Source organism: Macrobrachium nipponense, chromosome 38 (genome assembly GCF_015104395.2).
Source record: "Macrobrachium nipponense isolate FS-2020 chromosome 38, ASM1510439v2, whole genome shotgun sequence".
NCBI lineage: Eukaryota > Metazoa > Arthropoda > Malacostraca > Decapoda > Palaemonidae > Macrobrachium > Macrobrachium nipponense.
The window spans coordinates 61993037-62128036 of NC_061098.1; the positions used below are offsets into that span (position 1 = coordinate 61993037).

Consider the following 135000-nt stretch of genomic DNA (forward strand, 5'->3'; position numbering starts at 1 on the left):
TCAGAATCCAAGCGCTTTTGTCTTTACTCAGACATTGTCAAGGAGCTAATGAAGTACAATTGGAGAGAAAGGTCTCAGGTACAAAACAAGATCAAGAATACCAGATGGTTAATTGTCAAAAGGGTAAAAATTAAATTAAATAATCCAGGATTATCGGATATCACACGGTCACAAGCATCAATATTCTGTGAGAACTGGGCAAATATCAAATGCATTATTCGTACATTTGAGAGATTTAGACCATCCTATGTTTCATCGAGCCAAATAATAGAAATGTTCTAATTTAAGTCTTGGTTTATTTAAACTTGATGCTTTCATTATGAAAAAAAGTTGTAGATAAATATAAGCAACAAAATTAATATATTCAGTTTTTACATGTTTTGGACTGTAAAGGTACTTTGTAATTTCGGTTAGGGTCAAATCTGTTTAGGTTTGTGACCGTGTGATATCCGATAATCCTGAATTATCTCTTTTAATTTTTACCCTTTTGACAATTAACCATCTGGTATTCTTGATCTTGTTTCGTACCTGAGACCTTTCTCTCCAATTGTACCTCATTAGCTCCTTGACAATGTCTGAGTAAAGATGAAAGCGCTTGGATTTCTGACTATAATTTTCCAGTGGGATTCGCTTATATATATATATATATATATATATATATATATATATATATATATATATATATATATATATATATATATATATATATATATATATATATATATATATATATATATATATATATATATATATATATATATATATATATATATATATATATATTATTGGTTTTCGTATGTAATCTGTTCCAGAATGTCAAGTCCGAAACAACAATTCCCATAAGAACTAATGTAAATCCAATAAACAAGTTCCAGGCACCCAAAAATATTACCAACAAATACTTTTCTAGAGAGTAAACACAATTTTACATAAAAAAACACTATGAGAAATAAATATAAATGACTGATGAAATGGATGAATAATCATTTAACATAACTCGTACCTATATGGAAGACTTGTTAGTGTATGGAAGATGGAGAAGAGGAGCGAGGGAGGAGAGAGGTTATTGTTTGGAAGGGAAATCAAGGATCTATCTAGGGTTACTTGTCCTCTTTGTTTTTTACTGCCACTATCTGGGGTTACTTTCTCTCTTTGTTTTTTATCTAGGCACTAGGACCAGCTTTGAGAAGTTTACTGGACCAATTATCCTCACAAACAAAACTGTTCAGACATTTGTTTCTAGTGTCTCTTTAAAATTTGCCTAAAGTGAAACAGGTATTGTCTTAAACATGTTGGGGACACATTACAACATCTTTGTTGGTATGATAATTCTTCACAAAATCTTTTACATCACTCCACTTTGCAAACATGTCCTTAATCACTGAAGTAGAACATTATGCATGCCCATTTGCTTTCTGAATTTTTCAAACCAACCTCTGCTGGCCTTAAATTCACTAACAGCAGCACTTTTAGACATTTTCTTACTGAGACTGGCATGCAATATCCTCCAATACTTTACTACAAGTTCTTTCTTAAATTCTAAGTTGTTTCTCTCCTTTTTTACAGAAGGGCTAGCACTTGGAACTTCCTTTGCACCCATAATTAATAGCTTATTTAGCAGTTGCACTCGAATGAACACAAAATAGCACACAAAACAATGAACACAACAGCAGAATGGGTCACGAGAGAACACGGAATGCTTTGTTTGGGCACATGGTATGGGGCCTAGCCACGAGGTAGGCCCTGGAAGAAGCATTTCCAGGCGTACAAAATCCAAGGATATGTATGAAACCTGAGTAAAAATTTAGTCGGAAAAAGTCTACAAAATCTGAATTGTACGAAAACCAAGTTTGACTGTACACACATACATACCCAATATATATATACAGTGGAACCTCTACATACGAAAGTCCCTATGTACGAAAAATCCAGGTTACGAAAGCAAAGACGAAGATTTTTTTGCTTCTGTGTACGAAAATAATTCAGGTTGCGAAAGGGTAAAGTCCGAGATTCGCCTGGGCTGCCCAGAACAATTTTAAAACTCGCACGCCGCCAACTCAGTAGACTCGCCACCATCCTCCCGCTCTCCCATTGGTTCCTGATGCCAGTCACCGCCGTAAGATCCTGCTCTCCTATTGGTCAGCATCTGTCCCATCATGTAAAGGCGTTCCTTGACCATTTTTTGCAGCAGCGTCATCGTAAACACCTGGAATTCATTCATTCACATATATTTCGTTTCAGAGTAAATTCGTGTTAGTGATTTCGCTTTCGTTGTACTGTAAGTTACTTTATCGTGTTGTGTGTGAACTTAATGACTGACGTTATTAGCCATGGGACCAAGAATGTTGCTGAAGTTCAAGGAAAGAAGAGGATGCTTTCTATGGAGACGAAGACGGAGATAATAAAGAAGTTTTAATGTTTTCTGCCATTTGTTAATGAGTTTTGTAAAGTTTAGTCTTAATGTTTTAGGCCATTTTTTTATGTTTCATAAAGTTAAGTGTTCATGTTTTCTGCCATTTCTCCTCCCCCTCTGTCGCCACTTTCGGACATCACCTCACTCGAAAGGTAAGGTTCCACATTTTACTACATATGTACGTACATGTACACACAGTATTTCTTGTACCCTGTACACTAATACACTTTATTTACAGGTACAGTAACGGTTAGGTTAAGTACTGAATGGTCCAAATTGTTGTATTTCATTATTTATTGGTCAATATAGCTTTGTCATAAAATTTACTGTGAGTTTTTGTAGGGCTTGGAATGAATTAGGCAATTTACATGTAAAACGTAGTTGTAGATACAAAAAAATCAGGTTACGAAGGCTGATTTGGAACGGATTAATTTCGTGACCTGAGGCACTACTATGCATATACGTACACACACACACACACTCATATATATATATATAGATATATATATATATAATTTTCACATAAATTGTTAAGGATTAAAAAAATTGTAAAGGATTACAAAATGAGGAATCTTCTCCCTATAGTAGTACCAATCTAGGGTGAGGGTTTTGTTGGGTCGAAAGTCATTTACGTGAGTTGCCAAACTTCCATTCTAAGGAAAATTTTATGGAATATAGGTCGTTGTTATATGCCAAAACTGAAGGGAATTAATCTGAAATATTTGCTAAACATGTTTTTTACGTATACAGTTGTTAATGATCAATATTCTTAAGTTTTTCAATATCATATTTGAGAAACGTGGCAAACATGTTGCCACATCTACAATCTCGATTCTCAGGTCAAGTATCGAAATCTGTATCTGTCAGTCAAGAAGAATACCCTTCGTTAATCTCTTAAGAATGGTCAAATCTTATAAGCTGGGGTCTTTATGGTGAAGGTAAGGATTAGCGGAATGAAAATATAGTTGGCGCTCAAACACATGTGTGTGTGTGATTAAATGCTTAAAAGATGTCTGTTATCTGAACTTTTCTATAAATTGAGAAATTTGGGGCCAAGTGAAAAGTTTCACAGCGAAACTAAACGATTTTGATATGGCAAACCTATCGGAACTTACTAAAGAAGCTCTGGGTACTGTGACACCTGAAAATTGGGAAAAGGCCGTAAGACATGCCGAGCAATTGCAAGTGGAAGATGCAGCAAAAAAATATATCTTGATTGATAAATATATTGATTCATTTATTGTAAGTCTTGACTCTTCTGATGAGGAATCTTCTGATGAGGAGTCCTCTTAAAGCATTCCTCTCTCTCTCATCTTTTTACGCTGTTCTGTACTGTTCTCTTTGAAAACCATTGTCAATGCATGCATCACGAGGTTAAATAGTGTATCATTATTATTCTTATTTATTAGATATACGGTATTTATTACTCGAATGTTTCTAAAATAAAGAAATAATTAATGTATGAAATTTATCATATCCATGATTTCCCTTTAGTTTTCTCTCATGTAGGTTGTTAATAAGTTATTGAAGAATAAAAAAAAGAACTGTTTCATATCTGAAGTTTTAATGCCAATACACACTATCTGAATAAAGGAAAAATAAATTTATACCAGCGAACCTTTCTAAGACAATTAGAGTGGGCATTCCCCTTTCACCACCCTCTGAAAGGAGGATAATCTGTACTGGACAGAGGTTAAGACCTAAGGGTAATGTTTCCCTTGGGTGATTAGTAAGAAATACAGAGCTTTGACTTTGGCCGCTTCTACAAAGAACTTTAAGATATGGCAACGCGTGTTTTCGTTTTTAGACACGCCCAAACCCTCACCTTAGATTGGTACTACTATAGGTTTATCATACCAAAGAACATTGCTATCAACTGATAAGTAAATTCTATAAGAATTATAAAAATCCAAAGTGTTTTACGTCATAGGATACTGACAGGGAATAACAAATTTCAGTTATAAGTATTCTGAACCTTTATTTAGCAAACATACCAATATTTACTATACACAAAATTCATCATACTAACATGAAATATACAATGTTCAAAGTCCCACCTTGAGATAATGAACAATCTATATTGAAAGAGTGGGCAAGATATTTCACAGGAAATGAAACTGTTTAGATTATAGTGAAGCTCTAAGATATATTTTAAATAAGAGAGACGAGGAAAACAAAACTATGTATATCTAAAAATCTTTCAACAAAACTCACTAAAAAGGAAGGTCCCATAAAGAGAATTACCACCGGAAATAAAGAGTAAAGTAACAACAAACCGGGGAAAATACTTGTTGAAACCACTCCTTCAAATATAGCACTTACTTTTTGCCCGGTGTTATGTCCGACAACCTTACAGGTGTTTGCTACAAAAATATGCCAACTTTACAGCTGGTTTCAAGCTAATCCTTTTAGGTGTCTTGCTATATCAAAGGTTAGAAGTAGTATATGCAACACAGATTTTGTTCAAATAAATGATACATTTTATTCTGAAGTACTAAATGTTTCCAAATACTATGATTATAATTTTGTATTTCTGTGCCAGGAAACTCTGAATATAATTCTGTATTTCTATAACTGTTTTCTTCAATACTAAATTATGTTAAAACTAATTTATATGAATATTATCAATTACCATCTCTTTATTACAATTATTCATAAAAACTAATCCTTGAATAAAATACAGTATAAATTACTAAGTAGTGAAAAGCAGAATATTGTATCTAGTTATTAATCAAAAATATATTACAATAGGCATACAGCTCTCAAATAAGCCTTATGCATCATGCAGCACAAACCAAGAGACAATGAAAAAAAGAATTCCCAACTGTAACTTGAGTCTTCAAATACCCAGCACATGTAGTTCTAAGCATGCATCAAGCTAATCAATAATATCCAGAGATTACAACGGAATAGCTTTGCCTTGAGTGACCCTCATAAGTAGAGATAACAGTGAAAACTTTCAAATGCTGATGAGAGAGAGAGAGAGAGAGAGAGAGAGAGAGAGAGAGAAGAGCGAGAGAGAGAGAGGAGAGAGAGATAGAGAGAGAGAGAGAGAGAGAGAGAGAGAGAAACTAACAAAGTGGCAACTTCTGGACAAGGTCTGAGATAAATATAGCTGAGGTGAAGCAGAGAGAGAAGAGAGGAGCCACGAAGAGAGAGAGAGACAGTAAGCCAAAACCTCCCTCACTTCTCTGAGACTATTTCCCCACCCAACATGGTACAATCAAGTAACAATGCCACAAGTATATCATATATATGGCTAGACTCATCTGTGTTACAGTCGTATGAAAGCCAAGAGTATTTAAAGGAATAATTTACAAACTCTTCAAAATAACAAAATTAATAAATTCTCAAGACTATGTCAACAATCATAAGCCTCCACTCTTCCACACATCAACAAAATAATGACCAAGCAAACCATACTTAGAGTGCAGGGAGACTGTACTCTGCTAGACACCATGCTATAAATACCCCTGAGTGCATCCCCCTCAACCTTCACTCTCCAATGACACTGGGAACACTAAAGCATCTGCTCTATTGTAGGTCCATTCTGCAGTAGGCCTAGCATTCAGTGATTCCTATATACATAACTGCTTATAATGTATGTACTGCATGATTTTATTTCAAACAAAGGAGTTAACTTTATTCCTACATTTACACCTAAGTAGAACGTGAATATCCATACTTTCTCATTTCTCACAGAATCTAGAAAATTACCAGTAATCAAGTACTTTCCTTTTTCTTAAATAATCATTCCTTACCATTTATTAAAATCTCTACAAGATTCTGAGCATCTGGACAGATACATACGTACAAATTCTATACCAATACTTTTAAGGAATAGCACAAGACTGAACATTAAATAAACACAAGTTCTTTAAAAAGTTAAATAAGTGCCAAAGCATTGAAATTTTGAAGGTTACTATTTCACAAAATGCTACCAAAATATCAACACAATATCACTAACATAAAACCAAATTACATGCATCCTTAAGTAAAGTGCCCTAAATCAGCTTCCAGACAATGAATTTTCTAGTCACAAAAAACACGATAATGAGGTATGTCCAACAACCAAATTTGTGAGCAAATTATATTTTTGGTCAACTATTACTGAAGTATTGTTCTGCTTTGAAGTTCACTGCTTTTCCAGGCATTGTCTTTTATATGACAGCTCAAAATGACAGTTTCCTTTCCCTTTAATGGTTAAGCACGAATAAAAAAGTAGTCAGTCATCTTCCATAAAATTTATTTCCACTACTGTGTCATGTGCTTGGACCCTGCGACTTATGTATGCTACTCTCTTCTGGATATGTAAATGAGAGGGGCAGGGGTAGGTAACAGTTAGCCATAAAATGATAAGTACATAAGTAACAGGTCAAAAACCAGATGAAAGCAGAGAGAACTCATTTCATATCCAACACCATAAAAAAAATGTATGTATACACATTAACATCTATGATGACAATGAGGAGTCACTTGCAATAACCAAAGATCACCAAATGACATATTAATGAAAGGGAGCATCTTTGACAATAACCACTTCTGGTACACAAAGGTTCAAAATCTATTCTCATTACCATACTTGTGCAACAAAATCCCTACCATTGGTGTTTGAATACAAATCCTTAATGATACAAATTGTGTAATTGTAACACCAAAGGTTGGATTCCTGAAGGATGTCAAGTACTGTACACTTTTCATAAAAGCTATCACGATCCAAGATTTCAACAAATGAAATTCAATGTCCAAATATTATTATATAAAAAATTTAGTAAAAGATTAACCAATTCTACAAATAAAGAAGTATAAAAAAGCAATTACAATTATGCTTGAAATGTAAAACCCCTTACCTCTGCTAACCAAAAAATGATCACTTGCAAGAATCATATGCGATTCTGCAGGTTGAGAGGATACAGATTCTTTCAGACTTTGTAATGATTATATACTGTTCCTTTCTCCTTGTGCCTTTACTATCTACCTTTGATACCAACCTATACTTCTTCAGGCCAGTGGGTTCAAAACTCCTAGCAGTTATTAATAATTGAAATCCCTGTACTATATGAAATTAACCAATACATAAAAGTAATGCAAAAAATGATATTGTAATGATACAATAAAGTTTGTTCATACTTACCTGGCAGATATATATAATTTAAGTACCCACCCACCTCCCCTCAGGAGACAGTGGAAATAAATTATGAATAGAAAATGGGAATGGTTCCTGATACCCGTCTCCCAGCGGCGGGAATGGGTACTAACCACCTGACTCCCACTACGTGTGTCGTAAGTTTTTAATTTCTGTCGGACTTCGGAAAATACAGCTATATATATATCTGCCAGGTAAGTATGAACAAACTTTATTGTATCATTACAATATCATTTTGTTCATGAAACTTACCTGTCAGATATATATATAGCTGAATCCCACCTTTGGTGGTGGGAAGAGACAGAATAGAATTTTTAGGAAACATATACATGCAGATAATTGATATCTTGGTTCCTTACCTGTTAGCATAGCTGGCTTCGTGGTTACTGCCACGTAAGTCTTGCTTGTGCTACTAGAGTTGCCAGCGAGGTAGAGACCTAAAAGCTGTGCACTCAAGATGATGTCAACGGGGGCGTGACCACGATGTGACTAGACCATTGACCATACAATGAGGGCAACGAAGTAAAAAACCACCTGGCCTAGTCTACCAAAGGTATTCCACTAAACTAGACTAAAGAAGGGAGATCCGCCTCGGGCGGTCAACCCCACAACCAAAAAACACACACAATTAAAAGCTCACCTAACCACTAAAGGAAAGGATGAGTGCTACCTCCTGCCCCCAAAACAGCACGTCTGGCCAGCGACGTATGGTCCAAGCGACGAGCAATGTTCGTATGTCGCTTTCACCTCCCGCAGGTAGTGTGAAGCGAACACCGAGTTGCTCCGCCAATATGTGGGCACTCAAAAATAAATGTCACTGAGTGCCATATTTTCTGTGAAAGGCTATCGAGGTCGAAATAGCCCTCACCTCGTGGGCATTCACTTTTAAAAGCTTCATGTCACTATCACTACATGTGGAATGAGCTTCCTTAATGGTGTCTCTCAAGAAGAAAGAAAGCGCGTTCTTTGACATGGGAAGATCAGGCTTCTTAACAGAGCACCACAAGTTGCCCGAAGGTCCTCTACCAGTCCTTCGTTCTGTCTAAATAGAATTTGAGAGCCCTGACAGGGCACAGGACTCTCTCTGGCTCACTACCCACGATCTCTGTCAAACCCTTGATTTCAAATGTCTTGGGCCAAGGGTTGGAAGGGTTTTCGTTCTTTGCTAAGAACATAGGGCTTAAAGAACAAACAGCATCAGAGTTCTTAAACCCAACATGCTTGCTTATAGCCTGGATCTCACTAACTCTCTTCGCCGTCGCCAGAGCAGTTAGAAAAAGTGTCTTCTTTGTAAGGTTTCTAAGCGAAGCTAAGTTGAGAGGTTCAAAATTACTGGACATCAAAAACTTTAGAACAATGTCTAAGTTCCAAGAAGAACTCTTGGTTGAGGTACCTTCGAAGTCTCGAAAGACTTCAGAAGATCATGAAGGTCTCTGTTATTGGCTAAGTCCAGTCCTCTATGCCTAAAGACTACAGAAAGCACACTTCTGTAGCCTTTTATTGTAGGCACCGCTAAGCGAACTTCATTCCTCAAGTAGAGAAGGAAGTCTGCGATCTGGCTCACAGAGGTAGAGGTGGAGGAAATGCCTTTCTTCCTGCACCAGCTCCGAAAAACAGCCCACTTGGATTGGTATACGGCAATAGAAAAAGGTCTCCTTGCCCGTTGCGATCGCTTTCGCCACAGGTCTTGAAAAAACCCCTCGCTCTGGCCAACTTCTGGATAGTCTGAACGCAGTCAGACTCAGAGCGGGGAGGTTTTTGTGATACCTCTCGAAGTGGGGCTGTTTGAGTAGATCTATCCTTGGAGGCAGAGTCCTCGGAAAGTCTACTAGAAAAGACATGACCTCTGTGAACCAGTCGGTCGCTGGCCAGAAGGGGGCGATGAGAGTCATCCTCGTTCCCTCTGATGCCGCGAATTTCCTTATTACTTCCCCTAGGATCTTGAACGGGGGAAAGGCATATACATCTAGTCCCGTCCAGTCCCAAAGAAGGGCATCTACTGCCACTGCTCCTGGGTCTAGAACTGGTGAGCAGTACAGCGGGAGTCTCGTTGTCCTGGAAGTTGCGAAGATGTCTACGAGAGGACATCCCCATAACTTCCACAACCTCTGGCATACTTCCTGATGAAGGGTCCACTCCGTCGGCAGAAGTTGACCTTGTCGACTGAGCAGATCTGCACGGACGTTTTCTACTCCTGATATGAATCTCGTCAGGATAGAGACGTCGTGTGCCTTCGCCCATAACAGGATCTCTTTTGCAAGGAAGAACAGGGATCGAGAGTGGGTTCCTCCCTGTTTCTTGAGGTATGCCAGGGCTGTGGTGTTGTCCGAGTTGATCTGCACCACATTGCCGGCGACTTCGTTCTGAAAGAACTGGAGCGCCAGATGAACTGCTGCCAGCTCCTTGAGGTTTATGTGCCAGGACACCTGTTCCCTCTCCAGGTGCCTGACACTTCCTCCCCCCCCAGTGTTGCTCCCCACCCCGCGGAAGACGCGTCGGAAAACAACACTAGGTCGGGGTTCTGAAGCTTGAGGGAAAGACCCTCTGCGAGCTTCAAAGGGTCGGTCCACCATCTTAGATGTTCCTTTACCTCTTCTGATAACACCAGAATTGAATCCAAAGTGTTTTGGTGCTTCCAATTGTCCGCAAGGAAGAATTGAAGAGGTCTGAGGTGCAACCTCCCTAGGGAAACAAACTTCTCCAGTGAGGAAATGGTCCCCAGCAGACTCATCCATTCCCTCACTGAGCATGATTCCTTCCCCAGAAAGGTTGACACTTTGCTTAGGCAATCTAGTTGTCGCCCCTGGGACGGAAAAGCCCGAAAAGCCACTGAGTCCATCTGAATCCCCAGATAGACTAAAGACTGAGAAGGGGTCAGATGTGACTTTTCGAGGTTCACCAGAAGCCCCAGGGACTTCGTTAACGACAAGGTCGTGTGAAGGTCCTCCAGACACCGGTCTTTCGAGGAGGCTCGTACGAGCCAGTCGTCCAGGTAGAGAGAGATCCTGACTTTGGAAAGATGAAGCCACCTCGCAATGTTCTTCATCAGTAGGGTGAATACCATCGGAGCAGTGCTGAGTCCGAAGCAGAGAGCCCTGAATTGAAACACTTTTCCTTTCAGGACAAACCGCAGGTATTTCCTGGACTGGGGGTGGATGGGGACGTGGAAATACGCGTCCTGGAGATCTAGTGAAGCCATCCAAAACCCCCGGTCTTAAGGCTCCCATCACTGACTGAGGTGTCTCCATCTTGAACCTCTGCTTGATGACAAAGAGGTTCAGGTTGCTGACATCGAGTACCGGTCGCCATTCCCCCGACTGCTTTGGCACCAGGAACAGTCTGTTGTAAAATCCGGGGGAATTCAGGTCGGAGACCTGTTCTACGGCGTGTTTCACGATCATCTGATCTAACAGATCGTAAAGCACTTGTTGCTTTTCTCCCCGATAAGCAGGTGACATGTCCCTGGGTGTCGTAGACAGCGGGGGTGGTTTCAGGAACGGGATCCGGTAACCCTTCTTTAAGATGTCCAAGGACCATTCGTCCGCACCTCTCTCTTCCCAGGCTTGCGCAAAAAGCTGAAGCCTGGCTCCAACCAGTGACTGAAGGACTTCTGTTTCACTTCTTGTTCTTGGCAAGCGCAGTGGCTCTGCCTCTGGAAGTGCCTCTTCCTCAAGGGGCTGGTCTCGAGGAAGAACTACCTCGAAAGGGCTTCGATTTCTTGAGAATCGAAACTCCCACCCCGAGGACGAAGGAACCGCAGGTCTCCTTGAAGATTGTGCGAGGAGATCTTGCGTGGCCTTCTCCTGTAGGCTGGTAGCAATGTCTTTTACCATAGCCTGGGGGAAGAGATGATCCGAAAAAGGAGCGAAGAGCAAATCTGCCTTTTGTGACGGAGAGACAGATTTAGCTGTAAAATTGCAAAACAGGGATCTCTTCTTCAAAAGCCCTGTGCAAAAGTGAGCTGTAAGCTCCTCCGAACCATCTCTGACGGCCTTGTCCATACACGACATTACGCTGGACAGCTCCCCCAGACTAATCGAGTCGGAACTCCTAGACTTGGCATCCAGAACTCCCAAACACCAATCTAGAAAGTTGAAGACCTCTAACGTCCGAAAGAGGCCTTTAAGGTGGTGGTCCATTTCCGTAGTAGACCAGGAAACTTTCGAAGAGGACAGGTGAGACCTCCTCGAGGCATCCACAATGCTAGCGAAGTCTCCTTGAGCTGACGAGGGAAGTCTATACCTACGTTCTTTCTCCCGTCTCATACCAAATGCCAGCCTTCCCACTAAGTCTCGAAGGAGGCAGGGCAAAAGAAGTCTTTCCCTGAGACTTCCTTTTCTCCATCCAGTCATGGACCTTACGAAGAGCCCTCTTAGTTGAAAGGGACTTCTTCATTCTGACAAATGCCGAGACCTTGTTGATCTTGGAAGAAGAAAGTTGTGAAGGAGGAGAGCGAGGAGCTTCCGGATGAAACGTATCTCCAAACTCCGATTGAAGAAGGCGGGTCAATATCTGGTAGTCGGAAGAGACTGCCAGCCAAAAGGGTTTCTCATCATCCACTTCAAACCGAAGCGGTCGCTAACCCTCTGCTTCCGACACAGGTGAAGTTGGAGGAAGTAAGGCTGAACTAAGACCATCTGGTCTAAGTTTCCAAGAGGAGCGTTGCTGTGAAGTGGAAGGCAAGCTGACTCCTTAATAGAAAACTCCGGTCGTCTCTCTAAGACCCGAAGTAACTTGCAAAGTCTCATCAAAAACAGGTGGGAGACGACTAAAATCCACATCCTCGTCCACCCGAGCGTCCGCTGGCGCACACCTGGCGTCCGCTGGCGCACACCTGGCGTCTACTGCGCACGCCCTGGATGTGACTAGCGCGGGATTGGCGTCCACTCGCGCGCTGCTGGCGTCCGCTGGCGTCCGCTGGCGCACGCTTGGCGTCCACTGGCGTGCGAATGACGTTTACTAAAGCGCGCTTAACATCTCGCGCGCGCTCTGCTTCCGCCGGTGCACTCTTAGATGCCACTGGCGTTCGCTTGGCTTCCGACCGAGCGTCAGGATCCTGAACTTGCACCGAAGCGTCCACGCAAGTATCGAGCTCTCGCACCGCAAGTTTACGAGCGGGTAATACCGCTTCATGCTCAGAGCGAGCAAATTCCTCTTCACGTCCTCTAGAGAGCCGCTGGGGAGTCGCACGAACTCTAGCAGGCAAAGAAAGTGGAGAGATAGACGAGCGAGGAGAGGGAGAGGGAGACCTTCTAGATCTCTTCACAGGAAGACGGTCATCCTTTCTCCTGGGACGTGGTTGCGTCCCTTTCTTAGAAAGAGCATCAGCAAGTTGTTGCTGCAAAGAGCGCAGGATCTTCTCAGTAGGAGAGGATTCCTTGTCAGGTGACGGGCTGATCCTGTGAGAAGACGAGGGGCGAGGGGACGCCTTCTTCCTTCTCCCAGAAACTGCCGTTGCACGCGCTCGAGAGCGACTGGGGCGCTCAACAAAGTCATCATCCGATGAACCTCTTACATTTCTTCTGTGGCGGGAAGGCCTGCGAACCCACTCTCAGCTCAGGTGCTCGAAGATCGCCGCTCGAGAGCAAAAAAACTGGACGTGAACGCGTCACGATCACCACGCTCCTTTCAGCGGGCGTGAAACAGAATGAGAGCTCCACCCCTTGTGCGGGGAGGAAGCCTCTGAAGAAGAGAAACACTCTTTCAGGAGACGTGCACGCGCACACTCCTTGGCAGTCTGGGTAGCGTCAACAGATACTGCCGAAGGCACGTCAGATCGGTGGGCGTTCCCCGTAACCCTCCTGCGGCTTTCGACATGCCCTCTCCCTGAAACCTGGGAGTCCGGCAGCGGTCTAGGCCTAGAGGCGAAATGGGGCCGATCTGACGCACCCTCCACAATCGAAGGAGCACTGTCACTGCACTTTGCACCTTCACTTTTGCCTTCTAAGGCGAGCACTTTAGATTCTAAATTACGAATCGACTCTAAGATAAGTGTAAGGGTATTACCCTCCACAGACACTGGTCCAGGGCCCGAAGGCAACACTACAGGGTTAGGAGTAGTGATTAAAAGAGGGTTAGTAGGAGAAGCATGAACTTCCTGACGTTTACCTGAAACGCTCCTGGAGGAAGACCTCCTTAACCTATCCCGTTCAAGCTTGCGCAGATAGGACTCATACGCATCTCCATCCAGAATCAGAAAGACACTCATTCCTTGCAGCGACTTTCATACATACAATCATGCTCTCTGCAACTCTTACACAAAGTATGAGGGTCTACTGATGCTTTCAGTAGCCTACCTCGACAATCACTCTTGGTACAAAACCTGGCGCTAGCCGAACTAGAACCAGACATCTTATTTAAAGAGAAATCAAGCCAGAATCAATCAAATCCACAATTAACGTGTGCCTAGCCACCGATCCAAAAGTCAAGATACCAAAAAATCAAAAAGGGGTACTTATAGTAGCCAAGTTTCCTAAATTCAAGACGGAGGTGCTGAAAACTGTGTTTACAACACCGGCGACAGAAAAATTATGAATAGAAAATGGGAATGGTTCCTGATACCCGCCTCCCAGCGGCGGGAATGGGTACTAACCACCTGACTCCCACCCACTACGTGTGTCCCGTCAAGTTTTTAATTTCTGTCGGACTTCGGAAAATACAGCTATATATATCTGACAGGTAAGTTTCATGAACAAACTACAGATTAATGGGAAACTCAGTGATATAAAAGGAAGGAGGTTTGAGGGAGATAATTCATCTGTCATCTCTAAGTTTAACTGAATTCGCACACAAAAACAAGTAGCAATGATTTGGGGTTGGGAAAATTTGAAAACAGACCAAAAATAAAATACATGTACTCTACATTTAGCTAAAGCTCAAAACTCTAAGCAAAGATGCAATGCATTAACACCCTAAAGCAATTCTCCTTGTATTTCATAATTATATTTTACTAGTATTTTTATCTATTTATTAATTTGTTAATTTACTTTCTCTTTTCTAATAAATGATCTCTTCTTTCTACATTTCCTATTACCTTCTGTTACTTCTTCTAAATGAACATCCTACTCTTTGGAAGCTTAAATTTCAAGTCAATGGCTCCAATGGGGTTCCATGTGAACAGGGACATTATTAATACTAAGTAATAATACTGTAACAATATAACAATAATAATAATAGTACTAATAATAATAATCCCTATCTTTTGTCACATACTTAATTTCAATCTTGAGCAGCAATTTATCGTGAACTTTGCGCCTAAACCAGAATTTGAAAAATGGACTTTATTTATTTACTTATTTTTTTTAAGAGCAAGTAAGATCATTCTTCCCAACCTACAAAATACAGCAAATGGTTCAGATCATGTGAAGATTAGTGAACCCACTATTTTTCAAGACAATATTATACCACTTTGATCCAATGGTTCCCAACCACCTTTTGTGTTATCACTTCCTACATCGTGCCGATTTGCTACATTCCTGAGCTGAGGTATTGATCAGGTTTAACATGACATTTAAGAACACAATAAAGTTCAACACACAATAAATCTTTTTTTACATATATACTTTACATTGTGCTGGAATGCTCCTCAAATGCCTGGTACATGACACAGACTTACTGAGAGGAATAAAACACATCCTACCACTTGACAATAGCATTTCCAGTCATGATGCATCTTTAAATGACTTTGTACCAGTAAACTTTGTAGTTCTAATAAATTTCATCAAATAGTTCTTTTGATGGCATACATAACTATTTCTAAGGAAAAATAAAGTAATGAAAGTAGAGTGCTGCACAAACACCACATTATATAACAAAAAAATTCCTTATCCAAAACATCCACAAATCTACATACTTATCTCAAACATTACTGAATGATTTAATAGATCAAAGAAAAAAAAAGCATGCTAGATTCACTAGCATTTAAATCAGCAATGAGACACCCCACTTGGACTACGCTATACATATTTAAATGTTTAAATAACTCCCTAGCATTTGAAAGATAAATGAAATAGTAGCAATGTTTCATCAAGACTTTTCAACAACCTATGACTTTTAATTTCAATCCAAAATCTGTACACTATGTAGAGGGAAAAAGGAATGTGAAGAAAACAAAAGATTGTATCACAAATACTTCACACTGCCTGTACACTTAGTTTTTAAAAATCTCAACCTCTATGTTGCATGTATTAAAACCTTGTTCATCAGAGATTGCCCTCATTTACGGAAATACAAATTCCATTAATTGTTTCAGCACAAAACGTGAGCAGGTGAGGCTTCAGTGCTGTGTTGGTAATTGTACAGGTATCCCACATAAAATTCCTGGCACCCTGCCACTCCTGCTACTTGTGGAACCGAGTGCAATATCATTCTCTCTCTCTATGTCAGTTCCTGATCCCTCTGATGTCCATTGGAACCTTACAGACATACAGCTCTATAAATTTTAGACTGATCATATGCTGCTGCCAAGATACCATTAGAAAATGTAGCCAATGACCAAACAATATAACATAAGAAACACCAGTGCAACTGGACAACAACCAAAATGTCCGGCAAAGACAGTGACCGTCCTTGCCAGGGTTCTGGTGGTTTCAGTCAGGTAAAACTCATGAAATTCCTCAGAACATACCAAGAATGAGAATTAATAAAATTGAACAAAAGTGACATTAATTAACATTGTTAGGTTTACTGAATCAGAAGAAAACCTAGAAAAAATGTAGTTTTTGACAAATAGAAAATGAAATAAGAGTATGGTACAACTGAAATTGGTATTAATGACTACAGTAATTATTCAAATGAACAACAATAAAGAAATAAGAATGGCACACAAATTATACATAATAATTTGTTCATCCTCACTCAAAATACCTAGATGCATTTCATATTCCTTTCATTTATAAGATTTTAAACAAGTGTGAATACAAGATGTTAAAAAACTGCTATAAAAAATTAAAAGAATGCTAAGAATCATCACTTGAGTGTGGTAAGAAAGCTATCTAAAATTACAAAATTGCAGAATATTGTAGTGTACAGAGGCTGGAAAATACACCAAGACCTAACTGTGATGGTTTGGGCATAGGATGAAGAGAGCAGTTGATCAGAAAAGTAGTCGTTATGGAAATATGTGAATAAAGATCAAAAGGAAGGCTACGAAAAAAAAAAAATAGAAAATGGCCTAAACAAAGACCTATGTATATCACTAGATAGGACCAAGGAGAGAACTACTAATTGCAAATCTAACCCCGCTTATCAATGCTGTACACACACACACACACACACACACACACATACAGAGAGAGAGAGAGAGAGAGAGAGAGAGAGAATGTTTATTAAATACTGTAACAGAGAAAAAGCAGTTATGTCCAATTAATAAACATTAGGAAGTACAGTACCCTATTACATATGCCATGTCAATTCCAACAATTGCACAAACACATATTGGGGTTAACTAAAAACAAAAGGTGCCCTAATGAGGCTGTACAAAATTACTCATTTGTGCCTTAAAGAAACATCAAAGCTAAATGCACAAATTCTTTTACTAAAATCACCACTATTTGGTTTTATAAAATATATACATATTTTCATATTAAAAAATGACAAAATATGAAATGTCATTTTTATCACCTTTCTCATGCACATCATCAGAGTATGCATACAACTAATGCCACGAAAAACCCTACGATGGTGAAATACTCATCCTAAATCCTTAAACCACAATACAGCCCAACTTACAAAATATTAGCTTTCAAATGCCATTCACACAAGCATGTAGAATTAGGTTTGTGTTGTATCAATGAGAAGCATTACTAATTCTGTTCTACAATCATCTCAAGAGTAATAAACAACAACAACATGCTATTAAGAATGCAAAGCATCATCAAAATACACCACTGAACACTTCAAGAGAAACTGCAATCTGCACCTTGAACAACTTGACACATTATTCATTTCATGGAAAATTTGCCTATTCACAGTATTTTACACTGAGGAATATTAACAAATTGCTGTATTTTCATAATTTTTGTGACTAAATGCACTTTTTGTGGTAAAACTATTAAAATAATCAGGTATAAGCATTTTTAGTTTTTTTTTAGACTATCAAAATAGGCAGTTCTAACAATTTAGAGAGGTTTAATGGAGGGTCTGAATTGTGACATTACTGCTAGCATTCATTAAAATACTGGCAGAAGTAATAATTCCATTTCTAAAAATACACTAATTGATGGTAGTATAGTATATACTGAGTTTGTTTTTTTACCTTTTTTCAAAAGATGGATCACTGAGCACACACTATTTTATGTACAAACAGAGAATCAGTGTAATTCCAATTAATGACATTAGGATATTCCCTTTTCATACATCCTTATTTTTCTACAAAATCTGAAGACTCCAGCTAAGTAAAAATCCGATTATATATATATATATATATATATATATATATATATATATATATATATATATATATATATATATATATATATATATATATATATATATATATACAGTACTATATTTGAATTCTACTTTCTGTTTTTCTAACAATAAATAGCCTATTCAGTCACCAACAACTTATAACAAATGATGTACAATTTTAACAAATTCAAGGAAGTCCAATGTACTTCCTTCATACCAATTTATTTCAAAATTATTAAAATAAAAGCTACTATGCATGCATACCTAACTTACATTTCATGTCCATATAAGTCTGAATTTCAGTGTTATTGTAAAATACCCAATGGCTAAGGAGGCATACATTGATTGTGCAAGGCCACGGAAGGTTGTGGAATGTAGGGTTAGGCCGATAATCCTCTTATCAGATAGCCTGAGGTGGGAGTCACACAGCAAATTATAACACCTCTTGGAAACCGATGGATTAAGGTTTGGCATCCTTAACATTATCTGATAAGAAAATAAGTAACAAAAGGCCTAATATGAGCAAACAACAGGCCTAATATGAGTGAACAAAAGGCTTAAATGAACAAACTTCTAAACAACAGAATATGTATTATGTTACAAACCAATTCTAAACTGTACCCAAACATGCAAACAGGTTTAGATTTCTTAAAGTAATTTCACAGCATCAAAAATATTAATTATAACTATTGAAAGAATAACTTCTTGTAATCATCTGTCAACAAATTACAATATATGGTACCCATTCATAAGCACCAAGCTAGTGCAAGCTAAATACAAAAAACTAAAGTCCACCAACTTACAGTAGTATACCTGGCTTTATCCAGTATTCCTAGGGCATGTGATAATAAGCATACAATATAAAACTTCACCACTGTAATGCCATCAAAGCACTTTCTGCCAAATAGCAGGCTTAAATTAAATTCCGTATTTTAAAAGGTTTCATCCTAGCCACAGCACTCAGAAGAGATCAAGCTCAGTCAGCATCAGGGCAGAGGAAAGAAGAAACATCTTTACTGATTGCTGTGGAATGCAGCATTCGTACTTGTAAAGTGCAAGGAAATAAGGTCTCTCAGCATTCATGAAGGCACTCTTATGAGAATACTACACCAACAGGATAATCTGACATGGCTCAGTATAATGGATGCTCAGCTTTCCATTTCCCATAAACTGTGGCAAGCAAGGCTAGTATGCACAAGATACGTAAGGACACAATGGTATCCAAGGGACCAGGCTAAGTCATAGTAGCAAAGGTTAAGGTATATTAATCAGTATGGAACAGTCCCTACTGTGCCCCCTAATTTCTTAAAAAAGGGATTATCATTAAACTGCTTGAACGAAAGTTATGAAACTAATGACCAAAGCAATGCCAAAGACCAAACTAAGTGCCAGTATCTCAGATAGTATTTGGTTGGGTTAGTGTACAAAATATTATAAGAAGGGTACAAACGGAGGAAATAATTTTTTGCCACCAGCACACTCACCCCCAAGCCAGGTATTTCCACCCTAGGCCAGGTTAGGATAGAAACATGGGTATCAAGTTTACATTTTACATGTTCCTCCAGTGATGACATTCTATATGAGGAGAGCTTGTTTGTACAATTGCCTGTATTCTGCTTTTGTTATCGCTCAGAAATTAGAAATTACTTCTACAGCACCCCCATCAAAAAGCACTAGTTTCCCAGAGTGGGGTCTTTACATTTCCTGATCAGCTATGAGAGGGGTTATAATGAACAGGTTATGAGCTATCAAACAGTAGAAGAGCAATAGATATACTCTTAGATTTCCAAAATGCCTATGACAAAGTTGTACACAAGAAACTTATGACAAAAGTTAGAACTTTAGGAATTGTGAGAGAAATAGCAGACTGGATCCAAGATTTGCTAACTAATAAAAAACAGAGTTGTAATAAATGGTGAAGAATCAGAATGGGTCCTCAGGGTTCTGTCCTTGGCCCACTTTTGTTTTTTATTTAAATTTATGACACTGATGTATACATAGGCTTAACTAGAAGGATAGCCAAATTTGCACATTACACAAAAACTAGGTGTATGTGCAGCAGACCCAGATAGAATTTAAAGTTTAAGAAATGATCTAAGGAGACTAGTCAAACAGATGGCAAAAGCCTTTGAACCTGGATAAGTGTAGTGTTACAAATTGGAACAAACAACCTTCATGCAAACTAGGTACATGCTTCTTAAGAATGGCTGAAGAGAACATGAACTTAGAGTGATTATTACCATGGACTCATAAATCTACAAAACGATGCATAAAAGCTGAAAAGAAGGCACAGAAACTAGTGGGATACACAAAGTGGTAGTTCAAATACAGACAAGAAAATAGTGCTGCAGCTCTACACATCAAGTTAGATCACATCTCGAATATGCCATACAATTTTGGTCACCAACACTAAGAAAGTACATAAAAAAAGACAACAAGTGGTACAAGCAAGAGCCACAGAAATAATTCCATCCACCAGGCAAATAGTTTACCAAAGACTGCTAGAGAGCCTGAACATGCATGACTTAGAAACATAACGATTGTGATGATAACTAATAGACATTCAAACTAATGAAAGGTTAAACAAAAGTAAACAGTAACCTTAGACATTAAACAAAAAACAGACAAGAAATAATGGATGGAATCTAAAACTGAAGAGATACAGCACATCTAGTTGTGGGAACTTCTTCACATACATATAAGATATGTTATGTGACATGGAATAAACTTCCACCATAAATTGTAAACAGCAGCATTGTGGAAGTTTAAAAAAACCGTACAAAATCATTAGAACACTGAATGAATTGAGAACTCTGCTCCTAGAGATTAGTGAGCCCATGATGTCTCCTCAGATGGACTAATAAGTCTTTGAGATAGGGTTAGTTGAGAGATCTGCAGACAGTTCCCACACTTCCAAAACCATTACTCCAAATAACAAAATGCATAGAATAAAAGTTGTCCAAAATTCCAAAATATACCCGAAAAGTCACTTATCCGACCAAATTACACCAAAATGCCACCTGCTGAGATTTCCCGTAAAACATAAATTTTTCTAAGTACCCACTTGATGTGAACGGTGACACGGCAGTCGGAGCTCCCGTAGTTCTTGAGTTGGCCATGGACAGGCGCTGTACGTCAGCCCGCCCCCAACGAGGGAATTTTAAATCAAACCAATCCTGTATCAGGTTGACCCAGGTCATTCCCAAGGGACATGGATTAACTGCCTTCCAACCAATGAAAACTTGTCCCATGAATATGAATCATACACTCATACCTGCATGCACAGAATTCGCTCTTTCCGTTGTTTACCACTGTCATGGATAGAACACATGAAGAATTGTTTCCTAAAAGTGTAACAGCAGACGAGTTCGATAACTATACGCATTTGTATATTAGTATTCTGATAGAGTTTCTACGCAACACCGACGAATCGCAGTGGCGTGTTCTTAAACGGAGCGCGCTACCGGGACACGGTACGCAGAAAGAACTTTCCAAAAGCTATTTTTCTACGTACCGTATCCAGAAGCGGTATCTACAAGATGTTCCGTGCCCATTTCGGACATTTCTGAATTTGATCAAATGTGCCTATCCACTCAAAAGTCGCCCGACATCCCCCATCTCAGATTTGATTTCCCGGTCCGAAACAATAAGACCAGGACCTTCTACCAGAGGGGCACGTGATTCCCCACCCATTTCAAAGAGGCCGAGACTGTTGCCTTCATATACCCCTTTACCGTTTGATGTTTTTTAGGCTTTATTTTCACTGGGTCAACTACAAAAACATTGTTATTAGCAATTATACTGTTCCCCTTCTCATTTCCAAATATGCATTATACATGTAGTTACTTTATTTAAGATTTTTTCCCACGAAAATCGATCGTCTGTGGATATGTAGTCGCTCCCCTAATCCTAATCCTTGTAGCATACACTGCTAGTTACTAGATGAGATTAGGTTTGGGTGTCTCATTTTAAAATAATTCTTCTCTTTATTTATATTATGACACCATGTGCAACAATTATTCCTCTCACCCATACAGACTACACCTCCCGTTTGTACTGCTCAAAGTAACTCCTGGCATGACTGCACAACTTGGCATGTGTTTTAAAATTTTAGTCTTTTCTTGGGTACATGTGCGTAAAATCTTTTCTTGCCTTAATACACACTTCAAGAAGGGGTCCATTGCTAAATAAAACTGTTGAGCAGTTAATATCAATTTACATTTTTAATTTTCCTTATGTGGAATACAATTGAACATGTAGTGTTCCATAATTTGTTAAACATTCTATTTTTTTTTATATACATAAAGCAGCTCATTATTTCACATGTTACTAGCCCTAGCATGCATGTCTTTATTTATTATCATTACTTTGTCACAGATTCTGAGATATGACACAACTTGTAAATGAGATACCTAACTGATGCTTTCCAACAAGATATTTCCTTTCAAAGTGTCTAAATAATATTTTCTCTAGTAGATTTTCATTTCAGGCAAATTTAATAAGCATTTCATTCGTAAATAGCTGGTTAGCTAATTCATTAAACCCCCTTGTATCCCACTAAGAGGGGGTATGACAGTGATAAGGGGGGGGGTGGATTTTACAGTGAGCTAACAAAGGATTCCAGATGGAAATTTACATAAAATTACCTAGTCACAATTATACATGTGTACCCAATTATGCTACATAGGTAGGTAGTACTACATAGCCTGCCAATCATATGATAGGTAGGTACTTATGCCAAGCATAGCCTCCTGTACCTCAAACTAACAAAAATTGGGCTTGGGGAACTGTGGATACTTTGACATTTGACCTTCCTTGCCCTTTCAACAACCAGACCTGGCTACTTTCACTAACCTGGTGAGTGGCACCAAAAAGCCCTTACGGTAGGTTTAAGCGGGCATCACTTGAAAAAAAAAACCTAACCTAAAATACAGAGTTGGGTTTGGTTTAGTGTGCTAGGCTAATTAGAGCGTTTAGCTTTGTAGACCTTTTTAAGGTTAAATATAGTAATGTTTAAAGGGTTAGCCTTAACATTAAATATAAGGTTATAACTACCTAGTATTAGATATAAGGTATTTGCCAAAAAAATTATTTGTGTAAAGGTCAGGCACACAAAGGCTAAGTTCATTAGGTAAGGGTATTTTGCCCCAGAAAAAATTATTTGTGTAAAAGGGCAGGCACACAAAAGGACTCAAGTTCATTAGGTAGTAGTTGCAGAACAATGAAAAAATTATGACATAAGTTAATATGGAACAGATTTAAACAAGCACACAGAAATATCTCACCGGTGGCCAAATCTTCTCGCACGTACAGACAGCAAATAGCACAGTGAGCGATGTCAAAGTACGGGTACATTTTCAACTTAGTGACCTGGTTGGCCATCTCTAAGAAGGCTTCGGGATCCATGATGGATGATTTTTTAAATTATCCTCCTCCTCGTTCTCCGACGTCCGTTACCGTTTCGTTTTCCCCAAGTCTGGACACCCACGAATGAAAAAATAAAGAGACGAGGGGCACGTGAGAGAAAGTTCCGTTGAGAGGAACGCGATATCTCTGCCACACTCGTTGGAATAGACCCCCTGGCAGACGACGCGATGAGATGTCATCTACTAATAATTTCAATTTTTATCTAGCTTTTTATACAATTTTTATATTGATAAACCAATTAATATTATAATTAATATTATTATGATAAAACTTATGCTTTAAAAAATTAGACTCATACATATAAACAATCAAAATTATAAAAGCATCAAGCAACTCTTCTCAGAGACGCATGCGCACGGCAGCAGACGACAAAAATAAACTTTTTAAGAAAGTGGTAAAGTCATTACTTTCAATGTTATTATTAAAATAGGCTGGTCAATAAAGTTAAGATATTGTTATTTTACCTATGTTACATTGATTCTTTAAGTATTTGAAAATTATTTTTAATCTGACCATACTCAGTGCCCTGTGCTGTACGATCATCTCATGTTTACTTTGTCAAAAGAGTATTCTGGGCAAGTAGCGCGGCTTACAAGATGTTAATACTATATTCTAGAGTACGTTCATCGTTGGCGGCCATATTGCAAAATACATTTCAATTTCAAATCCTTATAAGCAAGAGATTTTTTTACGAGCTGCTCTGTGAGCAAGAGCCCGTGCTGGCATAAGGCCAGCTTAATCTTCAACAACAAGATAAGAGGCCTTTAAAAGAGAATTTATGTAAAGAAGGAATGAATTGCATAAACCGAAAAACGAAGATTTTAACATTTTGGAGGTAAAGCTTACACAGGATGACTAAGAAATTATCAACAATCGGCGTTACCTTTCGCCTGCAACTGTCAAAACAAAAAGTTTCCTCTCTTATTCACAAATAAGAATTGCTCGAAAAAAAGTAAAAAATAGTAAGAATCAAGTAAAAACGAGTCTTTTGGTTATGGATGCACATAAAGGTTTTACTGGAACAAGTATTAATCTTATCCCCAGGAGCAACACCCAATTATCTATCTAGTGAAGTTTGGAGTCTCTTAAATTCATGTCTTTTGACCCCGTCTTTTTAACGGTACAATTATTAATCACCAGTTTTAATAGAACCACCAAGATATTTAAAAAATATATATTTCTTTGATATGCAGTAACCCTTTAAACCTTACTGATTTGACCACTTCCAGGCAGTTATTCGCAACAGAAATGAATTAAGATTATTTATCTTTCATTTAGTTCTTAGCATATTTACACGGGCCATTGAGTAAAAAGATAAGTTTAACGAGCTCACTGAATCATACTCTGATTTGTGATTATATGATTAGTGCAAATGAATCAAATAAGAGTTAGAGGAGCCTGACAGCAAAGTGAAAAGAGAGCTGAGAGGTTGAATGAGTAAAAACCAAAAAAAGAAATGTTTGACTGTTGATGGGAAGCTACGAAGAAAGTTGTAGTCCGTAGTTATACTATCGTCGTATGCGAGAATAATAACTTTGCAATTAAAGGAATAACATTGAAGAGGCCAAATGAGAGGGGGAAATGGTGAAAGACAGTTTAATTAATCAAAGATACAATGTAGAAACGCCATCGGTAATAACGAAAAGTGAGACGTGCCGTTACATGTCATAAAGTTGATCCCAAATCTTCCGACGCATTTCATAAGTATAAATCATTAACCTTATATTTTTTCTATTTATTATCATAATTATATATAAAATTAATTGTATATTGAGTTTGTCAATGCAAAGTTAACCAATAATAAGGGATTTTACATTAATCAAGTAACCACCGGTAACCCATCCAAAATCTTGCGACACATTTCATATTACTCATTAACCTTTTCTTTTTTCATTTATTATGATTAATATTTAAAGAATTGACTATAGATTAAAGTTTATCAATATAAAATCACTTAATGATAAAGGATTTTGCATTAATGAAGCAATAAACCAATTTAAATAATATCTAGATCGCATTTCACGTTCTCTATTCTCTCAGTCTCACTTGCGTTACGTATGTCGGTGTTTACATCGCAGAATTGGGTACAAATTTAGGTAAGCTCTTGGTCTATGACCGTTCCTTCAATTGTAATAGGTGAAATATTGTTTATGTTATAGGTTAATCAGATTAAATGTATGATTGAAAATAGAAATAGTAAAATGTATATTAATTTTAAGTTTATTGAAGGTGCGTGTAAAAGGTACCGGTGGAGTAAGGTAGGTAGTAGTAGGTCAGACTGCGAGTTCTTACGTAGGCTTAGGGAGCTACTAGACAAAGTCAGGCCTAAGCCATTTTCATCAAAAGGCTTCATGTAGTTTGTATTGTAATCCCATGGGATGCAAGGTTTCAGCCTATCGTAGACCTAGGCCCGTTGCATCGTAGGCTACCTAGGTAGTAGTGCAGGTAGGCCTTACCCTCGGTAAAGTAGGTACCTAGCCTGGGTAGGTACCTATCTGGGGTATGTAGCCCTATAGGCACCCAGTACATTTACCCATTAGCTAGGTAGATAGCCTAAAGTAATTTTAAAATACCTAGGTAGGGTAGATCACCACGGCAGGCCAACCAGGCCACCTACAATCAACGCTTGCCACCCTCCGAAAAAGTACATTATAACGCGTCCTGACACCCGAGATGGGCATCAGTCGCGACTTGTTGTTGGTGAGAAACGGAGCTAAAGACCTCTACTCTCCTTTCGAAGTAAGTATTTTCTCCAAAGTTAGAAATTAAGGCCAAATTTTAAGATTTAAACAGAGGGTACTGAAAATGGCGTCCACGGCAGTGGAAATCTCACCAAAACGCTTTAGAAATTTTTACTTACAACTAAAAATGTTTCGAAGATTGACGCCATCTCGATGTTTACGGAGTCGCTTGTGTCAACAAACTTTCCATTTCCTGTGATAAATCCGCACACCACTTGTACCCACGGACGCTGGAGCACTTTCTTCACAACAATCGAAACACGATTTCTCACCAACAAACAAGCCAGGAGTAAACAGCTGTTTTGGTAGAAGATGACGAGAAGCGTGCTCTTAGCTAATTTTTAAATAAGGCGTAAAACATCAATATTTTACATATTTATGATGATTAATTTGAAAATATTCGTTATTGAAAAAGTAACTCGACTCTGACTCAAATTTAAGTAATTATTTTTCTGAATTAGAACGTTCTTTTAAGTTTGTATTATGACGTCACGACATCTTGACTTTCGTACTTATTGTAAATAATTGCTATACTCAACTGTCTTGCAGAACAGTTTACCAGTTATTCATGCAGATTGTTATCAGCTATTCATGTAATTGTTATAATCGTAATGCACATATATATCTTTTATTATTTACTTTTTGGATATATGAAGATGTTTTACTGCTGGATTACCGCCGTAGTGTGATGCAATCGTTTTCGGTCCCTGGGCCTCTGTCTGTTTTCGCAACATAAGAAATTATGGGGCCGAATTTGCAATGACCAGAAAGTCGTTAAAAGAGGAAAGTTAGCATTGAGGGGCATATGTTTTGACTGAGAAAAATACAAATTTATTCAATAGCTAGCTTGTAAAAAATACTTGGTTATAAAAACTTGATTGACAACTAAGCAGCATGTCTACTATGGATTTCAGAGACAGTGCAAGCACGTTTTTGGGCAATACCTATTTCTGTAACGAACACTCATAACAGAACGAGATTTTGCTATAGTGCATTACACCCAGTGCCGTAATTTATAAGGGTATCGTGAATCACTAATCGTAAAGAATAACGACACTTGTCCTTGTACCAAGAGACAAAAACTCCATTATGCAGAAATGGATACGAACACGCGTATAAAGCTCCACCTACCCTCTCCCCCCCCTCCACCGCCATTTTTCTCTCTCTCGTTCCTCGCTTCCTTTCTCTCTCTCTCTCTCTCTCTCTCTCTCTCTCTCCTCTCTCTTCTTCTCTCTCCTCTCTCTCTCTGTTGCCATTCGGTATGTGTTGACCCTCCAAACTGGGTATAAGACTACACACAAAACGTTGAAATTGGTGAAATTAGGCTATGTATTGGAAGTATATATACATAAATATTAAAGCAATTTTATCATTATTGCATTACTATGACAACTAGAATTCATGGAAACAGTTTATAATAATGGAACGGCGTATGTGTGAAGCCTCCACTAATGTGGCAACGATGATTTTGCCATTCTTAGCATGCAAACATTAAAGGTTACATTTATTTCTGGCATACGATTATTAAAGAAATTCAAAATACTAATATAGACTGAAATCAATGAAAAGTGCTAGCAAAAACAAAAAAGCAAAAAAAAAAAAAAAAAACATGTATATAATTCACTTTTCTGTAGTCGTTCCTCTATGCACTTTTCCGTATTCGTTCCTCTATGGTTTTCGGCAGCCAGATGTACGAAAATGTTAGAAACATTTGATTGTATCTACTTTAGAAATATCTGTAATTTTTTGGGGTAATTTGGTTGCAAAAAAGGGATAATATACATGAATTAAATCAAAATTTTTAAATAAAGTAAATTTAAACTAAATAACGAGTAAAGTAAACAATTTAGGGAATAAAATTTTGCAGTTTCGTCGTCTGTCGTCGTCTGCTGTTCGTAAGTGTGTTTGTGGCGCGCGCGCTTAGAAACCAGGAACAGCAACGGGTTTAAAGTGCAATGTGGAGTGAACTGAGACCAAAATGTGTATAATAACAATCAAATAAGCACTGTGGAGTTTCAGTTGTGATGGCAGTAAGGATAAAAACCACCGATTACAAGGTAAGAATGAATTCAGTTCAAACCATAACTCCGGGAATAACAAGTTTCATACTTTCACTAATATAGGCTGATTACAACTGCAATCTTGAGTAAGATCAATAAACGTTACATATATACGCTAACATTGTTCAAATGAGTGCTGGGAAGGCTGGGGAAAGATGGTGGCCATCACTGATCAGAACCTTCCATGAAAAACGTAGCCGCCATATTGGATTTCAAAACTGCCTTGAAAACATATTTTACGAAGAGCTCACATGCTTATTTTAGTTCGTGTGGGGCTTTCATATTCACATTATGTTGACGAAACTTCAGTCTTTTAAATGGTATGCTTAGAGTTGCAATTGTATTCTTGTTTCACCAATTAAATATCGAGTGAATAAGACCCGTCCACCGTGATGAGGGTTGGTGATTTACCCTAGATCTACTACAGTACTTTTCCGCACCGCCATAGACTAGCCTATATGGCAGTTGCGGTTTTCTATGAAGTTTTAGGTACCGCCTGAACAAGAATTTTAAATATTTATTCGGATGACTGTATTTACTATAATCAGTATTTCTGTAGAAGCTGTCCACACGGACTGCAAGGAACGTAATCGCGGATACGACATCCATTAGGGATTGGGGCGTCCAATGTATTTCACTGTGTTTAGTACTGGCCCCTGGGGGTTAATTACAGTCGTCCGAATAAATATTACTTAAAATTCTTGTTCGGGAGGTAAAACTGCATAGAAAACCCGCCACTGCCATAGTCTATGCCGCCGCGGATAAGTACCCTAGATCTACCTTATAATCCACGGGGGGGGGGGGGGGGGGGGGGTGGGGGGGGGGGGGGGGGGGGGGGGGGGGGGGGGGCCAGTACTAAACACACCGAAATACATTGGACGCCCCAAGCCCTAGTGGATATCGTATCCGCGGTTACTTTCCTTGCAGTCCGTGCGGAACTATATTCTGTAGAATTAGGTACCTTAAAATTTGCAAAATATGTTTTTTTATTGTAGTGTCTTACCGAACAATTATAGAGCCGTGATTTCCACGAGCGGCAGGATACTAAATTCAAATTTAGCGCGTCGGCGTCGCCAACACTGGTGGTGATGACGTCATCTCCCTCCACTCGCGGGAGAACCAGGTACAACTGCCCAGGTGAATCCAATTCTTTCTGCCCGTCCGTCCACCTAAGGGGAGGAGGGTGGGTATAAAAAATCATAATTGTTCGGTAAGTATACAATAAAACTTCATTTTAATAATGAAAATTTCATTTTTATTGTAGTGTCTTACCGAACAATTATAGAGCTGATTACACATTTTATGGGAAGGTGGGATTCAGTGGACCCACCTAGTATTTTTAAATGGTTACATTTTATTGCAATACCAGTAAACACTCAAGGTGTCTGTTGTACCTTACCTTGTAAGAGAGCTACAGCAGACTGTTACTGCCTCTGGTCGGTGCTCTTCTTACTATTGTAGAGGAATTGGAATTTGACCAAAGTTAGCCTCTACAGGAGTGGAATCCTTCCGTAGTTCAAGCGAGTCAAGGCTGACTGACGGAGGATAGTAACAACAAAGATTGCCCTTGCCCTGGGCTAAGACCAGAAATTCAATCATACAAACATTTGTCACCAACACCAGATTTAAAACATATATACCCAACCATTGTAAAATCTGACCTAACAGACTGGTGAGTATCCCAGGTACTCAGTACCCCCAGCTTCCCTTGAACTCGACAACCTATTCAAGGTGAAAAGTTAGCATAGAGGTGACGACCCCTGTGCCGTTTCTCCCAACACCATGCCAGAAACCGCCACCGGACCTAACGTTTTACAATTCTCGAAAACCGTTTCTATCTCTTTGAGATAATGACTCGCAAAAACCGAATTCGATCTCCAGAACGTGCTCTGAAGAATCGAAGCTAAAGAAATTAATTCCTTTCTGAATGCCTAAAGGCAAGTTTGCCACTCTGCTCTAACCTCGTGAGCTTTAACTCTCGAATCGGAAAGATTGTCGTTCTCGGACTGCGAGTGAGCTTCCCTGATAAGCTCTCTAATAAAGAACGATATAGCATTCTTAGAAAGAGGACGAGAGGGATTTTGAACGAGGTCCAGAGCTTAGAAGATTGTCCTCTGATACCCTTAGTGGCAAACAGATACTGCTTAATAGCCCTGACTGGACATAAGAGCCTTTCTTCCTCCTCATGTCCAACCAAGTCAGATAAGTTCCTTACCACAAAACTCCTCGGCCAAGGATTAGAAGGATTCTCATTTTTGGCTAGAAAGGTCAAAGATACCGAAAATACAGCATTGCCTTGAGAGAAACCGACTCTTTTGTCTATAGCGTGCAATTCGCTGACACGCTTAGCAGAAGCTAGTGCAATAAGAAGAGTGCCTTCTTAGTCAAGTTCCTGAGTGAAGCCGACTTCAAAGGCTCAAACGGTGGCCCCAGGAGGAACTTAAAGCACCACATCTAAGTTCCAAGCCACTGATCTTGCTGGAGCTTAGTGGTTTCGAAAGACCTAAAAAAAAAAAAAAAAAAAAATGAGGTCCGACAGATCTGAATTGGAGGAAATATCCAAACCTCGATGTCGAAAAACCGAAGAGAGCATGGCTCTATACCTCTGATCGTCGAAGGAGCCAGTTTTCTTAGAGTTCCTAAAAATAGAAGAAAATCTGCTATTTCTGTTAAAGAGGTCGCAGAAGTAGAGACTTTAGCACTTCTACACCACTCTCTGAAGATTCTCCACTTCCCTGATAGAGTTTGTTAGAAGACTCTCTCCTACAACGAGCGATAGCTTCTGCAGCTCTTCTTGAAAATCCTTTCGCTCTGACAAGATTCCGGACAGTCTGAACCCTGTCAGAGCTAGAGCGGACAAGTTTTGTGGAACCTCTTGAAGTGAGGTTGTTTGAGAAGCCACTTCTCTGGAGGAAGAAGTCTGGGGAAGTCTACTAACAACTGGAGAAGGTCCGGGAACCACTCTTTCCTGGGCCAAAAGGGAGCGATTAACGTTAGCGTTACATTGCTGTGCGACATGAACTTGTTCAGCACCTCTCTTATTAGACCGAACGGAGGGAATGCATAAGCTTCCAGACCCGACCAATCCAACAGCATTGCGTCCACGCCGACCAAGCTAGAGGATCTGGGACTGGAGAACAAAAGAGAGGAAGACGGTTGTTCCTCGATGTCGCGAACAGGTCTATGACGGTCGTCCCCAAAGGCGCCAAAGTTTTCTGACAAATCTTGTTGTCCAAAGTCCACTCCAGAGGTAACACTTGCTGTTGACGACTTAACTCGTCCGCCAGGACGTTCATCTTTCCCGGAACAAATCTCGGGACTAGCTGAACCTTCGCTTCGTTTGACCACAGGAGGAGATCCTTGGCTACTTCGTACAGAGAGAAAGACTGAGTCCCCCCCTGTTTCCGCACGTACGAGAGAGCCGTGGAGTTGTCGGAATGCACTGCCACTACTCGGCCTTCTACTAAGCTCCGAAACTGTCTGAGCCCTAAGAAAATTGCTAACAGTTCCTTTACATTTATGTGGAACTTCTTCTCCTTCTCCGACCAAGCTCCTGAAGTCCGTTGATTTCCCAGTAGGGCTCCCCAACCTGTGTCCGATGCGTCGGAAAAGAACTGTAGGTTCGGGAGGATGGGTCGTAAATCTAACCCTTCTTCCAACCTTGCTCGAGAGAGCCACCACCTTAGGTCCTCTTTTATTTGATCTGTGACAGGAAATGTAATCGAGTCTGTTGTGTCTTCCTGCACCAAGAGGCTCTCAGGAAAAACTGCAGAGGTCTCATGTGCAGTCTTCCAACGTCACAAATTTCTCCACTGACGTCAATTTTGCCCAGGAGCCTCATCCACTGATTGGCAGAACTTACCTTTTTGTCCAAGAACTCCTGAACTGTCTCCAGACAGCCTTGAACCCTCTTCGGGACAGAAAAGCCCGAAAAACTTGAGCATTCCAGAATCATCCCCAAATAAAGGATGCTCTGAGATGGAACCAACTGGGACTTCTGTTTGTTGACCAGAATTCCTAACTTTCTGGCAAGATCCAGAGTTGTTCCAAGGTCCTTCATGCACCGACTCTCTGATTCCGACCGGAGAAGCCAATCGTCCAGATAGAGGGAGATTCTTACTCCTAATATGTGTAGCCAGCTTCCTATCGGGGATAGAACCCTGGTGAAAACTTGAGGAGCGGTCCCCGCTATTCCGAAGCAAAGCGCCCGAAACTGAAACACCTTGCCTTCGAACATGAACCTCAGGTACTTCCGAGATTCGCGATGTATCGGAATGTGAAAATAAGCGTCTTGCATGTCCAGAGAGACCATCCAATCCCCCTGTCTGATGGACTCCAGAACCGACCGAGTGGTCTCCATATGAAATTTTGTTTTCTCTGGACATGCAAGTTCAGGGCGCTCACATCCAAACCGGCCTCCACCCCCCGCCCCCTGATGACTTGGGAACTACAAAAAGGCGATTGTAAAAGCCTGGAGGAAAATCCCCTTCTATCTGTTCTATCGCTTCTTTGAGAACAAGCGCTTCCACTTCTGCGGCTAGCGCCAGAAATTTGTCTGAGCCCGAGTATGCCTGGAATGGAATTGGCACAGGTGAGAGCGAGGGATGGTGAAACTGAGAGGAAATACGATAGCCGAACTTGAGTACTTGCACTACCCAGGCTTCTGCTCCTCTGTTTTTCCCATTCCTCCCAAAACAGAGCCAGCCTGGCTCCCACTGGTGTCATGAAGAACCGAGCTTTCATTTGGAAGGTTTGTTAACCTTGGCCGAGGCTTAGACTGAGGTCGCAATTCGATTTCGGCCGAAAGAAGCGCTTGGGTTTTCTCCTCGAAAAGGCGCTTGGGCCAGAGGAGAAACCGAAGGAACAGTCTCCACAGGAGCTTTAGGTCTCTTAGTAGACTGTGCCAGTAAAATCCGAAGTAGATTTCTTATCTAGCGCAGACGAAATTGACAACACTACATCGTCTGGAAAGAGGTTATCTTTCACAAAAGGAGCAAACAAGAGAGCAGACTTCTGTTGGGACGTAACCCTTTTAGAAGCAAAGGAGCACCAAAGTTGCCTTTTCTTAAGGGTACCAAAGGCGATGAGCGAAGCTAACTCATCACCACCATCCCTAATGGATTTTTGTCCGCACAGACAGAACACCAATCCAATCCTCCGCTAACTCCTGGGGAAAGAGAAGGACAGTCTTCGATCTTGGCCGCTAAAGCGCCAATAGTCCAATCAAGGAAGCTAAAGACTTCCAAAAGTTTAAATTGATTCTTTACAACGTGGTCCAACTCAGGCGCTGTAAAGAAACTTCGCTGCGGCGAAAGCAGATCTTCTAGAGGAGTCGATTAAACTGGAGAAGTCTCCCTGGGAGGAGGCAGAAACTCCCAGAGAAGGAGCTTCCCCAGTTACATAAAACCTATACCTCTTACGAAGCAACTTAGAGGGAGGGTAAGCAAAAACGAGCCTTCCCTAAGTCTCTTTTCATAGACATCCATTTCTCCGTCTCTTTCAACGAATGTCTAACCGCTTTAGATAGAACAAGTTTTGGGAGGAGAGGGTCTGAAGTTTTTCCTCCTCATCAAAAAAGTCGAAGTTGGGGAGCGCGGAGCCGCTTTCTCAAAATAATCTGGTAAGATACCAGAATAAATCTAGGATACGTGAATAACACGAGAGGTGATGTGAATCCTCCTCCTCTACTTCTTCTTCATTCTCCGATACCGCCGAAGAAGTAGACGGAACTACAACCGGATCTGAAGGTTTCCGAACGAACCCACCCTGGACTCTTCATCCAGTTGGTTAACATCTAACTGCTTGCGCAAAGGCGCCAGAGACGAATCAAAAACAGTTAACGTAGGCTTGGAAGAGCCTAAATGTTCAGCAGGAGGCGGAAAAACTACTTGCGCCTCGCTCGGAGCCGCCGAAATTCGAGGCGAAACAGGCGCATCAGGCGTAACAGACGAAAAAGCGCCTAAAGAACACCCCTTAGAACTGCTAGCTACAGCGCTAAAACCACAATCTCTACTAGTAGATGGAGCCGAAAAAGGCACAGATTGAGGCGACGAACGAGCCGCTAACGGCCGAGCGCAACCCTACTCTCAGGCTCCTTATACCGCTTGACTGGAGGAGGCGAAGAATCGGCGCCTGAACGCCTCTTTAAGGGACGCGAAACGGGCGCAATCTCGCCAAGAGGCGCCGTGCGGACCCGGAGAACAATCGCTTGAATCATTTGAAAGGCGTCTGACCGCAACACCTTTCCAACGCTTAACCGAGCCCTGTTGAGGCGCAACAGGCTCAACAAGAGAGGCGCCTGTCTGTGGGCAAATCCCGATCGACTCCCTTGGACTTCCGGTATGTCTTGTCTTCCCCGGTGCGGGGGAGCGCTGGACAGTGACCTTTGTCTAGGAGACGTGTCAGGGGACAGACAGACGCACCCTCAACTACACTCTTACCTGAGGCCGCTTTCTCCAAAAACGTCTTAACTGAATTACCAAGTTGCAAAACCGTATTCGCTAGTACCGAAAATTTTCTGATCTAACCTCGATTCCAGACTGGCAATGGTGTCGGAAGAAACTACACGGGAAGCCGGAGAAGTGGGATTAGTAGGAGGAATAGGAGGTGTAGTTAAAGGAGACATAACATTTGATGAGAACAGAAGGAACAGATGCATCGCAAGCGAAGCAGAGCTAAGTCTACTTTCCCTAAGCGCTGCTTTTCTAATTCTGTCTTTAGCTAATTTCTCCGAGTATGAACTAAAAAACTTCCATTGAGAAGTCAGTCCAATCACTACACTCGTTTACATGTTCGATCTGCTGAACAAACCTGTCCCCCTACACTTAACACATTTAGTGTGAGAATCATACTCTAGCTTGGATAATCTTTGGTAGTTTTACATCCTGAGATGCAAAACGAGTAGTGGCAGTGCATTCCGACAACTCCACGGCTCTCTCGTACGTGCGGAAACAGGGGGGGACTCAGCTTTCTCTCTGTACGAAGTAGCCAAGGATCTCCTCCTGTGGTCAAACGAAGCGAAGGTTCAGCTAGTCCCGAGATTTGTTCCGGGAAAGATGAACGTCCTGGCGGACGAGTTAAGTCCGTCAACAGCAAGTGTTACCTCTGGAGTGGACTTTGGACAACAAGATTTGTCAGAAACTTTGGCGCCTTTGGGGACGACCGTCAATAGACCTGTCGCGACATCGAGGAACAACCGTCTTCCTCTCTTTTTGTTCTCCAGTCCCAGATCCTCTAGCTTGGTCGGTGGACGCAATGCTGTTGGATTGGTCGGGGTCTGGAAGCTTATGCATTCCCTCCGTTCGGTCTAATAAGAGAGGTGCTGAACAAGTTCATGTCGCACAGCAATGTAACGCTAACGTAATCGCTCCCACCTTTGGCCCAGGAAAGAGTGGTTCCCGGACTTCTCCAGTTGTTAGTAGACTTCCCCAGACTTCTTCCTCCGAGAGAAGTGTCTTCTCAAACAACCTCACTTCAAGAGGTTCCACCAAAACTTGTCCGCTCTAGCTCTGACAGGGTTCAGACTGTCCGGAATCTTGTCAGAGCGAAAGGATTTTCAAGAAGAGCTGCAGAAGCTATCGCTCGTTGTAGGAGAGAGTCTTCTAACAAACTCTATCAAGGGAAAGTGGAGAATCTTCAGAGAGTGGTGTAGAAGTGCTAAAGTCTCTACTTCGGCGACCTCTTTAACAGAAATAGCAGATTTTCTTCTATTTCTTAGGAACTCTAAGAAACTGGCCTCCTTCGACGATCAGAGGATATAGAGCCATGCTCTCTTCGGTTTTTCGACATCGAGGTTTTGGATATTTCCTCCAATTCAGATCTGTCGGACCTCATTAGGTCTTTCGAAACCACTAAGCTCCCGCAAGATACAGTGGCTTGGAACTTAGATGTGGGTGCTTAAGTTTCCTCATGCCACCGTTGAGCCTTTGAAGTCGGCTTCACTCAGGAACTTTGACTAAGAAGGCACTCTTTCTTATTGCACTAGCTTCTGCTAAGCGTGTCAGCGAATTGCACGCTATAGACAAAGAGTCGGTTTCTCTCAAGGCAATGCTGTATTTTCGGTATCTTTGACCTTTCTTAGCCAAAAATGAGAATCCTTCTAATCCTTGGCCGAGGAGTTTTGTGGTAAGGAACTTATCTGATTTGGTTGGACATGAGGAGGAAGAAAGGCGTCTTATGTCCAGTCAGGGCTATTAAGCAGTATCTGTTTGCCACTAAGGGTATCAGAGGACAATCTTCTAAGCTCTGGACCTCGGTTCAAAATCCCTCTCGTCCTCTTTCTAAGAATGCTATATCGTTCTTTATTAGAGAAGCTTATCAGGGAAGCTCACTCGCAGTCCGAGAACGACAATCTTTCGTTCTGAGAGTTAAAGCTCACGAGGTTAGAGCAGTGGCAACTTCTTTAGCATTCAGAAAGAATTTTATCTTAGCTTCGATTCTTCAGAGCACGTTCTGGAGATCGAATTCGGTTTTTGCGAGTCATTATCTCAAAGAGATAGAAACGGTTTTTCGAGAATTGTAAAAACGTTAGGTCCTGTGGCGGTTTCTGGCATGGTGTTGGGAGAAACGGCACAGGGGTCGTCACCTCTATGCTAACTTTTCACCTTGAATAGGTTGTCGAGTTCAAGGGAAGCTGGGGGTACTGAGTACCTGGGATACTCACCAGTCTGTTAGGTCAGATTTTTACAATGGTTGGGTATATATGTTTTTAAATCTGGTGTTTGTGACAAATGTTTGTATGATTGAATTTCTGGTCTTTAGCCCAGGGCAAGGCAATCTTTGTTGTTTACTATCCTCCGTCAGTCAGCTTGACTCGCTTGAACTACGGTAAGGATTCCACTCCTGATAGAGGCTAACTTTGGTCAAATTCCAATTCCTCTACAATAGTAAGAAGAGCACCGACCAGAGGCAGTAACAGTCTGCGTAGCTCTCTTACAAGGTAAGGTACAACAGACTTGAGTGTTTTACTGGTATTGCAATAAATGTAACCATTTTAAAAATACTAGTGGTCCACTGAATCCCACCTTTCCCATAAATGTGTATCAGCTCTATAATTGTTCGGTAAGACACACAATAAAAATGAAATTTTCATTATTAAAATGAAGTTTTATTGTACTACTTACCGAACAATATGAATTATACCCACCCTCCTCCCCTTAGGTGGACGGCACGGGCAGAAAGAATTTGGATTCACCTGGGCAGTTGTACCTGGTTCTCCCGCGAGTGGAGGGAGATGACGTCATCACCACCAGTGTTGGCGACGCCGACGCGCTAAATTTTGAAATTTAGTATCCTGCCGCTCGTGAAAATCACGGCTCTATAATTGTTCGGTAAGTATACATAACTTCATTTAATAATGAAAATTCATTTTTGAGAGATACCTAGTTGGCGGAAGATTGAAAATCAGGGATACCAGCTACGTATAGAGCTAATAGCTAGCCTACCTATTGGACTAGCTAGTAGGTACTAGCCTATAGCCTAGGTATGAGTATGAATAGCCTACCTACAGCAATTATTCCTAGCCTCCCCAACCTAACTTCACTCTGGGCAATTGGCCCTACCCTAGCCTAGTCCTGATGGGTACAAGTCCCTCGACACCATGTCAACCTTAACTGTTAAAGGTAGTTGGGCTATGTAAATGTAGAATGGTTGCATAAACGTCATTATAGTAATATGTTTCATGTCTTGTTGGGTGTAGGGGGAGTTGAAGGCCTTCCCCCCATGTCCAGTAGTTACCTAGGCTATATCAATAGAGGGTTAAGTCAGAACACATCACTATTGTAATGTCTTGGTTTTACTTTTTGAAGAAAATTTATAACCCTCCATCTTTGCTTATCTCATACCTGTTATAGAATACACAGTGGAATTAAATATCAAATTTAATAGACACATGGAAAACTTTCAGAATAACCATATTTTACAGGTTTATTATGAATACCATTTTTGAAATAATTCAAGAATTACTTCATGATGAAGGGTAGGCTACATCAGCATTTATGAAACAATATTTTAAGATGGTAACATAACTATGGTTATCTCAGTTTTTTGTTTATCTAACAATTTTATATTATTTTCTGTCAAACAAGTTTGATTAACAGTATAACTTACTATTATTGATACCATTTAAGAATTATTTTTATATTAATGAAACCTTTTCAATGCAGACTAGAGCTTCAGTAATTGAAGAGGCATTTATATCAGTCTACGATCTATGTCAGTTTTGTTATGTTTTTTATCTTAATTCCAGAGCGATAACAGAATGGGCAATACTGTATCCGCAGCTCAGAATACTGCAACAACCCTTACTAGTTTGGCACTAGGAGGAACCAGCGGAATCACAGTAGATGCATCACAACTGCCTCCTGACCCTTCTGCAGAGTCAACTGCTGCTCTCGAGTTCCCAGTCATCGAAGATTCTGTGTCTCCCATGCTCCTAGAGTCTCCACCAGCAGAATGCCCTATGCATGTAAAACCTTCAATAGAAGCGCCACCTGCTGAGTGTCCCATGCACAAGCAGGCTGTGGCAGCCCCTCAGCAGTGCCCTGTTCAGCATGATGCAGTTCCTGGGGCACCAGAAGCTCCTGTTAGGCCTCATGTCATTCCACCAGGTTCGGTCATCCCATCTGAGTGCCCTATGCATCAGTCCAATCAACAGCAACAGCAACCACAGGTAGGATTTTTTGTGCTTTGGGTATTTATCCTAGTTGTCAGCTAATTGTAGATTTTACACATGTAACTTAGCAAGTAATTACCTGCAGCTGAAAGCTTCTACCACAGCAGTCGTAACTTACCAAGTAATTACCTGCAGCTGAAAGCTTCTACCACAGCAGTTGTAACTTACCAAGTAATTACCTGCAGCTGAAAGCTTCTACCACAGCAGTCAAAATATTACAAATTTTTTGGCGGCGCTGCCATCAGTAGTGTAGGTGTATAGGACCTGCCCACTTTTGGGACTGATAGATACAAAACTTCAAGAGAGAACCAATTCGTTTGCTGCCGGCTCCTGACCAACATTGGTGGGTTTGGCGGTCATCGTTCGTCATTGCATGGATATTTACAGTATTCCCTTGTGATGTACTTGCTTATTTTTGGTTTGTTTGCATAATTAGTACAGGCAGTCCCCGGGTTACGACGGGGGTTCCGTTCTTGAGGCGCGTCGTAAGCCGAAAATCGTCGTAAGCCGGAACGACACTTGGAAATATGCCTTAAACTAAGAAAAAGTTAGAGACCTTACCTGTGTGACATGCAAGTAGATTGCATGATGTGTAGTGTGGTTATTCCAATGGCAAAGGATGGTTCTTGAAGGTATAATTCTTTATTAAACTCTTGTGAACACTAAAAAGCACAATGTACTACACTTAATCCTTAGGGTATACACTAAACACTATATTATATGCATTGCACACTTCGTAGTAGTACGTATGTATTTGTTAGATCCTGGAGTACACTAAAATCCCAGTCTGGTAGCTCTGGAAGGTAAAAGTATAACACAATTAGTACAAAATACTACACAAAGTCCTGAATACAATATGTAAATTATAGATATCAAGAGTAAAAGAGTTAATGTATGTTAATTAATTCCTTACTTTTAGTTTATAATTCCTTACTTTGAGTTATATCAAGAGTAAAAAAGTTATGTATGTTAATTAATTCCTTACCTTTAGTTTAAATTTTGCAATTCATCATAACCCTGGATGGACAAAGTCTTATGTGGCCCCATAGCCTACATCATTCAGGGGGTTCTGGAATGTACAAAAAATAATTAGTATGTCAGTAAGTACTCTATGCATAGTAAGTTACATACAGTAATATGCACCATACAGTGGTTTAATATCACATATAACATGTATAAAACTTAGTTAATGTATGTTAATTAATTCCTTACCTTTAGTTTAAATTTTGCATTCATCGTAACCCTGGATGGACAAAGTCTTATGTGGCCCCATAGCCTACATCATTCAGGGGGTTCTGGAATGTACAAAAAATAATTTTGTCAGTAAGTACTCTATGCATAGTAAGTTACATACAGTAATATGCACCATACAGTGGTTTAATATCAACTGTATGCATTATTGTAAATGATTGGTCTACACCCCCTGTTCAGCAGGGAGTGTACAGTACCATTCCTGAGGGACCTTGATCACTTATCCATGTGAGAGATCTTGGTCACGTTTTTTTAGTATATAAACTTACTTAATGTATGTTAATTACTAACTATGTATAATTCCTTACCTTTATGTTATGTAGTAACCCTGGACAAAGTTTTATGTGGCCCCATAGCCTGCATCATGGAGGGGGTCCTGGTTTTCTGGAATGTACCAAAAAGTATCAAAGTTAAGTCATGTTATGTATGTTTAGTAAGTTACATACAGTAACCATACGTACAGTGGTTTATAACATGTACATATGTACATAATCAAACTTGGTTGGAAATTCCTGTAAAAAAAAGTTATGTACGTATGTAATATGTACTACTGTATGTAAAAACCTTACTGTTCATACTTTGTTACACTACATGTTACTGTGATACGTATACTTTCCTGAAGGGTTTTTCCATCCAAAAATGGGTGCTTCTACTTGTAGTAGTTATCCCTTGATGACACTTGTATAACAAACCTGGAGTTGTGTGAAAAATGTTGGTTCTGGAAGGAAAAAAGTAACAAAATTAGTGTACAAAACTATACACTACAGAAAGTTGTGAATGCATATGTTAATTACTGTAGATATATCAAGAGTACTAAAAGAGTTAATGTATGTTAATTAATTCCTTACCTTTAGTTTTATTTTATTTTTGCATTCATCGTAACCCTGGATGGACAAAGTCTTATGTGCCCCATAGCCTACATCATTCAGGGGGTTCTGGAATGTACAAAAAATAATTAGTATGTCATAAGTACTCTATGCATAGTAAGTTACATACAGTAATATGCACCATACAGTGGTTTAATATCACATATAACAGTAGTATAAAATTAATTAGAAATTCCTTACATAACTTTTTTTTTTTTTTTACCAACTTTTAGTGAGTCTCAAAGCTGTTACCTAGGTTGTGGGGAGATGGAGGTGGAGGTGTAGAGCATTCATGATAAGGATGCATTCCAAACCTAACTTCAGTGTGCTTTATCACAGATAACAGGCTAGGATGATGGCAGTCTGGAATGAAGAATTAATATTAAAGGACAGTATGTAACCACTTAGGTGTCAAAATTTATTGTACGTATGCAAACATTAAACACAACTGAGAATTCCTTACCTCCAGCAAAATGAAGACATGTAGGCTATGTAGAGGTCTGTTTATGTAAGTCCACAGGTGCATGCCAATCTGGAATGATAATGTATAGTACATGATTGATTATAGTATGTATGTTACATACATAACATGGTTATTACATATGTAATATTAAAACATTAATAAAAAAAAATGTCCTTACCAAATTCTAGTGGTTGGCTTGCTTACTGGGATGTCATATGGTACATGAGAGTGGTGGCTGGGCTATGGAGTGGGATGGGCAGGTGCTTGGGAGTCTGGAATGATAAAAAATATATAAAATGATAGTTACTACTACTGTAACTACTGCACATGTTATTACTGTTTGACATATGTAGTGTGTAATACGTATGTTCAATATAAAAATAAGAATTCTTTTACCTGAAGGAATGGGAGAGGTGATACTACTCGTATCAACTGATTTGGGCTCTGGGGAGGTGATACTTGTATCAACTGATGAGGGAACATCTACATCTGGAAAGAATGATAGGGTACATAAATATATTATAAGGTGGATGTAATTGTAGCATATGTACACTTTTAATAAAATTTCTATTAGCAATTTATAAAACATTTTATACAAATTTGTTAAGGATTCCTTACCTGATGTATAGGGCGAGGCATCAAAACCATGGAAAGGCTCAGGGTCATCTGGGTCACTGTCACTATCAAAGGGTCTGAAATGGAAAAAAAAAAAAATAATAAGGTTATGCAACATCAAACACATTGTACCACTATGTAAGTTAGTGTACGTATGTATGTAGGGTGTAAACAATTTCCAACATGAAAATGAGAAAAATGAAATTGCTTACCTGATTGTACACGTGCAGGTGGGCGGGCTGATACAGAGGGTCCAGGTACAGGGGGATCTGGAACTGTCACAGGTAGTACAGGGGGATCTGGAACTGTCACAGGTAGTACAGGGAGATCTGGAACTGTCACAGGTAGTACAGGGGGATCTGGAACTGTCACCACTTCTGCAATAAAATTACAAATGATGAAAATTAATGAAGTTACAATTTACTCTTACATTTAGTTGTTCATTAAAAAATTAACACATTTTAATATGTACACTATGTAAACACATAAATTAGTAAAACAGTTCAGAATTCCTTACCAGGACTAGGAGTGGGAGGTGGTGGTACTGGAGACTTGTGAAAGAAAGTGTCAAGCCTGGACTGCACACTTCTCTTCGTCTGCTTCTCCTTCAGGGTCTCCTTGTAGAAAGTCACCAAATCCATGATTCCTCTCTTGATTTTGTCAAACCTAGAAACGTTAGGGTCTTCTGCCTCAAAAACCAAGAAGCCAAGGCTCTCTCCAGATGAGTAAAACCCTCTGACAAGCCTTTCACAGTTAATGACCTGGGTTTTGGCTCTGGTGCCGCCTCCTCTTCCTCAATCATTTGTTGTTCAAGTTCTAGTAAGTCCTCTGCAGACAATTCCTCTCCATGGGGAAGCCAGCAGCTCTGTACATCATCAGGTTCAAGATCTAGTTGCAGCCTCTTGCTTAGCCCTACGATCTTCCTCGTCACAGTCTCGACGTCTTCTGCCTGGTCAAAGCCTTCAAAACTGTGCACAAACTGTGGACACAGTTTCCTCCAGGCCCCATTTAAAGTGGTCGTCTTCACCTCGTCCCAAGCACTTGCAATGTTCTTCACTGCATCTGCAATGTTGTAGCCCTTCCAGAATTGCTTCAGTGTCAACTCCTTGTTAGCTTCTATGGCCCTCAAAGCAAAACGTATGGTCCTTCTAAGGTAGTAAGCCTTGAAATTTGCTATTACTCCCTGGTCCATTGGCTGTATCAGCGATGTGGTATTGGGTGGGAGGTACACCACCTTCACATTAGGATGCATGTCGCTCAAATTTGAAGGGTGACCAGGGGCATTGTCCAGGACTAAGAGGGCCTTAAAAGGCAGACCCTTCGAAGTCAAATACCGCTCCACTGCTGGCACGAAATGGTGGTCATTGAACCAACCTTTTCGAAGGGACCATTAAGGTAAGACGCCTTCTTGTTATAATTTCCAAATCACAGGGAGTTGACTCTTGAAAAATGCCCTTGAAAGCCCTGGGATTCTCGGCCAAATACACCAGCAAGGGCTTCAGTTTCAAATCACCACTTGCATTGGCCCCAAACAGCAAAGTCAGTCGCTCCTTTCCAGCTTTATGGCCAGGTGCTGACTTCTCCTCCTTGGAAAGGTACGTGATTTGGCATTCTTTTCCAAAATAATCCAGTCTCATCCACATTAAAGACTTGGTCAGCCGTGTAACCACCATCCTTAATTATCTCAGCCAAACCACCTGGAAAACTTTCTGCTGCTGCGCTATCAGCACTAGCAGCTTCACCTTGCAGCTTCACATTATGCAAATTTGCACGAGCCTTAAAACGGTTAAACCAACCTCTACTCGCGGAAAATTCACCACCAGCACTGCCTTCGCCAAACTTTTTCACTACTGCCTCGTGCAGCGCTCTAGCCTTCTCCTGGATCACACTTAAGCTCACCGGAACACGTCGCTGGTTCTGGCTCCTCCAGCCAGATCATGAGCAATTTCTCCATTTCAACAATGCTCTGGCTACGTTGCTTCTCGTTTATCACCGTTGACTTCATCGGTGCAGCATCCTTGAACGTGCTTCAGAATACGTTCCTTATCCTTCACAATGGTTACCACCGTGGTCCTGCTCAAGCCTAAAGAACGGCCTATTTCGGTGTTAGTTTCTCCCTTCTCCGAACGCTTTATTCACGTCATATTTGACCTCCATCGTGATGACCTTCCCTTCTGGATGAACTATCATCGGAGGAAGTACTTTGGCGTTTAGGAGCCATTGTAAATTAGCGAAAATGGCAAGAATTTTCAGCAACGTCTCAGCACACAACAGTGGAATGCAGGCAGGCACGCGATTGAAGTGGCGTCCTTTCGTATTGTTACGCTTGGCGTCCTCGACCGTACGAGGTCGTTGTTCGGTCAATTTACCATACAGTTTAATAGCGTTAATTAATTTATGCACCTCCGCTCAAAAACTAGTTCTGCATATGAGGTATCGTTAAAAAGCATAACAAAACGTCGTAACCTTGGAATTTGTGTTGTAATCTAACCAGAAACTTAGTTTTTTTAATTATGTACTGGAAACAAGCAATGATTTTTCATTATATTGCGCTTTTTGGACTGTTTTAAACTGCGCATCCCAAGCTATGTATTCATTCGCCCGCAACTAGTTCCGCATATGCGGCGTCAGTAAAAAAATTCAAAAAATACGAAAAAAAAAAGTGTCAAAAATCATCATAACCTCAAAATTTTTGTACATGGAACTTACCCAGCAGATATATACTTAGCTATAGACTCCGTCGTCCCCGACAGAAATTCGAATTTCGCGGCACACGCTGCAGGTAGGTCAGGTGATCTACCGACCCCTGCCGCTGGGTTGGCAGGAATAGGAACGATTACCGTTCTAGAACCAGATTTTCTCTGTCGCGGTAGTGTCAACATACGTTGTTGCTACCTCCTGACTTGATTTTCGTTTTTTTCATCGCCATCGACCTTTTGGGCTGTCTTTTGCAGGGAAGTAATCTGGGTCTTTTGGTTTGCATACGCTTTTATTAATTTTTTAATGAATTTGGCTTCGAAATTTCAAAAAATATATTACGTGAAACTACCGAATTTTTCGGTAGACACTTATATTTTGCAATAAGGGAAATATTGATATTTTTTTTCACTAATACGTGTATAAGTGTTAGAACTTGATGAAGGAAATATAAGATCTAACTTCCTACTTTAGGAAGTCAGAAAGCATATAACTAGATACGCTTCCTTTAGAAGCTTTAAGAGCTCTCGTACCTAACGAGCAGTTAGAGTATTGACAATTCTAGTAGTTGTGCATCCTCATCACCTTCTTACTCCACAGAATCTACAAATTCATATGTGCAAATTTGAAGATAAATGGATGGAGCTCAAAAGGCGAGCTCTAAAAAGGTAAGAAGTGAATATAGTGTTCCCAGTGCAGTGGAGGGTGCGTCTGATCGGCACGTAGCGCTTCCAGGCCTAGACCTCTTCCAAACTCCCAGACCCAGTGGAGGAGGAAAGTCGACAGCCGCAGGAAGGTTAGGGAGAACCCCCACCGGTCAGGCGTCCCCTCGGCAGGTTCTGTAGAACGTCCCAGACTGCCAAGGATAGCCATTGATAAGGCATCCTTAAAAAGTGTGTCTCTTCATCTTACATCCGAAAAGACGAAGAATGTATGTTTGGAGTGATGATCTAGCGCGTTCTCTGAAAACTAAGAGAACACTGAGGCCAGCCGCTGCCAGGAAGCCGCGTTCCAGCAAGCTAGCGTGAGCTACGTTCCTATAGCCAGCAGCGAAGGCGCGTTCCAGCTAAAAGACTAGCGCGAGCCGCGTTCCTACAACCAAACGCGAGCCGCGTTCTAGAAAATTTTTCTTGGCGCAAGGCGCCTTCAAAGAGACGAAGCGCCAGCCTGGCGCAAATTGCGCCAGAAAAACAGACGGCTAGAGCAAGGAGCCTTACAGTAGAGTGGCAATCAGAACGATCCTTCCATTGAACGTTTCCGGGCAAGAGGCTCTTTCTAAAAGGGGTCTAGTAGGCGCTCGGAACTGTCAGGGCGCACGGGACCTTCCACGCAAGCGGAACGTTCCAGGAGCGAGTCTCCTTTCTAGCGTGCGGAAACATTCCAGGCGCGCGGACATTCCAGGCGCTAGGTGCAAGGATCCAGGCACCAGAATATCCTTTCTCTATCTGCCTCGGCAGGGAAAGAAGGTAGTAGAGTATCTGCTGTGTGAGAATACGATACGGCAAATCATAAGCACATACCGTAGTTACTTCTTTGCTGAGCAACTCAGTTACCAGTATCCTTCCAGGAATTTTTTCCTAGGAAGGACTACGCTTAAAGGGATTGTTAAGGACAACACCTACTTAGCTTCTAGATTTATCGAAGTCTTGTTTCGCATTATAAGAACTTCCTGAAGTTCGATAATAATTTTATAAGATTCCTTTATTAAATGGAGTAGCTGGCAACTCTGGAAGAGTAAGGCCAGTCGGCTAACGAGACTGCTATCGCTTAGACACCAACGCAGTATCATGTAGGTGTCGGTCATGAGTGGTCGGTAACATGTCTCTCTCCTGCCCTGCGGGATGGAATGAATAACCGTGTTCTCTCCCCTACAATCGTGGTTTTAGCCTCTGATTGAGGGGATAGTTAAGCAAACATAAATAAAATATTGTCTCGCCTTTTGCTAAGAAGCTTTCAATAAGAAAGATATTGCAACATTTCAATGCTGTTTACCGTAGGTAACATTTTAAAAGATTCTAACGCAGCGGAACTCTATATTGTATAATGCTCTCATGCTTACGAAAGCATGGCTTATTAGAGTACATGCTTAGTGAGAAGATGAATGTAGTAGAGAATTCACTTTAAGACTACGGTATGGTCAAGTCTTATGCATATACCGAGGTTAACTACAGAATTCCTAGTATCCTTACAAAGGTTTCCTAGATTAATGCTGTTTACCACAATGTGACAGTATTATAAAGGATTCTAATACGGCAGCGCGCGATATATATAATTCTCTCATCCTTTCGAGAAACGCACACAACCTTTTTAAATTCGGATATTGCTCAAGAGAAGTTGGGCGAGTCGGATGGGAAACATTCTCTTAGTGGCAGAAGTTGTTTCCCTGAATGGACTATACTACGTATATAAAAGTTTTTTCCCACTAAGAACGGAATTAACATGTGAAGGATGTCGGGTACCATAAAGGCATAGATGTTATGGCACATAACCTAAAAAGAACTGGAAGAAGCGCCAGCCTGGCGCAAATTGCGCCAGAAGCGCCTGCCGCGCCAGAAGCACCATCCAAGATATTTTCTCGTTTTAGCGAGTTATTAACCTAAGAGTCCAGTAGCCCTCTCGGACAGCAGGCTGGGCGGTAACGGCAAGATTCGTTCCTGATTTCGTTACCCATTTAATCGAAAAGGGGTCGCTTACAAGGAATGATGAAATGATTTATTTTAATCACTTAGGCCAATTCCACGACTCTCTCATATCGCAAAGAGCATCGAGAATCTCTTTTTTTTTCGCCCCTGTTCGCGTTAACAAAAGAGAACCTATTTGGGAACAGACACGGAACGTAACGATCCTTAAGAGGTTCGATGCAAGATTTTACATGTCCGTGAGAACCTTCTCGATCGAAGATAATAACTGTTAACGTATGTCTAACACTTATTGAAAAGAGTTGTGAGAACCTGCGGAAAGTCTTCTTCATAGATCTCTTTGTAAGGTAGAAGACGAACAGGCTTCCTTTAGACTGCTTCTTTTTCCTCGAACCAAGAGAGGTAGCAATATAAGACATCTTTAAATTTAAAGAAGGGGAATAAACTTTAGCCTTTTTTTTTTCCCTAGTTATAAATTCTTAACAGATATTAAGATAACTGGGCGTCAAAGGAAGAGAGGATGTATGCCTCATTTTGGCCTTAGAGAGGTTGGATTCACAGAAGTCACGTTCTTCTCACAGCATGTTTCGTAAGGCTTTTCCAAGAGTATCTGGATATTCTATCAGAATCTATTATAAATAGACCTATAAAACCTCTCCACTCTGAGTCTGTCCGCGTGCAGACTGACCAGAAGTGGACATAAATGAGAGGTTTTTCAAGGTAAATGACAATAGTCATGGCTAAGACATAGAATTGCTGCAGATCGTGCTAGATGGAATGAGGAAACTGTCCTCTTCCGATACCTCTGTGAACCACATAGCGAGGTTTTTGTTTTTTCTTCACTTTCAGAGGGAAGAATCACCTATGTATATATCTGCTATCAAAGAACGCAGTAAGGCCATACTCTGTCTCTACAAAAGGGAATTAGAGATAACGAGGATTAAGATCTTCGGGATCTTATACGATACCGCAATACGACAAGAGTAGGATATCATGTACTTCGAATGGGATTTTTTTTTTGTGGCCACAGATTCCGTGTTCCGACAAAATGGAACTGCTCCTCATCAAACTTCTTTGAGGAAGTTTATGAAGGAATTCTTTGTTTCTCTTAGCCCTAAACGACCAAGAAGACAAGTGAATTTTTGTGCATTGGAATCTCGCATCAGATTCAATGGAGACTCGGCAATGGTTCTTGCCAGCATAGTATGTCTGGCAAAAGAAATAATCCCTCTATTCCTGACGCAACGCTTTCAGATAGAAGTTTAGTTGCCCAGGCAGGGTACTTACATTTTCATCTACAGAAGAAGAGATGGTTTAAACGTTTGCCTACAGAGTCTTCGGGGTGCGATGAGGGCTCAAAATGCTTCCCAGAAGGTATTCAGAAGGATACAATAAGAGCTAGAAATCAGGGTTCCGCCCAATTTCAGCTCAGAGTCTCCTTCCGACTTCCAGACTCCTTCCCTTCCTTCGGGCAAGGATAGGGAAGATTCTGCAACGAGGAACCTCATCAACATGTAAGAAGAGATCTCGTTAGCAAAAGAAGTGTTCACGAAGGATCCTCCTCGGAGGAAGACTCTTCTCTCTCGTATTGTTAGATATCCTGTCGTCTACTGGGTGTAGCTGACTAAAATCACCTCCCCTTGCCAGGGGCCAAAAGCTCAAAGGGGAAGAATTTCTTCCACCCTTCTCCAGTCTCATGATAAACTATGTAGTTGTTCAGGACTCTCGGACAATGTAGCACCAGCCAAGCGCCAAATGCCAATACAGGCGAAAAACGCCAGAGGCGGACAGTTCCAAGGAACTCTGTCATGGTCGGATACTGAGAAGGAGCGGGCCTCCAACCTGGCGCAAATGCACCAGAGGCGAACAAATCGACAGATATAAGAGTGTCCGATGTGGACATTGCCAGACAGCCTAGAGACTCTTCCAAGCTCGAAGCTCCAGCAAGTGTGGAGGAGCCAAGCCAGGCGCGAGGCGCCAGCCAGGCTCTAGGAGCCAGCCAGGCTCTAGGAGCCAACCAGGCTCTAGGAGCCAACCAGGCTCTAGGAGCCAACCAGGCTCTAGGAGCCAGCCAGGCTCTAGGAGCCAGCCAGGCTCTAGAAGCCAGCCAGGTGCCAGGCTCCTTCAAGGCTAGGCTCCAGTCAGGATTGAGGATCCATCCAGACGCAAGGCTCCTTCCAGTAAAGAGAAACCTAAAGCTCTGTCATGTAAGAGGGCTAGTCCCCCCCATTGATATGATACAGGTAAGGCTCTGCCATGTAAGTGGGTCAGCCCCCCATTGGCACGATCCGAGAAGGCTCTGTCGTGTAAGCGGGCTAGCCCCCATTGACATGATCCAGAAGGGTTGTCAGTCATAGGTCCCTACCTCGCTGAAACTCTTGAGGCATGCAGACTCATAGACAGTAATCATGAAGTCTTCTGCCAGGCTCCAGGTGCCTTCCAGGCGCAAGGCACCAGCCAGACGCAATGCTCCAGCCAGGCGCGAGGCGCTAGCCAGGAAGGAGGAGCCAATCAAGGCCACCAGCCAGGCGCGAGGCGCCAGCTAGGCGCAAGGCGCCATCTAGGCGCGAGGCTCCAGCCAGGCTCTAGGCGCCATTCAGGCGCAAGGCTCCAGCCAGGCGCGAGGCGCTAGACAGGCTCTAGGCGCCTGCCAGGCACGAAGCGCTAGCCAGGCTCCAGCTTCACCCAGAAGAGATCTATATCAAAGAACGCCCTGGCCCTCTTTGAGACATTGTGATCTCCTAAGCACTTGATAAGTGCATTGATGATTCCTTCAAACAGCTGAGAATTAAAAGTGCATGAAGTGCGAGCTTTTCCGAATTCTTGTTCTTTCCCTAACAATATGTCATAAGGACATATTAGCTGTTACATACGGGAGATGCAACTCTGTGTTGACTTCCCATTATCCGAAGGATGTCAAGATAACCTTTGAGGGATCCTTCTCGCTTGGTCGATACGTGTCTGCGGATACATTGCTGGGATAGGGAGCAGATACTGATCCTTAACTAGTGAGTTAAATTTATTTAACGTCGTGTTTTTTTCTTTGGGTTGTTTGAAAGGAGTTTGTAGATAACTCTTTTCAACTTAAGCACTAACCCTCGTGTTAGGATCAGGTGATCGGGATCGGTGTTGTGCTCCTTAATTATGCCACTAGGCATAGGCATATTGTCATGTAAGAGGCTCTGTCGAGTAAATGGATAAGACCCCATCGACAGACCCACAAGAACTCTTAGCCATAGGTCACATCCTCGCTGAGGCTCTTGAGGCGAAGCAGATTCCTAGGCATTAGCCATGGAGTCTTCCGCCTGATCAAGTAGGAACCAAGGTTTTATTTATTATTACTACAAAACGTATGTTGTTTACCTGTCTATTCAGTAAATAGTTGTCTCTTTCCCACCACCAAGGGTGTCAATCAGCTAAGTATATATCTGCTGGGTAAGTTCCATGTATAAAAATGATATTGTTAAGATACAATAAAGTTTTGTACATACTTACCTGGCAGATATATACGATTGATGGCCCACCCAACCTCCCCTCAGGAGACAGGTGGAAGAGAAAATCTGGTTCTAGAACGGTAATCGTTCCTATTCCTGCCACCCAGCGGCATGGGGGTAGATCACCTGACCTACCTGCAGCGTGTGCCGCGAAATTCGAATTTCTGTCGGGGACGACGGAGTCTATAGCTAAGTATATATCTGCCAGGTAAGTATGTACAAAACTTTATTGTATCTTAACAATATCATTTTTATTATGTACTGTGCTAAACTATAAAGGATATTTATCATAGCATGCGTTTTTTAAAAGCGTCGTTAACTCGGAGCGTCGGAAGCGTCAGCGTCGTAACCTCGGAACAAGCGTCGTAACCCAGGACGGAATTTCCATTGAATATTTAAGAAAAGCGTCGTAACCTCGGTAACGTCCGTAAGCCGGAACCGTCGTAACCCGGGGACCGCCTGTATTCAGTTATGTCTGATTCTAGATCTTCGAGCATTAGATATTGCTCAGAAGGTTGTAAGACTAGATTAACTAAGTTTTCTTATGATTCAGACACCAAATGCTTCAAGTGTAGGGGGCAAACTTGCTCTAAGGATTTGACTTGTCCAGAATGTGTAGACTGGGAAGGTTCTAAATGGGAAGCTTTATAATCTTATTTAGATAAATTAGCTAGGGACAGGCTAAGAAAGGCGGCTCTCAGAGCCGTAAGTAGAGCTTCTGTAGAGAGTTCTCCCTCAGTAGGTGAGGGTCTTCCTACTCCTGCTCAACTTCCTATTACTTCCCCAATCGTTAGCCCTCCTACTTCATTACCAGTGACTCCTGTGTCAGGATCCCATGATTCCAAACCCGACTCCATTGTCAGTCTCGATGCAAAGTTTTAGAAAAAATTTTACTTTCTTGCTAAGGTGATTATGGATTTGGGCGCTCTTTCAGGTCTTTTGTGGAGAGCACGCCTTTCAAAAGTGTAGTGCAAAGTTAGTGTAGTTTTCTTAGAAGAGGTGGCTGCTCTGCCCACCAGTTTTGCTAGATGAAGGTCACTGTCCTGCTCTCCTGCACTGTGGAGAAGACATACCAGTAGTGCAAGGGAGAGACTTGGCCCCGGACAGTTGCCCTCCTCTGTCCCACCTGTTGTTGGATCCCAGGCAGTGACAGAGCGCCATTGAAAAGGTGTGTCTTTCAGTGCCTGCCATCTGTCTTCGAAGTCTTCAGTTTTATCGCCAGACAAGAGACATTATCAATGCAGATCGCCGGCCTCAACGCTTAAGAGACATTCTTTGCCTTCTGACAGTTGCCCTCCACCTGTTAAAAAGTATAGGGAGGTTAGTATCGACCCACAGCCGTCTTGCAGTTTTCGTCCAGTGTTAGCTACTAAGTGATCACCAGTTTCAGAGCGCCTGTCATATGAAGTCATTGTGGTGCCTGCTACTGTGCACCATCCAGCTTCTCCGAGCTGCTTAGCGCCTGTTTCGAACCAGGTAGCACCCGCAGCTGAATGCTTGGTTCCCAGTTCAGGCAGCTTGGCACCCACCTCTTCTCGCTCAGCGCCCGGTTTGTTCCTACACGATAATACAAACCCTCGGTCCTCTACATAAGGAATTATTATCAGTGTAGGCTGGAACACAGCTGTTAAATTCTTGAACTAGGTGGTTAGGCAGTAACTACTGTCTGGTAGGTGGGTAGAGGGCCTCTTGAATCCCTGGAATTTTTTCCCAGGTTTGAGTTTATATTATCCCATATAAATTGGAGTAAGTCCTGTGGAACTTTCCATCTTTGGTCAAATCTAATGGACCTGATAAATAGGAAAAGATATTGTACCTGGGACTGGGTTTATATCCGAAACTAAATAGTGGGAACTGTGTAGATCATCAGCTACCTGAGAGATAGATCAATAGCTCAAGGATGGAAAAGAGTTGGTCCATGGAATCCAGGGGTGTCTGGTTCTGGGGATAGGACTCTCGTCATTCTATCCTGTTTACCCATAATACGATTTGGGTGGGGATGATGGTATTCTTGTAATTATCTCAGTCCCAACAAGCAGGTTTGGCTTACACCTGGGCCACTCTAATTGTGTTGTATTATCCCCTGTGTGGCAAGGTAGGGGACAAACATTTGTGAATTGGCGCTCACTTGTGCCATTGGTGGAAGAATGAACTCCATGAATGACTGATGGTATCTTTTTAAGGTGTTAAGGTTTACTTATTTTTTTTTTTATATAAGTAACTACCCCCGTAATTACTCAGCCAAGAGTTTCTACTTGAATGCAGCATAAATTTTGAAATTTGTTCTAGCGATAGCCTATTGTTTATGTAGGTGACAGACTCTGCCCACTTTCCGGCAAGGTGTTAACAACACCGACTTGGTTTGTAATTTGTTGGATCTTCTCCTGTGGTGAAGTGTTCATTGTCTAGTTAGTCTTTGGCATTAGATTAGTTAGTCAGGTTTACAAGGTAAACAAACTTTTGGAAGTTTTTGGATTTTTTGCCTTATTATGACTTTGCTAGTGACTTATGTCAGGTTCTGGCTCTTCAAGTTTTCGGTATTACAGCAATGGCTGTAATACCAGACTTACTAAAGCATGTTAAGTTGTTCCGACACGGCATACAAGCCTTCGGTCCTTTTACAATAGGAAGGTACTAGCGGCAGCTGGATAGGTCGTAAGCTTTTGAACAAGGGGTTCGGTAGTTAACTGCTTGTCCGACAGGCGCGCGCGCGCGACTGGGAGGTAAACAAATAACTTTTTGCTTTCGGCCTCACAGCGAGTGGACGTGTGTGTTCTGCGCTCTCTGCCCGCTTCTCGTCGTTTGCTTTCCTTGGTTGTATGGTTGTGTTTCTCTTTAGTGTGAATCATTGTAAGTACAATCATTTCTTTATTTTTCATCATTAAAGTGAATTTGTTGATCGATCATGGATTCTCCACGCCCCGCTATTATCCGGAGATTGTGCCCGGGTACCGAAGGGCGTAAATGCGGAAAATTCCGCTCCTTCCCTGAAATTGATCCCCATATTTTGTGCGCTCGGTGTCGGGGGCGTGAATGTACCCGCACCGAGCCCTGTGAAGTATGTATGTCTTGGTCGGAGGCGCAGTGGGGCTTGTACGAAGGTAGGAAGAAGCGAAGGCCTACAAAGGAGTCGTCGGAGAGCTCTCCCGCGACTCCTTTGGTTACGGACACTTCGTCTTCTTTCCTGCCGCCTGCTCAGCTCCCACGTTTGGCGCCTTCCCCTTCGGGGGGGGGTCTCTAGGTCCTTCTCCTTACCCGATGTGTCGAGTGTGGAGGAGGGCGGTAGATACCCCGACGTTGAGTTGTACTCTGGGTCCTCAATCCGTTTGTCTACATCGCACGGACGGGTAGAGGATCCTGCTAGTCACCCGACCTTTGCTTCCTCAGGTGCTGTTGTGTGCAGACGGGAAAAAAAACGACCTTGGACAGGTGTGGGCATCGTTGGGTTTGCAGGGCGTGCCGAGTGTCCAGGGGCTGGTCTACCATCTAGCTGGCTCTGTCGCGGTCACGCACGCCACGGTGACCACCACTACCACGACCCTGTCGACTCCTGGCTATGCTTCCCCCCCTCACCTGGTGTATACCCCGCACGCGGTGTCTGTAACACCAACTACATCGGTGCAGGGGCCGATCGCCGTACCACAGGGGAGAGTGATGCCGCCGCCGCCTGGGTTTGCCGTGCTGCCTCGACCGGACTTTGTGTGCCCGAAGAGCTCGCCCCTGGACCTCCCCCCAGTACCTAGGATGTCGGTGCCGCTGGTCCGTCCACCTGGCTTACCTGTACCACCGGCCGTACCTGCCGTACCTGCCCAGCCGCCGATGACTGACGTGATGTTGCCGACCACCGCTGCCGTTCCTGTACCCGTTCCTGCCGTCTCTGTTCCTGCTGTTCCTGTGATGCCTGCACCTGCTGATGTCGTTCCTGTTCGTGGCGCCGCTGCTCCCGATGCTGATCTGTTCGGACAGGTGCGTCCGGGCCCTGTTGTTTCGGCAACAGCAGCCCCGGCTCCGCCCTGGATGACGGATCTGACATCGGTCCTGAGGAAGCTGACGAAGAAGAAGAGGAAGAGGAGGAAGGTGTCGTCGTCGTCTTCTTCGTCGTCGTCGTCTGCCGCCTCTCCCCCTTCTTCTTCTAAGGCTCCACAGCCTAAGAAGAAGAAGGTCGCCTCCTCCCCCCCTAAGAAGTCTCCTTCGGGAGCTTCTAAGGGCCCGTCTCGCTCCGGTGAGACGGGGGGTTCTTCCGCTGGTCATCCTGCTCCTTCGGGAGCAGGACCCGTCTCTTCTTCCGCAAGGAAGAAGACTACGGGGACCAGAGGGGTGTCGGCTAACACTGGCACCTCCTCGCCTGCTGTCAGTGGTTCTGCCACGGCAACAGGATCCGTCTCGGACTCTCGTTCGCGAGAGGTACCGAGTGTACGGTCGCCCACCAGCGACCGTGCAGCCAGGAACCAGACCTCTGAGTCCGCTCAGCATCAGGTTCACGGCACGGAGCGGAAGACTGGTGACAGCCGCTCACGCTACTCTCACCAGACCAGCTCTCGCTCTTGCGGCGACCAGCTGGCTACCCGGGCTGACGTGACGGTCCACGACCGGCCACGGCCTGAGGCTGGGAAGAGGTCCCCCCGTTCGCCGGTACCAGCGACGTGACGTGCCGTGAGGACAGGCACCGGTCTCGCCGTGACAGTGGAGCTCGCAGGTCGCCTGACCGTCGTTCTCACAGAGAGCGATCGGGTACGGCAACCAGCACCAGCTCTTCTGACACTAGAGATCGGGGCCGCTGTGCTCAGTCCAGCCGTTCTCCACAGCGAGACGGCTCGACCAGGCCTGCAGCTCGATCGTCACCGCGGGTTGACGATCGCTTGCAGTCTTCCAAGCCCGCTGGTTCTGCCAGCGAGCGAGGAGGGAGCGTCAGGTCTGCCTCTCCCGTACCTTCAACCTCCTCGGGTTACACCGGGAGGGGCGAGGTACAGAGGAGTGATCGTGAGGGGTGCGCCCCTCATAATCCCACCACGACGCCCTACGTACCAGGCACGGTTCTCGGACCGGCCAGGTCGTATGCGCAAGTGGCTGGAGGAGACCGAGAGGGGTCTGTTGCTGTTCCCCCCCTCGAGGGGGGAGGGTCTCGGGAGGTGCTCCTGTTCGAGGGACTGGATGGTCCTACTCCTCAGGATGCAGTCACTCCTGAGATCCAGAGGAACTTTGCCGAGGTAATTGCGCTGATTCGTCAGCACAACGACCTCGGGGAAGGGTCGCCGCTCCCACCTTCCGAGCCCACGTCCCGGCTCGAGTCGTTCTGGGGCCCGAAGAGGGAACCTTGGCCGACGGTGGGACTGCCGCGATCGGAGCTTGCCGACTCAGTGCTGGACCAGGTAGAGTCTCTTGTCTCCGGACAAGACGGTTCTCTCAAGTCCAGCAGGTCGAGCAAGCTACTTCCGCCTCCTCTACTGCGACAGCGGCGTTTCTACGTGCCGTCTGAAGACCCGATGCCGCCCAAACAGGTGAACCCGGAGTTAGCCAGGCTAACGCCAGGTGTGTCTCTGCAGCAGCTCCTGTCAGAGAACCTATGGTTCTCGCAGCAAGAGGCACTCGGTCTGGAATCCACTGCCATGGCAGCTTTCCAGGCCGTCTCCTGGATAGACCTGTGGTCCCTCACGGTGTCTAAGGTCGCAGCCAACTCCGGGGGAATTTCTCCCGAAGATGACTCGGCCTTCAGGCGGCTTTGCCAGTTTGGGGGAAGAGCCATCTCCTTCCTTGCCCACCAGACGGTAAACCTGTGTGGCCAACCTGGTTCTCCGACGTAGGGACGCTGTCCTTACTCGAGTTTCCAGGGCGGCTGGGCGTGAAGCGGCATTGGGACTTCGCAATGGACCGTTACGGAGTTCCTCGTCTCTCTTCCCAGGAGAGATGGTGGACGCTGCGTTGGACAGACGGCGCACTGATGGCAGTGACCGTCTGGTACACCAGGCAGTTTCGAAGGCTTCTGGGCAGCCTCGAACTGCGGCCAAGCCAAAGAGCTCGGCTAGCGCTTCCACGGTGGCTAAGACGGTAGTCGCGTCGAAGCCCCGTGGAAAGACTCTGTCTTCTTCGACTTCTGCAAAGGGGGGCCGTAACCAGCCCTCCTCCCAGCCCTCCTTCTCACGAGGAGGCTCTGGGAAGAAGTTGAAGAAAGGGGGGAAACGCTAGGGACGGCGTTCCCCCTCACCTGCTGCCGGAAGTGGGGGGTGCCTGGCCAGCCATTGGGCAACTTGGCAGCGCTACGGCGCCGAGACCTGGATAGTAGATGTCCTTCGGGAGGGATATCTATTACCCTTCGAATCTCGGCCACCCCTCACCTCCAACCCGGTCCAACAGCAGTCGTACGTTCCAGGATCTTCGAAGGACGTAGCATTGAGACAGGAGATCGAGACCATGCTGAGCAAACGAGCTGTAGAGATCGTCACAATCAGTCCCCGGGCTTCTACAGTCGACTTTTCCTGGTGGAAAAGTCTACGGGGGGCTGGCACCTGGTGATAGATCTCTCTCCCCTGAAACGGTTCGTTCGCCAGACCCGGTTCACGATGGAGACGGCACGCTCCGTGCTCGACTCCATCAGGGAGAACGATTTCATGCTTTCAGTGGACTTGAAGGATGCATATTTTCAAATACCCATTCATCAGTCCTCCAGAAAGTACCTCCGCTTCATCCTCGACGGGACGGTGTACCAATTCAGGGCACTTTGCTTCGGTCTCTCAACCGCCCCACAGGTGTTCACGGCGAGTTCACTCTGGTGTCTGCTTGGGCCCATTCGCACGGGATACGTCTGATGAGTATCTCGACTATGTGGCTGGTCCTGGCGAGCTCCCGCTCGCAGTTGCTACAGGACAGGGATCGACTACTCGAGTTCTGTCGCGATCTGGGGATCGTTGTGAACTTCGAGAAGTCCGATCTCGAGCCCAAGCAGAGGATGAAGTACCTGGGTATGCTGATCGACACGGTAGCAGGGCGAGTCTTCCCCGCAGACTCGCGGATCAGCAGATTCAGGGAGGCAGCCAACCAGTTCCTGTCTCGGCAGAACAGGTAGCTCAGCGATGGCAAGTCGTGATCGGACACCTGTCGTCACTCGAGAAGTTAGTGTCCCTCACGGGCGTCTTCACCTGCGGTCTCTTCAGTGGAGGCTAAAGGAGAGTTGGTCACAGGCAACGGATCCCCCAAACTTTCCAGTGTCACTGACACCGTAGGTGAGGCAGGACCTAGCCTGGTGGCTGGACGACAGGAACCTCTTAAGAGGAGTGCCTCTATGCACTCCCCCCCCGGACATGCAGCTGTTCTCAGACGCATCGACCAAGGGATGGGGCGCACACCTGGAGGAGTTGCTGACTTCGGAGTGTGGGACGAGCACGACAAGCACCTTCACATCAATGATACTGGAACTCAAGGCAGCGTTTTCTCGCGCTCCAAGAGTTTCAGGACCGCTTGATGGGACACTCAGTGGGTGTGATGTGCGACAACACCATGGTAGTGGCCTACGTCAACAAAAGGGGGGCCTAGGGGGGTGTCTCTCCCGTTGTACCAGTTGACTCGGCAGGTGCCACGAGTGGGCCGAGGCACACTTCAATAGCCAGCTGTCGTACACGCTACATTCCAGGGAAGAGGAATGTAGTAGCAGACAAGCTCAGCCGTCGGGATCAGGTGATAGGGACCGAGTGGTCTCTACACCAGGACGTGGCGGAAAGGCTCTTCGACCTGTGGGGGCGACCAGTTGTGGATCTGTTCGCCACCCGGCACAACAGAAAACTCCCGTGGGACAACCTCTTCGTCTACGCCTTTCCCCCGTTTAGCCTGATTCGCAAGCGATCAGTCGAGCACTGGTCACCCCGAATCTCAGGATGATCCTGGTGGCTCCCAAATGGCCACAGGCCATTTGGTATCCGGACCTGCTGGCTCTTCTCGCAGGAGAACCGAGAGAGATTCCCCCTTGGCACAACCTTCTCGCCAGCCACACGTCGAGCGGTACCACCAAGCAGTCCAGTCCCTACGACTTCACGGCTGGCTGTTATCCACCATCTCTTGCGAGCGAGAGGCTTTTCTCTTAGCGCAGCGAAACAGAGATGGCTGGAAACGTCCGTCAGTCCTCTGCAGCTGTGTTACCCAGGGGAAAGGGGAAGTGGGCCGTCTCCTGTGGTTGTCGTAGACGGGGTATATCTCCTCTCAGAGCCATTCTTCAGCAGGTAGCGGATTTCCTCGTGTTTCTTCGCCGAGAGAAGCTCCTCTCAGTCCCCACAGTCAAAGGATATAGAGCCGCCCTGGCACTTGTCCTGAAACTGAGGGGATTGGACATTCGAACTCGTTCGAGATCTCCTTGCTCATGAGGAGCTTCGAAAGGTCTTGCCCACCCAGGGAACTCAGGCCCCCTGTGTGGGATGTGACTCTCGTCCTTAGGGGTTTGACTCGAAGACCCTTCGAGCCACTCCGAGAGTCGTCAGACAGGGATCTGACCCTCAAGACCCTCTTCTTGCTGGCCCTGGCATCGGCGAAGAGAGTAGGGGAACTTCATGGTCTTTCCTATGATGTACGACACTCCCAGGGGGATGGGGATTCTGTGCCGCTCGATTTCGTCCCGAACTTCGTTGCGAAGACTCAGAAACCTTCGGTCCCTGACGACAGGTTCGAGTCTTTCACGATTCCCTCCCTAATGGACTTCACCGATAATGATGCGGATGAGATGCTGCTTTGTCCTGTGAGGGCGCTATCTGAAGAAAACTCGACACCTCAGGCCTGAGTGTCGACGCCTCTTCGTTAGCACCGGGGTAACCAAGAAAGAAGTATCCAAGAACACCAGCATACCAGAATCCTGTTTCAGTAAAACATCACCCTCAGCATTTTTATAATTTTTAGAAATTCCCAATATGAAAATATATTGTTATGATACAATAAAGTTTGTTCATACTTACCTGTCAGATATATATATAGCTGTATTCTCCGAAGTCCAACAGAATTTCAAAATTTTGTACATGCAACTTCCCCGGCAGATATATACTTAGCTTATGTCTCTGACGTCCGACAGAAATTCGAATTTCGCGGCACACGCTGCAGGTAGGTCTGTGATCTACCCCCCTGCCGCTGGGTGGCAGGAATAGGAAACCGTTCCCGTTCTAGAACCAGATTTTCTCTGTGCGGTAGTGTCAACATATGTTGTTGTACCTCCTGACTTGATTTTCGTTTTTCATCGCCATCGATCTTCTGGGCTGTCTTTTGCCAGGGAAGTACTGGGTCTTTGGTTCGGCATACGCTTTTATTAACTTTTTAATGAATTTGGCTTCGAAAATTTCGAAGAATATATGACGTGTAACTACCGAAATTTTCGGTAGACACTCACATAGTTTGCAAGAAAGGGAAATATTAATATTTATTCATTAATATGTGTAATAAGTGTTAGAATTGATTGAGGAAATATACTGACTTCCTACTTTAGGGAGTCAGTAAAGCATGTAACTAGATACGTTTCTTTTTTTTAAAAGTTTTTTAGAAACTCGTACTAACGAGCAATTAGAGTATTAACAGTACTAGTAGTGTTGCATCCTCATCACCTTCTTACTTCGCAGAAACTTCAAATTCATAATTGCAATTTGAAGACAAGGATTGTGGCTCAAAATGCGAGCTATTGAAAGGTAAGAAGTGATTACTAGTGTTCCCCATTGCAGTGGAGGGTGCGTCTGATCGGCTCTGTCTCGCTCCCAGGCCTAGACCTCTTTCAAGCTCCCAAGCCCAGGGGAGAAGGAATGTCGAAAGCCGTAAGGGGGTTTCAGAGAATCCCCACCGGTCAGGCGTCCCCATCGGCAGGTTCTGTAGAGCGTCCCAGACTGCCAAGGATAGTAATTGAAAAGGCATCCTTAAAAAGTGCGTCTCTTCATCTTACATCCGAAAAGACGAAGAATGTATATGTTTTGATGATCTAGCGCGTTCTCTGAAAACTAAGAGAACATGAGCAAGAGCCAGCCAGGAACTTAGGAAGCCGCGTTCCAGCAAGCTAGCGTGAGCCACGTTCCAAACAGCCAGCAGCGAGCCGCGTTCCAGAAAACAGACTAGCGCGAGCCGCGTTCTACAACCAAACGCGAGGCCGCGTTCTAGCAACTGAGCGCGAGCCGCGTTCTAGAAAATTTTTCTTGGCGCAAGGCGCCTTCAAAGAGACGAAGCGCCAGCCTGGCGCAAATTGCAACAGAAAAACAGACGGCTAGAGCAAGGAGCCTTATAGTACAGTGGCAATCAGAACGATCCTTCCATTGAACGTTTCCGGGCAAGAGGCTCTTTCTAGAAGGGGTCTAGTAGGCTCTCGGAACTATCAGGGCGCACGGGACCTTCCACACAAGCGAACGTTCCAGGAGCGAGTCTCCTTTCTAGCGTGCGGAACATTCCAGGCGCGTGGAACATTCCAGGCGCGCGGAACTATCCAGGCGCTAGGCGCAAGGAGCCAGGCGCCAGAATATTCCAAATCTTCTTAAGAGAGAGAGGTCAGTCGCGAGGCTCCTCTTTGAGTAATGCGGACACACTCCTTCATTCATGCTCTTCCCTCGTTATGAAGAGGCAAGCACTTTGGGAGTTTTTCTTATAAGAATCTCATCGACGTTTGGGTATGATGGCGGATAGGAAATATCTACTTCCTTCCGTAAACCCTACAGACGAACAGGAATTCTGTCTCTTCCGCGATTTATAAGGAAATCACGAAGATTTAAAGAGTTCCTGGATTAACTTCCTTCCTTAAGGAGATATATATACTCTTTCTATCATTCTATTACGAAAAGAACGAAGACAGTAAAAATTTTTCCTTTATCTGCCTCGGCAGGGAAAGAAGGTAGTAGAGTATCTGCTGTATGAGAATACGATACGGCAAATCACACATACCGTAGTTACTTCTTTGTAGAGCAAACTCAATTATCAGTATCCTTCCAGGAATTTCCTAGGAAGGAGGCTACGCTTAAAGGGATTGTTAAGACAAACACCATACTTAGCTTCTAGATTTATCGAAGTCTTGTTTCGCTTAAATATGCATTAATGAAGAACTTCCTGAAGTTCGATAATAATTTTATAAGATTCCTTTATTTAATGGAGTAGCTGGCAACTCTGGAAGAGTAAGGCCAGACGGTAACGGAGACTGCTATCGCGCCTTAGAGACCACGCAGTAAACAGTAGGTGTCGGTCATGAGTGGTGGTTACTGTCTCTCTCCTGCGGGATGGAATAACTAACCGTGTCTCTCCCCTACAATCGCGGTTTTAGCCTCGGATTGAGGGGATAGTTAAACAAACATAAATAAAATATTGTCTGCCTTTTGCTAAGAAGCTTTCAATAAGAAAGATATTACAACCTTTCAATGCTGTTTACCGTAGGTAACATTATTAAAGGATCTAACGCAGCGGAACTCTATATTATATGATGCTCTCATGCTTACGAAAGCATGGCTTATTAGAGTACATGCTTAGTGAGAAGATGAATGTAGTAGAAGAGAATTCACTTTAAGACTACGGTATGGTCAAGTCTTATGCGCATACGAGGTTAACTACAGAATTCCTAGTATCCTTACAAGGTTTCCTAGATTAATGCTGTTTACCACAATGTGACAGTATTATAAAGTAGTCTAATACGGCAGAGCACGAAAATAATATAATTCTCTCATCCTTTCGAGAAACGCACACAACCTTTTTAGAATCGGATATTGCTCAAGAGAAGATGGGTGAGTCGGATGGGAACATTCTCTTAGTGGCAGAAGTTGTTTCCCTGAGTGGACTATACTACGTATATAAAAGTTTTTTCCTACTAAGAACGGAATTAACACGTGAAGGATGTCGGGTACCATAAGGGCACAGATGTTCTGGCACATAACCTTAAAAGAACTAGAAGGAAGCGGAAGCGCCAGCCTGGCGCAATGCGCCAGAAGTACCATCCAAGATATTTTCTCGTTTTAGCGAGTTATTAACCTAAGAGTCCAGTAGTGGTTGGTTTGGTGTTTGCTTCTCACCTCGGTGGTCGCGGGTTCGATTCTCGGCCATTCCATTGAGGAGTGAGAGAGGTGGATTTCTGGTGATAGAAGTTCACTCTCGACGTGGTGCGGAAGTCACGTAAAAACACCATACAAACAAACAAACAAACCAGTAGCCTCTCGGAGGCTCGGTAACGGCAAGATTCGTTCCTGATTTCGTTACCCATTTAATCGGAAAGGGGTCGCTTACAAGGAATGATGAAATGATATTTTTTTAATCACTTAGGCCAATTCCACGACTCTCTCATATCGCAAAGAGCATCGAGAATCTCTTTTTTCGCCCCTGTTCGCGTTAACAAAAGAGAACCTATTTGGGAACAGACATGGAACGTAACGATCCTTAAAGGTTCGATGCAAGATTTTGCATGTCCGTGAGAACCTTCTCGATCGAAGATAATAACTGTTAACGTATGTCTAACATTTATTGAAAAGAGTTTTGAGAACCTGAGGAAAGTCTTCATAGATCTCTTCGCAAGGTAGAAGACGAACAGGCTTCCTATAGACTGCTTCCTTTCCTCGAACCAAGAGAGGTAGCAATATACGACATCTTTAATTTAAAGAAGGGGAATAAACTTTAGTCTTTTTTCCCCTAGTTATAAATTCTTAACAGATATTAAGATAAATGGGCGTCAAAGGAAGAGAGGATGAATGCCTCATTTTGGCCTTAGAGAGGTTGGATTCACAGAAGTCACGTTCTTCTCACAGCATGTTTCGTAAGGCTTTTCCAAGAGTATCTGGATATTCTATCAGAATCTATTATAAATAGACCTGAAAAAACCTCTCCACTCCTGAGTCTTTCCACGTGCAGACTGACCAGAAGTGGACATGAATGAGGAGGATTTTTCAAGGTAAATGACAATAGTAACATGGCTAAGACATAGAATTGCTGCAGATCGTGCTAGATGGAATGAGGAAACTGTCCTCTTCCGATACCTCTGTGAACCACATAGCGAGGTTTTTTTCTTCACTTTCAGAGGGAAGAATCACCTATGTATATATTCTGCTATCAAAGAACGCAGTAAAAGGCTATACTCTGTCTCTACAAGGGAATTAGAGATAACAGAGGATTAAGATCTTCGGGATCTATACGATACCGCAATACGACAAGAGTAGGATATCATGTACTTCGAATGGATTTTTTTTTTTTTTTTTTTTTTTTTTTTTTGTGGCCACAGATTCCGTGTTCCGACAAAATGGAACTGCTCCTCATCAAACTTCTTTGAGGAAGTTTTATGAAGGAATTCTTTGTTTCTCTTAGCCCTAAACGACCAAGAAGACAAGTGAATTTTTTGTGCATTGGAATCTCGCATCAGATTCAATGGAGACTCGGCAATGGGTTCTTGCCAGCATAGTATGTCTGGGGCAAAAAAAAAAAAAAAAAAAAAAAAAAAAAAGAAACCTAATCCCTCTATCCTGACGCAACGCTTTCATAGAAGTTTAGTTGCCCAGGCAGGGTACTTACATTTTCATCTACAGAAGAAGAGATGGTTTAAAAACGTTTTGCCCTACAGAGTCTTCGGGGTGCGATGAGGGCTCAAAATGCTTCCCAGAAGGTATTCATAAGAATACATAAGAGCTAGAAATCAGGGTTCCGCCCAATTTCAGCTCAGAGTCTCCTTCGACTTCCAGACTCCTTCCCTTCCTTCGGGCAAGGATAGGGAAGATTCTGCAACGAGGAACCTCATCAACATGTAAGAAGAGATCTCGTTAGCAAAAGAAGTGTTCACGAAGGATCCTCCTCGGAGGAAGACTCTTCTCTCTCGTATTGTTAGATATCCTGTCGTCTACTGGGTGTAGCTGACTAAAATCACCTCCCCTTGCCAGGGGCCAAAAGCTCAAAGGGGAAGAATTTCTTCCACCCTTCTCCAGTCTCCTGATAAACTATGTGGTTGTTCAGGACTCTCGGACAATGTAGCGCCAGCCAAGCGCCAAATGCCAATACAGGCGAAAAACGCCAGAGGCGGACAGTTCCAAGGAACTCTGTCATGGCCGGATACTGAGAAGGAGCGGGCCTCCAACCTGGCGCAAATGCGCCAGAGGCGAACAAATCGGACAGATATAAGAGTGTCCGATGTGGACATCCCCAGACAGCCTAGAGACTCTTCCAAGCTCGAAGCTCCAGCAAGAGTGGAGGAGCCAAGCCAGGCGCGAGGCGCCAGCCAGGCTCTAGGAGCCAGCCAGGCTCTAGGAGCAGCCAGGCTCTAGGAGCCAGCCAGGCTCTAGAAGCCAGCCAGGCCGCCATCCAGGTGCCAGGCTCCTTCAAGGCTAGGCTCCAGTCAGGATTGAGGATCCATCCAGGCGCAAGGCTCCTTCCAGTAAAGAGAAACCTAAAGCTCTGTCATGTGAGGGCTAGTCCCCATTGATATGATACAGGTTAAGGCTCTGCCATGTAAGTGGGTCAGCCCCCACCCCATTGGCACGATCCGAGAAGGCTCTGTCGTGTAAGCGGGCTAGCCCCCATTGACATGATCCAGAAGGGTTTGTCAGTCATAGGTCCCTACCTCGCTGAAACTCTTGAGGCATGCAGACTCATAGACAGTAATCATGAAGTCTTCTGCCAAGCTCCAGGCGCAAGGCGCCAGCCAGACGCAAGGCTCCAGCCAGGCGCGAGGCGCTAGCCAGGAGGGAGGAGCCAATCAGGCGCCAGCCAGGCGCGAGGCTCCAGCCAGGCTCTAGGCGCCATTCAGGCGCAAGGCTCCAGCCAGGCGCGGGGCGCTAGCCAGGCTCCAGGCTTCACCCAGAAGAGATCTATATCAAAGAATGCCCTGGCCTTCTTTGAGACAATGTGATCTCCTAAGCACTTGACAACGTGCATTGATGATTCCTTCAACAGCTGAGAATTAAAAGCGCATGAAGTGCGAGCTTTTCTGTATTCTTGTTCTTTCCTTAACAATATGTCATAAGGACATATTAGCTGTCACATACGGGAGATGCAACTCTGTGTTTACATTCCCATATCCGAAGGATGTCAAGATAACCTACGAGAGATCCTTCTCTCTTGGTTGATACGGGTCTGCGGATACATTGCTGGGATAGGGAGCCGATACTGATCCTTAACTAGTGAGTTAAATTTTAGTTAACGTCGTGTTTTTTCTTTGGGTTGTTTGAAAGGAGTTTGGGATAACTCTTTTTCAACTTAAGCACTAAAACCCTCGTGTTAGATCAGGTGATCGGGATCGGTGTTGTGCTCCTTAATTATGCCACTAGGCATAGGCATATTGTCATGTAAGAGGCTCTGTCGAGTAAATGGATAAGACCCCATCGACAGACCCACAAGAACTCTTAGCCATAGGTCACATCCTCGCTGAGGCTCTTGAGGCGAAGCAGATTCCTAGGCATTAGCCATGGAATCTTCCGCCTGAACAAGTAGGAACCAAGGTTTTATTTATTTATTACCTACAACGTATGTTGTTTACCTGTCTATTCAGTAAATAGTTGTCTCTTACCCACCACCAAGGGTGTCAATCACAAGCTATATATCTGCCGGGGTAAGTTGCATGTACAAAAATGATATTGTTAGAATACAATAAAGTTTTGACATACTTACCCGGCCAGATATATACGATGAATGGCCCACCCAGCCTCCCCTCAGACAGGTGGAAGAGAAAATCTGGTTCTAGAACGGGAACGGTTCCTATTCCTGCCACCCAGCGGCATGGGGGTAGATCACCTGACCTACCTGCAGCGTGTGCCGCGAAATTCGAATTTCTGTCGGACGTCAGAGACATAAGCTAAGTATATATCTGCCGGGTAAGTATGTACAAAACTTTATTGTATTCTAACAATATCATCTTACGACACACGCAGTGGTCGGCCAGGTGGTTAGTACCCATTCCCGCCGCTGGGAGGCAGGTATCAGGAACATTCCCATTTTCTATTCAGATTTTCTAGTGCCACTGTCCCCCTGAGGGAGGTGGGTGGGGGTACTTGATTATATATATCTGCCAGGTAAGTATGAACAAACTTTATTGTATCATAATATCATTTTGTTCATTGGAAACTTAACCTGTCAAGATCTATTTATATAGCTGAATCCCACCTTTGGAGGTGGGAAGCGTCAGAATAGAATGATTTAGGAAACAAATTGCATGCAGATGATTGACATCTTGGTTCCATACCTGTTAGCATAGCTGACTTCGTGATTACTGTCACCCAAGTCGGCTTTTGCTTTACTAGAGTCTCCATAAGGCTTCAGTTCTTCTCGATGCTCGCTATATCCTAGACTGCAGTATGCCTCTTTCAAGACTGCAATCCTTATGTTTTCACGTTGCCAAATGAATGATTATTCGAAGCCTTTCTAGTTCTTTTTCTCCCGAGTGGATCTTGGATCCCCTAATCTGTTGGTTGAGTGCTATCTGTGGCCAACCTTCTCTGCCTCCTTAAAATACCTTCTAGCATGAGTGACAGACACCATATATACTGCAAGAGGATGCCAAGTAGGCTTTGGGGAAGAGTAGGAAGCTCTATTTTTTTTTAATTTTTCTGATTTTGCCTGAGCAGGATTGGAAGCACTTAGGTCAGGCTCTTCATAACCTCAGTCTTCTGGCAATATCACCTTTTGCTTCCTGTCTAAGGGCATAAAGCTTACTTTTTATGCATTCAACTTACCTGTCAGATATATACTTAGCTATAGACTCCGTCGTCCCTGATAGAAATTCGAATTTCGCGGCACACTCTACAGGTAGGTCAGGTGATCTACCGCCCCGCCGCTGGTGGCGGGAATAGGAATCATTCCCGTTTTCTAAGACAGATTTTCTCTATCGTTTGGATTGTAAACATACGTTTACGGTTCCTCCTGATTTGATTTTCGTGTTTCATCGCCATCGATCTTCTGGGCTGTCTTTTGCAGGGAAGTACTGGGTCTTTGGTTCGGCATACGCTTTTATTAACTTTTTAATGAATTTCGCTTCGAAATTTCGAAGAAAATACTAATTGAAACTACCGAAATTATCGGTAGACACTCACATAGTTTGCAGTAAAGGGAATTATTAATATTTATTCATTATTACATGTAATAAAGGTTACAACTTTATTGAGGAAATATTAAACCATAATTTCCTACTTTAGGAAGTCAGAAAAGCATATAACTAGATACGCTTACTTTATAAGCTTTAATAGCGTTTGTGCTAACGAGCAGTTAGAGTATTAGCAGTACTAGTAGTTGTTGCATCCTCATCACCTTCTTACTCCACAGAAACTACAAATTTATATATGCAAATTTGAAGATAATGGATGTAGCTCAAAAGCGAGCTCTAAAAAGGTAAGAAGTGAATATAGTGTTCCCCATTGAAGTGGAGGGTGCGTCTGATCGGCTCTGTCTCGCTCCCAGACCTAGACCTCTTCCAAGCTCCCAGGCCAGAGGAGAAGGAATGTCGACAGTCCCGTACGGAGGTACGGAGAATCCCACCGATCAGGCGTCCCTCGGCAGACTCTGTAGAAACGTCCCAGACTGCCAAGTTCGCCATTGGAAAGGCGTCCTAAAATAGTGGAGGGTGCGTTCCGATCGGCTCTGTCTCGCTCCCAGACCTAGACCTCTTTCCAAGCTCCCGGGCCAGAGGAGAAGGAATGTCGACAGTCGTACGGAGGTTACGGAGAATCCCCACCGGTCAGGCGTCCCCTTTGGCAGAATCTGTAGCGTCCAGAATGCCAAGGATCGCCATTGGAAAGGCATCCTAAAAGAGTGCTTTTCGTCTTCCGATTCGTCTCCTCGAAGAAGTGGATGGAATTCCGACGAACTGTCGTGTCCGATCAAGAGGAGTTGGAAAGCTCCGACGTTGGACTCGAGCCCGGAACGTTTCCCGGACGATTCTCCCTACGAGAGGAAAAGAGCCAAGAGGACAATATCTCGATCTCCTACGCCTTCCAGAGCGCATTCTCCTATTCATGGCAAAGAAAAGGAAGAAACTGCGACGGACTTCCTACTTAAAATGCAGGAACAAATTTCCTCTTTAGTAGGAGTATTGAGAAAAGACCTTCCGAGGAGAAAGGACGATTTTCTTCCTGTTAAGAGATCTCGTCTTACGGGCGTTCTGGACTCCAGACTTATCTCCTCTACTCCTCGTACGAGTACAGAGACGAATAAAGAAAGAAGGACGAAAACTCATAGGATTGAGACGCAACATACGGACAATGACGAAGAGTGTCCGAGTCGGACAGAACCACCCAGGCGCTCGGCGCCAGAATTGGACTACTCGGACAGGAAAAGTGTCCTACGCGGACGGCTCCAACCAGACACCATTCGCCAGACGCGGACAGCCCGGACAGGCGGATATTTCCTGTGCGGACAACTGTGTCCAAGCGACTCGTGCCGATTGCGGACAACCTTGACAAGGCGGACAGCCTGGATTGGACAAAACGTCGTGCGCAGGCAACTCCGTCCGGGCGACAGGCGCCAGAAGCGGACAAGACGGACAGGCAGAGGTGTCGTACTGGAATGACACCAGCCAAGCGCCAAGTTCAATAGGTGGCCAGCTCGGACAGACGACACGGTCCGAGACGAACAGATACGTCCAAGCGCATTGAACAAACCAGACTTTCGGCAACGGTTAAGCACCAAGCGCCAAGATCTTCCTCAAAAGAATCATACGGAGAAATCAACCAGGAAGCGTCTCTTTATGATTTGGACCAGGAGCGGATTTCTCTGGACAGAGACGAAAGGTGCCGCACAGGCGGCCGTCGTCCTGTTCACGATATGTCCGTTTCGGGTGGAAATCTGCCGCAAGCACAGCTGTCTCCTGAGAAGAATGCAATATGTCGCACAGGCGGCCGTCATTCTTGTCAGGAGGACTTAGATGATGATAGAGTTTTTTCTCAGGATCGTTTGCAAATTAAACAAGATTTGTACGAGCTCTCATTCATTGATTAGAGGCTCTTCCAAATAATAGAGGCATAGAATCGGCCTTATATCCAAGAGATAAAAATTTGAGGGATTCTCTTCGATCCTAGAGTTTTCATTGCGATACTCTTTGCGACTAATACTAATTCGTGTTTATTGACGAAAAGAACGAAGAGGGCAAGATTTCCTTTTCTCTCTGGATCGGAGAGGAAAGAATGTAGTAGCAAGACTTGCTGTATACGACTACTGAATGACAAGTCATATACCCATACCAGAGTTGCCTTTGTGGTTCGCTACGGAATTATCTATATCCTTACAGGTTTTTTCCTGGTAAGGACTTCGCTTAAAATGGTGTTACGACAATACCTACTCAGCTTCGGTATTTAACAATTGGTGTTTGGCTTAAATTTGCATTATTAAGAGCTTCCTTAGGCTCGAGAATAATTTTATTATATTCCTTCATTGAATGAAGTAACTGGCAACTCATGATGAATGCAGTCAGGCAGCGAGCGGAGACTGCCGGGGCTGTCATTCTAAGGCCAATACTGAATACAGTACCATCCGGTTCTCGGTCATGAGTAGTCGTTTACATCTCTCTCTCCAACGGGATCGAATGGTTAACCGTATATCCCCCCACAATCATGGACTTAGTCTCGAATGGAGGAGATAGTTAAGCTAACACAAATAAAATATTGTCTGCCTTTTGCTAAGAAAGCTTTCAATAAGAAAGATATTATTTAACCTTTCAATGCTGTTTACCGTAGGTAACATTATTAAAGGATTCTAAGCAGTAGAACATTATATTATATAATGCTCTCATGCTTACGAAAGCATGGCTTATTAGAATACATGCTTAGTGAGAAGATGGATGTAGTAGAGAATTCACTTTAAGACTACGGTATGGTCAAGTCTTTCGAGAAACGCACACAACCTTTTTAGAATCGGATATTGCTTAAGAGATGGATGAGTGGGATGGGAAACATTCTCTTCGTGGCAGAAATGTTTCCCTGAATGGACTATACTTCGTATATAAGAGTTTTTTCCTACTAAGAACGGAATTAACATGTGAAAGGAGGTCGGGTACCATAAAGGCACAGATGTTCTGACACATAACATAAAGAGAATTAGAAGAAAGCGCCAGCCTGGCGCAAAATTGCGCCAGAAGCGCCAGCCTGGCGCAAAAATTGCGCCAGAAGCGCCAGCCTGGCGCAATGGGCCAAGAGCACCATCCAAGATATTTTCTCGTTTTAGCGAGTTATTAACCTAAGAATCCAGTAGCCTCTCGGACAGCAGGCTCGGTAACGGAAGGAATCGTTCCTGATTTCGTTACCCTTTTTATCACTAGGCCAATTCCACGACTCTCTCATATCGCAAAGAGCATCGAGAATCTCTTTTTTCGCTCCTGTTCGCGTTAGAAAAGAGAACCTATTTGGAAAAACAGACAGGGAACGTAACGATCCTTAAGAGGTTCGATGCAAGATATTTCATGTCCGTGAGAACCTTCTCGATCGACGATAATAACTGTTAACGTATGTCTAACATTTATTGGAAAGAGTTGTGAGAACCTGCGGAAAGTCTTCTTCATAGATCTCTTAGCAAGGTAGAAAGACGAACAGGCTTCCTATAGAATGCTTCCTTTTCCTCGAACCAAGAGAGGTAGCAATATACGCCATCTTTATTTTATAGAAAGGGGAATATACTAATAGTCTTTTTTTTTCCCCTAAATATAAATATAAATTTTCTTTACAGAATTTAAGATAAAGGGCGTCAAAGAAAGAGAGGATAATACTTATGCCTCATTTTGGCCTCAGAGAGGTTGGATTCACAGAGGTCACGTTCTTCTCACAGCATGTTTTTTTTTGGAAGTCTTTTTTCCAAGAGAGTCTGGATATTCTATCAGCATCATTATTAAATGGACCTTAACAACCTCTCCACTCTGAGTCTGTCTGCATGCAGACTGACCAGAAGTGGACATAAATGAGAGGATTTTTCAAGGTAGATGACAATAGTCATGGCCTAGACTAGAATTGCTGCAGATCGTGCTAGAGGGAATGAGGAAACTGTCCTCTTCCGATACCTCTGTGAACCACATAGCGGTTTTTTTTTCTTCCCTTTCAGAGGGAAGAATCACCTTTGTATATATCTGCTATCAAAGAACGCAGTAAAAGGCTATACTCTGTCTCTACAAAGGGAATTGGAGATAGCAGAGGATTAAGATCTTCGGGATCTTATACGATATATACCTCAATATGACAAGAGTAGGATATCATGTACTTCTAATGGATCTTTTTTTTTGTGGCCACAGATTCCATGTTCCGACAAGATGGAACTGCTCCAATCATCAAAACTTCTTTGAGAAATTTTTATGAGGAATTCTTTTGTTTCTCTGGGTCCTAAACGACCAAGAAGAACAATGAATTTTTTGAGCATTGGAATCTCGCATCAGATTCTATGGAGACTAGACAATGGGTTCTTGCCAGCATAGTATGTCAGGCAAAAGAACTGAAACCCCCTATTCCTGATTCAATGTTTTCAGATAGAGGTTTTGTTGTCCAGGCAGAGTACTTACGTTTTCATCTACAGTAGAATGGTTCAAACGTTGCCTACAGAGTCTTTGGTATGCGATGAACGGCTCAAAAAATGCTTCCCAGAAGGTGTTCAGAGGGATACATAAAGAGCTAGAAATCAGGAGTACTCCCCAATTTCAGCTCGGAGTCTCCTTCGACTTCCAGGCTTCTTCCCTTCCTTTCGGGCAAGGATAGGGAAGATTCCTCAACGAGACACCCCTTCAACATGTAAGAAGAGATCTCGTGAGCACGGAAGTATTCCAAGAAGGACCCTCCTAGGAGGAAGACTCTTATCTCTCGTACGGTTAGATATCCTATCGTCTACTGGATGTAGCTGATTACAATCACCTTCCCCTTACCGGAGAGACCAAAAGCTCAAAGTGAAAGAATTTCTTCCACCCTTCTCCAGTCTCCTGATAAACGATTGTGGATGTTAAGGACTTTCGGACAATGTAGCGCCAATCAGGCGCCAAAATACCAGAACAGGCGTAAAGACGCCAGAGGAAGACAGTCCAAATAAACACTGTCATTGTCTGATGAGGAGAAGGAGCGTGCCTCCAGCCTGGCGCAGATGCGCTAGAGGCAAATAAATCGGAAAAAGTGTCCGATGTGGGCATCGCCAGTTTCCTCGAGACTTTAACAAGCTCGAAGCTCCAGCAAGTGGGGAGAAGTCAGCCAGGCGCCAGGCGCGAGGCTCCAGGCAGGCGCAAGGCGCTAGCCAGGCGCGAGGCGCCAGCCAAGCACGAGGCGTCAGACAGGCGCGAGGCGCCAGCCAGGCGCGAGGCGCCAGCCAGGCACAAGCCAGGCTCTAGGCTTCATCCAGAAGAGATCAATTTCAAAGAAAGCCCTGGTCTTCTTTGGAACAGTGTGATCTCTAAAGCACTTCTTAAGTAACTTGATGATTCCTTCAAACAGCTGAGAATTAAAAGCGCTTGAAGTGCAAGCTTTTAACAATTCTTGTTCTTTCCATAACAATATGTCGTGAGAGATATTATTAGCTGTAATTTACGGGAGATGCAACTCTGTGTTGTTTCTCTTGCACGAAGGAGGTCAAGTTGACCTATGAGAGATCCTTCTCTCTTGGTTACGTGTCTACGGATACGTTGCTGGGATAGGGAGCCGACACTGATCCTTAACTAGTGAGTTAAAAAATTTTATTTATTTTTTTTAAACATAAGTATACTATTTTCTTTAGGTTATTTGAAATGAGTTTGGGGATAGCTCTTTTCAAATTACAAACACAAACCCTCGTGTTAGGATCAGGTGATCGGGATCGGTGTTGTGCTCCTTAATTATGCCAGTAGGCATAGGTGTTTTGTCATGTAAGTGGATAGGACCCCTTTGACAAATAACCATTAGATTCTGTCAAGTAAGTGGATAAGACCCCATTGACAGATCTACAAGAACTCTTAGCCATAGGTCACATCCTCGCTGAGGCTCTTGAGACGAAGCAGACTCCTAGCAATAGCTAGGAGGTCAACCCTTCGTCTAAACACATAGGAACAAAGGTTTTATTTATTTATTACCTACAACGTATGTTGTTTCCTGTCTATTCAGTAAATTAGCTGTCTCTTACCCTCCGCCAAAGGTGCCAATCAGCTAAGTATATATCTGACAGGTAAGTTGAATGCATAAAAATTGTTATGTCATGATACAATAAAGTTTTGTGCATACTTACCTGCAGATATATACGGTTTGATGGCCCACCCGACTCCCCTCAGGAGACAGGTGGAAGAGAAAATCTGTCTTAGAAAACGGGAATGATTCCTATTCCCGCCACCAGCGGCGGGGCGGTAGATCACCTGACCTACATGTAGAGTGTGCCGCGAAATTCGAATTCCTATCGGGGACGACGGAGTCTATAGCTAAGTATATATCTGCCAGGTAAGTATGCACAAAACTTTATTGTATCATGACAATAACATTTTAGTGAAAACTAAAACATGAGCACAACCTCTACCTCTTTAGCCTTTGGGCACAGTATGCTGCTGATGTCCTATAATCAACCAAATGGAAGTGGAATCTATTTCACTTCTCACTTTTTTGAAGGAAGATAAAACAGTTATAACGACGTATAGGATGTTCTATTCTTTATTCACCTTGTAGTAAGGTGCCGAGACTTGTGAGAGCCAGGGGTTACAATTTACCTGGAGTACCCATCACAATAAGTGCTGGGTTGTGGTCTTTATTTCAGTGCAGGTGACAATTTTACTTGGTTGTCTTCATAGTGATACTACTTTGTTCAGGGTAAGGAGACGTATGAATACTTTGCTAGCAATCAGGTTACATCCTATGGTGAAAAGCTCCCCTGATAGTTTGCTAGCCATCAGAACAACTCCTTCGCTGCAAAGTTCCCACTTGAGTAGAGGCACTGCACAGCTTTATCGCCACACTGCTACAGGTTAACTGGAGCAACAACCAGAGATGCACCCAGAGTAAGGGCATTTATGAATGCTTTGCTAGCCATCAGATTACTTCCGGCACTGCAAAGCTCCCCTGATACTTTGCCAGCCATAGGACAACTCCTTAACTGAAAAGTTCCCATTTAAGTAAGAGGCGGTGTGTGGCTTTACCGCCATGCCTCTACAGGTTAGGTTGAGCACCAGTCAGAGGCAGTTTTCTACTGAAGGCTCTCTTAGCTAACAAGGAACTACAAGCATTGTATTTAATGCTAGCAACCTTTTTTTTATATATTTCTATTCATTAAATGACTTAATGATTTGAGGTAGAATGTGTTCATGTATCCCACCTCCTATCAATGTTACATTCAGCGATGTAATTACTGTGAAAGTTTATTATATAAATATGACATTTATTTATAATGAAATAAAGTTTTATATATACTTATCCAGTAATTAATTATGATCGGAGCCCTCCTGCCTCCCACCTCCTATGGACACATGGCAGGAACAGAATGAGCTCATTTGCTTAGTAGCTCCGGGAGTTCCCGTCGAGGGGGCAAGGGGTGCGGGGGACTAGTCACCTGCTTTGGGCTACGAAGATTTGCCCAGCAAAATTTTGAATTCAAGCTGCTGTGCAAGAGGAAACTTTAGCAATATAATTACAGGGTAAGAATACATAAAACTTTATTATAATAAAAATGTCATGCTTCTTGCTTTGTTTACTTTTAAAGTATTACTGTAAATTAGTGTGTAATTAATTGAATATTTATTGTGCAGATGGAATTCCCCACGGAGTGTCCTATGAGTGGTGGCGGTAGCAGTACAGGTAGTGGTCCAGCTCACCAGGCCGGTCTGCATTTGGGGAAGGAATATGCTGGGAAGTATGTTGATATCAACCACTCACATGGAAGCTTATCCTAATCAGAAACCTGCCTCCGGATCAGCCGTTTTTGATTTGTCAACTGAAAGACAAGTATTATTATTTATTAATTTATTGGTATTATTGTTATTTTATCAAATTTGATTGCGGTTACCATACCTTTCAGCTTAAAGTAATCTTTGTTCCTACACAATATACAAACCCTCGGTCCTTTACAATAGTAATTACTTATGGTGGATGGAACACAACCGTTAAATGCTTCAACAAAGTGGTTTTTTTTTTTTTTTTTTTTTTCGGTAACTATCCGTATAGGTGGCGAGACCCGCCTGCCTGGATATAAGCGTTCCACTTTGCTTTTGGCCATCATGCGATGCAGACGTGTTTTTGTGAGCTCTTGCCTGACTGCTGTTAAAACTCTCTTATTCCCAGTGGGATCTTTTCGTTTATTGTTTTATCTATATATCTTGAGTATACAGGCAGTCCCCAGTCATCAGCGGGGGTTCCGTTTTCGGCGGGGTGCTGATAAGTGAAGACCACCATTAACGGAAATGTGGCGATTTATGGCACTTATGGTGCTGATAACCGGTTGACGCTTTATGGACGAATAGCTTCTCAGGATTAGTAATAACAGGTTTGGGGTGTAGATCGATTGATCCTGTATAGAGAAGCAATATTAAGTGCCATCGATATGGAAAGAAACCGCGGGAAAGAGGTGCCAATACTTCTGTAGCCCATAAATTTACTAATGGCAACTTTTACACTGGCTAAAATCATGAATCTGGCATCTCAGGACTTCAGTTCTTCAAGGGAGAATGTACTGCGTTTGTCTCAAAAGACATCTTTTTGTAAATTTGCTCATAAATATACCAAGGGGTTGCTGTTGGTTTTTGTTCTGGTCTTTTACAATACGTAGTATGTCAGTTGTAAATGTAATTTTGCAAAGGGAAGTGCAAAGAAATAGTAATAGAATAAACACGTACAAAAAAAAAAAAAGTCACTAAATTCATTCTCGGTAAATTTATGTAAATATTTTTCAACAAATATGCCAAGAATTTATTACTGATTTTATTTCTTATCTGTATTGATATTGTGTGAGCTGTAATTATAATTTTACAAAATAAAATGGAATTATTTATTAGAAAAAACATATAAGTTGGTAAAATTTACGATTGTCTTGTAAAAGAGGTCCCACAAAGAACTATAAATAGTTTTTTTCAACTGGAGGTAGGGAAAATTTTTTAGAGTTTTTCTTCTTTCACCATATGCATTTGCATATCTTCCTCATTCTATTGGTGTGTTTTTTGGAAATTGGCTGACAAAGTTTGCCCTGTCTGAGGAGCTGCATTGATTTTTTTACCTGTCCACTGAGGGTTAATGGCGCTTCTTTTAGTTATGTTATGGCGCCATAACTCTGGCACCGATAACCGAAATGCTGCACGTTATGGTGCCATAAATTGCCTATTTTATGATGCTAGAGAAGCGCCATAAAAACGGATCACCATTAACCAAGTCCACCTATAACCAGGGACTACCTGTACTGTGATATTTTTTTTTGTGATAGCCTTGCAACCTCCTTACCCTAGAGTGTGTGTGTGGCTTGGGATCGGCGCCAAGGGTGTAATATATACTTTGTTCATGAAACTTACCTGTCAGATATATATATAGCTGTATTTTCTGAAGTCCGACAGAATTTTAAAAACTTCCGACACACGCAGTGGTCGGCCAGGTGGTTAGTACCATTCCCGCCGCTGGGAGGCGGTATCAGGAACCATTCCCATTTTCTATTCATAATTTTTCTGTCGCTGGTGCTGAAAACACCTGTTTTCAGTACCTCCGTCTTAGGATTTTGGAAACTTCATTGCCGCTAAGTATCCTAATTGTCTTTTGATTTATTTACTTGGATTTGTGGCTAGGCATACGCTATCTTAAATTGATTTGAATTTGATTCATTTTTGCATAAAATATCTGAATCTAGTTAGGCTAGTTTCAGACGGGGTTGTCTGCAAAGATAGGGTGTGGCTACCGAAAGCTTCGGTAGATCCGCACTTGGTATGTACGAGGGGGATGGGTCTTGCTTCTTTGTTGAGATTTGTCATGTAAGGAGTGTGAGACTTTGTCTATTCCGTAAGGAAGACGTATGATTCGTATGTACGCAATTAATCAGTAAACATGTCTAATTCCGTAAGGAAGACGTATGATTCGTATGTACGCAATTAATCAGTAACAAAAGTCAGGTAGTGAACCTGCTAACCTTCTGTAGACTTTATTTTGCCTAACCCTGTAGTATGGCCTACGGGCTATGAATATGTCTACGAGAGGTGCTCGCTCTCCTTCATTGCTGTGAAGTGCTACTTCTGTAATTGTTACTCCTAACCCTGCAGTGTTGCCTGGGCCCTAAGCAGTGTCTGTAGAGGAATTACCCTTTCTCTGATACTCTTTCGATTCGTATCTTAGAATCGAAAGTGCTTGCTTTAGAGAGTAAAAGTGAGTGCAGAGTGCAGTGATACCCTTGTGTAGTGGAAGGGGTGCGTCAGATCGGCCCTCGTTTCGCCTCTAGGCCGGGACCTCTGCTTGACTCCCAGGACCCGGGGAGGGAGCATGTCGAAAGCCTAAGGAGGGTTACAAGGAACCCCACCGTTCAGGCGTGCCTTCGGCAGTTTCTGATGAAAATCCCCAGACTGCCAAAGTGCGTGCGCGTGCACGAATCCTGAAAGATTGCTTCTCGTCCTCCGAAGCGTCCTCCCCATGCAGGGGTTGGAGCTTTCGGAAGGACTCGCGCCCTCTAAATAGAAGCTTTATAGAAGAGGACGCTTCACGTCCTCTCTCTCTCTCGTTATGCGTTTCAGTGAGAAGTAAGAAGGCGAACGTCGCCTGAACTCGTGTCCGTCTTTCCACCGAGAAATACGTAAAAGAAGTCATAGTAGCAGGAAGCTTTTGAGAGCGGACGCCCGGGACGCTCGGATGGACTCCAGGCGCGCGCGGGTGCACGCCAAGTGCGCGCCAGTGGACGCCGAGCGCGCTCCAGTGGACGCCGAGCGTGCTCCAGTGGACGCCGAGCGCGTTCCAGTGGACGCCGAGCGCGCGCCAGTGGACGCCGAGCGTGCACCAGCGCACGCCAGGTGTGTCGCCTGGCTGAAACGTTTCTGTTGAACTCTTCAAGCTCTTGTTTCAGATATGGGCCTAAAGAATGTTTACCTCTACCTCCGGTGATACCTTCTACCTCACCTGCAAAGAATGTGAAGTAGGCAGTGCTTCGGAGGAAGTTTAAAGTGAACAGACAACTTCTTCTTCGAAACCCAGCAAGACATCGGGTTTTCGTGAATTCAAGAGGTCTCTGTCAATTAATATTGCTTTTCGCATAGGTGGATGGAGTTAAGGAAAGCTCAAGGGAAGATCTCGTTTGCTCTACCCACCGCAACCTTTGCCATTCGGCCAATAAATTTAAGTTGCCACTACCGCAGTCAAGACTTTGCGATAAGGCAGTTACGGGTTATGTAAGGCTCGATGTCCTGCACGTCAGGACTCTCGGCAACGTTCAGTGGGATTCTTGCAAAGGCACTCATCAAAAGGACGCTCTTCAGGAAAGCGCAAGACAGGACTTCCTTTGCCATACTGCCATAAATTTTAAGCTTTAACAGGCATTAGTTGTGATACGGGAGAGGAAGCTGGTTGGAGAGTTTCTTCTCTTCCAGGATAATTTTGCAAGCTTTTTAGCCCATCTGAAAGGGTTTTTCAGATGATAGATTTTGTTAGTTTTCTAGTCGGGACTAACGATGCCGAATTGAACATGGTCGTTCTACCTGCCGTAAGCCCAGTCTCTTAACAGGATTCTTGCCCCTTCCTCGTTTGAGACGGGAATCGAAAAAATTAAATGCTTGACTCCTGGATTACGTTTTGTCAATTCAGTGGACTTTCCCCCATTGACAAATATACTTTCGTTTTGTCAAGTAAGTGGGTATCCCCTCATTGACAAAATATCTCTTTGTCCCGTAAATGGTTAGTTCTCATTGACAAACATCTCATTAACTTGATATTGCGTAAGCGAATAAGCTCTTATTGACAAGATTCGGAAGAGCTCTCATTCGTCATTTCGCAGACTCGTACAAGAAATAGACTTGTAGACTACGTCAATGAACGCTTATGTCCAGTAACATAAGAAGCTTGAGCTGACTGCTTCGATTCTCTTAAAGTTGTTCATGAAACTTGCCTGTCAGATATGTATGTAGCTGTATTTCCGAATTCAGCTATATATATGTCTGCCAGGTAAGTATGAACAAACTTTATTGTGATATAATTTCATTTTTTGTTTTCCTTGCGTTATACTTCTGGTTGGTTCAAGTCATATACGCTTGCTGTAGTTACCTCTTCGGATGGCAACCGAGAGGTCTATTGTCTATTTTAAGGACATTTAATCGTTACTCCTGCAGCCTTCCATGCCAGAGTTTCCGATTTATCTTTTACCGTTGTATGGTAGTGTTCTGACGACACAAACGCATACTATATATTTAGCGTTTTCTGTTTCGCTTAAAATATACCAGCTTGAGAGTCTTTCGGCTCAAAAATAACGGACCTACTTCTTCGTAGAATAGGGTAGCTGGCAACCCAGACATAAAGTTAAGAGACGACGTTCGTAAGCTGCTGGCTGCTGCTGTCACGCTGTGTCTGTCTTCCAGTCCAACGAGCCAGTAACAGATCGGGCGCTGTCATGCGCGGTAGGTTACGTCTCTCTCTCCTGCGGGATTGACTGACTAACCGTATCTCTGTGCTGGCGGTTACGTCTCTCCTGCGGGATTGACTGACTAACTGTAACTCTGCCCTACCAATCACGGACTTAGCCTAAGATTGAGGGGATTTCTTACGTGAATGAATAAACGTTGCATTCGTTTTGCCTTACTATGTTCAACAGAGTTATCTCTTAATCCTTTCGGTGCTCGTTACCGCACGGTATAGAACTACGAGTCTACCGCAACATTGCACTTTTATATGCTCTCCTGCTTAGGCAAAGCGCAGCCTTATTAGGGAAGTAAGCATACTCGGGGAGGGAATGGATGAGCTTGCTGGGGACCATTTTCCTTCCTGAAGAAGTTTGTTTCCCCGAATAGACTGCAATTCAGACCACAGTTTTTTCCTACCGGGAAACTGAAATATTATTCAAGATCTAGGAATGATTCTGAACATCTCTCAGTGCGTTTATCACCTGAGGTGATAGAAAGAAGGTGCCGGACATCTGGATAGGGTTTCAGATGTCCTGGATCTTAATCTGAAAGAAGTAAAAGCGATTCGGTAGTCCCTCCAGTCCTCGTAAACGAGTTTTGGGAACCAGTGGTCCAGATCAACTCTGATATTCCACAGCTCTCTCATATCTTAAGAAGTATCTTCTCTCGGTCCCTGTTCGAGTTTACGAGAAAGCCTATTATAACAACAGGCGTAGAATGTAACGATCCTCTAGAGGTTCGTTACCGGATTGCAAAAGTCCGTACGAATCGTCTCGATCGACGGCAGCAACAACTATTGACTTCCGAGTGGAATTTTCTTTGTTAGAAGTAAAGTTTGAGAGTTGGGAGGGACTTTATTAGGGACGCCCTTTTCATTCGTTACTACTTCGATATGTTGGGGAGACGAAGAGGCTTTTTTCTTCCTTCTCTGCTACCCTTTATTTTCTCGATCCGGGATCGGTACCATTAAACGCCATCCTATGGATATTGAACGGGGTATGGAATTGTTTTAGTCTCTTTTCTCCTTTTTTGAAATACGCTTAGGTAAATTGGTAAAATAAGGAGGCTTTGTATGAGTTCACAGGGGAGCGACAATTGAACGCCGATCGCCCCACCATGTTGGCCTCCAGGATACCCGGATTCACAGAGGTCACATACATTCCTAGTTCACTTTCCAAGGACCTTTTCGAGAGGAGTCGGTTCCTACTCTAAACTCGAAAGGTACCTATAAACCTCCCTCCGCTCTGAGTCTTGATCTACGTTCAGGCTAATCGAGATGTTGACAGGAAATAAGATTACCGTCGTTCCATTTTTCCACGTCTGAAGAAATGGGAAATAAGCTGGCAGTCACAACTATTAAAGAATACGGCAAACTCTGTTGTTGTACGGCCTTTGGGGCTCAGATGGATTTTGCGTCTGTCAAACAATAAACCAAAAGCCCTCCACGAATCTTTTGAAAGTTCTGTGGAATCTCGAAACCTCGCTCACCATCTACCCTTTTTATGTCTCACCTGTTTTCTCGGAGTAACGGACACCTCGTGCGAGATCAGGCGGACCATATAGTGCCCAGCCTGAGTTTCTTGATTGACGAAGTCGGTTGCGTTTATACACCCCTCCGAATGATCGTGTAACATGAGAACCCAGGTTGGGAGACTAGGTCAGGCATTTTTTCTTCCTTCGGGAACTGAATCGCCTTTTGTGCCCTCCTCGCTCCTTTCTACCTGGCACCAAAGAAGCTCGAGTCAGGGAGTTGATTCGCTGGACGACGTTGGGTTTGGCGTTGATTACCCCCCCAACCCCAAGGTTTGCTTAGATGAATCGCCCAGGCAAGTCCAGGGACACTCAATCCTTCAGCGAAGAATAGTGCCTTTATGGTCTTCAGGGTACAGCCTTGCTGTCCTTGATGATTCAGTTTTCTGACTGGTCAATGACGTCGGGGCGTCACCTGGACTTTGAGTAACAGAACGGGACTGACTGTGTCATGTCCCAAGATCCGAAGCTTTCAATATGGGGAACTTAGGACGTAGTCTGAAGTTTTTCTTGATGTCAAAGCATTCGAACCTCTACCTACCTGTTAACCTTTCTTTGCATGTGATCAGGAAGGCCTTCTTCAAAACCACCCCTAGATACGACAAAGGAGGGTTAGTGAAGATTTTAAGCCATCGTCAACAAGTTTTGGCTTTAGGAGAACACCAAAGGCGGGTGTGCTCTCTAACCCTTCCGTTGTGGCCTAAGGAATGGTAAACCCGTTTTGTGCCCTTCGGGCCCAGGAGCTTGGAAGGGCAAAGGATGGCACAAAGTTAGTGGGCAGGTGAGCCAGAGAGCGTTCCTGGTGCCCTGGTCGGGTACTCTCAAGTTTTTCTACTAAATAAAACCTCTAAGAAAGTCGAAAGTCAAATCGGGCAATCTGCAGTGTGCCGAAAAAGACCAGACCTTGACCCATTATCGAACGAACACAGCCTGGCTTTTAGTGTTAAGGGAGGGTTCTTTATTTCAAAAAATGCTCCGTTCATTGTGTTTTCTGCACAAAGATTTTGAAATCTTTATTTGTGAAATGCTCAACGAGGTGAGGGCGCGGTGGCCTCGGAAGCATTTAAACAGGAGCATTGGCACTCAGCAACATCCTGAGTACCATGTTTGCTTTAAAGCAACTCGTGGTTCAATTCTCACTCCCGCCCCCCCTGCTTCTCCCCCCCCCCCCCCCCCCAACCCCTTTCCACCCCCACCACCCCCCTCCTTTTTTCTCCCTTCTTTCCCCCACCCCCCCCCCCCCCCACTGCGAGATGGTGAAGATGGCATATGAAATCTGATGCTCGCCCTTAGGGCCATACGTGTCTGCATGACACAATCCTGGGGGGGCAAGAAAGTACCAACTCATCCTCTCCTGTAGAAAAGGGTTAGGTAAGGGAAGGCTCTAATTTAGTTGTTGAGTCGCCGGACAACGGGCGACTTCTTAACTCTTAAGCCTTAGTTTAACACAACCTTGAACTTTGGCTAGGTTTCGTCAGGTGGTGATATAATTATATTTATATATATATAAATCTTTATTTACCTTCCTTAGCCCTTCATGGTATGGTCAATATGGTCTAGTCAACGTCGTGGGTCTCGGCCGCTGTTGACAGACTCATCTGGAGGGTGCACCAGCTATATAGGCTCTCCTACCTCTGCTGGCAACTTCTAGTAGCACCAAAGCAGACTTACGTGGGCAAGTAACCCACGAAGCCAGCTATTGCGAACAGGTGGAACCAAAGATTGTAAATCATCTGCATGACACTTTGTTTCCCAAAATCCTTCGTTATTCTGGTCCCTTCCCCAAAGGTCCAAAGGGGGATTCAAGCTATAATATAATATCTGACAGGTTAAGTTTCATGAAAAACAAAAAGAATTATTGTTATGATACAAAAATTAAAGTTTGTTCTATTACTTACCTGGCATATATATATAATCAAAGTACCCCCCACCATCCCCTCAGGGGACAGTGGAAATAAAAATTATGAATAGAAAAATGGGAATTGGGGGCGGGGCGGGGGTGGGGGGGGGGGGCCGGCGGGGTGTCTTTTTGGTTTTTTGGCTCCTGATACCCGCCTCCCAGCGGCGGGAATGGGTGTACTAACCACCATGGCCGACCACTGCGTTGTGTCGGAAGTTTTTAAAATTCTGTCGGACTTCAGAAAAATACAGCCTTATATAATATCTTGACCAGGTAAAGTTATGAACAAAACTTTATTAGTATCATAAAAATAATATCATTTTTATTCCCACTTCTCATCCCCTTTGATATTAAGGGCACGACAGTATGTTGGTTCATTATTGATATGACAGTTTTGAGCTTGCGCTGATAGGCAGAATTTACCCAAAATAAAATTTCAGAAGTGTTCGCTCTCTGTTTTTCCTTCCTTCGGTTTCATTCTTTTCCTTTGGTGGTTTTGTTTTCTCCTTCAATAAGCCGAACGAGGAGGGGGCCCTGGCGCAAATTGGGATGATTAGGTGAACTTATTCTCAGGGGTCCCTTCTCTGCCCCCTTCAGGATGATGATTTGTTCTTTGTTTTTAATAATCATATTTCTTTTTTCTTCAGGCTAACAGTGAACAGTCTAATAGAACACAGCATTATATGGCGTTGGATATCTCCACTGTGGTTGGTTATTCTAACCCGTCAGGAGTGCAAATGTGGACACTCCAGCCTGGCTGCGGCAACTGTACCTTTGTGTGGTGTGTGTGATGTGTGTGTGTGTTGTGGATCCCCCTGCTGCGCTGGCCTGGTTAGATTGCTACTGTTGTGCTGGCGACCTATCACAGCTTCTACCACCCCCACCTGTGATTCCTGACTACGATCGTGCTGAATCTCAATCATCAATCCTGTTGAAGCAAGGCCCTCTGGAACGAAACGTCATCCTCCCACTGCCCTTCCCTTTCCTTTTCTGTAGCCTAAGGAGGGTTCCCAGGAAAACCCAATCGGCCTACCTTCGGCCGAAGAATAGAAGCGGAATGGGGTTCCCCCCCCACCCCCCACCCGTACCCCCCCCCCCCCCCCCACACCCCCCCCCCCCCCCCCCCCCCCCCCCCACCCCCCACCCCCCCCCTCTCCGGAAGGCAATGGGATCTTCTTGTTCGGCTACTTACCAACCTTCGGGATTGGGAAAAACTGAGTTTGCTGACCTTCTGGGTTTTAGTGCTTTGGGTGGGAACTGTGGCCGAGCGCAAGCTTTGGTTTGCATTCCTGGGCACCAGTCTAGAGGTTCACCTCCAGACGATACTGTGTTGGGCGGCACTTGTTCGCAAAGTGGTTCTTAGTGCTCATGTTTTTGTGATAATTCTGCAGAGGCATCCCGAACTGTTGACTTGAGGGACCTCTCACCAATCCCAGTTGCAGGCACAGGGCAAGAGAAAGGGTGAAAACATTTCACGTTGTTTTGTTCTTCTGCCTGCCAACATTGACTCGCCAGCAACCCACTGAGTGTTTGCCCCAGTTGCTTAGCAGGTTCCCACCATGGTGTCTCAATTCTGAGGATTCAAATACCTGGGAGGAAGTGGGAAAGAGTTCCCTTATAAAGTTTCATATGGGAAACTTGTAAGGCAAGGGAAATGCATCTCTATCTGAGGAGGAGCAGTGGTTCTCTCTGGGGTGGCTCTTCCTTCCCGCCTGGATCCAACATTCGCAATCCTCCTAGGGGTCTTCGGATCTTTGGGAAGCCTCAAAGTAGCAACGTTCTATTGAATCGCCACTCCGATACCAGTTCTTAGATGTCTGCATCAACCTAAAACCACTGGTTATGTGACCTGTTCCTCCTCGACTTCTTCAGCAAGTTAAAGAGAGGACCACTCCTGATGATGTTCTTGCGAGATTCTAGGAAATCTCATGGAGTGCTTGAATCCCCTTGGGAATTGTCTGGCACTTTGCCAGAGTTGCTTGGGTTTTCTTGTGATATCAGACGGCCACTCAGGGCTAGACAAGACCACTCCAAATGATTGCTCTTTACAAGATTCGGGTGTATTGGCCAAAGAGCTGAATTCCTTGGAATTTATGGTGCCCCTCCCAGAGTGCTTGGGTTTCTTGTGATATCCAACGCACTCAGGTTAGACAAGGACCACTCCCAATGCTATTTTTGTTCTTATGAGATTCGGGAACTCTTGCTGTAGTGCTTGAAATTAAATTTGTTTGAAATTTCTGGTGCTTGGCTTGATCTCTTTGATTCTTTGGGGAATCATGAGCCATTGGAGGGCGAGACATGGGTGGCCCCCAATGACTGTTTTTGTGGGATTCAGGAGCTTCTCGCTGAGGCGTGGAATTAACTTGGCGTACTTATGGCAACGTTGCCAAAAACGACTCAATATTCTTGGGAATTTCCGACCAACTCGGGTGAGACAAGGATACTCCTTGGATTGTTCTTACGAGAGTCGGGCGTCTTGCTAAAGCGGGCTTGATTTCATCAGTAGTTCTGGGTACTTGCTGAGTGCTGAGGATTCTATGTGGAATCATGATGTCGCTCGTAAGGGCGAGAGAAGTCTCATGGGGTGGAGTTTGCCTTACCAGTCTGGTGGGGTGGGCCATTGAAGAAGTGGCTGAGACACTTAGTTGGTTTGTTCAAACCACTGCCTGCCAAAACTTTTTTAAGTTTTTTAAGGCGTCGTACAGACTTCATCCCTTTGTGTTCTTAGACCCTGTAGGGGTCCGACGTAGCAATGTAGGAACAGCAGACGCGAGAATCCTTCTTTGTACTTCTTTCTTCTTAAAGGGGCTTTCAGCCCTCGATTGGTAGACTAGGTGAATGTGGGAGGAAGCAATAGTTCCTTAGTTGATAATTATATCTCTCATATTTTCATTGTTGGTGATCCTGCTGAGTACAACTTGATTTGGGTCAAACCTTGTCTAGGACCGGCTGAATTGAGTTCCCTTTGCTTCTGTCTGAGTGAAACTTTCTTGCTTTCTCAGGTTGGTTTTTGTCATGGCATAAGATTACCCAACCTTTTCATCCGTTGCCAGTTCATCACTTAGGGTTGATGGGTTGCCCTGATTCTTACCCCTCCTCTGTTGGTTCTCTTAGCAAGGACAAGTAGTGTGCTCCTTTTCCCGTTTACCTGGTCGCCGAAACCCTCTCGGTGAGAATTCCAATGAGTTTGGTTCCTCACTTTCAGGAATTTGGCTTACAAAGGTTTGGTGTTTCAACGATCAATCCTCCTCGATCATCTCGTCACACATTCAAATAGTTCTAGGAAAGGTTATCCTCATCCTTCGTTTGGTCGGTCATTCTTCTGCCGCCTCCTACCCTTCTCCCTAAGAATTCATTCGGTTAGGTAAGAAGAAGAAGAAGGTTAGGCCTCTCTTGCCCCCTAAGAAGCCTGGCTATGGGACTCTTCGAAGGGTCTTGCCTCCTTAAACATAGGAAGCAAGTTGGATCCCTCTGTAAGCTTCCTGAACCTGGGAAAATTGGTTTACGCATTTTGGGGGCCATAGGAATGCAGACTTTATGGTTCCAGGCCTACCCCAACTGGGTCCACGGATTCCCCCTCCAGAACTATTGCTCCATTGGGGTTTCATTCGTTGAGACACACTGGAATTGTTCAAACCTCAGTGAAGGATTTTGCATCCAACCAAACGTCGGTGCCGGAGAGACAGCTCATGTCCCGATTCTGGCAACAGGGCAGAAGCTTCATGGTGTCATACCAGTGCCTCGCCCCTGCTTGTAACACTAGCATTAGTGTTGCTATAGGCTCAATGAAGATGTATCCATTTCTCAACTCTCACCTCGTTGTCGCTCACTCAAAACGAACCAGTTCGGGGTGGAAGGTGAATTTACTCTTGCGAGTGAGAAGAACCTTTGCCTTCTCCTCCCAGGGAGCGTTTTTCGCCAAGGTTGGAAGAGACGCTTTCTAAGACAGTTGCATTGCCACTTTGCTGGAAGCTGATGATTGTGCAAAAAACAAATTGCTCCATCCTGCTGGTTCTGCTGGTTCCTCTTACTTTATTCACCCTCTTCTGGTTCCTCTACTCCGAAGTTACAATGGGAAGGGAGAGGTGAATAAAAGGAACTTCAAAGAAGAATTTCTCCCCACAGTTTGTTTTGTGCGGAGAGGCCTGGTTGTTCCCTGGTTCAGTCTTAGGATCTCGCCACACGTATGCCCAAGCTGTTAATAGATGGGTAATCAACTCAGGAAGTTATTCAGGACTTCCAAAAACTCCAGGGAGTTACCCATTTTCTTGGAGAACAATCAATGTTGGCTAAGAGCTAGCTGTTTCGTCATGTCCCATATTGTCACCAATAAGGCCGCCCCCACTTCAAGACAAGCTTTGTCTTCACTCTCTTTCTTATTACCGAGAATTGAAGGTGGTCTGCTACCAGTCCTTATTCCTTTTACCTCTTCAAAGGATGAGAAAAGGAATTTTGCCCTCGGTGGCTCGATCAACAGGAACCTTTGAAGTATAACATGGTAATATGATCGCCCCAACCCCAACAACATGCATCTATTAAATCAGAGGTTACCGGACTGAGTTAATAGGCACATACCTGTCGCAACAGGATTATCTTCGGTGGTTGTGAACTGATACGAAATAAGTACCTCCTCATAATGTTATCCTTGAAACTCAGGGAAAACCTGAGAGTTTACAGGTTTGATTTCAGAGGACACCCAGTTGGTCATTGTTAATCAAAAACAACCAAACAGGAGTGGCATTATTTCCGAACAAGCAGGGTTTTCATTCCCTCCTGTTTCAGTTCAAATAACAGGTGCTCAAGTGTAAACTGTAGTGCACTCAATAGCGTTTATAATACGTGAACACATTCTTCCAATAGTTTGGAAATGTGAGGGTTAATTTAACTGCTAATAATATAATAACAACTTCTTTGGTCCAGCAATAGTGTCGTTTCTCCCTCGTAAGGGAGGGTTAACTACTGATATGAAAACCTCTGTCCGGGTGCATCACAGACATAAGGTCTCGGGTGGTATTGATTCCGTTTAAAGCTCCTGTAAACCTTGTTTGTGCTGCACATGCCATTGGGTGAGAATCAATTCCAGACAGAGTGTCCGATAGGTTCATTATAATCTTTCTGTCTTATCCCCATGGTTAGAATAGAAGTCTGTAATGTCTTCTGCTCCCATTGCCAGCTTGAACACATGGGCCTAGGTGACAATGACTCAGAATCCAACTCACTTCACTTCATTCAATGGACTCAGGAATAGACAAACTCGACAGTTTTTGTCTTCTATATGCATTTTTCTAATTCGCTAAGGTGTTCAACCAATATTTGTTCACGCTGCGTTGGAAATGGAATGGACAGAAAATTTAATTTCAAACCTAGTTGCCTGACCTACTAACTCTTCTTCCAAGGGTTAAGAGAAGAAGGGGGGTTCCTTCCTGAATCAACTTTCAGTCAAGAACGCGGGTTTCGTCAGGCAGTACAATCCCATTTTGTTTGTTAATGGCTGAAAGAATTCCAGCCTTCATGCAAGACAAGGCGTTCTTGCCGAGCAGCCACTGATGAAAATAGGCTGCAAAACTAACTTTTCAGTCCCTGTGAACATTTCATGGGAATTAGAGCTGTCTTCACCTGATTGGTATGTCATTGATGGGACTTTTTCTTCCTGCTCAGAATGGGCGATTAGTTAACTTCTCTCTGCAGTCAAATGGTGAAAGATGTAGAGCCCAACATTCTCCCTCAGTCTTTTCAATAAGTAAAGTAGTGTGTATCTTCTGAGTTGAGATTCAACTATGATGAAAAAACTTCCTTGGCTTGCCACCCACAGACCACCTCAGGCCTTCTGGATGGCATTTTACTTTTGGGTTTAGGATCCACAAGCCCTTGCAAAAATCATCAGACCAGAGTTTTTGTTTTTCAAAGACTGCATCTCTCCAGCATTGGCAAAAGGAGGATAGATTGATTTGTGTCATGGGATCATCTTCAAATCATCCATTCCAAAAATTCAAAAAAGGTATCATGTTTCCTCGACTCCGTCTCGGATGTCGCAAACATTTGGCATTCGGTTGGCTGAGATTGAAAGACCTTCATGAACCCCACTTGCCACCTTTTGACTTTGGTATTTGAATGATCCAGATTCAAGTTCATTACTTCCCTGTCCTATCGGCCTCTTTGCTGTAACTTGCGGAAAAAAAGGAAAATCTCAACAACCCTTAACTGAATTGAATAATAACCTTTCTTCAGTACTGATTTCTTGCCAAGGAAAAGAAGTGCTCAAGGACTCGTCTTTCTTTCTTGGCCTTGTACTAGATCGGGAGGTGAGGTATTTGCAGCTGGCGAACGAACGGTCACCTGTATGCTTCCTTGGAGAATGCACGGTATCAGGGTGGCTTGTCCTTTCCTTTAATTCCAAAGAATATATTGGATGGTAAGATAGAAATAAGGTCTCATCGAAAACCACATTGTGTTCCTTGCTACCTTATCGGGTTTTTTGCCCACAAGTAATTGGAAATCTTTTTTCTTTTTTTCTTGATTTGGTTTAGGTAGGCTTGCAAGTCAAAAGTTCTTCTTTTCTTACCCAAAGCTCCTTTTAAGAGGACAAGTTGCATCTTGCCAAAGGGTCGTGTGGTTCTAGGATAGTGATGAAGGGATTCAAGAATGACTGGCTTCTCCATCCTCCTCCATACCTTGTCCTTGCTCCACTTGCTCTTCCTTCATGGTTGAGAATAGGACTGGAACCTACACTTGGACTGGAGTTGGTGCCTGATCGTGCTAAGTCTATACATGTCGAGCTTCCTTTCTTATTTTTATCCATTAGAGTCATGGAAACCAATCCCACTTTCCTCCTCTTAGCAAGGGAAGGGAAGAAAGGCAAACCCCACCCCTTTCCAGTTCCTTCCTTGACCTTGGATGGCCTTCCGATCTCTTTAATATTCCTTCCCTGCCTTTTTCGATGAGTATGCTTCCTCATTTAATTTTGAAAAAGGGACCCAGAAAAGGTCTGACGTTGATCTTGTTATTGTCTTGATACTTGCTAAATCAATTTGTCAAGAGACAGGGCACATCCTCCTCACTCTTCGACCAGGCGTCGCCTCAGTGTGCTTGAAACTCCAGTAGGTTCTATGAGACCTACCCCCCCCCCCCCCCCCCCCCCCCCCCCCCCCCCCCCCCCCCCCCCCCCCCCCCCCCCCCCCCCCCCCCCCCCCCCCCCCTCAGATTCCTCCCTCCAATTAAAAGGTGAGGTCTTTCCTAGTTGTTAAAGGATCGAGGGTTTGTATATTCGTGTAGGAAACAAAAGATCACAATTTTTTTAAAGTAAATGGAATTTTTATCCATAAACTATACAAACCTGAGGTCCTTTCACACTAATGCTCACCTCATGCAACCCCTCAATCTCGAAACCTGGCCTAAAGACTAAGGGAATGGTAAATGTTTAATCCAGGCAGGTTGGGTCTTCTCCTCCTCCCGGTTGCAGTAAAGTTACTGACCTAATCAGCCGTTGGTTCAAGGAGTTGTTAATGGCTGTGTTCCAACGTTTGCAATGAGCAAATTCCCAACTTGTAAATAGGGACCCTCAGGTTTGTAGCTTAGGAAAAAAGTACAAATTTACTTCAAAAATTAAATTGTGATTTTTCTAATTTTTCTTTTAATGTCCTTTCCGTCTTTGGAAGGTTACGAAATATCAAGATGTCCTTATTCCTTTGCTGCTTGCTGCTTAGCCATTTCTTGGGTTCCTCCCAGGAACCATTATTCTTAGGTTCTGAATTCCAGTGAAAGGACCTGGGTTGGTTAATAAGGGACTTCCGTTTGTGTGTGACGCAGGCTTTTTAGGCTGGGAGTGCTAGAGGAATTAGGAATATTCTTATCCTCAGACTTTCCTATAAGAAGAAAAAAAGACAACATCAAGAAGATTAGAAAAAAGATTAATTTTAAGCTGAATGGCATTATAACAGCAATCAAATTCAATAAAGATGCTCAAAATGAAGGTAAACTACCAGGAAATTATTCATCATTAAATTAATTAAAAATTAAAAAAATGACTTATTTCCAGCTAACCTTTCTCTTTGCATAGAAGTTTCTATATTGTTTCATGATTACTGACTTTTCTTAATGCTAACTCAAATTTGGCTATTTTAAAATGCCAAATTAGAGGCTCATGTAAAAATAGGTGGTATTGTGAAATTCGGGGTATGATTATTACAAAATGCAGTACACATTGGATCTTAAGCCATACTAGACAAAAATTACATTAAATGACTCTTTCTGGTTAGCTTACCTAAGTTGATAATAGTCTGATGCCACAGCATTGGGTCCTTCGGTGATGAAATTCTGGATTGGCTAAACTGGCTCAGCTGCTGATACCCTGGTTGGGTGGATGCCCTCAAGATCAGAGGGGATGGATCCTAAACGCATTGGACGCTTGCAGAAGTCGCCTCAGACCGTTTTTATTAGCTAGTGATAGCTTTTGGTCATTAGCTAGTTTGCTGTTGTGTCGATGTTATGCCGATGCGTACCAACTGAACAAAGACACCCCAGATCAAGAAACACCAGATTACAACCAGGCAAAATAACTCACACAAACATCAACCTTAGCAAATGATTAATTCGGCAAGTAATTGACGTCAATGGACACCGCCTCCTCCAACCAATCAAGAATCCTGCAACGGGAGAGGCGCCCTTCCCTATGACGGTCTGAGTGGACTTTTGGCAGCAATTACCCCATAGGACCCACCATTGTGATCTCTTAGGCATCTGCCAAAACAGGGGATCAGCAGCTGAGGCCAGGTTAGTCAATCATAAGAATTTGTTGCTAAGGACTCCTGAGAGGAGAGAGAGAGAGACGAGAGAGTGAATTCAGAGCATCTCATTTATTACCTTTAGTCGATTAGGCTTACTGCATTTTGTATAATATATTCAAATTGACAAATACCACTTTTTTTTTTACATGAATCCCACATTTAATAGCCAATTTGAGTACAGGAGAAAAGTCAGTAACAAGAAGAATAGCCATTATTTTCAATAAAACCTGTATTAAGGAAGGTCTTCTTCCAGCATATTATTATTATTCATTATTATTCAGAAAATAAAACCTTATACATATAGGACAAGCCTACCAGTGCCATTGACTTGAAATTCAAGCTTCCAAAGAGTATGGTATTCATTTAAAATAAGTACATAAGATAATAGGAAATGCAGAAAAAAGAGATCAGTTATTAGAAAAAAAGATAAATTAAGAGGTAAATACAGTGGATAAAAACATAAGATATTGAAATATAAAGTGATTGCTTTATGGTAGTAATGCCTGCAATATTGCTATGAATTTATCAGTTTTTGTGTTTTTTTCTTATTTTACTTTTGTTAGTTGATTTGGATTATATAGGTACTGGTGTACCTGCATTGTCATAATGAATAGTATGTTATTTTTTATTCTATGGAAATGTGTATATTATTCTTTTATTGTTTAAGTCATTTGTTTCAGATACTGCATTCATCATCATCAGTGTATAAAGGTGTAGATAAAAACAATAGTATCCTCACACAGTGCACAAGTACGTATGTGTCTTTCCACCCGGTATCAACTATTCCGAAAGCAGATACAAACAATGATCACTGGGTATATCCTCCCCGCAAATGTTTTGGAATGCAATGCTGAGAAAAGGAATGGAGATGGAAAGATGATGACCTCTCCAGAAGACATGGAACACATAATCAGCATACATAATGTCAATAATGAATTAGCATGGCAAGAAGTAAGTGTGTTTTTATGCATTTTCATCAGCAATGGATATTAAGTGCAGCATTGTTTCAGCATAAAATACCCACTTTCTCACATAGGTGTTATGGCTGTACATTTGAAATGCAGCAGTAGGAATTATTTGGAATCTGGGTGCAGGAAAAGATTCTTCTGTAGATGCAGTGTATTGAAAGGGACAATGTGAACTTGTGTGATTTGTGTAGCAGAATTCACATTGAAGAAAGCAATGGTGTATCGTGCTTTCTATTGTCAATTATCCAGTCAGGGTAACCAAATGTAAGCTGAACATTATGCATATTGAAAAGAAAATAATTATAGCAAATAAAAGTACTATACACAATAAGATTTGTGATTTTTAATCGTTATCTTTATTGCTGTAAGCCATACTTATTATATTTCAATGGAAGTTCACTGGCTGGGGATGTTGTTTTTATTAAGAATAAATATACTGGCTGCATTGCCCTATAGTCTATCTCAGTGATAACTCATTTATAGGTCCTAGTCTAGTTGAGGGTCGAGTTCTGTCATCAGTGGTCCTTAGATAAACAAGCAGAGTAAAGGTACAGTTTCATATCCAAACTTCTTAGACATGCCATAGTCCAAAGCAGGGTCAGTATCTGTCATCGCTGGTCCCAAGAATATACATGCAAAATACATGTACTTTATACATGCAAAATACATGTACGTTTCCTTGGTCTGAGCTTCTGAATGCTGTTTAATATCCCTTGGGTCACTACTGCCATGTCTACCCCCCTCCCACTCCGTATTGTCATTTTGATGGTGTCAGTATATGAGTTGTAGAATCTGCATTAACTCTATTTGTTCCTTTTCTTATAAATCTTTTGTAATTTCAGGTGCTGAAATGGGAGTCTCTCATAAGCAGAGTGTGGCAATCCAAAACTGAAACGATTTGGTGGCAAAAGCAACAGAGTATTCACCACGAGCTAGAATGAGGAGTGGCTTGGGTAATCGGGTTCTTTAGGATTACCTGTTGAGGTTTTATTAATTGTTTGATACTTGACCATTGTCTGAGTGCCAAAGTGCAAGTATTTTGCTTTGAATTGACACCAGAATGAGTACCTCCATTGTATGAATAGTACTCACAGAGTAAAACCACAATATCACCACGTTCCGGCTCTGGGACAGCCAAGACCTGAGAAACCCTATTGACTAAGAGGGTTAATTAATATTATTAGGCTGCTTTTTTTTATTCTTTAGTCTAGATTTTTAAAGGATAGGTTGAAGAGGTCACATCAGTTCTAGATATTTGAATTTTATGATTAAAAAGGCTTGAATACCATTGGTGGAAATCATTTTTATAAGGTAATGTGGCTGTGCCAAGGCAAGATGTTTCAATAGTACATTCTTAAGATAAAACTTCTTTTAAGGGATGGGGCCAAAGGGCAGTCCAGGATAGTAGGGCCCACCCTGAAGATTTTGATGGCCATTCTTGGTGCCAGACCAGAGCCATGATTACTTCTGCTATTATGAATGTTCTGAGTTTAAGTATCCTCAAGCCACCCATGAAGGAAGGAATCTGTGCTCCATTAGGGGCCCCCAAGGCAAAAAAACAAAAAAAAATTCTACATTTTCCTCTTTTAACTTAATATATTCAGATAAAAGTTCACCTTGGGTGATAGGGTTTTAGCAGTAATGGTGTATTGAACAGTGCTCTGGAGTGCTTTGAAAGGTAACTTTGTGGATTCTGTTAATTTCTTATGAAAATAATGATCAGTGGGTGATTGTAACTAGTACATTATTATTATTAATTATCTATCATAGTCCTCCAATTCGACTGGGTGGTGTTCATAGTGTGGGATTCTGGGTTGCATCCTGCCTCCTTAGGAGTCCAGCACTTTTCTTACTATGTGCGCTGTTTTCTAGGCATGAGGCTTGGAGCTACTTCAGCCTCTCATTTTTCCAGATTTCTTTTCAGGGATCGTTGGATCGTGCCTAGTATTCCTATGATTATGGGTACAATTTCCACTCGCATATCCCATATCCTTCTTATTTCTATTTTCAGGTCTTGACCCTTATCCATTTTATTATTATTATTATTATTATTATTATTATTATTATTACTATATTATTATTATTATTATTTTTTTTTTTTTGTCTATCACTCATTCTATTCGACTGGGTGGTTTTTTTATAGTGTGAGGTTTAGCATTGAAAGCAAGATTGTTGCTGACACTGATAATGGTACTCTATCTCTACCAATCCCATCTCCTGTGTGTAGGTCTCTTGCTGCTGAATTACATAACAGAGTTTTATAGTGAAAATTAGTCAAAACTCATATATGTTTATTATTAGAAAACTGGAGCTACCCCCACCTGACTTCTTTTTATTAACATTGCTTCTTTTACTAATTTAGAATTTGTGCTTTCCCTGACTGAAATTAATTTTTGTGAAGAATGTCTAACTAATCAGTTGCTTTAAAAAAAAGTTTATTTTAAGGTACTTGTCTATCTTGGGGAAATGTTTTAATTCTTTTATTTTTCAGTTGTTTGTATTTATCCTCAACTGTTTGCATCTTAAGTTATTGGGTAAAAACTTGAGCTTTATTTCTTTTCTTATCACAGACCTAACTATGTATTTGGCACTGTTGTTTAATGAGGTAATTTTAGATGTTTTATAACGTTCCTCTCCTTTAAAATTTTCCCAAACTATACCGAGCACCATTAAGCAGAACAGTAGATATTCAGTTAATTCAAACAGCCTTGCATTTTCTTCCATAAGATTCAGCACCACATAGTTATCAATAAGCTTTGTTCCAGTTGTGACAAAATTATTGATATGGCCCTCCTAATTACATACAGTAACTGAATGTTGCAACTACAGAATGTCAAACTTGTTGCAAATGTTTTTTTTTCTTTTTTTATCAAGGTTACATGAGTTTCATTTCATTGATGATTTGATTTTTTTATGGTTTTTAATATTGGCCTTAATTTTTTATGTTCTTTATTCATATGTATTCTATTCATTACTTCTCATTTTCCATTATCTGCTGGGATGCTTTAAATGTTAGGGGCTTTGGTTTGTAGCATTTTGCCTTTCCAGATTCTGTAAAAAATATGCAGTACTGTATAAGCCAATCAGATAAAGTGCAGTGTTAGTGCTACACAACAGCATTTGTAAAAACCTGATCACAATTAATTAGGTCTGCCTGTGAAAAATCTTACAGAATAAAGAACATTAAAAAAATCTTATGTTTCCAATCAATACAGGAGTATAATTCAGCAGTGTTATTAGATTTATATCTTAAACATTTTTCAAAGGGGGAAAGGTTTTCCTAATTTCATGTTAACAATGATAAAGCCAGTAGTTTGCATCCATTTGCAATCTGATTTGAGGTGCAAACTACTAATGTTAGTCTTCACAGATTGAAAATGGACTGAAGGTTATGTATTACTCTCTCCTGGGAGAATGATCAAACTATGGTGTTCAGAGTTTTAGGTTGTGAGATTCATGAGATGAAAAATGCAGCTAGTAAAGGTCGTTTCTCAAAAATATTTAAGCACTTGGAGTATTACAGAATTAGTTAGTAGGCTTGGCTAATGATTGCGATGTTAAATGAAAAGGCAAGTTAGTTGTAACCTATGGCTAAAATAGAGTCCTAACCTAAGCCCTGACACAGTGGAAGTTCAGTAGGCTATTAAGAATTGATAAAAGAGAAGGAAAGCTTAACTTTGATGTATACCTTCCTAATTTTAAAAATATATTTTGTGCACCACTCCTATTTTAACACCTACATTTTACTTTTATAGCACATAAGGCTAAGTTACAGGGTATCAAAAACAACATAATGGGTTTCTGGAAATCTGTAATCAAAACCATGTTAATTTATTTACTGAGTCTTAGGTTTCAGTGGCATTTGCCATATACAGATCAAGATTTAATTAAAATCTAAATAAGTGTAAGGGATCAAGTGTTGACGAAATAGTAACGTGGTTGCTGCAAATAGTGTGTTAAGGAAGATTACAGCTATGAATTTCAAATTGCATGGACATGTACAGTTTACATTTAGAGTATGTACATATATATGCTTGCTTATTGAGAAATATATCAAAGTTCAAAAAAACATGCAGGTCGGGGGAGTTTTAAGTAGGTATTTAAATAAATTTGATAAAAAAATACCGATATATTCTATCCTAACTTTCCTTTAACCTAACCTAACCTAGGCATTGTGCCCTGCTTTACACTTTTTCCCAAATGATGGAATAGTCTTCCTAATTACTGGCTGAATTGTTGGGACTACAGAATTTCAAACTAGGTTTAATTTTTTTTTTTAATAAGCTCACTTAGGTCTCATTCCGCTGTTTTCAGGATTTAGTTTTCCAAAAGGTTTTTCTTTGTAATATAGTTTGTAGTTTATTCTTTCCTTATTTTTTTCTCTGCTGGCTTCCTTTCCTAGTTAGAGGCTTTGGCATGTAGAATTTTGCCTTTCCAGATTCTATAAAAAATATACAGTATAGGCCTATTGGATATCAAAGTACTGTGCCATTGTTTTAATGAGACTTTTCTAAAAGAAAATTAAGCAGAATTCATAAGGCCTAAATGTGAAAATAAAAGCTTTTAAAACTAAATAAGTCTTTAAAAAAAAAAATCTTATATTAAAAATCAATACAAGAGTCTAATTCAACCGTATTGTCGGATGTATACATTAAATATTTTTTAACTAAGAATTTTCTTATTTAAATGTTACCAATGATCAAACCAGGTTATTTATAAAGTATTTTGCATACATAACAATTTGATAAGTTAGGCACAAACTCCTAACATTAGTCTTCATAGATTGAAAAGGTACTTAGGAAGTCATGTATTATCCTGTTCTTCAAGAATTATTTTCAAAATAAAAACTTATAGGTTGTAAGAGTCAGGAAATAAAAAAAAAATGTGACTAGTAAAAGTTGTTTTATTTAAAAATGTGACTAGTAAAAGTTGTTTTATTATATTTCAGGGAGTTCACAGATAAAGAAATGTAAAAAAGAAAAAAAGGTACCACAAGGAAACTGAATTTACATGTAAACAATTTACGAAACAAAAATTTATCTTATTCTTTTCTTACAAAATTAGGTAGTGCTCTCGCTAATGATTGCCACATTAAGTGAATAGGCATGTTAGTCATAAGTATGTACTTGAATAAAAATGACCAAAAACACTGATACACCCTACCCGAACCTTCCTTTAACCTAACCTAACCTAGGGTATCGTGCCCCGACTTCCAGTTATGCCCAAATTATGGAGTTATTAGGTGAATCATTGGGATTACAGAATTTCAAACTTGGTATTTATTTTTTTTAATAAGCTCACTTAGGTCTCATTTCACAGTTTTCAGGATTTAGTTTTCCAAATGGTTTTTCTTTGTAATATAGTTTCTAGTGTATTATTTATTTCTTATTTTTCTTTCTCTGCTTGCTTCCCTTCCCAGTGGGATGCTTTTGACATAACAATTAACCACATTAAACCACTATATAACAAATATACAGCCAAATTTAGAAAAACGGTAATAGCTGAAAAAATCGCTTCATGGAAGGAATATGTCTCAAACATATCTTCAAACACATCCACAAGGGATGTCTGGCAAAATAAAGATAAGGAAAATCAATGGAAAACATATAAGACCTCCAGAAGTGCAATACATTTAAATGGAAAAATAATACCATGATACTTATGAAATCAAAACATAATTGGGAAACATTTTTTTGAAAAACATCAGTGCTTACTCCAGCCTAGATACACATTTTCAAAGTATCAGAAAACAAAAGAAAATATAATACTCAATTTTGAAACTCTTGAAGACCTGGAATATAACTATATTTTAACATGGATGAACTAGATAATGCCATCACTCTTGTCATCCCTCTGCACCAGGATATGATAAAATATCATTTGAAATGATAGAAAAATTAGCTCCTATAGCTAAATCATATTTATTAAAATTTTACAATAGTATCTGGCTAAAACGTGTCTTTCCTGATAAATGGAAACATGCCATAATTATTCCAATAAACAAACCAGGAAAGGATGCAAGTAATCCATCCAATTATAGACCGATATCTCTAACAAGTTGCCTATGCAAAATCTTAGAAAAAATGGTTAATGCACGATTAACGTATGTAATAACCAAAGAATCCATTTTAACACCAACACAATTCTGGTTCAATAGCTGGCAGATCAACCCTAGATCCCTTAACACATTTAGAAGATCATATCAAAAAAGGCTTTGAACAAAAGAAATTAACAGTAGCTATATTTTTTGATATAGAAAAAGCATACGATACAACATGGAAACATAACATCATGCAAAAACTCCACTCCAAGGGACTAAGAGGCCACTTACCAATATTTATTAAGAACTTTTTCTAACAAACAGAACTTTTTTCAAGTAAGAGTAGAAAAATTAACCTACTCAGTTAACTATAAAAAAAAACTGGAAGAAGAATCCCTCAAGGTAGTTGTCTTGAGCTGTACATTGTTTGCTTTAGCAATCAATGACATTACTATATTTACCAAGTGGTGTAAAAAAACAGTTTATATGTTGATGACTTTTGTCATTTACTATACGAGTAGTAATCTGAGACATGCTCAGAGAGTTCTCAGTACTGCCATTTCAAATATATGTAGTTGGGCAAATTCAGTTGGATTTAAATTTTCAACTGATAAAACAAAAGCAATCGTCTTCTACAAAGACAAAAGGTGGATGAAGAACCAAACAATCAAACTGCATCTTTATAGCACTGAAATACAATTTTGTACAAAAATCAAAAGTATCTAGGAGTAATATTTGATCAACATTTAAATTGGAAAGAGCACATCAAATACATTAAAGCCAAGGGCATCAAAGCCCTTGCCATATTAAAAAAGTTATCACACACTAATTGGGGAGCAAAGCGAGACATTTTATTAATGATATATAAGGCAACAGTCTTATCCATAATAGATTACTGCTGTCCAATATATTCATCCGCCTCAGAATCTGCACTAAAATCTCTCGATGCAGTGCACCATGAAGGCGTGCGATTGTGCACAGGAGCTTTCCGATCGTCCCCAACAAACTCACTTTTGTGGAGGCAGGTGTTTTGCCCTTAAAACATCACCGTAATTTAATAACAATACAAAGAGGTCTTTTCAATGCAAGCAGGATCGTCTCCTGCAACTTACTGCTTCCAAAACTGTAATCAAGTAACAGCAGTTAATAGTACTAGCTCTTTCCCAAAAGAGCTAGATACATAATGAACATACATAATATGAATCCAATTTTTCACCCACCAATGGAATTGCCACACCATGGATTTTAAATAGAGTAAAGATATGTACCTCCCTGTCTTACCTACTCAAAAAACAAATGACAAGTACGGAAATGTACCGCCAACATGCTTTGGAGCACATTAGAAGAAAAGGCGACAAATTTATGATATATACAGACGGCTCCAAAAATAATGTTGGAGTAGGAGCATCTGCATATTCGAAAAATATGTTAAGTAAAAAAAAGCCTACCTTCAATATCATCAGTATTTACTGCTGAAGTCACAGCCATACAGATGGCTCTAGATATGATATCTGAGGCAAAAGCAAGTGTCTGTTATTTTCAGTGACCTCACCGTAGCGCTATAGAGCAATAAGACAGTATAAACCAGGAAACCAAATAGTACAGGAAATTCAAATAAAAATTCATCAACTCCTCCAATAAGGAATATCAATGGAAATATGTTGGATCCCAGCACACGTGGGAATAAAAGGAAATGAATATGCAGACTCTGCTGCCAAATTAGCCTGCACTATCCCTCCAACAATTTCATGTGCCCCACAGTGTCAGACTGGGTAAAATCAGTTAAAACATTAATTTACCAGGTTGGAAAGAAAGAATGGGCCCTCTGTGCCAACAACAAATAAACTTAAAAATATAAAAACTGAAGTCTATGCATGGAGGACATCCTCACAGGAGGAAAGAGCAAAAGAGGTGATCCTAGCAAGGCTACGTATAGGACACACAAGATTCTCACATGGTCACTTGAGTCAACACATTGCTGACCCAGTGAAATGTAACAGATGTCAAAACACCCATGACAGTACAGCATTTGCTTGTTGAGTGCCCAAATTGGACCCAGCAAAGATCTATTTATCTGCGGAGTTCGGAAATGAAAAATATTCTTGCGGAAAGCAGGGATTTTTCAATTAATAAAATCATAAATTTTTTAAATAAGACGGGTTTCTCAAATAAAGTCTAATTTTTTTTTTTTCAGGATTGATCCCTGAGAACCAGCCCGAGAAGAGTCTACTTGAGACTCAGAGGTCTGGAAAAACTAACACCTATTAATAATAATAATAATTTGGCATGCAGAATGTTGCCTTTCCAGGTTCTATAAAACATATACAATATAGGCTTATTGGATATCAAAGTACAGTGCCATTGTTTTAATAAGACACATATCTCAAAAACAGTTAAGCAAGTAATAAGGTCTAGATGTGAAAATGAGACCTTTTAAAAATAAATAACTGTTTTTAAAATCTTTTATTCAAAATCAATACAGGTTTCTAATTCAACTGTGTTATCAGATTTATACCTAAAAGTATTTTTGAAACAAGGAGAGTAAGACTAGGTTATTTATAAAGTAGTTTGCATCCATTAGCAATATGATAAGTGAGGTGCAAGCTACTAACTTTAGTCTTCACAGATTGAAAAGGAACTTTGGAAGTGATGTGTTACCCTGTCCTTCAAGAATTAGTTTCAAAAGTAAAAACCTTTAGGTTGTAAGAGTCAGAAAATAAAAAAAGATTGTGATTAGTAACAGATGTTTATTATATTTCAGGGTGTAAATTAAGTTATACTCTATACTTTTCTTACAAAATTATGTAGCAGGCTCAGCTAATGATTGTCATGTTAAATGAACAGGCAAGGTAGTTGTCATAATTATCTTTTAGAATAAAATTTCCAAAAACACTGATATATCCTATCCTAGCTTTCCTTTAACCTAGGGCATCGTGCCCTGACTTCCAGTTATGCTCAAATTATGGAATGACCCTCCTCATTATTAGCTTAATCATTGGAACTACAGAATTTCAAACTAGGTGTAAATTTTTGTAATAAATTCACTTAGGTCTCATTTCACTGTTTACAGTATTTAGTTTTCCAATTGGTTTTTCTTTTTATTATATTTTATAGTTTATTCTTAACTTCTTATTTTCCTTTCTCTACTGGTTTCTATTCTCAGTGGGAGGCTTTGGCATGTAGAATTTTGCCTTTCCAGATTCTATAAAAAAAAGTATAGGCCTATTGGATATCAGAGTACAGCGTCATTTTTTAATAACACATTTCTAAAAAAAAATTATTTATAATGTAATTGGCATCTATTAGCAGTCTGATAAGTGAAGTGCAAACTATTAACTTTCGCCTTCTCAGATTGAAAAGGTACTTGGGAAGTGATGTATTACCTAGTTCTTCAAGAATTATTTTTGAAAGTAAAAACTTTTAGGTTGCAAGAGACAGTTAGGAAATAAGAAAAATAATACTACGTATAATAGATTCACATCAACCGTGCATCTGTTGTCTAGGCCAGTCCCTTACAATACTCCTGATTGGCTGTTGATATGCCTATGACGGCTGGAAACTCAGTCTCTCTTGAAAGTTCACATAGACAGTATGTATGTGCCTCCTCTCCTGAGGGATACTTTTGAAAGACGTATCCTTCAGGAGAGATTGAACACATCCTGCCCATGTGAACTCTTGAGAGAGACTGAGAGTTTCCATCCCTGTCATTGGCTTATCAACAGCCAATTAGGAGTGTCGCAAGGCTCTGGCCTAGACATCAAATGCTAGGTTGTTGTGAATCTACCATAGTAAAAGTTGTTTATTAGGCCTACCTTCTGGTGTTTGCCTTCTTAATTTTGGAAAATTATTTTGTTGACTTTCCTTCAACATCCACATTTTACTGATTTTGGTACAATAGACTTAAGTTACAAGGTATTGAAAACATCATGGGATTACTGTGTTCTGTAACCAGACACATTTTATTGTTTACGTACTTTGTTTTTGTTTTTACTGGCTTTTGCCAAATACAAATTGAGATTCAATTAAAAATTAAAGTGTACAAGGACAAGTTTTGAAGAAATGCAAATTGGGTAGCTAGATTTGATGCATTAAGGAAGGTTACTGCTATGAATTGCCAACTGCACAAACATGTACAATTCATAAAAAGAAGTATATACATGTGCATTCTCTGAAACCTCACAGCATAGCCTAGGGTACTCTAGATTCACTATACTCGGTTTTTTTCCATCTGTCCACCCGCCTGTGGTGTTTGCGTATGGTAACACTGCATCCCGGGCTTTAGATAGTTACATTCAGCTTACATTCAACATTTATAATGATATCCTATTTTGCATATTAACGGTGTAATTCACATACAGTAAATTATTAAAACACTTTTCAGTTGCAAATGTACACCCAGATATCCTTTTATTTACCTTAAACTTACACAGCGTAACTATTTAAAGCCTGGGACGCAGTGTTACCATGCGAAAACACCACAGGCGGATGGACAGATGGAAAAATACAGAGTATAGGTATTGTTAGAGGTGAAGTGTAGTTGAGTGACTGCAGATTGGAGGAGTGTATATATGTGTTTGTGTAAGGTTTGCCAAATCACTTAGCCTAACCTTAATTATACTTCATCTTTAACTGTACCTAGTGAACCTAGAGTAGCCTAGGTTCTGCTGTGAGTTTCTAGAGCCTAGACCATCTTAGTTGTCGTGAGCCTAACCTAATCTAATGTAGGGCATTTGCTCTGACTTGGAAGGAGTGGGGTTTCCCCCTTCCCAGTTTAATAAAGGTTTTTAATATTTTTGGCCTTTTCCATGTTAACCCCGGTCTGCAGAAAACTCTGAAGAAGTTTTGAGTTATCCCTCGAAACTTTGCTATTACAGAACTCAAAAAAACTCATATGTTGTTTTCAGTACCCAGTAACTTAGCCTAAGTCACAGAAAATCGTAAAATTTAGATGTTGAAGGGCAACAAAATATTTTTCCAAAATTATGGAGGAAAACATCAAAGTTTAACCTAGATTCTCTTCTGTCCTTCGTTAATTCTTAATTGCCTATTGAACTTGCATTGTCTTTAGGCATAGGCTACGACTCTAATCTGAGCTATTCTGTTGTGACTAATTTGCCTGTTTACTCTGAGATGGCTTCCTTAACTGAATCTTCTGTCTTATTTTGTACAAAAACATAAACATTGTCGAAGTAGATGCATAGTTGTTCCAAGAGTGTGAATATTGAGTCATAGTTGTTTGTAAAGACTGAATAGATAGATCCAATTCTGATTATTATTATTATTACTGTTATTTTATTCAGAAGATGAACCCTGTTCATATGGAACAAGCCCACAGTGGCCATGAACTTGAGATTCAAGATTACAAAGGATATGGTGTTCATTTGAAAGAAGTAACAGAAAGTAATAGGAAATGGAGAAAGGAGAGGTCAGTTACTAGAAAGGAAAAGGTAAATTAATAATTAAATAGAATAGAAAAAAATATTTAACAACAAAGGATTACCTACTGTGTATTCGGGAAGATTTAAAGTAACACAGTTGTATGTTTATTCGATTAATGAAAGTGGCACTAAAAGATGTTAACTAATTTACCGAATTTGGTGGAGAGTAAAATTTAGTGGATCATCATATTTCTTTTGTTCTTTCCAGTTATGAGTTACCTTTTGACCGCCACGACTGGATTGTTGACCGTTGCGGCAAAGAAGTTCGCTACATTATCGACTACTATGATGGTGGTGATGTTGATCCTAAGGACTACAAGTTCGCAATCCTTGATGTTCGGCCAGCTATGGACTCCTTCGACAACATCTGGGACAGGATGGTTGTTGCATGGTGGCGCTGGACGAGGAAGGAAGAATAACTTACTTTATTTTATATGGTCATTGTTGAGCAAAGGAGAAATTTGCTCTATAAAGATGAATTGTTACACGTTGCATTGAACTGATCACTGCCCAAGACAAATCCGTTAGAATGTTCATGCATATTATACTTAAGCAAGTTTTCTTATCCAAGTACAGTGGATTAATATAGTTGTATGAACAAAGATGACACAGGTCAGTATACTGTACCTTTGGAAAGTAATTTGCCTAATTCTTTCACTTAGATGCAAGTAGCTATTTTATGTGTTAAAAAGTTATGAATGTTTTTGTAATTTCTTGGTGATACTTTAAATATTCTGCCCTTTTAATTAAGACTCAATTAGTTTCTTGTTAATTTAAGTATTTCATTATTTTCCTTAGGACTCGAGTATATTTAGTAGTATATTGTAGTACTACTGAACCCATGATTCAGCAATAAATAGGGAAACGCAGCTTGCCAAAGTTGAAATACAACAGTTTAAAAGTCTGTCCTGATGCTTGTGTAAATAATTTGTAAATTGTATTTTGCTTATCATAAGTTTCTGTTCACTATGTTTAAAGTCCTAATAAAAATACTTAAAGTCAATGCAGGTGATATACAGGTGTTATTTAGGATAAAAGCAGTATGAAAAACAAAAGTTTCAAATAGAGCGTAACAGTTTTTTTCATATTCATAGTTATGAAGAGTTACCCTTTGAAAGCAACTCAGATTAAAGTACTACTGTACATTTTTTTCTTTAATGTGCACATACAGTGCCAACATTCCAGCAAGAGAGGGAGTATGTGTGCCTCGGATGTTATATTACATAAAGTTTGCTGTTTATCTTTGCCTCTTGGCTTAAGTGACCTAAACGCTTTGGTTACTGGCCATGAAGGTAAGGATTAGTTATTAGGGCTTTATAAAGGTTAATGGCCACAGAAGGCACTTACAGGCTGCTCTGCGAGCAAGAGCCCGTGCTGACACAAGGTCAGCTTAATCAAAAACAACAACAGTAGGCAAGGATTAGTTTTCAGGGTACTCCTTGGACAATTAGATATTTCTGTGCTGGATCTAGATTACATAATTTTTATCTGTCTCTTTACCATCTTGATATTTGAATGGACAGGGTGTTATGTGAATTTTTCACCTGGAAATGAGTTTGCATACTGTATATGAAATGTACAGTGTTTTGCAAAGGATCATTTATTTTAATTTGCGAAAGGTATTTTTTAATTTATTATGAGCTCCTTCATCTTGATGCTAATTTTAGGGTTATTCCAGCTTTGTATATCTTTTATTGTGATTTGAAGCAGAGTGACATAGTCTTGTACCTTATTTAGCATAGTAAGGAGCTTATAATGTACATATTTTGTAAAAAGTAAATAGAAGAAAACTATTTTTGTGTTCTTTATACCCTCAGGCATAAAGGAGAAAGGGCTTGAGTTTTACATTATTTACAAGGACTACATTCTTGATTCTGAAAAGCTTCTTTAAACACAGACACCCTCTTGACTTTCAATATACGTTGGGGAAGAGCTTACAAAGTATGTAATAGTTCTTTTCATGCATGACTTTCATAGCACAGTTGAGTATTTATATTTTTAAGCATGTAGAATGTACCATATATTAGTTCCTTTAGTGTTGCTATTTTGCACTATGAATTGTATTTGGAATGGTACAAGTGCATATTCACGCAAGTGAGAGTAGGTTCAAGTTTCAGCTGTCAGTATTTGAATGACTGATATTTTTCATTGACCTGTACTATATAAGAATGTGACTCAAGAAGCAATGGAAAACATCTCATTTTAGAAAAGCTTAAAAGGTCTTGTCTTCTCACATATTAACTGTTACTGCTTTTATTTGTAGCAATGATTTGCTATTTTTGTTAGAAGGGTACTACTTCAACTTGAATTTAATATTTTAGGTTCTAAGTGATTTCTGTCAGTCAATCTGCAGCTTATTTTATTTTAGTCTGTGCATTCTATGTAAGCTGTAAAAATAATTTAGAAATTACACAGTTAAATTTCATACAAATTTAAAGTCATGATGTGTGCAGTGTATTATTTTAGTCTAATGATACTGACCTTTCATTTCTGTCATAAATTTTTATAGGACTAGCTTCTTCTGAATTGGGGAAAGTTATTGCCATATATTCAGTCAGTCAATCAGACTCTGTTCTCCACAGTCTTTCTACATTGAAGATAATTTTTTTTTATTTTAGTTTGCAGTGATGAATCCTTCAATCAAGGATCTTGATTCTTTTTACTAGTACATAATTGATAAAGCAATCTCTTTCTATTCTTCAAATTGCTTTTTACTTTTTTATTATTTCCTTGTATAAGTTTCCAGTAATTGTTGTTGTTACTAAAATGTGTTTAGTAAGTGTTAGCTACTTTTGTTGTAGTATCTATTTTATGTTATTTTTATATGCTGTTTTTTTTTTGAGAATTTTGCATTCATAATTTTGTTTATTGCTATGATATTTAATAATTTGTCTGCTTTGTACTAAGCTAATTTCCATAATGAAACTTTGGCCAGGGTAAGAGGGAGGACATAGGTCCGGATTAATTTTTCAGTTAACTCTGATGTCCTCATCAGTTAGTAAGGTTCTGATGTAATGGGAGTCTTGCTCCAGCGAATGAAACTAAACCAACCAAATTCTGGTGCTCTTCATGCTATGGCCTTTTAGTATACAAGTAGCTTGCCAAGTAATTACATAGCTATGGCTTCACTTCTGTGGGCAGCTAGAATTTTGAGACTTGGGATAGCGCTACTTTTGTTTTGGCTAGTCAAGTAACCCGGCCTACTTTCAGGGTAGAGATGAACCAACTTAACACCAAGTTCAGTTGTTTCTGTGATTAGCAGTAGCGAATTTTGGGATTACCATTTACTTCTCGGTTAATCATAGTTACTACAATTGGTGAAGTACTCTTGCTATTGGTAGCCATTTTGGCACGATTAGGTATTGTCAGGCACTTACTTAACGCAGTCATCGATTTTGACTTTTATATCTTAATTTTGTTTGTTAGACTGTTGACCTTAGTCTTGTCGGTGACATAATTTTGTTTGTTAGACTGTTGACAGTCTTGTCGGCCATGTCCAACTCTAGTTCTTGGAGTGTTAGTTATTGCAGCAAAGGCTGTAATACTAGATTAATTAAAGCTTGTTATGACTCTCATTGTGTACTCACTAATTGTAGGGGTCAAGATTGTTCTACTCATCTTGACTTGTATTGAATGTGAATAATAGGACAGTAAAATGCGGAAGACTTAGGCTAGCCATTTTAATAAGTTGGAATGTGACAAGAAAAGGAAAGCGGCGCCTCTAGGCGAATTGTAAGAGACATTAGCTAGTCAGACTATGAATGACGATGCCTCTTTTACTGAATCTGTGTCTGTTCCACTCATTCCCATTTCTCAAACTGTACCACCCTCTCCTCACCATGGCTCCCTTACTCTTGAACCCAACCCCACTGCCAGCCTCAAGTTGAGGGTTAATCAGGGATGTAATATGATGTTGAACGCCATGGAACAATTAGGCGCGTCAGGTAAGGTCCTTTTGGACACAGTGGGGTATAAAAGTGATAGTGTTAATATAGTGCAAGTGCAGTGAAGGAGATGGCTGCCCATCCTGCCCATTCTCCTAGTCAGAGGTCTCTAGCATACTCCCCTAAACCTGGAAGGAGTCATGCTGGTAGCCCAAGGCAGGTCGGTGGGGGTCTGCCCATGAATAGTCGCACCCTCAGTCGAACCTGTTCTTGTATTCCAGGTTCTAACAGAGTGCCGTTGGAAAGGTGTGTCTAAGCAAGTGTCATGTCTTTCATCCAGCTTGTCTAGTTTGGGAGAATCTAGTTGCAGGCACCAGTGGGACTTTTCTGACGAATCTCGTCCTCTGGAAAGACGAGCTAGGGATGATTCCCATTCTACAGTGTCTCCCAAAAGGTTCAGTGAATTATCATTAGATCAGTGCCAATTATGTAGTTTTTGTGATAGTCCCAACATTTCTCTCAGGAGAATCTATTGTTCGAAGGACAGTTTTCTTCATCTATGCATTCTTCCTCTCTGAAACGCTCTTCCTCCTCAAGGAAGTTGTCTGTTGAGTGCCCAGACGACGCTCCTTTTTGCTTTGCACCCAGGAAAGTTTCCTAACATCCGTTGGCACCAGATTCTTCTCATGTGCGCCTGGTTGTTCCTTAAGCAACTGAGAAGTCTAAGGCGCATAGTATACACCGTGCATCTGCACACTTGGGAGCTCACAATCACCTGTTAGTGTCTGATTCACCAGTGTTTTCCGAGCAGTCTACAGGTATGTATTAAGAAGCGCCCGTTGGCGCCAGATTGCCCAGTAGCAACACAGCGCTCATTGATGCCAGAGCACCCATTGGCACCATTGCTCCCATTGGCACCAGAGCACCCATCAGCACTGGAGCACCCACTGACGCCGAATTACCTAATGGCACTGGAGTGGCCATTGATACCAAATTACCCAATGGCGTCTGACCTTCCATTGGTGTCTCCACGCCCATTGGCGCCAGAGAGCCCATTGGCAGGGGTCTCCCAGTGGCACCAGAGTACCCGTTGGCCACAGAATGCCCCTTGGTACCTGTATACATTGATAAGCAACCAATAGGTTTGAATCAACCTTTATCCCCAGTTTTTAATGTGGTCTCCAAGCGCCTGTCGGCCTCCGAGGATCGTTCAGTGCCAGACCCTCCTGCCTCATCTTAAACTCTGGCACTGTCTCCAGTTAGTACAACAGCAATGATGCCTACCCAGCCCACAGGTTTCTAAGCCTTTACTTGATTAGACCCTTCATTACTGGCGATTCAGTGGCAACTGGACAACATCTGGGGTTGGGTTAAGAAAACCCTGTTGCCTTCTCAGCTCAAGAAGTTGGACCAGAGTGCCCCTCCTTCTGCTTATACTCAGTACTTATTTTTTTTTAGTGACTTTCCCGGACTACTTCTCGTCAGCAACCCCAGTTTCACTTGCTTCGAGTTACCTTATGGATAATCAAATGGTCGCCATTACAAGACTCCTGGAAATGGAGCTTTCTTCATCCACAGAGAAGGCTTTAAGTGAAGTGGACAGATGGCTCTCGGAAAAGGGAGAGCAGGGAAGTGCCAACTTTAGTTTCTCTTCTTCCAGGGATTCTCATAGGAAATATCTGTCCTACACAATAGGGGAAGCTCCTTCCCCGGGGTTGTCCACCTCCTCCCAGATAACTTCTCCGGCCTGATAAATTCCTCCTGGAAGTCTGCCCTCTCTGCTAAGATCATGTTCTCTACTTCAGAACTTGATCATTTCTTGAAGAACCTTTTCAAAGTCTTCAAAGTTGTGAGCTTCTTAGACTGCCTTTCTTAGAGTGCCTTTCTTTAGCAGAGGATATCATCTCTGATTTTATGGGAGTTATATCCTTACTCGACAAGGGCATAAAGGACGAGTCTCAGGAATTAGCTTCCATTTCTGCACTGGAATTCTAAAGAAGAGAGAACTTTGGTGTTCATATACTACAAAAGGAGTGACCCATTCACAGAAGTACACCCTTCTCTTCTCTCCATTGGGTAGACAACACCTGATCCCTCAGGCAACAGTGTTCCAGATTGCTTCTGATCTTCAGAAAAAATCTACTCAAGATCTCCTTGCCCAGTCCACAAGATGCCCTAGAGAGGAGCCTTCTTTTGGTGTCCGTACAACCTCTCTTCTGTATACAACCACAGCCTTTTCGAGGTAAGAGTAAATAATAAAGGCAATTCTCCAGATCTCAAGGAAATGTCCATTTTGCCTCTTGACCGATCAAGAAGTCTCCTACGAGACCTCCCCATACATTAATGAGAATTTCGCCCTCCGTACTCCTGTGTGAGCAAGGTTCCTCCACTTTTGGTGATCATGGGATGAAAGAGGGGCAGAATCCTGGCTTGTACAAGTTTTAAGAGAGGGATATTCAATTCCGTTCAAGTGAAAGCCTCCTTTGACCAGCTCGCCAGTAACTTGACAGCCTACTCAATAGGATTAGAGGTTCTTGGCCTTCTCTCAGGAAGTTTTCTCCCTTCTTGAAAAGAGAGCCATCGAAATGGATGAGAACACTCACTCTCTAGGATTTTACAATCTACTTTTCTTAGTCCCAAAGGCCTCAGGGGGCTGGAGGCCAGTTCTGGATGTAAATGCATTGAATTTGTATATTCAGAAAACCAAATTCAAAATGGAAATGACCCAGACCATATTATCTTCCATTCGCCAGGGAGACTGTATGATATCAGTTGACATGAGGGATGCTTATGTTCATATCCCAGTCCACCCGGAATCAAAGAGGTTTTTAAGATTTGTGTTCCAGAACAAGGTACTATATCAATTCAAAACCCTTTGCTTCATTCTGTCCATGGCTCCGTAAGTGTTCACACATATTCTGGCTCCCATTGTGAAGTGGCTACACCTGGTAGGGATAAATATTTTGCTCTATCTGGACAATCGGCTTTATTTGCTCCCAATTGTGGTAAAGATGTATGGAGGGCCTTCTAGCCTAAGACCTGGGCCTTTTAATAAATCTTTAGAAATTGCAAATAATTCCTAGTCAGAACAGTATATTTGGGAATGAGGATAAACTCTCAGACTTTTCAGGTGTTTCCCTCCCCAAAAGGATCAGTTTGTGTCTTCAGAAAGTAGAAAAATTTCTCTCCCTTCAGTCCTGCTCTGCGAATGATTGGATGAGCTTACTGGAGACGCTCTCATCCATGGAACAGTTCACTTCCCTGGTAAGGCTAAGCACAAGAAACCTGCAATTCTTTCTCAGAATCAGTTGGGACAGAAACAACCAGGAGGCTCGTTCAAAGAAGACCTGCTTTGGTGGAGGTCAAAAGAAAAACTGTTTGAAGGGAAGTCACTCCTTCCTCTGAGCCTTGATCCAGTGTTTTATTCAGATGCCTCTGACCTAGGTTGGGCCCCTATCCTGGGGGGACAATGTGATCTCAGGAATTTGGACCACAGAACATAGTAAATGGCACATCAATTTAAAAGAGTTGAAAGCAATCACCAGTGGATTGGTGATTGAAAGCCTTTGCAGTGGAAGTCTTCAACAAGACAGTGACAGTCCATTTGGACAATACCATGGCACCGTTGTATAATATAAGGAAACAAGGAGGAACACATTCCTTCACCCTTTGTGAGGCAGCAAGGACCCTCCTCTTATGGGCAGATCAAAACCGAATGAGAATTTTAACCAGGTTCATTCAAGGCAAGTTCAGCGTGTTAGCGGACGAACTGAGTCACCGAAAACAAGTACTCCCCACTGGATGGACGTTAGACCCCCTCCTGTATGCCTAGATTTGTGGAAACTGTGGGGAAGGCTGGTTCTTGTTTATGCCTTCCCGCCATTCAAGATGGTGAGGAAGATCATCAACAAATTCAGGTCTCATTGAAATCTCTCAATAACACTCGGCACCATTTTGGTCTTCGCAGGAGTTGTTCCTGGACCTTCTAGAGTTGCTGATGGACACTCCAAGATTACTGCCTCAAAAAGTTGGTCTACTCAAACAGCCTCACTTCAGACGTTACCACCAAGGACTGTCCACTCTGGCTGGCTCTGACTGCATTCATACTGTCAGGAGATTGGTGTGAGCAAATATTGCTTGAAGAAAGGAGCAGTCCTTGAGCAAAGTGCATCAAGCCAAGTGTACAGTCTTCTGATCTTGGTGCAGAAGACATAACATCTTGTCTTCTCAGACATTTGTAGCAGAAATTGCTGATTTCTTTCTGTATCTTGAGATTTTCTAAGGGCTTGTAGACCTTGACAATTAATGGATACAGAGTGATGTTAAGCTCAGTTTTCAAGCATAGGGGAGTTGCTCTTTCCTCTAATCAAGAATTGTCCAACCCCATCAAATCTTTTGATACTACCTAACAGAAAAAAATTAGGTCAATAACTTGGAATTTAGACATGGATTTTAAATGGGTGTCGGAACCACATTTTGAGCCTTTACGCACAAGTTCGTTGTGGGACGTCACAAGAAAAACTTTGTTTTTTGTGGCCTTAGCGACTGCTAAACAAGTGAGCAAATTACACTCGATAAGAGGATTGGATTTTCCCAGGGGAATGGAGTTTGTTCATTCACCCTGGGGTTTTTAGCAGGGACAGAGACACCGTCCAAGCCCTAGCCTTGCTCTTTTACTATAAAATGTTTAATGGATATTCTAGGGCCTGAAGAGGAAGGGAGAGCTCTTTGTCCCATCCGGCTCCAAAGTACTATCTTCACAGAATGGAAAAGATTCGGGGGCCTTCAAATAATTTGTGGCACTCGATGAAAGATCTGTCACATCTGCTTTCTAAAAATACCCTGGCATTTTTTCTGAGAAGCTTAATTGCGGACACCCACTCTCAGATTTAGGAGGAGTCCTTAACCTTGATGAAAGCGAAAGCACATGAAGATAGGACAGTGGCCACTTCACTTGCCTTTAAGCATAACCTATCTCTTTCCTCAATCATCCAAGCAACATATTGGAGGTGCAAGTCTATGTTTGCGTCCTATTCGTACTTGCGCAAAGTTGAAACCATTTATGAAAATGGCACTACCTTGGTTCCATTTTCAGTTGCTGGTATGGTGTTGGAGGAGGGAATAAATTTTATTTTCCATCCTTTTTTCTTCTTCACCTTGCGCAAGGGTGTCGAGTCAAAGGGAGCCTGGTTGCTATGTACTCGGAGCACCCAACAGGTTATTTTAATGGTTGGGTAGGGGTTTTTAAATTTGGCTTAGGCGACGAATTTGTTTACTCTGTTTATTTGTTGAATTATGGTACTGAGCCCAGGGCAGGGGCATCTTCTTAGAATTTGCTAGGCATCGAACATTTCCTTAGCTGCAAAGATCCTACGCTTCTACAAGTTAAGATGAGCTCCATCCAGAGGCAGTGTCTACCTGTAGCAGCTCTCTTAACAGGTAAGGAACCAACGAGCATTTCACCAAATGCTAGCATTATCTCTGTTTTCATTTCATTTTAATGTGTCATTATTTAGAATAAATATGTCCATGTATCCCACCTCCTTTAATGTGGGAGTCAGCTATGTAATTACATGGTGAGTTACTTTTATAAGAATATTTTTCAATAAAGATAAGATTACATGATCATAGCCCGCCCTCCCTCCCTCCCTGCACATGGGCTAGAAAGCATAAACAGCTGAACTTGGTGCTAAGTGGGTTCCTCTCTACCCCGACAGTGGGCAGGGTTAGTTCCTCAACCAAAACAAAAGTAGTGCTACCGTGAATCTAAAAATTCTAGCTGCTAATGGCAGTGAAACTATAACTATTTAATTACTTGGTAAGCATACTATATAAAACCTTATTTTATTATAAAAATTAATTTTTTCTCAGAGGTATCACTTGAAATCTCTTCTGGGCTTTCCAACCACATACGGAAAGCCCACCAGAGACGTCAAGAGATACCTCTTGAGATAGAATTATATTTTTGTATAATAAAAAGGGATTTTGACGTAGGAAAAATCTATTTCTGGACGAGGAAGCCGTGTCGCCCAGTGAAATATGTCTGCTTTAGCACTATTTCTAGTAAAATATTGCTATAATACCAGAGAACTGCTAAATTGGACATGTCAGAAGCCTCTGACTCGCTCACCTATATAAAAGGTGTCGGTATAAAACTGGGGTGCAGTGTTAAACACTACCACAGCAACCCCTCCAATTAGCCTTTTCCTCATCAAAGACCCTAAATACGGGGAGCCGACCCATAGGTCACACCTAGCTACCCCGTTGAAGGCGGCTGTGACGTCATACTTATCGATAGCAATGAAGCTTGGTGCACTGCAAGGGGAGAAAAAACCAGGGGGGGATTTCAATTTCTGGGCGACACGGCTTCCTCGTCACAAGAAATAGATTTTTCCTACGTCAAAATCCCTTTTCTGGGCTCAGCCGTGTCGCTCCCGTGAAATTGTACCAGAGAAACACCAAGCTACATCACTCTGAAATGAAACAGAATATTAAATTGTATAAACTAACACCATAGACCAAGTGAAATAGCAAAGAGATTTGCTGCGATAGGTAGGATGTTAATAAAACTGGCATAATGGAAAATATTCATATGACACAAGGACAATAAATATATTGATGTTGCAAGGAGACACTGACCTCCCTACAGCTATTGCCTGATATTTAAGATCCTCCAAGGACTTAAGGTAAAGCTTTGGAAAACCCAGTGCGACTGCCGACCAGTATATTTCTTCAGATCATTCAAAGTTCATATATTTGAAGAAATTTACAGAAGTTGTTATAGCCCGAATAGCACGCACTTTGGGAAAGGACCCTGGCTGACTTCCTTGGTAAAAATACAAAAACTGCTGCGTATGCCCTTTAGGGATATGGTACCACCACCGCCCCACATGAAAAGGAGGGGGGGGGGCCTTCGGAAAAGGTAGATGTGCTAGATAAATAGTCCTTAGGGGTTTTAACAGTACATAAAGATGGATGTTGCGGGCGGAAGCGGAACAACCTTCCAAGGGGATCGCCTTACCAAAGGGTTCTCATTCTTAGCCATAAAATAATTATTTGGTGAAAGCAACACGTAACCCGAGGGAAGGAATTCTATATGCCCTTGGCCACTAGATAAAGATGACATCTCCGATGTTCTGGCACCTTGAACCAGACTTAATAAAAACAGTGCCTTACGCAAAAGGGTTTGGCAATCACATTTGAAGTTGTCTGTTTAGAGTCTAACCTGAGACCATCGTTAAGAAACCATGACACTGACGACGGCCTTTGAATGGGCCGCAGGGCGTGCACAAGCCCTTGGGATTGAGGTGAAATAAGACTCAGTTAGATTTATACCAAACCCGAGAAGAAAATCTTTTTCGGAGCTGACTTAGTGGTTGTTATTGTGGCAACTGCCAAGCCTTGTTCGAATAAAGGCCTGAAGAATGTTATAGTCACGTTCATTGTCATTACTTTGACATTGATTTCCTGCGAAATGTAGGCAATTGTTTAACTGCTGAATCATACTGGCGAAGTGTAGATTCTCTTTGTCTGACTCCAAGAACAGAATGTTCTTGTGATCAATGTCCCCTACCCTCCTACCTGCAAACTTCATGAAATCCATAAAGATAGGGTTTTGTGAAGACCTGAGGAATCGAACACAGTCACGTTTGAACTTGTTGCGTCAGCCTCAAGCCCGGGGGAGGGTGAGGATGAAGACCTAGTTCTAGGGAGAAGGAGAAACCAATTGTTCTTGGGCCAGTAAGGAGCTATGAGAGCCACCTGACCTTTGAAGGATTTCAACTTGTGCAACACCTTCAGGAGAGGGTTCACTGGAGGGAATAAATAAACCTCCCTCCACTGGTTCCAATCTATACTCAGGGCGTCCGTAGCATATGCTAGAGGGTCCATACTTTGGGCTACGTAACAAGGCAGCTTGTGGTTTTGCCCTGTAGCGAACATATCTACTTTCAGACCCGGTACTCTCCTACAAACCCTCTCGAAGGTTCCTGGTCAGTGACCATTCTGGCTCCAGGGGGACTGACCGGGACAATGCGTCTGCTACTATATTGTGGACTCCTGCCAGATGGGTAGCCGATAGATGCCAGGTGTTCTTGTCAGTTAGAGAAAAAATTGCTATCACCCTGTGGTTCACATGACTTGACTTGGACCACCTCTGTTTATACCATGTATCACTACTGCACTGTCGAGAGCCAATCTGATATGAGTCTCCTCCGGAGGACGGAGCTTTTTTAAGGTCAGAAACACTGCCATAGCTCCAGGATGTTGATGTGAAGCTTTTGGAACTGAGGTGACCAAGTTCCCTGAACCTTGTCGTGCTGTGAATAAACCTCCCCAACCTGATAGTGATGCGACTGTATGCATCAGTAGGGACGGGGGAGGGAACTGCAACTGTAACTCTTTGGCTATTGCCCATGGACGTAGACGTTCCTTGGGAATCAGAGGTACCCGGCCAAACTTGTCACGACACTTGGCATTGGCCTTGAACGTCAAACTCGATTGATGTCCTTGAGCTTGGCTTTCAACAGAACGTCTGTGACTGACGCAAATTGGAGCGAGCCTAGGATCGTCTCCTGATTCCTTCTCGAAGCCTTTTTGCATTTTAAGAATTGGCTTGTTACCTTGGCATCCCCTTCCCTGATGGAAAATGGAAAGGTTGTGTGAATCCAAGCCCCAATGGAAACCTAGCCACTGGAACTTGGATTCTGGGGGCCAATCGGGACTTGGTCCTGTTGATCTTGAACCCTATATATTCCAGGAAAGATATGACCCCGTCCATGGCTTCCTAAACTTGTCTTTGACCATCTCCCAGATTAGCCAGTCGTTTAGGTACGCCACTACCAATAAAACCTGAGACCTTAGCTCCTGCACCACTACCTCCGCCAGTTCCGTGAAAACCCTTGGGGCTATATTCAGCCCAAAGGGCATCACCTTGAAGGAATAAGCTTCTTTTACTAGTTTGAAGCCCAGGAATGGATGGGAGTGCTGAGCCGTCGGGACATGATAATAGGCGTCTGTAAGACCTATAGAGGTGGTGACGCCCCCACGGGGAAGTAAGGCCCTTACCTGAGAGATGGTCAGCCTTTAGAACTTGTCGCAAGAATGTACAAGTTTCAAACGGGGACAAGTCTAAGATCACCCTCCTTTGGTCGGTCCCTTTCTTGGGACACTGAATAGACGACTTTGAAATTTTAAGTTCTTTGTCCTGGAGACTGCTCCCTTCTGGAGAAGGTCCCTGGGGTAATCCATCAACCCTTGGGTTGGATGCTGATAGATAGATACTATGTTTTTCCGCCCAGCTGCTGAACTCCCAACGATGTTAAAAGAGATACAGCCTGCCTCCTATTTGAGGAACTTCATTGAGATGATGAGGGTCGGGTTCCTTTCCTGACCATACACCTCTAGCTCGCCCTTGGGCTCCGGTTCCTCCACTCTGACGAAAGGGGGAACCTGTTGGCTAGCCGACGGCGAAAGGGAGACAAATTGAGGCTGTTGCCGAGGCTGAGTCTTAGAAGATGAAGGTTGGGGAACTTGCTGAATTAGTACAGCTTATAGCACAGGGTGTGCTGTTGCGGAACTTGGAAAGGTTGGTACCTTCTTTGACTTTTCCTAGTCCTAAAACTGGAGGAAGAAGACTCTTAATATCCTTTTGAAAGGGATGCCCCAACGCAATCTGATGCTTGATTAAAATGTGATGCCTCATTCTGAACTCGTTTACTGCCGAAGCTGGAAGAGATCTGCACCCTAGATTGAGGAAGCCAGAAGCTGTTGGGTTCGTGCCTGATCGTAGCCTCGGATAGAACATGCTTCTTGCCATTTCTCTTAGTAACCGCAAAGCCGTACGAGGCACATTGCATGCTTAAAAGTAACTACTCCGCAATGACCTTATACAGCGGTTCATGAGCATACTCCAGAAACCGCCGTGTTCCGTCATCACTAGAGAGTTAAGAGAACCTTGCAAGACGTGTCCTAGCATCAAATCCGGCTTGGATCAGTGCGTCTGACAGAGGCGCTCACTAAACAAGTTGATTGCACAGTTTGGCTTAAGCTTGCCTGCCGAGAATGTAGCCTTACCAAGTAATTACATAGCTATAGTTTCACTTCCATAGGCAATTCTGTCATTTTTGGTTCTTTTAGATTGTCTTACCAGTTTTATGTTACTGAAAACCTTCTGAAAACAAAGATAATAATGACGATTGCAAGGTACTCTTCAGTTTTTTTATCTTGCTGCTATTTCAATTCTTCGGTTAACCTAGATGGAAGAAAAAGCTGATAGGTGATACCACTTGGCAGATGAGAAACAGACCAAGGAGCCAAACTAACTGTCTGTTTGTCATCTTTAGTTTCTTCTCCCAAAGTCATGTGGATACAGCAAGAAGGAAGGGACAACCTGTGGTAATGATGAGACTCAAGGCAATAAGGCAGAACCTGTGTGGGTTCAAGACAGCTTGAAGGCCAAGAGATCCTGCAGCTTCTGAAGCTCCTTCAGAATCCACAGGCTGGCAAAAGACAGCAGTGGAACCTAAGACTGAAATCAGATACATTTCCATTCAAGATGGTGAGGGAGGTCATCAACAAATTCAGGTCTCATTGAAATCTCTCAATAGCACTCGGCACCATTTTGGTCTTCGCAGGAGTTGTTCCTGGACCTTCTAGAGTTGCTGATGGACACTCCAAGATGATCATTTTGCTGGGGAGACTGATGACCAAGGGGCCTAAGGAGTATATCAATGATTAGTTAGTTACCTCATCATAGTTGGAAAGTAGAGAAGAAGATGCAGGTTATTCAGCCACCTCATAATGATGAGTCCTCTTGTAATGGAAAACAAAGCATTATCTCTTCAGTATGTCTAGAAGGGGCACTTTCCTACAGATAGTCATTCACACATCTTTGAGAAAATTCTTGAATTTTGTTTAAAATAGCTAAATATTCTGATTACAAGCCTTTGTTTTGGCCTTTGTATGGCAGTGAAGGTTTGGCAGAAGTCAGGATGTCTTGTTACAATAAGCTGATCTCATGAAGAAATTTACAAAGACCTACTGATATGTCTCTTCTTAATGGTCCCTCTAAGAGAGATTCCTTACTGCTATAAGTTTTTAAGCTGTCAAACTCAGTAATGTTTCAGTTGAACCAGCCATCCCTACACCTTCAAGAGGGACAAACATCCGGGGATGTTTGTTCTTTGGCGAGCAAAGTTTGTAGCTCCCTACAGTTGGTGTCTTACAAAGGATTTTCTCATCCCTTTTCCTGAAAAGAACATTGTCATCCTTTTGTAATCTTAGCTGACTTGTCTTTCATCTGCCATAACAACCATCATTCAGTTAAGTATTTCTGTAGGTCAATAATACCGTGATATCAAAAACAAAACTATGCTCTCAGTAAAACATATTTTTGTTCAGTATTTTATTGCACACATACACACAAAGCAGACCTCATTTAGAATTCATAATACTGTCCATTGTTTTTTTGTAAACAGAAACATCGATTTTCACACAGAGTACAATTAGGCTACTTTAGCTAACCATAAACATATCTAGAGCTAAGTACAGTAATCAGACACTGATTTAACAAGAGCGATTTTATCCTTAGCATTTTGCTCAGGATAATTTTTTGATCAGTCTTAGCTGGTATTTGAAGTCAAGTTCTGGGATTGGTCATGTTTTCAAGTCAAAGTATGTTGCATTTCACACACTCACTGAGGGGTCACATTTGGGGCTTCAGTGTTTATGACACTTCCAGTGTTTAGAATTATATGCACACTAGTATGTAGTTTCTATTAAAGTTTTGCCATACTTTCCAAGTTATGGACATACTTTATTTTGTTATAATTGTAGGACTCATCATAGTAAGTTCATCAGAAATGTTACAGTTTTTAGGCGTTGAGAAATATTTGCACAAAAATTTAAAATTTATAACCTGAAAACTTTAATAATACTCATATGATTTTTGTAGGTTTTTGTAAGCTAGAAAATTAATTAACTTGGCATGTCTTCATGGATTTTAATTTTTAAAAATTTACTTCCATATATTGAAAGTGAAAAATGAAAACTTGATTACACAAATTTTAATTTCGTGAAAAAGATTTTATTTAATTGGTAATGGAAAAAGAAAATCATAAAGGGGGTTCTAGCGAAGTAGGTTTGGAGTGGTGAAAACTAGAGTTAGTGTTGTGAACAAGGCATCTTTTTTTTATATGATGCTCATCATGTCAAGTATATATATCAGATTTAGATGAACTTCATGTACACTTGTACTGTATTTGAGTTGGATGATTATTTGGTAATGTTCTGTATTGTATTGGGAATTGTATTATTCAATTATCAGATGTCAATATTCTTTCTGTGTAAACTATTTGTTGATTGCTGTTTTTTGTATGTATTTGGGCTTTCTAATATTTTGTGAAAGGTTGATTTGAAAGTGAATGATTTTAAAGGCTTCTTCCTTCAGACTTTTGGTTCATATAATACTAATAATAATGAAAATGATAATAACAATGATAAAGGTATTAAGAGGGTGAATATAGTAGTGACCTTTTCCTCAGGGAACAGCTAATCTCATTGGTGAGCATTCATTCCAATATTCTTGAGTAAAATACTAGATTTTATATGAGTTTCTTTTTAGTAATATTGCATTTTAGACAAGTTCTCACATCACTCGGATGAAGTATGTATTGGTGAATCTAGGCATATCTTAGATTAACTAATTAATTGTCATTCCAGTAATGATGTTGGATTGTAGGTGACCCATTCGCTGTGTGGATGTCCGTTTTGGGAATTGCTTTGGCTTCAACTGTGGGATGGTTATATACTACTTGTTTTTCTTCATTGATGCACTGTATCTTTTTTTGTTTCCAGTTATTCTTTAAAGATAAGGTATTATTTACATATGTATACCATTCTGTTCAGTGAACAGTTTGTTTAGCAGGCTGATTTCCTTTTTTGGTTAATTTCACATGAATGTATATGGTCATTGCTGAGTAATTATTATATACTCTGTACATTTTGTCTTCTACCCTATTTGCTGACCAAATACAGCAGTACAGGGAACAGCATTGCCTTGAGTCCAGTTGAACATTCTTCTTAGATTTTGGCACATAGAAAACACTGCTGTGGAACTGGAATCTGTGGGTGCCTTTTATGATATGACCCAAATTAAGAAATCAGGAATCAATAAGGTGAAAAGACAATTACTCTTCCAGCAATGATGATTTTGTTGATATGATTGCTATATCCTTTACCCACCAAATTCAGAATGATTAGATTTAAAATGATAGTATGGTGACAATGTACTGCTCAGTTAATGTACAATACTCTACTACATAGTTGTTCCTTGTGTTGGAATGTCCATTCCTGTTTGGAAAACTAAGATAGTCTTGTGCGGGAACTAACAGAGATTTTCATGGAAAATCTGTTATGAATACATGGTGGCTGTATTGGACAAGTTTTTGTTAGCTTTGACTGGAATATCAAGCTTTCTGTAATGGACAAGCTGATGTTAAATATGACTAGAATATGAAGAACTTTATGTTCAAGAGGTTTACATAAGATATGTTATTACTGTAGTTATGGCTATAATATGTCATTTGTAGTCAAGACTAGAATGCGATTTGGGTGATGAATAGGTTTTACATTAGTCTTGGCTAGAATAAGTCAGTGACAGACAAGCCAGTGTTATTCATGACTAGAGTATGATGTACAATATATAGCAAACAAGCTGATGTTAGCTGTGACTAGCATAATGTCTGTGATGAACTAGTTTGTTGTTGATTATCTTCAGCAGCTGAAAATGTCCGTAACAATTCAGTCGGTCATCAGTCACAACTTGAATCTGCGTACAGTACTCTTAAAATGAGTTGAGCCAGTCACAACATGTGGTTTGTTGGTGGCAGTAGTTATATCTGTCATTGATTGCAACCAGTTGATTTTCAATCCTTTTCTTGTTGCAGTTGTTAAAATTTCAGAAAATTCAATGCAGCTGTACAACCTTGATGACTGTTAATCCAGCCAGTTGCATAAGACTAGTTTTTTTGACTAGTGTTATTTGTACTATCAGCTATATGGCACAGACCTTTTGACATTCTCAGCTTTAGATGTTTACACATGTTCACAGGTCATAAAATTAACCATAGATATCTGTAATATTCAGAATAACATAATGAACACCTGGCAAGTTTATCATAACCATAGATAAAACCTGATCTACTTTTTAACAAAAGTATAGTTTTGACTCATTTCATCTTTTTGTCAAGTCATCGCAGAGATAGGAATTAAATGCAGCCAAGCCTCACACTCAGCTTTTATACATATCGCACAAAATCTTTTCCATTGGGGTATTCCCTATGGTAGCGGTAAAGAAGAGCGCTTGGACTCTGGGGGGAGGTGGCGAACGGAGGGTTGCAAGGAGGAGAAGCAGTCGACCGAAGCGGGCCGGACGTGCTGGGTAGTGAGCCCTCACGTGCTGGCTCAACATCACTTGGGCTTGGTCCTGCAGAGACTCCACTTGGGCAGAGTCTTTGAGGCCACGCACTGCAAAAGAGTAACAGGAATCAGTAAAAAAAGCAACACATTGTTCTTGATGATTTCTTAAACACAAGGAATGTTGCCTAACATGTGGCTCATAGTCAGATAGACAGCTATAAACAAAGAAAGAGCACTTTGGTATATTATTAATTATGTCTAACTAGAAAAAAGAATTTTTATACAAGGAATGTCCTTTCTTTCAAGAGCCTTGTTTTTGGGAAAATTCATCAGTGAAGTTTTTGAATGACAGATCATTGTTCTCAGACATTTTTGCAAAACCAGTGTGCCCAAATTGTATGGTACATAGAAATAAGTAAAATGTAATTCTAAACATTTACTTTCATGATTGTTAATGCGAAAGAAACCCTGTGAAAAAGCAAGCATTATATGAAGCAATGAATAGATAGAGATCTTTTTGCTAAACTGTTAGACACTGAAAGATACTAAAGTTGGATTTTATTGTCAAATTATGAGGCAGTGATGGAAGCTACAGAACTTTTCATTGAAGTGATGCATTGAAAGAGATTAAGTGGGACTTTCTTTTCGAATGACAAGGCACTGGAAAAAATTAAGAACTATCTTTCTTGTTAAATGTGGCCGTCTAAAAATTAAACTCGAACTTTCTTGTCAAACAGTGAAGAACTGGAAGATTAAATGGAACTCTGTTGTTGCTAGTCAAGTGGTGGGGCACTAGTAGAGTAAATAAAACTTATTGAATTATGGGGCACTTAAAGAGACTAAATAAAGTCTTATTAAATGATGGGACACTGAAGGAGAATTAATGAAACATTATTGTAAGATAATGAAGCACCAAGAGACTTCAATGGAACTTGCTAGTTCAGTGGTTAGGTATTAAGCAGGCCAATAGCAGGACAGTTAAAATAGTATTATTATAATGAATATATCAAGGAAGAGAAAAAAAAAGTTCTGACCTGGTCGGAATAGAACAATAGCTTTGAGATAAGCGAATTCAGCTGGATCCACAGCAAGATCTCTGAAGGCTCCGGCCACCTCTGACAGCTGTCTGATGTCATGGGCAGCCTGGGCAGCTTTATGGGCATGGGCGAGGGTATGGGCGTGAGCTGAAGGAGAAAGTAATGGGCATGTGGGCAGAGGTAAGGACCACTGAACTGCGTTGAGAACAAACAACTCGGACCACACCTCCTCGAGTAACACGACCTGGAAATAAATTGAAGGATTTGTGTTTTGGTCCTAGAAGTAGTTTCATATGTTTAAGTTTTATAAATACTGTACTTATCTAAGCAATAAGCCAGCAACAATACCACTATTAATAATTATAATAGTATCAATACCACTTGTCCTGTGGTTGTCCTCACCTGATCGCGGAAGGGGAGACTGCTGAAGGAAGGGAGGTTCTTCGCCCACTTGACGGCCATGAAGAGCAGCCTGGCTGCGGTCTCCTGCACGGACTCCTGAAGGGGATCCCACAAGGGCCCCGTTTCCACAAAGGACGTCCCTGATGAAGATGATGAGGAGCAGGATGAGACCGGAGGCATGTGGGGGACGATGGGGCCTCCTACATCGTCACTTCCTCCACCTGTTACATCCAAGGGGGAGTCGCCACTGCGTACACCTGAGACAGTAGATGAGGATCAATGAATCAGCTTTCACAGTGTTCTGTTGAAAATGGCAGACAGAGCCTCTTTCTGTTTTTGGTTTCTGTGCAGAACAGAAAAAATGTTTTGGTTTTCTGTTAAAAAAAGTCAATGATAATTTCGTTTTCAGCACAGAATAGGCAATATTCGGTTTTCTGTGCTGAAGAGGCAATAATGTTTCGTTGTTTTTTGAGAATAGGCAATAATTATTTTGGTTTCCTGCACAGAATAATCAATAATCTTTTGGTTTCCTGCACAGAGTAATCAATAATCTTGTGGTTTCCTGCGTAGAATAGGTATTAATGTTTTGGTTTCATAAGCAAAATGGGCAATGTTTCGGTTTCTAATCAAAATAAGCAATAATGTTTCGGTTTTCAAAGCAAAACAAGCAATAATTTTTCGGTTTTCTAAGCAGAATAGGCATTTTTTGTTGTTTGTTTATGCACAGAATAGGCAATAAAGTTTTGGGATTATAAGCAAAATAAGTAATAATGTTTCAGTTTCTAATCAACATAGGCAATAATTTTTGGGTTTTATAAGCAAAATAGACAATAATGTTTCGGATTATAAACAAAATAGGCAGTAATGTTTCGGTTTCTTAGCAAAATATGCAATAAAGTTTCGGTACTCTAAGCAAAATAGGGAATAATGTTTCGGGTTCTAAGCTAAATAAGCAATAATGCTTCGGTTTATAATCAAAATAGTCAATAATTTTTCAGTTTCCCAAGCAAAATAGGCAATAGAGTTTGGGTATTCTAAGCAAAATAGGCAAGGATGTTTCGGTTTCCTGCATAAAATTGGCAAGATAAATTTCAGCTTCTGAGCAAAATAGGCCGCTAATTGAGTCGATTTCTTGTACTAAAAATAACATGAGATTTCATTTTTGTTTTCTGTACCAGATAGGGAAACCGGTTTTTGGTTTTATGGGAAAATATAGTGAAAAACTTTGCTTTTATAAAAAAAAGAATTAAGGTATCAGTGGTTCTTCTCTTTTGTAACGTCTCTCTCTTACTTACAAGTATAACCATCCATCCTATTAATTTAACCAAGTCAGTCCAATCTATTCCTAACTATACTTATTTGCTGAACTTCTATGAAAACCTACGACGTGTGCATGTCATTTTTGAATGAGACTTTGGAATGCCCTTCGAAAGAGTGTAATATTCTGTTCTGTTCTGTTTGTGGTTTCGTCTAAAAGAGCTGCAGTCTTTTGTTTTATACTCTATAACAATGGCATTTTAAGAAGGCTGGACCTTTCGAAGTCATGTACTATCTGAACTATTAAATAAACTATCCATCTTCTATCTCCAGAACTATTGACTATCTCACTTGAAAATGATGGCCACTTCTAAATAGTTTCTCCAACTGCTAATGCTAAGCTGACTACAGTAGGCCTTCTACTGTATTTTTTATGCTTTTTTTTGCATGTTCGTATTTTCTTGTTTTTCTTATGTTCAGATTTGTCCTTTGTTTTCTTATTTTTACATATTTTTCATTTTTATTTCCTTATTTCTCTGTATTTCTTCATAGAAACCAAATGAGGTCAATCCTGACATCTCCCCTTCAGGGACTCCTGAGGGCTTCTGTCTTCTCTTACCGTGTTCAAGGTCGTCCTTGGAGGGTGAGTGAGGCTGGAGACTCGAAATCACTGATCCCCCACCACCTCCCCCTCCTCCTCCTCCACCACCACCTCCTCCAACACCTCCTCCTCCTCCAACACCACTCGAACTGGTCATATGGTTGATGGTGGCTGGGTTGTTGTTATTGTTATTGTTGGAGGTCGTGGGTGGAGGTGGAGGAGGCGGCGGCGGTGGTGGAGGAACGGGCGCCGGCGTGGTGGTAATTGAGGCGAGGGCGTGGTGGGCGTGATTGTTGGTGAAGGGGGAGGTAGTGATGGACGGGGGCGCCAGGAAGCCGCGGGTGGAACCCATCGCTGCTGAGACGAGGCCCGGGAGCGGCAACGGGGGTCTACTGGAGGGAAGAAAACGGGAATATCGGCTCTGGTCGAAAGAAAACGGGAATGTGGTTGTGCTAGATGACGTCCTAGTGAAAGATGGCCCTAAATCAAGATATAAAAAGACTTTTTAGCCAGTGATTCTTACTTAGTTAGGCCCTGACTGCAATGAAGTGAAAAGGAAGAAGTTTAAAGATAATTTTTTGGATTTATTTGATGAGGAAAGTGGGTTTTCTAAAGCAGATTCTTGCGAGAGTCTTAAATACACCAAAATGCCTTTTGATAAGCTATTTATTTGTTGGGAGAGTCTTAATGCCCTAAACTACCTTTTAAGAATTTATTTATTTGTGAAAAAGGCAAATAAATACACCAAAAAAGGCTCCGAAGAATCTATTTGTAAAATAATCTTCATCTAAACTGAACTCGCATATAGGTAAGTTTATCCTTACAAATAACGCCTACAAACTATAAAGCAGAATTACTCATAGTGTAGCAACTTGACAGAACAAAGAATCAGCAAAATCTCAAAGAGGAGAAGAAGAAGAAGAAGAAGTAGAGGAAGTTATTTACGTGAAAACTCCGACGGCCACAGCAGCCTCCCTTAGGAGCCTCTCCTGATCCATCTCCGCGAAGGCCTCCGGTCTGATGGTCGCCGTGTTTCTGGGTTGCCTCTCGTTCTGCACAGCTGTTTGGAGACAACAGAAGAACAGAACATCTGTTGTTAGCATGTGTTTGTTGAGGGTAGGTTGCTTGCATGTGCTCAAAATTTCCCACTTTATCACCTGCTGTTATCGCCTATATGCCTCTTGTTGATATCAGTGGGTTTGTGGTTACTCGAAGGCCAGCGGCCAGCTCAGGCGCTCTCTCAGAAAAATCTGCTGCTATAACTTTGGTGGGTTAAACCAGCATGGCTTCTTGACTAGAAAACACTCCCTTCTTTTTGTAGCTTCTCAGTAAAGGCGGATTATGGTAGCACGGGCTCTTGACCTGGAAACATCCCTTTTCATAACTGGTACTTGCGTCATATTTTGATATATTGCCAGTGGGAAGCCCTCATATCATACTTCCATATTATTGACAGGTAATTATTAGTTTTCCTTCTGTGACCACCATTTTGCCATATTTGTTTAACTTTGCGATCACTTTTTGCTATATCTACCTTCTGTGACCAGCTCTGTTGCTTTATATCTACTTTCTGTGACCAATCTTGAAATATTTTGTCTTCTGTGACCATCCCTTGCCATATCTATTTTTTTGTTGCCACTCATCTTACATAACTACCTTCTGTGACCAATTCTTTGCCATATCTACCTGCTGTGACCATTTCTCTGCTATGTCTACTTTCTGTGACCTCTTTTTTGCCATATCTACCCGCTGTGACCACCTCATTGCCCTATGTACCAATTTTGAACAATGCTTTGCCGTATCTAACTTCTGTGACCACTTTTTTGCTATATTTACCCTGTGCGACTACCTCTTTTGATATATCTACTTGCTGTTTGTAATACCTACCTTCTATGACCACTTTTGCCATAACTATCTTCAATTGCCCTGACTACCTTTTGTGAGCTTTTCTTTCCTATTTCCATCTTGTTTACCATACATAATTTTATGACCACCTCTGACATCTAACTTCCGTCCAGTAGCTGATATTGTGTAGTAGATAATGTCCTTCATTCTCTCTGCATGACCAAACCACTTTGGAGTGCTAACTCTTTGACTTATGACTATTGCTGTCACCCATCTATAACCGACTTTATGTCACCTTACACCCATTTACATTGCTCTTATATCCCCCTTATATTCCCTGAACTTCATCCAAACTGCTTTTCATTCACACTGAACATCCACACTTCACTTCCATAAAAGAGAGATGGCTCAACTTTAGATGGAAAATGATACTGAATTCACTTTGGTCATATAGATTGAGACCTTTCTATATCAATAAATCTTATTTTATTTTATTGTATCGTGTTCACACATTAAAATGACATATGATTGAGGGATAATTTTTATTTATTGAAAGCAATATACTTATAAAATTACATATGCCTTTATTATTAGTAAAGCAAGGTTCTTTTATATATATGTACATATATGTGTATATTATATAATATATATTATAATTTTATATATATAGTATATAGATATATATATATATATATATAATTTTAAAGAGATATAAACAGACAGACAGGACAGACAGACAGACAGAAGCATTTACAGCTGAGAATTTACCAGAAACGAACCATTAATACACAGTGCGTACAATATTGCATCAGATAATGTATAACTATATTACATAATATAAATGTAACTGAAAACTATGAGAACCTACCGTCTTTATTATTCATTCCCATCTGTAGACACTTTCTTTAGACGACAGGCCTGGCATTGGTTTCGATGGGCCTTGTCTACGACGCATGCGCCGGTTCCGGCCTGGCACCTACGGGGGGAAGAGAGCATACAAAGGTCAAAGGTCACTGATGAGATGATTGTCGTATATATATATATACATATTATATATATATATATATATATATATATATATCTATATATATATATATATATTGCTCAAGGCTGTCAATAATAATAATAATAATAATAATGCTAATCTCCCTCACCTATAAATAAGCTTACGCCGAACGGATCTTTTGAAGAATCCTGAACACCCGTTGCAGGCCAGGATACCATAGTGTTTTCCCGAAGAAGTATCCCCACACACCAGACACTGAAGCCCGGGGGATACACGCCGCCCACCTCCGCCCACGCTGCCGACGCCTACGCTGCTCACGCCCATGCTCCCTGGAAGCGAAAAGGACGAGGCATTTTAAGTCATTTTTTGAATCCTTAGATGTGAAGTCTCCTATCCTTGGAGCATCCTCGAGGCTTGAGGATGACCTCATTGAGGCCCTCATTTTTTATCATTCCCGCCAATTCTCGTTCCTCCTATCTCCTTGTAACCTCGCCTTCCTCTCACAACAGTTGACTATCAACCAGGAACATAGTTCATTACTTAGGTCACCTTAGGTGAACTCCATTTTCAAATCATCTTTTGTTTAAAAGATAATATTTGATTTGCCACAAGGCTTTGGTCAAGGAAGTTCTTCATAAGCGTTCCCTTCGGCGTCCCCAGCTGGCTGCTTGGCTCTCTGCCCTTTTTCTCTCCTTTTGTATCATTATTATTCAACTGTTCGGTTTATGTAAGTTCTCTGGCTGCAGTTTAAATTATCTTGGCAAGACAGACGGAGAGAGAGAGAGAGAGAGAGTTTAGACTTGCCCACGTAAGGGTTATGTGTTTATATTATATATTATGTATATAGTATATATATATATATATATATATATATATATATATATATATATGTGTGTGTGTGTGTGTATGTGTATATTGTGTATATATATTAACTTATATATATATATATATATATATTATATATATATATGTATATATATATATATTATATTATATATGTAATGTCAATTTGTTGCCTCAAAAATATATTTTAACAAGATTATTGAAAAGAAGCAAAACGAATTTAACTTGAATGATATATCTTAGATAGAAAAGAAAAAAAAATAGATAAATACTACAGAAAAAGAATCCAAACGTAGTTTAATCTGAATCAAAATGTCTTATCAAAAGAATAATTGATGCTTCAGACGTACCAACACTGACGGTGGCCAGCGCATTCTGAGCCATGGTGACTCCCATCCCGCTGGTGGAGACGCAGACGCTACTGAGGCTGGTGGTACATCTTCCTCCTGCACCGACCCCACCCGCGCCTCCGAGGGGAGAGAGCCGCCCGCTGAGGAGCCCTCCTGTCATCTGAGGGATAGAGGAAGTTAAAGGACTCCTTTGGGAAGGTAGATACTTCATAAGGGCGTCTTTGTTTTTACAGGATGCTTCGTGGGGTTGAAGGAATCATTGTAGGATGTTTGTTTACATCTTTTGTGTTCCACTGACAGGAAATGTCAAGGTTAGAATGTTCCATGTGACAGGAAGTGTCAAGGTAGAATGTTCCATGTGACGGGAAGTGTCAAGGTAGAATGTTCCATGTGACAGGAAGTGTCAAGGTAGAATGTTCCATGTGACAGGAAGTGTCAAGGTAGAATGTTCCATGTGACGGGAAGTGTCAAGGTAGAATGTTCCACGTGACAGGAAGTGTCAAGGTAGAATGTTCCATGTGACAGGAAGTGTCAAGGTAGAATGTTCCACGTGACAGGAAGTGTCAAGGTTAGAATGTTCCATGTGACAGGAAGTGTCAAGGTATAAGGAATGTTCCATGTGAACAGGTTAAGTGTCAAGGTTAGAAACTGTTCCATGCTGATCAGGTAAGTGTCAAGGTAGAATGTTTCCATGTGACAGGAAGTGTCAAAAGGTTTAGAATGTTCCATGTGAACGGGATGTGTCAAGGGCAGTGTCAAGGTAGAATGTTTCCACGTGACGGGAAGTGTCAAGGTAGAATGTTCCACGTGACGGGAAGTGTCAAGGTAGAATGTTCCACGTGACGGGAAGTGTCAAGGTAGAATGTTCCACGTGACGGGAAGTGTCAAGGTAGAATGTTCCACGTGACGGGAAGTGTCAAGGTAGAATGTTACACGTGACGGGAGTAAAGTGTTCAAGGTAGAATGTTTTCACGTGAACGGGAAGTGTCAAGGTAGAATGTTTCACGTGACGGGAAGTGTCAAGGTAGAATGTTTCCACAAAAGTGACGGGGAAGTGTCAAGTAGAAATGTTTTCACGTGACGGGAAGTGTCAAGGTAGAATGTTTCCACGTGACAAGGGGAAGTGTCAAGGGTAGAATGTTCACGTGACGGGAAGTGGTCAAGGTAGAATGTTTCACGTGACGGGAAGTGTCAAGGTAGAATGTTTCACGTGACGGGAAGTGTCAAGGTAGAATGTTCCACGTGACGGGAAGTGTCAAGGTAGAATGTTTCACGTGACGGGAAGTGTCAAGGTAGAATGTTCCACGTGACGGGAAAGTTGCAAGTAGAAATGTTTCACGTGACGGGAAGTGTCAAGGTAGAATGTTTCACGTGACGGGAAGTGTCAAGGTAGAATGTTCAATATAACAGTCTGGGCAACTGAAAGCGAACAGGTCCTCCCTCCTAAGGACTTTCCCTTCCAAATCAAAACCTATCAAAAATTCTGTTGAATCACAAGTAACCAGTTAACCTGTCATACCTGGTGGTGGTGTAATGACAGAGCAGGGGGCGGGAAGGGCGCGGGCGTGATTATGGGCGTGTGGGCGGCAGGCGGAGACGACGAAGGAGACCGAGGTGCGGGAGAGCCCCCGGGACTGCTGTTGGCACTGCTGCAGGAGTCTACGGGCGATCTTCCAAAGTCGTGGTCTGCGGTAATAATAATAATTGATAATAATAGCGTGTATAATGATGACAATTATAATCGGATGATTTATTTATGTAATAATAATAGTAACTCCCTTTTCTTATTTGTACATAAAGAATTCTTATTGAATGATATTTACAAATGAGTAGATGGCCATATATATATATATATATATATATATATATATATATATATATATATATATATATATATATATATATCAATTCAAGCTACAAATGTCCTTTAATATCTAAATTCACTTTACCTCCCAAATGATATATTTTCATATATGTACCGAAGGGGAATTTTTTAGTTGATAACAATTTCGTCCCCCCATGGGATCAAACCACCGTCCAAGTGGACGGGGACGAAATCAGGACAGTCAGTGACGCTATCCAATCAGCCAACAGAGACGCTATAAGTTCATATCGATTCTGACCTTACAAATCACCCTCGACCTCGGTGCTTTCGTAATTAGAATCGATATGGAACCCCGTCTACCATGTTAGCCAATTCGAGCGTTTGACAGCACGTAGCCTTTTGTTATGAATAATTATCACATCGAACCGTGATCCATTTATATATCAATTCAAGCTACAAATGTCCTATAATATCTAAATTCACTTTACCTCCCAAATGATATATTTTCATATATGTACCGAAGGGGAATTTTTTAGTTGATAACAATTTCGTATATATATATATATATATATATATATATATATATATATATATATATTACAAACACACATATATATGTAAGTGTGTTTTTGTGTGTGTGCGCCGCGCGAGCACACATGCATGACGTATCGACACAAACAAAATCAATTACCACTTGTAAACGAGCTCATCACTCCAATACTATGAAATACCTTTGGCACAGGAGTCAGGAACCTCAATTACGCCAGATGATGATGAGCCAATCCCTCCACCCTAGATAATCAGTTCACCGCCCGGCTCCCACCCTAGATAATCAGTGAACCCCCCCTCCCCTACCCCCTAAAACCCCGGGGAAGGGGGCGAAGGGGCAAGAAGGGTAGGAGAAGCAAATCCTACCATTGTATAATCACCCGACCAATAGGATTAGTGATAGGATATCTGGGATTGATTGCCTCCCTCCTCCTCCTCCTCCTTCTCCCCCCTACCATTTTCCCCTCCCTCCCTCCCACCCCCTCCCATCCTGAAAGGTCGTGTTTACATCAAGGGCGAACGGTGGGGTCGACCTTATTAACTTCCAGCGGTAATTTTTGTTGGTGATTAAAAGTAGTCGTCTGGAAAATCTTATCGAATCTTGGCGCTCAGCGAAAAATATGTGACTTAGAGCGGGAAAAAACGTTTTGATTAATCGTGGTAAAAACGTTCTGATTACAGTGGGGAAAAACGTTTTAATTAATCGTGGTCAAAACGTTCTGATTACAGTGGTGAAAACGTTTTGATTAATTGTGGTAAAACGTATTGATTACTGTGGAAAAATTTTTATTATTAATCGTGGTAAAAACGTTTATAGTAATCGTGGAAGAAACGCTTTAATTAATGGTTTTCAAATCGTGTAAAAAGTTTTTGCCTAATCGTGAAAAAGTTGTGATTATTCGTGAAAAAGTGTGATATTGATCGTAGAGAAGTTTTGATTAATCGCACAATAACGGCTTGATTAAACGTCGATAACGTTTTGATTTTGATTAATTTGGGAAAAAAACCAATTGATGAATCGAGGAAAATCCGTTTTGTGCTTAATCGTAAAAAATTGGGTTAATCGGGGAAAGAAAGTTTTGATTAATTTTTTTATTATTATTCAGGGGAAAATGTTGTTGATTGTGGAAGTGTTTTGATCTATCGCAGAAAACGTTTTGATTAATATGATAAAAAAAAACCTTTGATTAATCGTTAAAAAACCGTATTGTTCACTTATGGAAAAAAGTTTTGATTCATTGTGGACGACGTTTTGATTGATAGTCCCATAGGAATGTGTTAAGTACACGATAGGTACGGCCATAGGGGGAGGTTTGAGTTGGTAGAGTGCATGAAAGAATGTTTTCGCCGAATTTGAGGAGAATTTGTGCAGACGTGGCGACACGTGTGAAGTGTCAGAGAGGAGAGTATCGTAGTTTATGTGAGGCCGCCTGTGCTGAGGTTAAGTATTGAAAGAGCCGTATGAGTGAGTGGCGATTGTTTGTTTCTTTCCCGATAACTGCAAGAGGTAATGTGGGAGCAGTAGTGATGGTGGATCGCAAGAGTAAGTTTGTAAGTTGTGTACCTGTGAAGAATAAGAAGTGCGGAGTACAGGTTGTCTGCGTCTGCGTGTGTGAGAAGTCCTGTTCGAATGTTGGTTGAGTGACGATGGGCCCGAGTTTGTTGGAAGAACGTTTGAGCAAATGTTGAGAGAATGGGGGACAGAGCATGTACTGCCTAGGGCCAATTGGTTATCAGAGAGAACCATTAGAACTTTCAGTGAACTGTCACGAATGATGACTGAAAGCGAGAGTGAATGGGATTTGTGGTTAGGTAAGGCTGTGTCATTGTGTAATGCGTCAGTACATAAAATCCCCCAGCGAATATATTATGAATTGTTCGAGATTTTGAAAGCGAGATCAAGTTCAAGTGAGGAAGAGCGGGTGTTGCGGAGACAAGATAACGAAAGATTAGAGAGTCATAAGGTTGGGGATAAAGTGTTGTACGAAGCAGTCGAAAACGGCAGACGAACAGTAAGTAA

At 41.8% G+C, this 135000-nt stretch overlaps 2 protein-coding genes, 2 long non-coding RNA genes and 1 pseudogene across 5 annotated transcripts in view; 1 reads left to right on the plus strand and 4 right to left on the minus strand.

Moving 5' to 3' along the window:
* LOC135209750 (trimeric intracellular cation channel type 1B.1-like) overlaps window positions 1-23546 on the minus strand; it is a 37582-nt gene extending 14036 nt beyond the window's left edge. Inside the window, exon 1 of one of the 2 annotated variants that reach the window (XR_010313416.1) lies at window positions 23255-23546. Coding sequence is in view for 1 of the 2 variants with exons in the window: in XM_064242540.1 (XP_064098610.1) it covers window positions 23255-23375 (121 nt within the window). In the remaining variant the exon portion in view is untranslated. The remainder of the gene's footprint in view (window positions 1-23254) is intronic. The other variant, XM_064242540.1, reaches the window with a different exon arrangement.
* A 14901-nt stretch (window positions 23547-38447) lies between these two features.
* On the plus strand, window positions 38448-106756 carry LOC135209749 (holocytochrome c-type synthase-like; annotated as a pseudogene).
* Window positions 39874-40712, minus strand: LOC135209754 (uncharacterized). The gene is made up of 3 exons (XR_010313418.1): window positions 40429-40712; window positions 40082-40164; window positions 39874-39938 (listed from the first exon to the last, which is right to left on the minus strand). It is a non-coding gene; the product is annotated as an uncharacterized LOC135209754 (long non-coding RNA).
* Window positions 41680-42139, minus strand: LOC135209753 (uncharacterized). The gene is made up of 3 exons (XR_010313417.1): window positions 42068-42139; window positions 41846-41938; window positions 41680-41721 (listed from the first exon to the last, which is right to left on the minus strand). It is a non-coding gene; the product is annotated as an uncharacterized LOC135209753 (long non-coding RNA).
* A 13488-nt stretch (window positions 106757-120244) lies between the features above and the next one.
* Window positions 120245-135000, minus strand: part of LOC135209755 (photoreceptor-specific nuclear receptor-like) — a 113526-nt gene continuing 98770 nt past the window's right edge. Inside the window, 10 exon segments of the mRNA XM_064242542.1 lie at window positions 120245-123373; window positions 124300-124546; window positions 124705-124961; window positions 126581-126951; window positions 127508-127622; window positions 129276-129309; window positions 129311-129383; window positions 129562-129742; window positions 130607-130766; window positions 132126-132292. Of these exon segments, the coding sequence (XP_064098612.1) occupies window positions 123138-123373; window positions 124300-124546; window positions 124705-124961; window positions 126581-126951; window positions 127508-127622; window positions 129276-129309; window positions 129311-129383; window positions 129562-129742; window positions 130607-130766; window positions 132126-132292 (1841 nt within the window). The 3' untranslated portion in view covers window positions 120245-123137.